The sequence below is a fragment of the Pseudoliparis swirei genome, chromosome 23, assembly GCF_029220125.1.
Source record: "Pseudoliparis swirei isolate HS2019 ecotype Mariana Trench chromosome 23, NWPU_hadal_v1, whole genome shotgun sequence".
Taxonomy (NCBI): Eukaryota; Metazoa; Chordata; class Actinopteri; order Perciformes; family Liparidae; genus Pseudoliparis; species Pseudoliparis swirei.
The window spans coordinates 19,835,974-19,938,767 of record NC_079410.1 but is presented as its reverse complement, the minus strand read 5'-3'; the positions used below and the strand labels follow the sequence as shown (position 1 = coordinate 19,938,767).

Genomic DNA, 102,794 nt, shown 5'->3' with positions numbered 1-102,794 from the left:
AAACACCGAACCGAAAAAACAGAAAAGCGGCAGAAAAAAAGTTATCCTCCAGAGCAAGCCATCACCAAAGCCAATAAACTCCCCCGGATCGAATCAAAAGCCAAAACAGCCAAGGAGCCGACCCATTTATTGAGACGCAGCCAGGAATCAACTACAATAAACATGGATATTGACTGTCTGCCACCACTTTGCAGAGCAACCAGGCGAAGAGACGCTTTGTCAGAAGCCGGCAACAGTTCCACTGTTGATTCTGAGAGGTCCGCTCAAAGGGTTACGTGGCAGGAAACAGAGATTAATCCAAATAATTCATCCAAACTCTGTACCGAAAAAACAGAAAAGCAGCAGAAAAAAAGTAATCCTCCAGAGCAAGGCAAGAGTTCCACTGTTGATTCTGAGAGGTCCGCTCAAACTTCTGTCAGACAACGACAAATTCTCCCATGGGGAGAGGAGCGGTTGGGCGTTTGTGAATATTTCACAGGACAAACTCTCCCTCGCTACAGAACAAATGAAACCCAGTTAATCAAGCAACAGCTGGATCACAACAAGCTGCAGCTGATTTTTGTAGAGAACGGCAGGGTTGATCCTCAGGTGAACCACTTCCCACAACCATGTCCACCAATGAAACCATGTCCCCCAAGGCAACCTTGTCCCCCAAGGCAATGTGTTCCAAGACGTGTGGTAAAGCCCCAACTCTTCCTGGCACACACAATAGAGCCTTTACTCAGCTATGACACTGTGGATACCAGGTGTATCAAACAGCGCCAGGAGCGCAAAAAGCTGTAGCTCGACCTTAAATGTCCGATCCACACCTCCTCTGTTTCACACCTCCCCCCTTCCCAAACCCCACTTTCGCCGTCCTCGGGTCAAAACTATCCTGTGTGGAACTCCCCAAACCCAGCTGCCGCCATCCTCGGCTTAGGGCCCCTCTACCCCCCTCCATCCCCCTCTATCCTCCCCTAGCGGTCCCCACAGCCTCCTCCGTGCTGCAGTCCCAACCTATCCGATCTCTCTGTGCCCCTTCTCCGTCCCGGCTGATTCCAGTTCCCTGTGCCCCTTCCTCCAGCCCCTTCTCTGTCCTGGCCAGCTCTAGTTCCTCCTGTCCCGGAGACTGGGAACTGCGGCTGGCATGCATAGGAACGGCGGGGGCTGCGAGGTGGCAGCGGGGGAGCGCCGGGTGCCCCGGGACCGGCGGGACCCGACGACGGGACCCGACGACGGGACCCGGGGCCCTGCTGCTGCCGACCCCTGATCCCCAGGTCAGGGGCAAGGCTGCGGGCCCCAGGACCCGTCGGAGCTGCCGACCTCCGAGCCCCAGGAACCGTCGGCGGAAGGCCGACCCTGGTTCCCCGTGACCCGACGCCGCTGCCGACCCCTGATCCCCGGGTCCCGTCGGCGGCGCCTGTTACCCCTGCCCCGTCTCCTTCCCGGCCCCTTCTCTGTCCTGACCAGCTCTAGTTCCTCCTGTCCCGGAGACTGGGAACTGCGGCTGGCATGCATAGGAACGGCGGGGGCTGCGAGGCGGCAGCGGGGGAGCGCCGGGTGCTGCAGCACGAAGGCAGCAGCAGGGCTGCTGCCTTCGGAACCGACGGGACCCAGGGATCAGGGGTAAGGCTGCGGGTCCGTCGGCGGCGCCTATTAACCCTGCCCCGTCTCCTTCCCGGTCAGTCCCAGATCCCAGATCCCCGTTCCCGGTCCCGGCGGGCTTCAGCTCCCCGTCCCGGTTGACCCCAGAGCCCCCTCCTCCCGTGCCCGGTCCCCCAGAGCCCCCTCCTCCCGTGCCCGGTCCCCCAGAGCCCCCTCCTCCGCCCAAGCTCTCATGGGAGGAGGGGGAATAGGTTAGGCCGGATGGAGCCCCGGCCTAAATCGGGTGGTGGGGACATGTGGCAGCTGTCTCCAATCTGGCCTCGGCTGCTGGCTGGTTGGCAGTCAGTCAGCTGCTCTGACTAATTGACAATCAGTCAGCAGCCGATGCTGCTGATATAAAAGGGCAGCAGAGCTGGAGGTTGGAGAAAAAGAGTGAGCAGAGGCGCAGTGTTGCGGTCTGCTCAGTGTGTGCGTTGCCGAAATAAAGAATGTTTCTAAACGGAACCTTGGTCTCTTTGGTCATGGCTGATCCTTGGAGCTTTTGGGGGAAACCCACGGGTAGCGGCGTGAGACCTGCTACAACCATCTGCACACGTTGAAGCTAAAGCCGACAGGGCAGCCCTGATGGAGCGGGCTGCTGCTCTCGGAAGGAAACATTTAATAGAGGACCAAGAGCAACGTTTGAGGAGAGAAACGTTACGGTTGAGGAAAGAAAACAAACAATTGAAGCTTGAAACAGAATTGGCAGTGACAAATGCAAAACTTCATGTCTTGGAAATGAATTCATCAAAGCGTGGTTCAAAACGTTCAGACGGCATGAACTCTTATTTTAAAAGGAACTCTTCTAAAAAAGCCATTCAATTAAGTCCCCGTGCCAACACCTTTGTTCCAGTTAACATGGATGAACAACGTCATGTGTTTCCTGTTTTTGATCCCATAACTCAACCACAAGTTGTAAGGCCAGCCACACAAACTGTGTATGAAAACCTAGTCGATGTGCCCTTGAGCAAGACACTTAACCCTGAATTGCTCCCCCTAGCTGTGTCTACGGTGTATGAACGTAATATGATTGTAAGTCGCTTTGGATAAAAGCGTCAGATAAATAACATGTAATGTAATGTAAAAAATCAAGTAGGACGTGTACAACCTCAAACTCAAACTCTGACTGACAACTTTTAGAATGACATTGTAAATGTTATGCAAAGACAAAATGACATCGCTGCTCTGCTGGTTCAACAAAATCTGTGCTCGGTCCTTCCTGTATGAAATATTCGTGTGTTTGATGGAGACCCTCTTCAATACAGGTCTTTCATCAGAGCTTTTGAAAATGTAATGGAGGAGAAGACAACTAATTGGAGTGACTGTTTACACTTTCTCAAACAATACACTAGGGGGCAGCCAAGAGACCTGGTGTGCAGTTGTCAACATTTACACTCAGAACAAGGATACCAAAGAGCCAAAAGTCTTCTTGCAGAACACTTAGGAAACGAGTACACAATTGCATCTGCCTATATGGAAAGAATTCCCAATTGGACACCTGTTAAAAGTGAAGATCTTAAAACTTTAAAATCATTCTCTCTCTTTCTTCGAGGATGCTCAAATCTAACTGAGCAAATGATGCATTAGAAGGAACTGGACTTACCATCCATTATGAGGAGCATCATCTTGAAACCTCCTTACAAATTAAGGGAAAGTGGAGAAATGTTGCTTGTGATCTGCAGGACCGAAGTGGCCGGAGAGCACTGTTTAATGATCTTGTTGTATTCATTGAGAAGCAGGTCAGAATTGCCTCAGATCCGCTTTTTGGAAACATTCAGGACTCCATCAACTTGAAAGTCTCTAACATTGGTCATTTGACAAAGGAAAAAAAAGCAGCTTTGCTACCAATGTTACTGCAGTAAAAGGAGGAGTCATTACTCCATATACAGAAAACAAGACCAAGTCTTTCTCTAGTCACAACCGTCTGTTTTGTTTACAAAGTTGTCACACAGTGGATAAATGCCCACAGTTTAAAATTAATGGACATCGTGATAAGATCCATTTTTTTAAGGAACAGGGTATTTGTTTTGGTTGCCTGAAAGTAGGCCACATAAGCAAATACTGCAGGAGTCGCTTGGATTGCAATGTGTGTCACCAAAAGCACCCAGGAGTCCTTCATATAGAACGGCAGGAGAGAGGAACAACCCCACAGCAACCCCGACAGTCTGTGAGCCCTCCAAGTGTTTTAACTGCGATGTCTCAGACCTGTGGCCATTCTGGCTGGTGATGAAGATAATTCCATCTTTTCTATTGTTGCAGTCAAAGTCAAGAGCCAGAGGGGCAACAAAACGGTGCAGACATATGCCTTTTTGGATCCAGGAAGTTCAGGCACATTCTTTACAGAGAACGTGGCAAGAAAATTGAACTTGAGTGGTAAAAAAACAAGTATTCTATTGAGAACAACGGGTCAAAAAAAGATTGTAAATGCACATATTGTGTCAGGTCTTGAAGTGTCTGGCATGAGTGCAAATTATTTCATTGAGTTACTTGATGTTTTAACTCAAAAGACCGTGCCTGTTTCTACACTGAATGTCCCACGACAGGAGGATCTGGATCAATGGTCCTATCTCAAGGAGGTTAAGCTCCATGACGTTGATGCAGATGTTGAGCTACTAATTGGAACTGATGCTTCAAAAGTGATGGAGCCTTGGGAGCTGAGAAACAGTCAGGATGAAGAACCCTATGCAGTGAGAACCAGAGTTGGTTGGGTCATTAATGGTCCACCGCATGGGAGAAGCAGTACGAGTACGAGTGGCTGCCTTGCTGTAACAGCCAACCAAATTTTCTGTAGTGTTTTCCATGTTGGATGTGAAAGACTAAGAACAAGGCTTTCAAATGAGTTGTAGTTTAATTTAGGTTTAGGATTTATTAATAGGCTCGAGTCAAAGATGGCTGCTACTCCACCTCCTCGACCGGTGCCTCGAGGAATGTGAGTATTAATATGACTTGGAGGAGTCGATTCATTTAGGCTGACTTATTATTCATGACTCGGCAGGTTTCAGTAAGACAACATAAATCAATGTGATTATCTGATATTAAATCATTGACTAATACAGCTTTAGATGACAGAGATCTAATATTTAGGAGTCCTGTTTTGTTGCACTGCTGAATTAGTGACGTTAACTTTTGTGAGTTTATTTTGGATGACTCCTCTTCTGCTTATTTTTGATATAATTCATTTAAGTTTAAGTGGCCATGGGACAGACACATTCTCTATGGAGCTCTGGGGGGTAAGAAGCCAGGCAATGAAGAAAGGAAAGGAGGAAAGGAAGAAAATGAGGAAAGGAAGGAAAGGGAGGCAAGGAAGGAAAGGAAGCTAGGAAAGGAAGGAAGGGGTCAAGTGAGGAAAGGAAGGAAACGAGGAAAGGAAGGTAGGAAGCTAGGCAAGGAGGGAAGGAAGGGAAGAAAGGAAAGGAGGCAAGAGAGGTAAGAAGCCAGGCTATGAAGAAAGGAAAGGAGGAAAGGAAGGAAATGAGGAAAGAAGGTTGGAAAGGAAGGAAAAGAGGCAAGGAATGGAAATGAAGTCTGCCCACTGTTGAGACTCCGCCCACTCCTCCTCTACCTCCATCTGCCTGATGGATCGTAGAGGTCTCCATCGTGGAAGATGCCTACTACGAACTATTCATACTGTCATATTCATTGAATATTATCAGGAAACACTCCAGCCCATCAGGGGCTCACACCTCTGGAGCACCCTCCACCTCCTCAGCGACGACCCTCGCCATCCTGGAGAGAGCCGTCAACAGGCTGTTTAAAAGCAGAACCCCGCAAAGCAGCGGGCCCGGACTCCGTCTCCCCTCCACCCTGAAGCACTGTGCTGACCAGCTGTCTCCGTGTTCACCGACATCTTCAACACCTCCTGGAGACATGCCACGTTCCAGCCTGCTTCAAGGCCTCCACCATCATCCCGTCCCCAAAAAACCCAAGATCACAGGACTCAATGACTACAGGCCCGTCGCCCTGACCTCTGTGGTCATGAAGTCCTTTGAACGCTTGGTCCTGTCACACCTCAAGACCATCACCGACCCACTCCTGGACCCCCTGCAGTTCGCCTACAGAGCCAACAGGTCTGCAGACGACACAGTTAACATGGCCCTTCACTACATCCTCCAGCATCTGGACTCCCCAGGAACCTACGCCAGGATCCTGTTTGTGGACTTCAGCTCTGCCTTCAATACCATCATCCCGTCCCTGCTGCAGGACAAGCTCTCCCAGCTGCACACGCCCGACTCCACCTGCAGGTGGATCACAGACTTCCTGACCGACAGGAAGCAGCACGTGAGGCTGGGGAAACACGTCTCAGGCTCCCGGACCACCAGCACAGGTTCCCCCCAAGGCTGTGTTCTTTCCCCTCTGCTGTTCTCCCTGTACACCAACAGCTGCACCTCCAGTCACCAGTCCGTCAAGCTCCTGAAGTTCGCGGATGACACCAGCCTCATTGGACTCATCTCTGGTGGGGACGAGACCGCCTACAGGTGGGAGACTGACCACATGGTGACCTCACTCAAAGAAATAACTTGTAGGATTTACTTCAGAAAATCCTCGTAACAATTTGCACTAACACTAACTAAGTAACTTTTACTGTTGAAGGATTAAGTAAATCCTACTAGACAGTGTTAAGTATAACATACTTAATTTTAGACTAGATAACCATGAAAATACTAAGTAATTGTTTCTTAATTATGCTTAAACATAACTAATATTTATTTAGCTAATTAAGTAAAGTCTACTTAACTTTTTCACAAACAGTAATTTCAATGTTATGAAGTTAAGTAAAATCTATCGTTTAGAGTTATGAATTAACTAAGTAGATTTTATTATACTTTTTCATTTGCAATTACTTAATTGTATGATATTACATTACTTATTATAATTATGTATATTTTCTTAATACTCTATTGATGAATGTTAATCTTTATACATCACAAATCACAGCCACAATGCAATTCAAAATATTTATTTTGTCAACAAATAAAAGATTCATTTTCATAAAAACTCTTGTTTTTCTTAACTAAAAATTCAGTGTCAAGAAATTCACACTTAGGATAATAAAGAAAAATAAAATAAATATATATAAACATTATTTGTTTTAATCTGCAATCAACTGACAGAACAGGTGCCTAATTTGACACAACACCAACATGTCCATGTTGAAACAGCTGCTGAACATTGTCAGTCTGTGTACATTTAGGCAACCCTGTATCACAAAAAATTACGTTCCCCCAGACCTAAAATGCAATTTGCAGTTACGTTTGACTGAAACGTATTTCTCTCCAGATGATTGTATTTGACGTATTATAATTACAATTACGTCTCTAATCAACGTATCTTTGCCATTTGTTGTCTCTCTTTTCTACAATGCTGTTATGAATTGGAAAAAGCGTCCTCTAGTCTTATTTATTATTATTTTATATATTGTTTCGCCTGCGTATTCTGACAGCAATAAGCGTTGTAACGGATCATATGAATTGGCGTGAAGACTTACTGCTGGTGACTCTCCTTTATTTTCTTTCTTTAGGTGACAATACATTAATTAAAACTCGTAAACTATCACCACCTCATTACCAACTTAACAGAGCCTCATACGGGTCAAATCAACTATTCAACTTTTTATACAATGCGCATCTGTCCGTAATCTATACCATAAAGTTCGGATTTTAACCGCTTCCTATTAACCTTTCAAAATAAAAGTCAGATTTATCTGTTAAGCGGAAGTAGTATAAAACATCTATATTTATTCAAACAATACAATATAAAAGGCATACATCAAAATCAATTAGGAAAATGCTAAACAGTCAAACAACTCAAAACAATAAACCCTTCATGGGGTTATTTACAGTCGTGTCTACTTCTCATCAAACAAAAAGAGCAGGTACCCGGAGAAATCTGGGAAATAATTTGGGAATTGTTAATAAAACATGATTTACCCTTCAACTTCCACTGATATGCATGCAAACTAATACATCGTTTCACACACACACACACACACACACTGACAGAAACACATAGACACTCACATACGTACAAACACACACACTCAAAGAAATGACTCATTGGATGAACTCAATTAAATTGTTGGCAGGTTTTCCATCCAATAATTATATGCAACTCCAACTCAAATTTAGCACATCAGTGCAATAAAATGTAATTAAGTTAGTCCAACTCATTTGTATCAAATACATCTAAAATAAAATAACGATATTCATTAAACTAAATTAATTTGTGTTTGTCCAACTCAAAATATAAACTAACTAACTAACTAAGAAAATATGCAAACTCCACACAGAAGGAAAGCCCCGACTGGGAATTGAAACCACAGACCTTTGGCTTTGAGGCGACAGTGCTAGCCACTACACCACCGTACAGCCCTGAAAGTGTCTTCACCTTGTAAACAACTGATTTTCAGCTGGCGCATGCGCAAAGGGTAGTCCTCAATGAAACACATTTATTTTGAGTTGATATGCACACCATCTAACCTAAATAAATCTAATGAATGAAAGAATTCATACATTTTGTGTTCCACCCATTGAATAAAAATATCTATTTTTGTAATTGATTTATTTAAATGTATCAAACAATATTTAAATGTGTCACCTCTAAAAAGGGCTTGAATCGTTTTCTTGAGTGCAGGCAGACACACACATACTCACACACACAGACACACACTCTCATACGCACACACACACACAGGCAGAGACACACACATACTCACACACATACTCACACACACACACACACACACAGAATGACAGACGCACACACACAGACACACACTCTGACACACACATAGACACTCACATACATACACACACAGGCAGAGACACACACTCACACACACAAATACACATGCACGCATACTCTGCAGACTGACCCTTGACCTCCCAATTGTCTCTCAAATATAACCCTACTGCTTTATATTAAATATATTATATCTACCTTGATATAAGACTTTGAGGTCGTGGGGAGGAATACCCTCCAAAACCTTCACAAGAGAAAATTTTCACCGTGCCAATAACCCTTGTACGATCCTTAAAACCAGTCTTTTAGTAAATAAATCGCATCCCGCCAACATCTCCTTGCCTTCAAGGAGGATCGATACATCAACGGGATCTTCTCCATCGGTGCCACGGACAACCATGATCTTCACGATGTGTTGAGATGCATCACTGCGGCTGTCCACCTGTATATAACATACAATAAGAATTTAGACAATGGCCAGAACAACCTGGAGCTCAACACTCTGAAGACAGTGGAGATGGTTGTGGATTACAGGAAGAATGCAGCCCCACCCACCTCTCATCCTGTGTGACTCCCCCGTCGACGCTGTGGAGTCCTTCCGCTTCCTGGGCTCCATCATTACCCAGGACCTCAAGTGGGAGCTGAACATCGGCTCCATCACCAAGAAGGCCCAGCAGAGGATGTTCTTCCTGAGGCAGCTGAGGAAATTCAACCTGCCAGGGAGAATGATGGTACACTTCTATACGGCCATCGTTGAGTCCATCATCTGCTCCTCCATCACCGTCTGGCACCCTGCAGCCACAGCCAAAGACAAGTGCAGGCTGCAGAGCATCATCCGCTCGGCCGAGACGGTTATCGGCTGCAATCTGCCTTCCCTCCAGGTCCTGTTCACTTCCAGGTCACTGAAGCGGGCCAGAAGGATTGTCACTGACCCCTCCCATCCTGGTCACACCCTGTTTGAGTCCCTCCCCTCTGGTAGGAGGCTGCGGTCCATCAGGACAAAGACCTCCCGCCACACCAAAAGTTTTTTCCCGTCGGCAGTCGGGCTCATCAATGGAGCCCGGGTCCCCCACTGACTGACTCTGTCACCCCCAGGACTACATCCTCTTCTTTCTCCTCCTCCTCCTCCTCCTTCTTCTTCTTCCTCCTACTCCTCCTCCCTCCTCCTTCTTCTTCCCTCCTGGAGGCCTCCTCCACACACATGTCACTTTAACATGCACTTTAACTGGAGGCCTCCTCCACACACATGCCACTTTAACATGCACTTTAACTTAAACACACGTCACATGTAACATACACTTTTAACTTAAACACACATCACTTGAAACACACACCTAAACACTTTAACATTATTTGTTGTCCGAGCACTTTATCCTTATCTTTATCTTTATATTTATCTTATACTTATACTTAAGTTCACTGTTGCTGTCGCGTTGATTGTTGTTTGTCATGTCTAAATGTTGCACCTTCCGCCAAAAAAAATTCCTCGTTTGTGTAAACATTCCTGGCAATAAAACTGTTTCTGATTCTGATTCTGATTCTGATCTGATTCTGATAAACTTTCATTGTTATGCAGATGATACTCAACTATATCTATCGATAAAACCAGAGGAAACCAACCAACTAAGTAAAATTCAAGCATGTCTTAAAGACATAAAAACATGGATGACCTGCAACATCTTGATGTTAAACTCAGACAAAACCGAAGTAATTTTACTCGGCCCTGAGCGCCTCAGAGATCAATTATCTGGTGATGTGGTTTCTGTAGACGGCATTGCCCTAGCATCCAACACCACTGTAAAGAATCTTGGCGTTATCTTTGATCGGGACTTGTCCTTTAACTCCCACGTAAAGCAAATCTCAAGGACTGCATTCTTTCATCTACGTAATATTTCAAAAATCAGGCACATCTTGTCTCAAAAAGATGCAGAAAAATTGGTTCACGTTCGTTACTTCGAGACTGGATTACTGCAACTCCTTTTTATCAGGCTGCTCTAATAAGTCTCTTAGGTCCCTCCAGTTGATCCAGAATGCTGCAGCTCGTGTTCTCACTAAAACTAAGAAAAGAGATCACATCACTCCTGCACTAGCTGCTCTGCACTGGCTCCCCGTAAAATCAAGAATCACTTTTAAAATTCTTCTCTTAACGTACAAAGCCTTGATTGGTGATGCACCATCATATCTTAAGGAGCTTGTAGTACCATATTGTCCCACTAGAGAGCTGCGCTCACTAAATGCGGGACTACTTGTAGTTCCTAGAGTCTTAAAAAGTAGAATGGGAGCCAGAGCCTTCATTTATCAAGCTTCTCTTTTATGGAACCAGCTTCCAATTTCAGTCCGGGAGGCAGACACAGTCACCTCGTTTAAGAGTAGACTTAAGACCTTCCTCTTTGACAGAGCTTATAGTTAGGGCTGAATCAGGTTCACCTGGTCCAGCCCCTTGATATGCTGCTATAGGCTTATAGCTGCCGGGGGACGTTTTAGGATGCACTGAGTACCTATCTCCTCTTTTTTCTCTCCTTAGGGATGAATTTTCATCTCTCAATCACACGTTACGAACTCTGCTTTCTCCCGGAGTCCTTTTGACTTCACGTCTCATGGGGTCATCGGACCCTATGAGACGGCATAGATCCTATCTGCCTGATGGATCATCGAGGTCTGGATCGTGGAATTCCTGCTACCGACTACGCCACTGTCCTGTTGAGACTCCGCCCACTGTTGAGACTCCGCCCACTCCTCCTCTCTACCTCCATCTGCCTGATGGATCGTGGAGGTCTCCATCGTGGAATATGCCTACTCTGAACTATTCATACACTCTGTCATATTCATTGAATGTATTTTAACTCTAAATCTGTCCTTCTGTACACATTACATCTATTGTTCTGTCCATCCTGGAGAGGGATCCTCCTCTGTTGCTCTCCTGAAGGTTTCTTCCCTTTTTTCCCCCTGAAGGGTTATTTGGGAGTTTTTCCTGATCCGATGTGAGGTTTTGGGTCAGCGATGTCTATGTGTACAGATTGTAAAGCACTCCAAGACAAATTTGTAATTTGTGAAATTGGGCTATACAAATAAACTGAATTGAATTGAATGTATTTTTACTCTAAATCTGTCCTTCTGGTCACATCCATCCCACGTTGGACGGAGCGCGTCTCATTTCTGCAAATGTGTTATCTTTCTCCTCTCTCCCTCAATTTATTTATTCATCTCTTTTTCTCTCTGTCTAACTTTTTCCCTCTCCTATTTCTTGGATTTTGATTCATATCTTTGAATATTTAGATGATAGAGTTTTGCTTTTCTTTTCCAGTTATACATTTCCACTGCAAGGATGTTCAGCAGTCAATGTATTTGTGCTTCAACGCTTTCAGCAGCAAGTTTCCCTTTTTTAGAATGTTCAACTATGTTCAGCTGTTGTCTTTTTTATTTCAGCTTCAAAATTTCAAATGTTAGCATTCCAACGTATTTTCAGCAGGAAATGCATTTTCCAGTTACTTTTAGCTTGTGCCATGTTTTGTGAAGAAATCCACCACGATTGCTACATAACATTGATGTTCATATGTATATGACAGGATTATAATAAAAACTGTAGCCATCTCTGAAAAGGTAAAGTGTATAATAAGTCTATCCTTCAGAAAACAAGTATTTTATCAGGCTCTAGTTTGGTTCACCGTATGGCTAAATATAGGAGAGAGATTTCATCATGCATGACCTCAAATCAACTTCCTTTATCACATATTCACGCCATCTGTTTCATTCTCACTGCTACTGTGAACGCCGCAGGTGAAAATATCATCTGTTGATCATCTGGTTCAAGAGGTGTGCGTGCTTTGACCAAACGGATAATAATCTATAATAACATGTCTCAGGTTAATTTTGTGATTTGCATTGTGAATTTCTCCATGTGAACACATGTTAAAAGAACACACACACACACACAATTGAAAGCTTTTAAGATGCAGGTTTGAAAGTGAATTTCTTTTATATATTTGGAAATCTGATGCATTTTGCATTTTTACAATTTTACATGAGCCATTAACTTATATTATGAATGCCTGTATTGTCAGTGGTGGGTGCATAATATATTTATATATATATATATATTTATTAAATTAATTTTCAAAATCTCCTTTAGATGTGTCCTGGCCAAGACAGCAGCAGTAGCACATTACACAAAGTTTCAGACATACAACATAAAACAGTGACAGACAATATAAAAAATAAAAATAAAATAATAATGTTTTGTTGTTGATCATGAATAAACCAAAACTTAGACTCAAGTCATCATAACCCACTTCACACAAGTGTACATATCTCGGTTAAAGAAAACATCTATAACCAGACAAACCTACCTCAAACTCTTTCAATCTATTTTTAAAAACACCCGTAGACTCAGATCAGTCTGCAGCAAATTCCAAGCCACAGGAGCAGCAAACCTAAAACCTCTTTTTCCCATTTCTAGCCCTCCTGTCGCCTTCGGGGCAATTTGACCCGATTCAATGTTTAATGTCGGTGTTCTTTCGGGAGTCAACAAACAAACATAAAGTACCTCACACTTAAACTTGGAAAACAATATTAATTCTAATAATTTTCTGGAGATTTTAATAGCTGGGGTCATATTGACCTCAAGGGTAAAATATGTTAGTAAATATAAAGGTAACAGGAGGGTTAAACATTGAATCGGGTCAAATTGACCCGAAGGCAACACAAGGGCTAGAGGGACGTTAGGGACGGATAGCAAGAGGAGGCCTTGTGCATATGTCACAGAGCAAAGATGGTAGCTTCCAGGATTTTTCTGATGAATTAACGTACAAAGATAAGATGGAAGTACGTTTAGAATGGCCAGGTCAATTGCGAAATCCTTCCAGTGCAAATGTTATCGTTTGTAATCGTTTCACTTCCAAAACGTTCTTCCACATACACCGACTGTCAGGTTCAATGCGTGTGCGTGTGTGACATGGGACAGAAAACCTATTTGTCTAGACTCTACACTTCCAATCTGTCACGACGCTATTAGAGTGGACCCAAAAGCACGACTCAGACAGGAGTAACAAAGAATATTGTCTTTGGTTGGAAACAGGCTGGGTCAAAACCGGGAGATCAGTCGAAGAAGCAGACAAGTCCAAAAAGGGACGGGGCAGAGAATCAGAGGTAGGCAGGAGGGTCAGAACAGGCAGGTCAGGAATATACTCTAATATCCCTGGAGAACTTGGCATGAAAACACAAGACAATCTGGCAGAGGACAAGTGGAAGTGAGGGAGCTAAATAGTGAGGGACTAATGAGGGGATGGGCTGCAGGTGAGAAGGGCGTGAGGACCAGGTGAAGGGAATGAGGGACTAACGAGGTGATCAGAGGCAGGTGAGAAGGGCGTGAGGACCAGGTGAAGGGAATGAGGGACTAACGAGGTGATCAGAGGCAGGTGAGGGGAGTTGGACTGACGAGATGGTGTGACAGGATGAAAACAACTATTACAAAAAGGAAGGCGTGGAGCTAAACTGTTACCAAAAAAAGTACTGCAGGCATGTTGGGAAAGGCACAAAGTGCCAAAGACGAGTTTTGGCTGGATAGGAGAAGCAGCAGCAAGAAGCCTAGGAGTCTCTGAGATAGAGCTTATCCCTACTGTCATTTGGCCAATAACTCCTGTGTGGTTGCTGAAGGAACCAGAGGTAGACATGGAGTTGCTGCAGATTAAGGTAAAACAAAAGAATCCTGATCTAGTGAGTGAGTTCTATGAGTACACAGCTGGAAAATACGTAGAGCATGTGCAGGTTTTCACTGATGGATCTAAAGATCCAGTTGCAGGCAGTACAGGGTCTGCTGTTTCAGTCCCGAGCAAACATTATGAAATATATAAACGCACTTCGGATTTTCTGGCTGTGTATTCAGTTGAATTGTATGCACTTGTCTTGGCATTAGAGTGGATTGAGAAACAAAGACCAGGCAAAGTCCTTGTGTGCAGTGACTCCATGTCGGCACTCGCCAGTCTGAAGTCGGGTCTGTCCAAAACGCGACAAGATCTACTGTTTACAATATTGACAATGAGCTCAAGAGCAGTGGAGCAAGGCATTGAAGTAGTATTTTTATGGGTGCCGGCTCATGTAGGTATCAGAGGGAATGAGAAAGTGGACAAGCTAGCCAAACAAGCACTAAAGGAAAACAGAGTACAAGTAGATCTTAAGTTATCTAAAGCAGAGGGAAAGGGCATCATCAAGGAAAATATCAACAGGGTGTGGCAACGTCAATGGGACCAGGAGACGAGGGGGAGACACTTGTACTCAATTCAGAGTAAAGTGAGGGGGGTAAAAGTCAGGGGAGGAAATAGGAGGGAAGAAGTCACAATGGCAAGATTGAGGATTGGGCACAGCTATTTATGCAGCACATTATTTGTGATGGGGAAACACCCAACTGGACTTTGTGAGCGCTGCCAGGCTCCAGAAACGGTACAACATGTTGTCACCACATGCAATAAATACAGGTCAGAAAGGAAGGTCATGTTGGAAGAAATGGAGAGACAAGGGATGAAGGGAAGCGAGATAGGGAGTATATTGGAGTGGGGGTCGAGTGGTGTGGGAAGAGGGTGTTTCATGCAATTTTTGCGAGCAACAGGACTGATCGGGAAAGTATAGTAGCTAGGAACCGGAAGATGGCAGTAGTGCAACTTAAAGGATGCAAGCTGCCGTAAAACACCACAGAAGAAGAAGAAGAAGAAGTAAACTGTTACACAATCACATCATAACAGAACAACCGGTTCAGGGGCGGATCCTAGAGGAAGATTATTCCTTATTAGAGAATTAATAGAGCGCCTAAACATCATTCAGGCAGAACTTGAGAGTTGCCAGGGAAACAATTATGCTGTCGAGTCAAGTTACGTCCAATTGTGTATCTAATCCTGCCACCTAAAATGATCTCAAGTGACTACTTTGAAGTGACTTAGCATTACTATTCTTGAAAGAGATTTCAGGCCATTTGTATCGTTTGGTGAGGTTCCCGTTTAATTACAGTTACCTACTGACAATACAACTGTTTTTATATATATATATGAAAATGTCCTGGTAAAAAACGTGCGCTCTCCCCGTCACCCATACATCATTAGTTACCCCTGTCAATGTATTTGTGCTTCAACGCTTTCAGCAGCAAGTTTCCCTTTTTTAGAATGTTCAACTATGTTCAGCTTTTGTCTTTTTTATTTCAGCTTCAAAATTTCAAATGTTAGGATTCCAACTTATTTTCAGCAGGAAATGCATTTTCCAGTTACTTTTAGCTTGTGCCATGTTTTGTGAAGAAATCCACCACGATTGCTACATAACATTGATGTTCATATGTATATGACAGGATTATAATAAAAACTGTAGCCATCTCTGAAAAGGTAAAGTGTATAATAAGTCTATCCTTCAGAAAACAAGTATTTTATCAGGCTCTAGTTTGGTTCACCTTATGGCTAAATATAGGAGAGAGATTTCATCATGCATGACCTCAAATCAACTTCCTTTATCACATATTCACGCCATCTGTTTCATTCTCACTGCTACTGTGAACGCCGCAGGTGAAAATATCATCTGGTTCAAGGGCTGCTGCCTTCGGGACCGACGGGACCCAGGGATCAGGGGTAAGGCTGCGGGTCCGTCGGCGGCACCTATTAACCCTGCCCCGTCTCCTTCCCGGTCAGTCCCAGATCCCAGATCCCCGTTCCCGGTCCCGGCGGGCTTCAGCTCCCCGTCCCGGTTGACCCCAGAGCCCCCTCGTCCTGAGCCCGGTCCCACAGAGCCCCCTCCTCCCGTGCCCGGTCCCACAGAGCCCCCTCCTCCCGTGCCCGGTCCCCCAGAGCCCCCTCCTCCAGGGCCCGGTCCCCCAGAGCCCCCTCCTCCGCCCAAGCTCTCATGGGAGGAGGGGGAATAGGTTAGGCCGGATGGAGCCCCGGCCTAAATCGGGTGGTGGGGACATGTGGCAGCTGTCTCCAATCTGGCCTCGGCTGCTGGCTGGTTGACAGTCAGTCAGCTGCTCTGACTGATTGACAATCAGTCAGCAGCCGATGCTGCTGATATAAAAGGGCAGCAGAGCTGGAGGTTGGAGAAAAAGAGTGAGCAGAGGCGCAGTGTTGCGGTCTGCTCAGTGTGTGCGTTGCCGAAATAAAGAATGTTTCTAAACGGAACCTTGGTCTCTTTGGTCATGGCTGATCCTTGGAGCTTTTGGGGGAAACCCACGGGTAGCGGCGTGAGACCTGCTACAACCATCTGCACACGTTGAAGCTAAAGCCGACAGGGCAGCCCTGATGGAGCGGGCTGCTGCTCTCGGAAGGAAACATTTAATAGAGGACCAAGAGCAACGTTTGAGGAGAGAAACGTTACGGTTGTGGAAAGAAAACAAACAATTGAAGCTTGAAACAGAATTGGCAGTGACAAATGCAAAACTTCATGTCTTGGAAATGAATTCATCAAAGCGTGGTTCAAAACGTTCAGACGGCATGAACTCTTATTTTAAAAGGAACTCTTCTAAAAAAGCCATTCAATTAAGTCCCCGTGCCAACACCTTTGTTCCAGTTAACATGGATGAACAACGTCATGTGTTTCCTGTTTTTGATCCCATAACTCAACCACAAGTTGTAAGGCCAGCCACACAAACTGTGTATGAAAACCTAGTCGATGTGCCCTTGAGCAATACACTTAACCCTGAATTGCTCCCCCTAGCTGTGTCTACGGTGTATGAACGTAATATGATTGTAAGTCGCTTTGGATAAAAGCGTCAGATAAATAACATGTAATGTAATGTAAAAATCAAGTAGGACGTGTACAACCTCAAACTCAAACTCTGACTGACAACTTTTAGAATGACATTGTAAATGTTATGCAAAGACAAAATGACATCGCTGCTCTGCTGGTTCAACAAAATCTGTGCTCGGTCCTTCCTGTATGAAATATTCGTGTGTTTGATGGAGACCCTCTTCAATACAGGTCTTTCATCAGAGCTTTTGAAAATGTAATGGAGGAGAAGACAACTAATTGGAGTGACTGTTTACACTTTCTCAAACAATACACTAGGGGGCAGCCAAGAGACCTGGTGTGCAGTTGTCAACATTTACACTCAGAACAAGGATACCAAAGAGCCAAAAGTCTTCTTGCAGAACACTTAGGAAACGAGTACACAATTGCATCTGCCTATATGGAAAGAATTCCCAATTGGACACCTGTTAAAAGTGAAGATCTTAAAACTTTAAAATCATTCTCTCTCTTTCTTCGAGGATGCTCAAATCTAACTGAGCAAATGATGCATTAGAAGGAACTGGACTTACCATCCATTATGAGGAGCATCATCTTGAAACCTCCTTACAAATTAAGGGAAAGTGGAGAAATGTTGCTTGTGATCTGCAGGACCGAAGTGGCCGGAGAGCACTGTTTAATGATCTTGTTGTATTCATTGAGAAGCAGGTCAGAATTGCCTCAGATCCGCTTTTTGGAAACATTCAGGACTCCATCAACTTGAAAGTCTCTAACATTGGTCATTTGACAAAGGAAAAAAAAGCAGCTTTGCTACCAATGTTACTGCAGTAAAAGGAGGAGTCATTACTCCATATACAGAAAACAAGACCAAGTCTTTCTCTAGTCACAACCGTCTGTTTTGTTTACAAAGTTGTCACACAGTGGATAAATGCCCACAGTTTAAAATTAATGGACATCGTGATAAGATCCATTTTTTTAAGGAACAGGGTATTTGTTTTGGTTGCCTGAAAGTAGGCCACATAAGCAAATACTGCAGGAGTCGCTTGGATTGCAATGTGTGTCACCAAAAGCACCCAGGAGTCCTTCATATAGAACGGCAGGAGAGAGGAACAACCCCACAGCAACCCCGACAGTCTGTGAGCCCTCCAAGTGTTTTAACTGCGATGTCTCAGACCTGTGGCCATTCTGGCTGGTGATGAAGATAATTCCATCTTTTCTATTGTTGCAGTCAAAGTCAAGAGCCAGAGGGGCAACAAAACGGTGCAGACATATGCCTTTTTGGATCCAGGAAGTTCAGGCACATTCTTTACAGAGAACGTGGCAAGAAAATTGAACTTGAGTGGTAAAAAAACAAGTATTCTATTGAGAACAACGGGTCAAAAAAAGATTGTAAATGCACATATTGTGTCAGGTCTTGAAGTGTCTGGCATGAGTGCAAATTATTTCATTGAGTTACTTGATGTTTTAACTCAAAAGACCGTGCCTGTTTCTACACTGAATGTCCCACGACAGGAGGATCTGGATCAATGGTCCTATCTCAAGGAGGTTAAGCTCCATGACGTTGATGCAGATGTTGAGCTACTAATTGGAACTGATGCTTCAAAAGTGATGGAGCCTTGGGAGCTGAGAAACAGTCAGGATGAAGAACCCTATGCAGTGAGAACCAGAGTTGGTTGGGTCATTAATGGTCCACCGCATGGGAGAAGCAGTCAGTACAGTGGCTGCCTTGCTGTAACAGCCAACCAAATTTTCTGTAGTGTTTTCCATGTTGGATGTGAAAGACTAAGAACAAGGCTTTCAAATGAGTTGTAGTTTAATTTAGGTTTAGGATTTATTAATAGGCTCGAGTCAAAGATGGCTGCTACTCCACCTCCTCGACCGGTGCCTCGAGGAATGTGAGTATTAATATGACTTGGAGGAGTCGATTCATTTAGGCTGACTTATTATTCATGACTCGGCAGGTTTCAGTAAGACAACATAAATCAATGTGATTATCTGATATTAAATCATTGACTAATACAGCTTTAGATGACAGAGATCTAATATTTAGAGTCCTGCTTTGTTGCACTGCTGAATTAGTGTACTTAACTTTTGTGAGTTTATTTTGGATGACTCCTCTTCTGCTTATTTTTGATATAATTCATTTAAGTTTAAGTGGCCATGGGACAGACACATTCTCTATGGAGCTCTGGGGGGTAAGAAGCCAGGCAATGAAGAAAGGAAAGGAGGAAAGGAAGAAAATGAGGAAAGGAAGGAAAGGGAGGCAAGGAAGGAAAGGAAGCTAGGAAAGGAAGGAAGGGGTCAAGTGAGGAAAGGAAGGAAACGAGGAAAGGAAGGTAGGAAGCTAGGCAAGGAGGGAAGGAAGGGAAGAAAGGAAAGGAGGCAAGAGAGGTAAGAAGCCAGGCTATGAAGAAAGGAAAGGAGGAAAGGAAGGAAATGAGGAAAGAAGGTTGGAAAGGAAGGAAAAGAGGCAAGGAATGGAAATGAAGTCTGCCCACTGTTGAGACTCCGCCCACTCCTCCTCTACCTCCATCTGCCTGATGGATCGTAGAGGTCTCCATCGTGGAAGATGCCTACTACGAACTATTCATACTGTCATATTCATTGAATATTATCAGGAAACACTCCAGCCCATCAGGGGCTCACACCTCTGGAGCACCCTCCACCTCCTCAGCGACGACCCTCGCCATCCTGGAGAGAGCCGTCAACAGGCTGTTTAAAAAGCAGAACCCCCGCAAAGCAGCGGGCCCGGACTCCGTCTCCCCCTCCACCCTGAAGCACTGTGCTGACCAGCTGTCTCCGGTGTTCACCGACATCTTCAACACCTCCCTGGAGACATGCCACGTTCCAGCCTGCTTCAAGGCCTCCACCATCATCCCCGTCCCCAAAAAACCCAAGATCACAGGACTCAATGACTACAGGCCCGTCGCCCTGACCTCTGTGGTCATGAAGTCCTTGAACGCTGGTCCTGTCACACCTCAAGACCATCACCGACCCACTCCTGGACCCCTGCAGTTCGCCTACAGAGCCAACAGGTCTGCAGGCGACACAGTTAACATGGCCCTTCACTACATCCTCCAGCATCTGGACTCCCCAGGAACCTACGCCAGGATCCTGTTTGTGGACTTCAGCTCTGCCTTCAATACCATCATCCCGTCCCTGCTGCAGGACAAGCTCTCCCAGCTGCACACGCCCGACTCCACCTGCAGGTGGATCACAGACTTCCTGACCGACAGGAAGCAGCACGTGAGGCTGGGGAAACACGTCTCAGGCTCCCGGACCACCAGCACAGGTTCCCCCCAAGGCTGTGTTCTTTCCCCTCTGCTTTTCTCCCTTTACACCAACAACTGCACCTCCAGTCACCAGTCCGTCAAGCTCCTGAAGTTCGCGGATGACACCAGCCTCATTGGACTCATCTCTGGTGGGGACGAGACCGCCTACAGGTGGGAGACTGACCACATGGTGACCTCACTCAAAGAAATAACTTGTAGGATTTACTTCAGAAAATCCTCGTAACAATTTGCACTAACACTAACTAAGTAACTTTTACTGATTTAAGTAAATCCTACTAGACAGTGTTAAGTATAACATACTTAATTTTAGACTAGATAACCATGAAAATACTAAGTAATTGTTTCTTAATTATGCTTAAACATAACTAATATTTATTTAGCTAATTAAGTAAAGTCTACTTAACTTTTTCACAAACAGTAATTTCAATGTTATGAAATTAAGTAAAATCTATCGTTTAGAGTTATGAATTAACTAAGTAGATTTTATTATACTTTTTCATTTGCAATTACTTAATTGTATGATATTACATTACTTATTATAATTATGTATATTTTCTTAATACTCTATTGATGAATGTTAATCTTTATACATCACAAATCACAGCCACAATGCAATTCAAAATATTTATTTTGTCAACAAATAAAAGATTCAATTTTATAAAAACTCTTGTTTTTCTTAACTAAAAATTCAGTGTCAAGAAATTAACACTTAGGATAATAAAGAAAAATAAAATAAATATATATAAACATTATTTGTTTTAATCTGCAATCAACTGACAGAACAGGTGCCTAATTTGACACAACACCAACATGTCCATGTTGAAACAGCTGCTGAACATTGCCAGTCTGTGTACATTTAGGCAACCCTGTATCACAAAAAATTACGTTCCCCCAGACCTAAAATGCAATTTGCAGTTACGTTTGACTGAAACGTATTTCTCTCCAGATGATTGTATTTGACGTATTATAATTACAATTACGTCTCTAATCAACGTATCTTTGCCATTTGTTGTCTCTCTTTTCTACAATGCTGTTATGAATTGGAAAAAGCGTCCTCTAGTCTTATTTATTATTATTTTATATATTGTTTCGCCTGCGTATTCTGACAGCAATAAGCGTTGTAACGGATCATATGAATTGGCGTGAAGACTTACTGCTGGTGACTCTCCTTTATTTTATTTCTTTAGGTGACAATACATTAATTAAAACTCGTAAACTATCACCACCTCATTACCAACTTAACAGAGCCTCATACGGGTCAAATCAACTATTCAACTTTTTATACAATGCGCATCTGTCCGTAATCTATACCATAAAGTTCGGATTTTAACCGCTTCCTATTAACCTTTCAAAATAAAAGTCAGATTTATCTGTTAAGCGGAAGTAGTATAAAACATCTATATTTATTCAAACAATACAATATAAAAGGCATACATCAAAATCAATTAGGAAAATGCTAAACAGTCAAACAACTCAAAACAATAAACCCTTCATGGGGTTATTTACAGTCGTGTCTACTTCTCATCAAACAAAAAGAGCAGGTACCCGGAGAAATCTGGGAAATAATTTGGGAATTGTTAATAAAACATGATTTACCCTTCAACTTCCACTGATATGCATGCAAACTAATACATCGTTTCACACACACACACACACACACACACACACACACACACACACACACACACACACACACACTGACAGAAACACATAGACACTCACATACGTACACACACACACACTCAAAGAAATGACTCATTGGATGAACTCAATTAAATTGTTGGCAGGTTTTCCATCCAATAATTATATGCAACTCCAACTCAAATTTAGCACATCAGTGCAATAAAATGTAATTAAGTTAGTCCAACTCATTTGTATCAAATACATCTAAAATAAAATAACGATATTCATTAAACTAAATTAATTTGTGTTTGTCCAACTCAAAATATAAACTAACTAACTAACTAAGAAAATATGCAAACTCCACACAGAAGGAAAGCCCCGACTGGGAATTGAAACCACAGACCTTTGGCTTTGAGGCGACGGTGCTAGCCACTACACCACCGTACAGTCCTGAAAGTGTCTTCACCTTGTAAACAACTGATTTTCAGCTGGCGCATGTGCAAAGGGTAGTCCTCAATGAAACACATTTATTTTGAGTTGATATGCACACCATCTAACCTAAATAAATCCAATAAATGAAAGAATTCATACATTTTGTGTTCCACCCATTGAATAAAAATATCTATTTTTGTAATTGATTTATTTAAATGTATCAAACAATATTTAAATGTGTCACCTCTAAAAAGGGCTTGAATCGTTTTCTTGAGTGCAGGCAGACACACACATACTCACACACACAGACACACACTCTCATACGCACACACACACACAGGCAGAGACACACACATACTCACACACACACACACACACACAGAATGACAGACGCACACACACAGACACACACTCTGACACACACATAGACACTCACATACATACACACACAGGCAGAGACACACACTCACACACACAAATACACATGCACGCATACTCTGCAGACTGACCCTTGACCTCCCAATTGTCTCTCAAATATAACCCTACTGCTTTATATTAAATATATTATATCTACCTTGATATAAGACTTTGAGGTCATGGGGGGAATCCCCTCCAAAACCTTCACAAGAGAAAATTGTCACCGTGCCAATAACCCTTGTACGATCCTTAAAACCAGTCTTTTAGTAAATAAATCGCATCCCGCCAACATCTCCTTGCCTTCAAGGAGGATCGATACATCAACGGGAGCTTCTCCATCGGTGCCACGGACAACCATGATCTTCACGATGTGTTGAGATGCATCACTGTGGCTGTCCACCTGTATATAACATACAATAAGAATTTAGACAATGGCCAGAACAACCTGGAGCTCAACACTCTGAAGACAGTGGAGATGGTTGTGGATTTCAGGAGGAATGCAGCCCCACCCGCCCCTCTCATCCTGTGTGACTCCCCCGTCGACGCTGTGGAGTCCTTCCGCTTCCTGGGCTCCATCATCACCCAGGACCTCAAGTGGGAGCTGAACATCGGCTCCATCACCAAGAAGGCCCAGCAGAGGATGTTCTTCCTGAGGCAGCTGAGGAAATTCAACCTGCCAGGGAGAATGATGGTACACTTCTATACGGCCATCGTTGAGTCCATCATCTGCTCCTCCATCACCGTCTGGCACCCTGCAGCCACGGCCAAAGACAAGTGCAGGCTGCAGAGCATCATCCGCTCGGCCGAGACGGTTATCGGCTGCAATCTGCCTTCCCTCCAGGTCCTGTTCACTTCCAGGTCACTGAAGCGGGCCAGAAGGATTGTCACTGACCCCTCCCATCCTGGTCACACCCTGTTTGAGTCCCTCCCCTCTGGTAGGAGGCTGCGGTCCATCAGGACAAAGACCTCCCGCCACACCAAAAGTTTTTTCCCGTCGGCAGTCGGGCTCATCAATGGAGCCCGGGTCCCCCACTGACTGACTCTGTCACCCCCAGGACTACATCCTCTTCTTTCTCCTCCTCCTCCTCCTCCTTCTTCTTCTTCCTCCTACTCCTCCTCCCTCCTCCTTCTTCTTCCCTCCTGGAGGCCTCCTCCACACACATGTCACTTTAACATGCACTTTAACTGGAGGCCTCCTCCACACACATGCCACTTTAACATGCACTTTAACTTAAACACACGTCACATGTAACATACACTTTTAACTTAAACACACATCACTTGAAACACACACCTAAACACTTTAACATTATTTGTTGTCCGAGCACTTTATCCTTATCTTTATCTTTATATTTATCTTATCTTATACTTATACTTAAGTTCACTGTTGCTGTCGCGTTGATTGTTGTTTGTCATGTCTAAATGTTGCACCTTCCGCCAAAAAAAATTCCTCGTTTGTGTAAACATTCCTGGCAATAAAACTGTTTCTGATTCTGATTCTGATTCTGATCTGATTCTAGATCCACTATTGTCCCTGTGCCCAAGAATGCTTCTCCAGCATGTATGAATGACTACCGACCGGTGGCCCTCACCTCGGTGGTCATGAAATGCTTTGAGAGGCTGATAAAGGACTACATCTGCGCCTTCCTCCCTTCCTCCATGGACCCGCTGCAGTTTGCTTATCGCCCAAACAGATCCACGGATGATGCTGTCTCCCAGGTACTGCACACCACACTCTCTCATCTGGACAGCCAGAGGGGGGGCTATGTGAGACTGCTGTTCATTGATTATAGTTCAGCTTTCAACACCATAGTCCCTCCAGACTGGCGGCAAGCTGATTGAGCTGGGACTGGACACCCCCCTGTGTGCTTGGGTCCTGGTCTTCCTGACCGCCAGGCCACAGGTGGTCAGGGTGGGCAGACACACCTCAAACCCCTCACCCTGAACACAGGATCCCCCAGGGTTGCGTCCTCAGCCCCTACTGTACTCCCTGTACACACATGACTGTGTGGCCAGGTTCAGCTCCAACACCATCATCAAGTTTGCGGATGACACAGTGGTGGTGGGCCTGATCTCCGACAACGACGGAAGGCCTACCTGGAGGAAGTTGCTGATCTGTCACTCTGGTGCCAGGACAACAGCCTCATCATGAATGTCACCAAAACTAAGGAGCTGATTGTGGACTTTAGGAGGGTACAACAACAGAGGACGTACTCACCACTGGGGATTAACCGGACTACTGTGGAGAGGGTGAGCGGGTATAAATACCTGGGAGTCCACATCACCGAGGATCTGACATGGTCAACGAACACAGACACTCTGGTGAGAAAGGCAAGGCAGCGCCTCTACCACCTCAGGCAGCTGAGGAAATTTAAAGTTTCCCAGAGGATCCTTCAGTCCTTCTACTCTGGAGCTGTAGAGAGCGTCCTGACAGGAAGCATCACAGCCTGGTTTGGCAACTGCTCCGCTCAGGACAGGAAGGCTCTGCAGAGTAGTGCGTTCGGCTGAACGCACTATTGAACTCACTCCCACCCTGCAGGACTTGTACACCAGGAGGTGCAGAACCAGAGCCGGCAGGATCATGAAGGATCCTCACCACCCCAACAACAGACTGTTTCAGCTGCTGCGGTCAGGCAGGCGCCTCCGTAGTCACGCTGCAAGAACAGAGAGACTGAGACGGAGTTTCTTTCCTCAGACCATCAGGATTGTGAACTCCGACCTCACCAGGACCCCCACATAGACCCACACAACTGCCCCTCTTAGGCACACACACACACACACACTTACTGTAAATATAGTGTTGTTTTTTATTGTAAATAGTGTGTACTTGTTGCCCTTGCACATTCCTGCTGAGCATTGCCACTTTCATTTCACTGCACACCCTGTGTGTGTATGTGACAAATAAAACATCTTGAATCTTGAATCTTGAATCTTGAATCTTGATAAACTTTCATTGTTATGCAGATGATACTCAACTATATCTATCGATAAAACCAGAGGAAACCAACCAACTAAGTAAAATTCAAGCATGTCTTAAAGACATAAAAACATGGATGACCTGCAACATCTTGATGTTAAACTCAGACAAAACCGAAGTAATTTTACTCGGCCCTAAGACTTTCTGGGGAAAACCTGATCTGATGAGGAGCACCCAGTGTCCCCTATAGCATAAACTTAAATTAATTCAGGACTATTAAATGTATTAATAAATCCTAAACCTAAATTACACTACAACTCATTTGAAAGCCTTGTTCTTAGTCTTTCACATCCAACCTGGAAAACACTACAGCCAATTCTATTTGTGATTCTGTACCGGCCACCAGGTCCATATTCAGAATTTATATCTGAATTCTCAGAATTTATATCAAGTTTGGTTCTTAAAACTGATAAAGTTATTATTGTAGGAGATTTTAATATCCATGTGGATGTTGATAATGATTGCCTTAGTGATTCATCTCATTGTTGGACTCGATTGGCTTCTGTCAGAGTTGATCTTGTTCTTACCTATGGCCATTTGAAGGTCTTCCCATAGAATTCTCTTCTGTCAGACCACAACACACCAGATGTCTAACTGACATTTTCCTTCTGCATTTGATTCGATACCACGCCTCAATATAAGAGTCTAACTTTAGTCCGTCCCAGATTGATCATCTTGTTGACAGTGCCAGAGGCTCTCTGAGAATGACACTGAGCCCTCTGAAGAAGAAGACAGTGAGGAAGAGGAGGTTTGCTCCTGGTATAACCCTCAGACCCGCAAACTGAAGCAACAACTAATCTGGAAGAATCAGATAGTCTTAAACTTATAAGAAGGCCCTCCGTAATGCCAGAGCAGCCTATTACTCATCAGTAATAGAGAAAAATAAGAACAACCCCAGGTTTCTCTTCAGCACTGTAGCCAGGCTGACAGAGAGTCACAGCTCTGTGGAGCCAAGCATTCCTATAAACCTCAGTGGTAATGACTTTATGAACTTCTTTAATGAAAAGATTTTAACTATACAAGATTAATAATCTCTTGCCCTTAACCAGTGCCAATCTGTCCTCAAGTGGAATGGCCTTGGAAACCGCTGTATGCCCTGGTGTATATTTGGATGGCTTTTCTCCCATCAACCGTGACCAATTATCGCCAACGGTTTCTACTTCTACCTGTCTCTACGAGGCTGCTTAAAGACGTTTTGCCTTTAATTGGCAGCATTAGATATTATCAATGTGTCTCTGCTAACAGGCCACGCCTTCAAAGTGGCTGTTATTAAACCTCTCCTGAAGAAGCCCACTCTGGATCCAGAGGTGTTGGCTAACTACAGACCGATCTCTAACCTCCCTTCCTCTCCAAGATCCTTGCGGAAGTGGTACTTTCACATCATAATAGTTTATTTGAGAAATTTCAATCAGGATTTAGAAAACACCACAGCACCGAGACAGCACTGGTGAAAATTACAAATGACCTCTTAATGGCAGCAGATAAAGGACTCCTCTCTGTACTGGTCTTGTTAGACCTTAGTGCTGCATTCGACACCATTGACCATGACATCCTATTACAGAGACTGGAGCAGTCGATTGGCATTTCAGGCACGGCACTAATTTGGTTTAAAATTTATCAGATCGATCACAATTTGTATTTACCAACGTTAATCACGGAGTTCCACAAGGTTCTGTGCTTGGACCAATTTTATTTACCTTATACATGCTTCCTTTGGGCAATATTATCAGGAAACACTCCATAAACTTTCATTGTTATGCAGATGATACTCAACTATATCTATCGATAAAACCAGAGGAGAGCAACCAACTCGTAAAATTCAAGCATGTCTTAAAGACATAAAACATGTATGACCTGCAACTTCTTGATGTTAAACTCAGACAAAACCAAGTAATTTTAATCGGCCCTGAGCACCTCAGAGATCAATTATCTGGTGATGTGGTTTCTGTAGACGGCATTGCCCTGGCATCCAACACCACTGTAAAGAATCTTGGCGTTATCTTTGATCGGGACTTGTCCTTTAACTCCCACGTAAAGCAAATCTCAAGGACTGCATTCTTTCATCTACGTAATATTTCAAAATCAGGCACATCTTGTCTCAAAAGATGCAGAAAATTGGTTCACGCTGTTACTTCGAGACTGGATTACTGCAACTCCTTATTATCAGGCTGCTCTAATAAGTTTCTTAGGTCCCTCCAGTTGATCCAGAATGCTGCAGCTCGTGTTCTCACTAAAACTAAGAAAAGAGATCACATCACTCCTGCACTAGCTGCTCTGCACTGGCTCCCCGTAAAATCAAGAATCACTTTTAAAATTCTTCTCTTAACGTACAAAGCCTTGATTGGTGATGACACCAGCCATCTCAACAAACTGGTTAGGAAGGCTGGCTCCATCATCGGCTGCAAGCTGGAGCACCTGGAACAGGTGGTGGAGAGGAGGACGTTGAAGAAACTTGTGTCCATATTGGACAACCCGGACCACCCTCTCCACCACCTACTACAGGGACAGAGCAGTACTTTCTCCAGACGTCTCCTCACGCTCCGCTGCCACAAGGACAGATACAGGAGAACATTCTGAGGCTCTATAACAGATCACCTCTTGCCAGATCATAGTGCAATAACTACAATAATAACTTAATATTTACACTATGTTGATCTGCACTTCACACATTTCATTTATTTACACTACACACATACACACACATTTCATTTACACTACACACATACACACACTTTGCATTTTGCACACTGTCTATTTTTAATATTTTTATATTTAATTTAATTTGTCATTATATTGTGTATTGTGTATGCATATATGTTGTATATATACATATATATTTTTATTTTATATTTTACTTTGTATACTTCTATATCTTTCATCCCTGTTTTTTATATTGTATATATATATATATCTTTTTTATATATCTATCTATCTATCTATCTATCTATCTATCTATCTATATCTATCTATCTATCTATATCTTAAGGAGCTTGTAGTACCATATTGCCCCACTAGAGAGCTACACTCACTAAATGCGGGACTACTTGTAGTTCCTAGAGTCTTAAAAAGTAGAATGGGAGCCAGAGCCTTTAGTTATCAAGCTCCTCTTTTATGGAACCAGCTTCCAATTTTAGTCCGGGAGGCAGACACAGTCACCTCGTTTAATCAATATTACACTTAATTTGACCCCATTCAATGTTTAATGTCGGTGTTCTTTCGGTAGTCAACAAACAAACATAAAGTGCCTCACACTTAAACTTGGAAAACAATATTAATTCTAATAATTTTCTGGAGGTTTTAAAATTGAACCCAAAGGGTAAAATATGTTAGTAAATATAAAGGTAACAGGAGGGTGAACATTGAATCGGGTCAAAATGACCTATTTAATCGGGTCAAAATGACCCTAAGGCAACAGGAGGGTTAAGAGTCGACTGAAGACTTTCCTCTTCGACAGAGCTTATAGTTAGGGCTGAATCAGGTTCACCTGGTCCAGCCCCTTGATATGCTGCTATAGGCTTATAGCTGCTGGGGGACATTTAGGATGCACTGAGCACCTATCTCCTCTTTTTTCTCTCCTTAAGGATGAATTTTCATCTCTCAATCACACGTTACTAACTCTGCTTTCTCCCCGGAGTCCTTTTGACTTCACGTCTCATGGGGTCATCGGACCCTATGAGACGGCATAGATCCTATCTGCCTGATGGATCATCGAGGTCTGGGTCGTGGAATTCCTGCTCCTGACGACGCCACTGTCCTGTTGAGACTCCGCCCACTGTTGAGACTCCGTCCACTCCGCCTCTCTACCTCCATCTGCCTGATGGATCGTGGAGGTCTCCATCGTGGAATATGCCTACTATGAACTATTCATACACTCTGTCACATTTATTGAATGTATTTTAACTCTAAATCTGTCCTTCTGGTCACATGACATATATTGTTCTGTCCATCCTGGAGAGGGATCCTCCTCTGTTGCTCTCCTGAAGGTTTCTTCCCTTTTTTTCCCCCTGAAGGGTTATTTGGGAGTTTTTCCTGATCCGATGTGAGGTTCTGGGACAGGGATTTCTATGTGTACAGATTGTAAAGCACTCAGAGACAAATTTGTAATTTAGGAAAATGGGCTATACAAATAAACTGAATTGAATTGAATTAAATTGAAAGGAAGGAAAGGAGGCAAGAAAGATAAGAAGCCAGGCAAGGAAGAAAGGAAAGGAGGAAAGAAGGCAAGGAAGGAAAGGAAGGAAGGGGCCAAGGAAGGAAAGGAGGAAAGGACGGAAATGAGGAAAGGAAGGTAAGAAAGGAAGGAAAGGAGGAAAGGAAGGAAAGAAGCCAGGCAAGGAAGGAAAGGAGGTAAGAAAGAAAAGAAAGGAGGGAAGGTATGAAAGGAAGGAAGGCAAAGAGGCAAGGAAGGGAGGAAGGAAAGGTAGGAAGCTAGGCAAGGAGGGAAGGGAGGAAAGGAGGCAAGAGAGGTAAGAAGCCGGGCAAGGAAGAAAGGAAAGAAGGAAAGGAGAAAAAGAAGGAAATAAGGAAAAGAATGTATAGCAAAGGAAGGAAATGAGACAAGGAATGGAAAGGAAGGAAGGGGTCAAGGAAGGAAAGGAGGAAAAGAAGGAAGCCACACCATCTAAATGTATTGAGAAATGTTCTTGTGTTATCTTTCTCCTCTCTCCCTCAATTTATTTATTCATCTTTTTTTCTCTCTGTCTAACTTTTTCCCTCTCCTATTTCTTGGATTTTCATTCATATCTTTGAATATTTAGATGATAGAGCTTTGCATTTCTTTTCCAATTATACATTTCCACTGCAAGGATGTTCAGCAGTCAATGTATTTGTGCTTCAACGCTTTCAGCAGCAAGTTTCCCTTTTTTAGAATGTTCAACTATGTTCAGCTTTTGTCTTTTTTATTTCAGCTTCAAAATTTCAAATGTTAGGATTCCAATGCATTTTCAGCAGGAAATGCATTTTCCAGTTACTTTTAGCTTGTGCCATCTTTTGTGAAGAAATCCACCACGATTGCTACATAACATTGATGTTCATATGTATATGACAGGATTATAATAAAAACTGTAGCCATCTCTGAAAAAGTAAAGTGTATAATAAGTCTATCCTTCAGAAAACAAGTATTTTATCAGGCTCTAGTTTGGTTCACCTTATGGCTAAATATAGGAGAGAGATTTCATCATGCATGACCTCAAATCAACTTCCTTTATCACATATTCACGCCATCTGTTTCATTCTCACTGCTACTGTGAACGCCGCATGTGAAAATATCATCTGTTGATCATCTGGTTCAAGAGGTGTGTGTGCTTTGACCAGTGGAAGTAAACGGATAATAATCTATAATAACATGTCTCAGGTTAATTTTGTGATTTGCATTGTGAATTTCTCCATGTGAACACATGTTAAAATAACACACACACACAATTGAAAGCTTTTAAGATGCAGGTTTGAAAGTGAATTTCTTTTATATATTTGGAAATCTGATGCATTTTGCATTTGTACATGAGCCATTAACTTATATTATGAATGCCTGTATTGTCAGTGGTGGGTGCATAATATATTTATATATATATATATATTTATTAAATTAATTTTCAAAATCTCCTTTACATGTGTCCTGGCCAAGACAGCAGCAGTAGCACATTACACAAAGTTTCAGACATACAACATAAAACAGTGACAGACAATATAAAAAATAAAAATAAAATAATAATGTTTTGTTGTTGATCATGAATAAACCAAAACTTAGACTCAAGTCATCATAACCCACTTCACACAAGTGTACATACCTCGGTTAAAGAAAACATCTATAACCAGACAAACCTACCTCAAACTCTTTCAATCTATTTTTAAAAACACCCGTAGACTCAGATCAGTCTGCAGCAAATTCCAAGCCACAGGAGCAGCAAAACTAAAACCTCTTTTTCCCATTTCTAGAGGGACGTTAGGGACGGATAGCAAGAGGAGGCCTTGTGCATATGTCACAGAGCAAAGATGGTAGCTTCCAGGATTTTTCTGATGAATTAACGTACAAAGATAAGATGGAAGTACGTTTAGAATGGCCAGGTCAATTGCGAAATCCTTCCAGTGCAAATGTTATCGTTTGTAATCGTTTCACTTCCAAAACGTTCTTCCACATACACCGACTGTCAGGTTCAATGCGTGTGCATGTAAATTAAAAATTAAATATACACTTTTATTAATCCCCAAGGGGAAATTAGTTCTCTGCATTTAACCCATCCTTAGTTATTAAGGAGCAGTGGGCTGCGGTGAAGCGCCCGGGAAGCAACTGGGGGTTCGGTGCCTTGCAGCTAATGGGGAGAGCGGGGATCGAACCCACGACCTTGCGGTTGAAGGACGGCCCTCTTACCCCACTGAGCTAAAGCCACCCCCAGTAACCCCTGACATGGGACAGAAAACCTATTTGTCTAGACTCTACACTTCCAATCTGTCACGACGCTATTAGAGTGGACCCAAAAGCACGACTCAGACAGGAGTAACAAAGAATATTGTCTTTGGTTGGAAACAGGCTGGGTCAAAACCGGGAGATCAGTCGAAGAAGCAGACAAGTCCAAAAAGGGGCGGGGCAGATAATCAGAGGTAGGCAGGAGGGTCAGAACAGGCAGGTCAGGAATATACTCTAATATCCCTGGAGAACATGGCACGAAAACACAAAACAATCTGGCAGAGGACAAGTGGAAGTGAGGGAGCTAAATAGTGAGGGACTAATGAGGGGATGGGCTGCAGGTGAGAAGGGCGTGAGGACCAGGTGAAGGGAATGAGGGACTAACGAGGTGATCAGAGGCAGGTGAGGGGAGTTGGACTGACGAGATGGTGTGACAGGATGAAAACAACTATTACAAAAAGGAAGGCGTGGAGCTAAACTGTTACACAATCACATCATAACAGAACAACCGGTTCAGGGGCGGATCCTAGAGGAAGATTATTCCTTATTAGAGAATTAATAGAGCGCCTAAACATCATTCAGGCAGAACTTGAGAGTTGCCAGGGAAACAATTATGCTGTCGAGTCAAGTTACGTCCAATTGTGTATCTAATCCTGCCACCTAAAATGATCTCAAGTGACTACTTTGAAGTGACTTAGCATTACTATTCTTGAAAGAGATTTCAGGCCATTTGTATCGTTTGGTGAGGTTCCCGTTTAATTACAGTTACCTACTGACAATACAACTGTTTTTATATATATATATATATATATATATATGAAAATGTCCTGGTAAAAAACGTGCGCTCTCCCCGTCACCCATACATCATTAGTTACCCCTGTCAGTTGCACATGTGCCCCATATATAAACTACCTGCTACACGCTTCCACACGTGGTCAACCTGAGATAGACTCCCCACTCAAATATAAAAAACACAGAGACATGGCTAATGGCTCCTATTGCTTCAGAGAAATCTTTCTCTGTTGCTCTCCTGAAGGATTCTAGCCATTTTTCCCCCTGACATTTTTTTTTTCTTGGGAGTTTTTCCTGATCCAATGTAAGGTCCTGGGACAGGGATGTCGTATGTGTAAATATTGTAAAACCCTCTGAGGCAAATTAGCAATTCGTGATATCGGGCTTTATAAAATAAACTGAATTGAATCCTACAGTTGGTGAGTTAAATAATTCTCAAAACTAAATCGAATCAAAAGTAGAAATTCTTTGAACTTCTTCTACACGACTGGCACATTGCAACACATACAACCATGTGAGAGATAATTAATGGCCAACGGGTCCGCCTTGACCTGTAAACACCGATTCCCCACCTCCTCCCTTCATCCCTCCCCTCCAGCCCGACCCGGTCACGCGCTTCGTGCAGGTGAATAAAAACCTCCCGAGAAGGTACTGCCGATGTCTCTGCTCATACGTTGTGGATTCACACGAGCCCCTGTGCCCAGCTTACAACAGGCCTCGTCCTTGTCCACACGACTCACAGAAGAAGGTAAATATGCACCTCCGACTCTTCTCTGTACTGTAGAAAGGGTGTGTTGTCAACAATACTGTAAGCCTGTTTGTTGTTTGCTGAGAATCATAATTATTGCAGAGTATCCAACGCTATGCACAGTAGCTGTAATGCAGCGATGTGATGTTACAGTAGCACAGAATACAGTTTGTACTCTGACTAAATGTAACTTACAGTCTCATTTTATTGTTTGATCATCGATATATAAAAAGCCACCACACTGGAGGTGATGAGGATATTTTTACGACCTTTGTATCCGGAATGTCCGCCACGCTAGTGTAACCACGGAGGGGAAAAAAAGGATAACTTATTCTCCTGCAATGCCGGAGTAATATTGTACTCAATAAAGTTGCAGGAGCAGGGATCCAGCTGTCGTGCGTCCAGGGGAGCAGGTGTTGCGAGCGTCTCTGACTCCCACAGCAGGGCAGAGAGTCGTTCAGGCTCCCCCGGCATGCAGTGTGATGTATTTTAAATATAAACGTGAATCTGACCTCTTTGGCCCAGGATGCGTTGGGTGTGTGCGTTGGCCGTCTTGTCGGTCCTGCTGCACCTGTCTGCCTCCCTGCTGCTGGGAGCCTTCAACATCAAGTCATTTGGGGACAAGAAAGCCTCCAACGCGACTCTCATGGACATCATCAGCACGGTCGGAACTGTTTTCTTATTGAGTCTTATTTCATTTACTCACCTTCAAAGTTTAAAGATGATATTTTAAGTCAAATACCACAAAGTTCAACCCACATTTTTTTACGGATTCTACATTTCCCACAATGCAACCATTATCATTTGATCATTTCCCCAGACCCGCTATGCTATGGGATTAGATCAGTCTCAATAATTGCAAATGCACAGAGAGAGACTCACAAATGCAAACACAAAGATTCACAAATCTTTGTGTTTGCATTTGTGAGTCTCTTTGTGTGCATTTGCAATTATTAGACTGTTTTGACCCCATACTTCACCTGGTAAATGCCTATTGCTCTTAAAGTATAGTTTCTCAGTTTGTAACGCAGGTTTTCTGTTCCTACTACCCATGCCCGAGCTCAAGACATTATACAGATGTTTTGAGAGGTATCAAGTGTGGTACTTCCCATGCAGGGCTCTCCTAGAAGGATTCTCTCGTCGAAAGGGACTCTGGTGCTCGGAAACACTACCACCTTTGGCCACAGGGGCCGCCACAATCCAACCAACAAGAAGTTTCTTGGAGTAGCTTTATATAGAGAATGAAGACTAAGGAGACACATGACATTTTGTTGCTTAATCCTGTGTGTACAGTGAGAACAAAATTAACCTTGAGCATTGTTTCACACAAATGCTTCTGTGACAAATAAATGTTTCCCATTAAGGATCAACATGTTGAATTTACTGTCAACCCCCCCCCGCCCCTCTCCTCCCACACACACATACCTTTTTTTAAATTTTAAGATGGATTTAGTAAGCTAGTTAACTGAACATGCAAACATTTGAAGTTCATAAAAAAGCAGAAACTTAAATCTTTATTGTTATTGTATAAGTATTAAAAAATATACTTTGTATCGAAATAGAAGTTAAACCGTGCCATGACCAGTGAACTTTATTCTGTAGAATTAGCAAAGTGCCCCTTTACTACCTAAATGTTATCATTATAGAAAAAGAGACGTTTGTTGGCTCACCTCTTTAAGTTCTGTTTTCTGCTTCTTTTATGGGCACGATACTTAAATAGACTCATGTAATAAGACGCCACTGCTCCGAGAACTCTCATCAGATATGTGTCGTTTTGTGTTTCTCAGATTGTCCATCGCTATGACATCATTCTGATCCAGGAGGTCAGAGACATCGATCTGTCGGCGACCAACAAACTCATGGAGCACGTCAACAAGTTAGACTGCACCAAACAATGCACCATACAAAGTGCATATGTTTATCATTATGACAAAGATAAACAAAAGGACTATTTCATTTGTGTGTGTGTTTTCGCAGAGGTTCTCCTCAGTTCAGGTACAGCCACATCGTCAGCGAGCCTCTGGGCCGCAGCTCCTACAAGGAGAGATATCTCTTTCTCTACAGGTAAACACACAGAGAGGCAAAGACAGGTGTTCTTCTGTAGATGATCCTTCGTAGAGTTGAACAGAAAAACAAACTATTTATCCTTTAAAGTTCCATATCTGAAGTATACTTCTAATATGCACAGTGTCTTTATCCTTATTGTCAATGATTAGTAGGGAGGTATTTGGTAACAGAAATTGGAAACACTCAAGTACCTCAAATCCTCAAATTAGTGACATGTACTTAGTTACTTCCCACCACTTGTTTAATTAAAGCCGGTTCCAGATAAATATTAGCAGACTGAATTGTGTGTCACATGCTGTGCTCCACTTTTAGACAGCTTTCCGTGCCATTGAATAGAATTTCTCAATGAATTCCCTTAAAGGGCCAGTGTGCAGGCTTTAGTGGCCTCTTGTTGGTAGAGGTTGCAGATTCCTAAGGCCGTGTCGGAGAACCACACAGTGGCCTTCACGAAACAAAAATAACGCAAAGTTCTCTCTCTGGAGCCGGTGTTTGGTTTGTCCGTTCTGGGTTTCTGTATAAAAAAGGGCGGTGCAACGAGGCATCTCAATATGTAGATATCTAAAGCTCATTCCAAGCTAACACAAACACGATTCTTAGTTAAACATGTCTGCCTATAGGTCTGCTAAATCCTAGACACGGGCCCTTAAAAAGTGTCACAAAATGTCACAAAATACTTTATTTAGCCCATAATATACACTACCGTTCAAAAGTTTGGGATCACCCAGACAATTTCGTGTTTTCCATGAAAACTCACACTTTTATTTATCAAATGAGTTGCAAAATGTATAGAAAATATAGTCAAGACATTGACAAGGTTAGAAATAATGATTTGTATTTGAAGTATTAATTTTTTTCTTCAAACTTTGCTTTCGTCAAAGAATGTTCCTTTTGCAGCAATTACAGCATTGCAGACCTTTGGCATTCTAGCTGTTAATTTGTTGAGGTAATCTGTTGAAATTTCACCCCACGCTTCCTGAAGCACCTGCCACAAGTTGGATTGGCTTGATGGGCACTTCTTGCGGACCATACGGTCAAGCTGCTCCCACAACAGCTCAATGGGGTTGATATCTGGTGACTGTGCTGGCCACTCCATTACAGACAGCATACCAGCTGCCTGCTTCTTCCCTAAATAGTTCTTGCACAATGTGGAGGTGTGCTTTGGGTCATTGTCCTGTTGGAGGAGGAAATTGGCTCCAATCAAGCGCTGCCCACAGGGTATGGCATGGCGTTGCAAAATGGAGTGATAGCCTTCCTTATTTAAAATCCCTTTACCTGGTACAAATCTCCCACTTTACCAGCACCAAAGCAGCCCCAGACCATCACATGACCTCCACCATGCTTGACAGATGGTGTCAGGCACTCTTCCAGCATCTTTTCACCTGTTCTCGTCTCACAAATGTTCTTCTGTGTGATCCAAACACCTCAAACTTGGATTCATCTGTCCATAACACCTTTTTCCAATCTTCCTCTGTCCAATGCCTGTGTTCTTTTGCCCATACCAATCTTTTCTTTTCATTGGCCAGTCTCAGATATGGCTTTTTCTTTGCCACTCTGCCTAGAAGGCCAGCATCCCGAGTCGCCTCTTCACTGTCGACGCTTGACACTGGCGTTTTGGGTACCATTTAAAGAAGCTGCCAGTTGAGGACCTGTGAGGCGTCTATTTCTCAAACTAGAGACTCTAATGTACTTGTCTTCTTGCTGAGTTGTGCACCGGGGCCTCCCACTTCTCTTTCTGCTCTGGTTAGAGCCCGTTTGTGCTGTTCTCTGAAGGGAGTAGTACACACCGCTGGAGGAAATTTTCAGTTTCTTTGCAATTTCTCGCATGGAATAGCCTTCATTTCTAAGAACAAGAATAGACTGGTGAGTTTCACATGAAACTTCTTTTTTTCTGGCCATTTTGAGAGTCTTATCGAACCCACAAATGTGATGCTCCAGATAATCAACTAGCTCAAAGGAAGGCCAGTTTTATAGCTTCTCTCATCAGCAAAACAGTTTTCAGCTGTGCTAACATAATTGCACAAGGGTTTTCAAGGGTTTTCTAATCATCCATTAGTCTTCTAAGGCGATTAGCAAACACAATGTACCATTAGAACACTGGAGTGATAGTTGATGGAAATGGGCCTCTATACACCTATGGAGATATTTCATTAGAAACCAGACGTTTCCACCTAGAATAGTCATTTACCACATTAACAATGTATAGAGTGTACTTCTGATTGATTTAATGTTATCTTCATTGAAAAAAACAATGCTTTTCTTTGAAAAATAAGGACATTTCTAAGTGATCCCAAACTTTTGAACGGTAGTGTATATGGCCTACTTCTGTTTCATGAAATGTTATTCCTGGAGAAAATGTTGGCTAACGCAGAATAATCCAATGACAATAAATTATTCACCCGTTCGGGTCAAGCTGCCCCCTAGTGGTCGGCCCTAAACACAGGACTTAAGGTGCGTTCACACCAAAAGTGAAACTATTTTTCACGTCGCCCAAAACGCGTGAGTTTACTCGCTCGACCATTCGCCGTGTTCAAGCCATGAGCGTCGAGACGCTGCGCGAGGGGCGGGGCTTATCTCTGTGTCTCGTCTCCGTAAAGACCGTTATCATTTCCTTCATCCACCAGAATAACTAACCACTAGTTCTGCTTTATATTTGTCGTGGACATCTCACACACTAACGCCCTCGTGTTTGGGTTCATGACATCACCCGTAGGCTCACTCAGCTCGGTCACTTTCACCGATGAAGTTACTGTTACGTCTGGAAGACTTCCGTTTCCAGCACTACGAGAGCGGAACTCAAGAGCTGATTGGCCCGAGTTGCGAGATGACGCCTCAAAGTTGAAATATTTCAACTCGGGGCGAAAATTGTGCCGCTGGAAACGCGTCGGCCACATCGCGTCGCCCCAAACGCCCCAAACGCGCCGCCCGGGAAAATATCGCGTGTATCGCAGCCACAAGCGTTTGTACGTTGACTTTGCATGGGATTCAGTCGCGCGAAAAAATAGTTTCACTTTTGGTGTGAACGCACCTTTAGAGATGTGGTTAAGTCGTATCTTTCGTTTGCAGGGAGGAGACGGTGTCCGTGGCTAAAAACTACACCTACGATGACGGCTGCGAGCCGTGCGGGACGGACACCTTCATCCGAGAGCCCTTCGTCGTCATGTTCACCTCCAAGCAAACCGGTAGGCCATGGGGGAGATAGACGCCAGTGATGTCGATCGCCTCGTTTATCAGGAGATCGACTGAGAACCAAACATCAGATTCTGAGGTCACCAATGGCCCTTAAAATAAACTCTACTTTACGTCTAAATAATATCAAAAATTCTAAACTTGTGTCTCTCTCTCCTTTTCCGTTTCCCCCCCTTCATCCACTCCTTCCTCCCATTTCATAGCTGTGAGGAACTTTGTTCTGATCCCCCAGCACACCTCTCCAAACTCTGCCGTGAAGGAGGCCGATGCCCTCTACGACGTGGTGACCGATGTTAGAGCCCGCTGGAACGCCAATGTGAAGAAAACACACCCAAAATCAATCCAAAAAAAGAATGCACAGGATAATTAAATTGTTGAGACGGGGTGTGGTCGAAACGGTTTCTGCTCTCTCTCTCTTCAGGACATCGTGCTGCTGGGCGACTTCAACACAGGTTGCAATTACGTATCGGGCTCCGACTGGCAGAAGATCCGCCTCTTCACGGACAAGAGTTTCCATTGGCTGATTCCTGACGAGGCCGACACGACGGTGTCACACACTAACTGCCCTTATGACAGGTGGGGACACATGCATAGGAACACACACACACACACACACACACAGGATTTTAATTCCAACCTTCTTCCTGTATTCGTAGGATTGTGGTCACAGATGACATGATGAAGGGAGTGGTGCCCGCCAGTGCTGAGATCTACAACTTCATGGTGGACTTGAATCTCAGCCAAAGTCTGGTGAAGAAAACATTTGCTTTAATTCTCTCCCCTCTGATATAATTCACATCAGTTGTGATGCAGTAAAAATGACTGAGTCTTGATGTCCAAAATGCCGAACTTGAGGCGTTAGCAAACATAAGTTACGACATCAACTAGTTACATAATGTGTGTTTAAATTACAATCAACTGTACAATTCAAATTCAGTAACCTCGCCCGGACAAGGGAAACCGGGGCACCCTCCCGAACCCAGATCGAGGAGGGGAAGGAGCCAGAGCTGGTGCGGTAGGTGGAGCACTACCAGCTAGATATAGTTGGGCTCACCTCCACGCACGCACAGTGCTGGCTCTAGAACCAAGCTCCAGGAGAAGGGTTGGACTCTATTCTTTTCTGGAGTTGCCCAGGGTGAGAGGCACCGGGCGGGAGTGGGGATACTCACAAGCCCCCGGCTGAGCGCTGCTGTGTTGGAGTTTGCCCCGGGGAACGAGAGGGTCGCCTCCCTGCGCCTATGGATTGCGGGGAGTAAGGCTCTGACTGTGGTTTGTGCTTATGCACCAAACCGCAGTTCAGAGTATCCGTCATTCTTGGAGTCGGTGGGAGGGGTCCTGGAGAGGGCACCGCCTGCCGACTCTAAAGTTCTCCTGGGAGACTTCAACGCTCATGTGGGCAATGACAGAGAAACCTGGCGGGGGGTGATTGGGAGGAACGGCTTGCCCGATCTGAACCCGAGCGATGTTCTGTTTTTGGACTTCTGTGCTAGCCACTGTTTGTCCATAACAAACACCGTTTTGAAACATAAGGTGGCTCATAAGTGTACTTGGTACCAGAACACCTTAGGTCGGAGATCAATGATCGACTTAGTAATCGTATCATCTGATCTGTGGCAGTATGTCTTGGACACTCTGGTGAAGAGAGGAGCAGAACTGATCACCATCTGGTGGTAAGTTGGATCAGGTGGCGGGGGAGTTGGCTAGAAAGACCTGGCAAGCCCAAACGTGTAGTGCAGGAGAACTGGGAATGTCTGGTGGAGGACCCTGTCCGGGAGGTCTCCAACTCCCACCTCCGGATGAACTTCTCACACATCTCGAGGGAAGTTGGGGACATGCAATCAGAGTGGATCACTTTCAAAGCCTCTACTGTGGAAGCGGCCGATAGGGGCTGTGGTCGGAAGTTCATCGGTGCTTGTCGTGGCGGCAACCCAAGAACCCGGTGGTGGACACCGGGGGTCAGGGAAGCCGTCAAGCTGAAGAAGGAGGCCTTCCTGGCCTGGCTGGCCCAGGGGTCTCCTGAAGCAGCTGACATGTACCGGCAGGCCAGAAGGGCTGCAGCTGCGGTGGTCACAGATGCAAAAACTCGGACATGGGAGGAGTGCGGGGAGGCCATGGAGAAAGACTTTCGGTTGGCCGCAAGGAGGTTCTGGCAAACCGTCCGACGGGTCAGGAAGGGAAAGCAGGGTCTACCCCAGGCTGTTCTCAGCAGGGAGGGAAAGCTGCTGACCAGATGGGAGACATCGCCGGACGGTGAAAAGAACACTTTGAGGAACTCCTAAATCTGGCCAACATGTCCCCTCTAGAAGGGGCAGTGCTTGTAGACTTGGGGGGGGGGATGTTGCACCAATATCCATTGCAGAGGCCACTAAGGTTGTTAAAAAGCTCCTTGGTGACAAGGCGCCGGGGGTGGATGAGATCCGCCGAGATGCTGAAGGCGCTGGACATTATTGGGCTGTCTTGGTCGTGAAACTGTGGACCAGCTCTTTACCCTCACAAGAATCCTCGAGGGGTCCTGGGAGTTTGCCCAACCAGTCTACATATGCTTTGTGGACTTGGAGAAGGCTTTCGACCAGGTCCCTCAGGGATTGTTGTGGGGGGTGCTGCGGGAGTATGGGGTTCTGGACTCGTTGCTACGGGCTATCCGGTCTCTGTAGGCCTGCAGTAAGACCTGTGTTCGCATTCTCGGCATTAAGTCAGAAACGTTCCCAGGTGGTGTTGGTCTCCGCCAGGGCTGCCCTTTATCACCGGTCCTGTTTATGATTTTCATGGACAGGATATCTAGGCACAGCCTGGGGTGGAGCAGGTCTGGTTTGGGGGTCTCTGGATCACCTCTCTGTTGTTTGCAGATGATGTGGTGCCATTAGCATCCTCAGACAATGACCTCCGGCATTCACTGGGGCGTTTTTCAGCCGAGTGTGAAGCGGCAGGGATGAGAGTCAGCACCTGCAAATCTGAGGCCATGGTGCTCTGCCGGAAACCGGTGGATTGCTCCCTCCAGGTGGGGACAGAGTGCCTACCCCAAGCGAAGGAGTTCAAGTATCTCAGGGTCTTGTTCATGAGTGAGGGTAAGATGGAGCGGGGGATTGGCAGGCGGATCGGTGCGGCTGGAGCAGTAAAACAGGCGCTGTACCGGTCCGTCTTGGTGAAGAGGTAGCTGAGCCGAAAGGCAAAACTCTCAATTTACTGGTCGGTCTACGTTCCAACCCTCACCTATGGTCACGAACTTTGGGTAGTGACCGAAAGAACAAGGTCGCGAATACAAGCGGCCAAAATGAGTTTCCTCCGTAGGGTGGCCGGGCTCAGCCTTAGAGAGAGGATAAGGAGCTTGGACATCAGGAGGAAGCTTGGAGTTGAGCCGCTACTCCTTCGCATCGAAAGGAGTCAGCTGAGGTGGTTCGGGCATCTAATTCGGATGCCTCCTGGACGCCTCCCCGCTTAGAGGTTTTCCAGGCACGTCTAACTGGAAGGAGACCCCAGTGAAGATCCAGGACACGCTGGAGGGATTACATCTCCCGGCTGGCCTGTGAATGCCTCGGGATCCCCCAGAATGAGCTGGAAAATGTTGCGGGTGCTGCCCCCGCGACCCGACCCCGGAATAAGCGGATGAAAATGGATGGATGGATGGTATAATTTCAGATTTTTGGAAATCATTTGCGCTCTGATGGAGGGTTGGATGAGAAGATTGCCACCACTGTTGTGGCTGTTAGCTTAGCTTAGCAGTAAGACTGGAAACAGCTATAAAGAGTTAGCCTAGCTCTGTCCAGAGGCAACAGTCTGACTCCAAGCACCTGTAAAACGCATTTAATATTCCACCCTTTTACGGAGGGTTATGTGCTGGACTGTTTCTTTCCTTTGAACCGAAGGAGACTTCTCAGACCAGCCGAGCAATAGTCCGACTCAAAGCCCCAAATTAAGCTAATGTTTTCTTTTTTCTAATTACAGTTTTTGTTTATATTGACAATTTTTTTCACTTGAACTCATACATGCTTGGAACACGGTCAGCGGTTTTGGTTGAAATAGATAGATAGATAGATAGATATATACTTTATTAATCCCCAAGGGGAAATTTGTCGTGACAGTAGCAGCAACACACAAGAATAAAAAACAAAACGCAAAATATAAGAAACAGGGATGAAAGATATAGAAGTATACAAGTAAGATAAAAGTAAAATACAAAACAAAATATATATGTAAATATACAACACACATGCATACACAACACACAACAACACTGACAAATCAAATACAAAAATATTAAATATAGACAGAGTGCAAAAAGCAAAGTGTGTGTATGAGTGCAGAGCAAATATGCAAAACCTGTACTATATGGAGTCCTTTAGCAATTTTGTATGACCTTTTGAGTTTTATAACACAATAAACCATGTTGGTTAATCGAGGCGATCTTCTATATGCTTAAGCTGGACTAACAAGAAATTGTGCGTTGTACTTCAACGTCTTCCCTTTCTCAGGCATTGGCTGTCAGCGACCATTACCCTGTGGAGGTGCAGCTGATTGGCCAGGCTGCTGCTGGCTGAGTCTTCACTCCCACAGATGTTGCAGAAACCTCCGGGCTGAACTGGACTCCTGAGAGTCCGTGGGGGCTACCCTCTGCAACCCCGCAGCATTAAATTTGCAAGAATAAAATAAAAATTATTTCTGCAGTTATATAATTTTTGCTGTCATTTAAAAAACATGTTTTGAAGCAGCACAAACAGAAGTCCATTCACCTAATTGTAAAACATAAAGACAAAAAAGCAACTATATTGCTTAATGTGAGATCAGTATTAGGTACACAGACTAAACTGGAATTGAGAAATCATTTATCTGACCACATAAACACTCCCATTGCTTATGAAATGTCAGGCTATGAAGCAGCTCAATAATGTTATGTAGAAAAATCGGTCACATAGGCATCGCCCACTGTGGGCTGTTGAAATGCACCCAGGGTTACTTTAGTTCGTCATGTTTTTTGAAGGAGACCGCTTTGTGGCAATAACTAGTTTCATACTAGCTAACTTAATCAATCTTTAAATAAATAAAAAAAGCTGTGTGTGCGTGTGAGAGAGAGAGGGGGGGGGGGGGGTTGACAGTAAATGGAACATGTTGATCCTAGGCTCAAGGTTCATTTATTGTCACTGTACAACACAGGGTTAAGCAACACAATACAATTGTAGTTCCATTATGTTACAAACTACATATTATAGTTGGTGTTCCACTGGGGTGAATGTGAGCTGCTGCAGGGAGCTGCACTCAACGATCTCTGCACAATAGACACCGATGAACATGTGACACTGAAGGAAGATGCTTTGTGTCTACTGCTTAGTGTCATGAACTCCCCCAAACACGCGTAACACTCAATACGTGTGCCCTCTGTCCTCTAGCCCCTTCTCTTTTTAAGCATCGCCATGTACATGCCCAGCGACTTCTGAATCGAGTCTTTGGTGATGAAGTTAACAAAGTGTTGGATGTCGGCCTCTCGGTTGGACGTCAGCTTGTCGATGGTTGGCTTCCTCATCATGGACTTGGTGAGCGCTCTGGCGTGGTCTGTGAAGTGGACAGATGCACCATTAATTATTCTCCCCGACATTAATGAAACATAACTAGTACTTATAACGGTAGCGTTGATAGGTAGTAACAACCCAAAGTCTTACATGTGACTACTCACACTGAAGCTAAAGTACCACCACTGGAATAGTATGCACATGTGGCTGGACAGGCCAGTTCACTGATCATGCATGAACGGTGGCCAATGACCTGGAATAGCCAACCACTTGGTCATGGTCTGCGTGGCTGTGGCGAGGACCTGGTCTTCAGGTACCACCTGGTCCACCAGTCCTATCTTCAGGGCCTCGGACGGGTTGTAGAGCAGCCCCAGCTGCAGAGCCACCTCTGTGGTTCTGTGGCCCACTGTGTTCGTCATGGTGTCCTTAAACCTGCAGACAGCAGCAGCTTTTTACATAGGAACGTTACATTTTAGAAACGTACATCCCCTTCCAACCTCTCCGGGTAACAAGTATCACCGTTACATTCATAACGTTTAACCGCGGCTTCCTCCAAATCCTCAAAACCAGCATGAACATGAAGATCACCATGAAACCATTGCAAGAGTCTTTGAAGCAGAGCCTGGCTGGAGCTGGCCTGGACTTAGCGCCGGGCCAATTATTTACCAAGGTCAGTCAGGTGCACCAGTGCAGGGGCTCAGCACAGTTGTTTGATTTTCTGGTGTCATACTCAGAACTCCTTACCAAAAAGGCGCCACGATGCCCAGCTGCGTCTCATTGAGGCCGATGCTGTAACGCGGGTTGTCCGCCATAATATTTATATATATATATATATATAATATTTGTAAGTATATATAGTTATATTACACATGTAATTGCAAACAATTCACTTGAGTCTTTGATGCGTCTGTATAGACATGGACATAACTGTTGTATTTTTTTATATATGCTTGCATTGTCTGGACATTAACTGTAACTCCTCTCTCCTTGCTCTTCTTTTTTAGTAATGCAAAGTCTACTGTTGCCTCCGAGCGGGCACGTGCACAAACATTTTGGGGGGCAGGGGCTCGAACCAAAAAATGGGAACCCATTGGCAAAAATGTTTTGTGACAGAGTAATAAGTAGCAATACACTCGTGAAGCTGTCCTGGACCTGCAGGATTAGACAGCTAGCTTACATTTTCTTTCTGAATAAAGATTAATTATTATATGGCCACAACAGTACAAGTGTTCTGATATCGCCCTCCTCGCCGGTCTGATACGGATCTGTATTGCCCTCTGACGTCATTTTCTAAATGAGCGATATTGATAGACATCTTCAGCCAAGAGGAAATTCAAAAGCAGCGAAAATGTGTTATTGAAAGTGATGAAGACTATAAACTATAGTTTGAATCACTTGAGTTGTTACTTTACTGTAAATTAAAACGATTTTAGCTGAGCCGTGTTGTCCGTTTTCTACAAGATTGATCGTTGTAAGACTGGAACAGACCAAACAAAGAGATACATAATACATACAACAATGAGGCACAAGGATAGCATGACACCGAGAGCTAGCATTGCTAGCATAGTTTAGCTGCTATTTTCTAGCTGTGAATTCTCGTGACATTTATAAACATACTTTCAACATACTTTTGAAATTGTCTAAACAGCATTTATACAGCACAAAGAAGATGACTGGTGTATCTCTCTCTTCATTAAACACGACGTCAGTAAACAGCTGGACAAGGCTCTGAAATCACGGATTTCGGGAGCCCAAAATAAAAAATACATATTTTTCCATTTTACCTGGAGGCATTTTTATCAATCTAGATTATTTTGGTGTGAGTTGTGTGTCGTAAATATCGTCCATAGAGGTGTCTGTCTTCCACGGTGCTGTTGCTGGCAATGAAACTGTCTGACTGTAGTTGAATTTATCAATGTTCATTTCCTTTGCTTTTGGAGCTGCTGTCCATCCACAGCTTCTGGTCTCCCTCCTCTCCTTTTCCCAGCAGGGCAATAATGTTTCCTGTGCTGGATGCTCTTCGCTGTGGTCCTGTAGATTAACCCAATAAATTAATGCCACCTGTGTTCTTCGTAACTCTAGAGGCATTTCACCCATTTCTACCTGTCGTGCCGCCGTTGGAGTCCTTTTAAAAGCCCCGGTGCATATTCTCATTCCCTGATATTGGATTTTATCTAATTTTTGTAGAGATGATTTTGCTGCTGACCCATTCACCACACACCCATAATCTAATATAGATCGAATTAATTCACAGTATGGCTTTCAAAGCTTTTCTATCTGCCTCCCATTCTCTTCCCACCAAACACCTTATTATATTTAGCACTTTCTTACATTTATCCTCTACTTTTTTAATATGTACAGTCCATGTGAGCCTTTCGTCAAACCACAAACCCAGAAATTTAAAGTGTTTTACTATTTCCAATTCGTGATTACACAGTTTTAGGTTTACATCACTATTAATTAGTCTCCTTGTAAAGAACATTGTTTTTGTTTTATCTGCTGAAGACCACTCTTCTACCTTACAGGTAGCTCTCTGCACTTTCTTTACTATGATTTCCACATTTCTTCCCCACTGTAACACCCTGTTCTGTTTCTCCTGTGTTCCGTGTCTCCTATGTCTCCTCTGTGTCTTCTCTGTCTTAATTGTTTAAATCCCTGCACCTGCCCTCAGCCACTCTTGTCTCGTTACTGTCTGATGTCGTACACCTGTTTCCCCCCCTATATATTGTCAGTCTTTCCCTTGTTTGGTGTCGGATTGTCGTTTATGGTTCCGTGTCCTTTTCCCGTCGTCCTGTCCGTGTTCCTGGTTCTGCCTGTTTGACCCTGCCTGCCCCGAACCTGGATTCTCTGCCTGCTCCGTTTGGACCTTGTTTTTTTTGTAAACTGTTTTGCCTCATTAAAAAAAGCTCTCCTTAATGAGGCAAAACAGTTTTCAAAAAAAACAGGGAATTAAACAATTAAGACAGAAGACACATAGGAGACACAGAACACAGGAGAAACAGAACAGGGTGTTACATCTCTTCCAAATTGATCCATCATCTGCTAATAGTGACACTCCCATCCCATTTTCTTTTTCACTAAACACCTCGTTTATCATTATGGAGAATATTAACGGACTGACTACTCCCTAGAGGAGTTCCATTTTCAATACCACACTTTTCAGAATATCTCTCTCCAACTCCGACTTCTAGAAACCTCTTAAATAAAAAATCTTTTATCCATCTACACATTTGACCTGTAACACCAAACTTGCAAAGTCTAATTAATAACCCTTCTCTCCACATCATATGCCTTCTCTATATCAAAGACCACACTTTCTTTGTTTACCCGCTTTCTTGATTTCATGTTCCAAACTTACAGCTGGATCTGTTGTATTTCCTGAAACCATTCTGATATTTGGATGGATATCCTCTACTTTCTACACGATATGTTAATCTTTCATTTATAATTTCCTCCATTAATTTGCAGATATTTGATGTCAAGGCTATTGGTCGGTAGTTCCCTGGGTTTGTGTAATCTTTACCATTTTTGCTCATTGGGACTACAATGGCTTCCTTCCAATTTTGAGGCAATTTCCCACCCTCCCAAACTTAAATATAGTTCAAGCAATATATCGATGATTCACTTAGATTTCTTAATATTATGGAACAGATTCGATCCTTACCTGGTGCAGACATTTTGGTTCTGTCTTTGTGAATGGCTTGTTCCTTGTGTCGACAGATCTTTTGGTCGATCTCTCTTAATCAGGAGAGGTGAGCTTTTGTCCCCAGTTTTTAAAATCTATATATTGCTGATCTGTCCAAGCAGTTGAAAGCCTGTAATACTGAGTACATGATTGGTCAGACTTTGGGTAATCATATTATGTATGCAGTTTATCTTGTGATTCTTAGCCCATGTAGAGCTGGTCTACAACAGCTCCTTACTGTATGTACATACATGGTGTGGAACATGACATCAATCACGACGCTAGTAACAGCGCTATCCTCATCTGTAGAACCAAAGGGGACAAAAGTGTAAAATTCCCTGACTTCAAATTGTCTAATACTTATCTCAGTGTCTGTGATAAGCTCAAATATCTTGGACGTTTTATTACAGAACAGATTACAGATGATGAAGATATTTAAAGACAATGTTGTATGATGTATGCACAAGCAAACATTCTCTCATGTAGGTTTAGCGTGTGTACAGGAGTGTAGATGTCTCTGTTTAGAGCACATTGCACACCTCTCTAGTCTCTACGCTGTGCACTTGTGGTCTAATTACAAAAAAGCTCATAATGATGCCATGAGAATATTATGGAAGAGACCGAGATGGAGTAGAGCCAGTGAAACGTTTGTGGCTGCAGGAGTTAATACTTTCCAAGCTGTTTTAAGAAATCTTAGGTATAAATGTATCTGCCGTGTTAATGACTCCGAAAATGAAAAATAATCATGGTTTTATCAAACATAAAGTTTAGGTCTACGCGCTAACATCTCCAACATCTTGCTGCACACATCGGATCATACGGCGTTTCTCAATCAGCGTACTTGTGCGTACTTTCCTCTACTTGTGTCCTCGTGACTCGTGAAACGTCATCAGTCTCAGGCTCTCAGCCCGAGTACATGTTCCAATTCAAAGTTCGCTTCTCGCAAAGCACGGTCAAAATGCCCGGATGTGACTTGATCCTCCCACTTTCCGGAGGATGCATCAGAGCAGACTTGTGCGTACTCTGGCCAGCATATATCCCAGAATGCATTTCACCAGCAACCGGAAACAGAAGCGGAGGAGAAAATAAACTACGGACAGTTGACTTTTTATAAATACTACTGTTGTTGAGTCACGGAATGTAATTTTAGGATATTTTGTTTATTTGACTGTAAAAAATAATTTACAGTGAATAATTAGAGTAAACCCAGGAGCAAGAACAGCTGATGTGGTGACGTCATCAAGTCAGCTGCTGTTCCAATCGCAGAAAGACCGTCCTCCCGTCGTCCGGAGTTTGGACTCCCAAGACCAGACTCCCAAGTCCAGACTCCAAAAGAACACAAGTCTGAACTCGTGTACTTTGAATTGAGAAACGCCCAAGTTTCCTCGAGAAAAAGAGTCTACTCATCCTCTTCTAATCCAGGGACTAATGCCTCAAACATACTCCGGTCCAGGCGGTGGCGACAGTGCACCGTATCAGCAAAAGGCTGCAACCCGCAATTACACTTAATTAAAGAAAGGGAAGAAGAAGAACAAGAAGAAGGAATTCTGCTTCCTGCTTGTCTTTTCTCCAGAGTGGAACCGGACTGAGCCGGGGGACGACATGGCCTTGAGAGCTGCGTTGAGGAACAAGAGCGTCCTGTCAGGTTAGTCTGAACGTGCACAGGGTGAACAGGAAGCGAGACACAAGAAATGGCCCTGAGAGCTGCGGTGAGTCGCTGCGTAGGTCGTTAGAGCCGCGCGCCTCAGAAACTGGAGCGAAGGTCACAGAAGTCTTCTGTTACCCTCTGCGGGGCCGCATCACCCGGTCATAATGCGCACTTAATAATGTGTGTTGAGCCCTATACTTGTGTCCTACCTTTCAGTGTAAACAACGTATCGTATATTGTGAAAAGTAACGCGTTAAAGGCTGTTTCAAGTCAGTTTCAGCTCGTGCACATTTTCTAACGTGGACGTAAAAAAAAAAAGAGAAGTGCTTTTACATTTAAGACAGAGTGACAGGTCTCTTAATTAGTTCAGAGAACATCTTCGAGGTGAAAAGAAGCCTATTTTTGGTCATGGTGAAAGGTAAATTATCTTATTGTTTTCACTATTTACACAATTCTTTTTTGGGATAAAAAAAGGAAAGAAAGAACGGGATTTCCCCAGCTTTTTAATTATGTCTCTGCTTCTTTTCTCTGTTTTTATATAATTGCGTATTGAATATGTTTTGGGGATTAGGCTCTTGACTGACACTAAGCAAAATGTGTAACATAATGTTTCCATATTGTTTGATCATGACGTTGAACTCATCATAACATGTGACGGCTTCAACAACCTTATTTTAACATTTTGAAGTAATGTAAAGAATTGGAAACACCTTCAGTATTGTAATAAGACTGAAATGCGAGTTTTAGCTAAAACGTAGGATTTAATTGATTTGCGTAGCTGTCGAGTTGTTATGTACTTCTTGTAACGGATCTTCCTCACAACCACTGTGTGTGTATATGTGTCAATATGTGTATGTGTGTATGTCTGCACGCAGGTCTTCTTTCCCAGAGATCCTCCTGCAGCAGTCATGGCAGAGAATGTGCAACTCCTGTCCTCGCCGCTCAGCGGAGGAACAACTCCACTGCGCCTAAAATAGCCGTGGAGTTTGACCAAAGCACCGGTAAACATTTTGCCAACAGATCATCTTTCGCACTTTCCGGAGAGGTTGAGCCAATAAAGTCTGCTGCTCACCTGTCTACTTAGATGTGACGGGGAAATGTAAATTCGATACGGCTGACTATAAACGCTTCCGTCAGTCTGCCCCAGGGCAGCTGTGGCTACTGATGTAGCTTACCACCACCGGTATGACTGTGTGTGTGACTACTGGACTCTGGACTCTGTAAGCGACTTCGGGTATTTAGAGAAGCGCTATATAAAATTGAAGGTTATTATTATAAAGACTTGACGTTCCATGTCGTAATTTATTTTCCTTTTGACATAAATTTGCAGAGAATGTTGTCAAAAGTATTGAGGTAATAGACCAGCATATCTCTCTCTCTTCTCTCTCTCTTGTAGGTGTGGCTGTGATGCGTCTGCAGAGTCCACCGGTCAACAGCCTCAGTCTAGATTTCATCACGGAGCTCTGCATCAGTGTGGAGAAGCTGGAGATGGATAAGAGCTGCCGAGGCCTCATCCTCACCTCGGTGCAGTCTTAGCTTTGTGCTCCGTGTTTGCATTGCCTTACATATTTGGAGTTACATTAAAGTAAATACTCTTTTTAATCCAGAGCCAGCCCAAGGTGTTCTCAGCCGGCCTGGACATCACGGAGATGTACGGGAAGAGTCCAGAGCACTATGGAGAGTTCTGGAGAGCCGTCCAGGAGATGTGGCTGAAAATCTACGGCTCCAGCATGGTCACCATAGCTGCAATCAATGTACGCAAACATCATCGCAAACTTTGTAAATCACATTTGTCACAGTTTTTTGCAGAAAGCCTACCTTGTCCCTCCCTCCGCAGGGCTCCAGTCCTGCAGGCGGCTGTCTCATGTCTATGACGTGTGACTACAGGATTATGGCGGACAACCCGCGTTACAGCATCGGCCTCAATGAGACGCAGCTGGGCATCGTGGCGCCTTTTTGGTAAGGAGGTCTGAGTATGACACCAGAAAATCAAACAACTGTGCTGATCCCCTGCACTGGTGCACCTGACTGACCTTGGTAAATAATTGGCCTGGCGCTAAATCCAGGCCAGCTCTGAAAAAAAAGCCTGTTGAGTATTGCGGTAGCTGTAGGGGAGTGGCTCGGGGACAGGGGCCGCAAATGGGCCTAATAGGCCCCAGATGTGGAGGATCTGTCTTGATTAGCCCTCAGCTATATAAGCTGGAGGGGAGAGGGAGGTAGGGGAGAGAGCAGAGGCACAGTCTGTAAAGCATGTTACCAAATAAAACATCGGTTTAGCTAGTCCTTGGTGCTTTGGGGGGGGGGAGACCTATGGGTGACAGCCTCGAACATGTCACACTGGATTAGAAAAGCAGATGGAAGGAGAGGAATCATTCATCGGGTGGGGGCAGATGCTGGGGTGGGTCGCAGCGATTAAGTGGGACCAGACGGAGGCTAACCGCCAATCTGAGAGTCAGACCTACGCCCTCGAGCAGCTGTGGCCGCCCCCAGTTCCCCGTGACCCGTCGCCGGCTCCAGTTACTCCTGTCCCGTCTCCATCCCGGCCGGTCCCAGTTCCCCGTTCCCCATCCCAGCTGGCTCCAGCTCCCCGTCCCGGCTGACCCCAGAGCCCCCTCCTCCACTCCCGTTCTCATGAGGGGGGGGGGGGGGGGGAGTAGGTTAAGAATATATTCACGTCGACAGAGACTTCTGGGTTTGTTTTGACTAAACCAGGTTAAACAACAAGGTCAGCTACAGTGGGCTCCATACTAGCAATGAAAGCTTGACTTATTAGCTCACAACAAAAGTCAGCAGCTTAAATAACTAAATTGCTGCTGTCTGCAGGTTTAAGGACACCATGACGAACACAGTGGGCCACAGAACCACAGAGGTGGCTCTGCAGCTGGGGCTGCTCTACAACCCGTCCGAGGCCCTGAAGATAGGACTGGTGGACCAGGTGGTACCTGAAGACCAGGTCCTCGCCACAGCCACGCAGACCATGACCAAGTGGTTGGCTATTCCAGGTCATTGGCCACCGTTCATGCATGATCAGTGAACTGGCCTGTCCAGCCACATGTGCAGCGATCTTTCATCTGCAGATCTTGCTTTGGTTGAGGGAAAATAATAATTTGTAGTCATGTTGTGAAGGCAATTTTTTTTCCGCACCAATGTCTGAGTCTCTTGAAACTGAAATAACGAATATCAAATCTCCAGAACTTGTCTATGAAAGCATTTATTCTTGCAAGAAGAGTCACTGTTACAGAGTCCCTCAGGAGTCCGCCAAGGGTAAACTGAAGAGTCAATGAAACAACATGTATTTAAGGGAAAGAGGAGGATCCAGAAGGAGACATTGGTCTTCAGGTCCTTTGATGAACCAAATGATCAGGTCTCAGATTGAGGATACTCAAGGGAAAGATCCTATCAACACCTGTCAATCAGTCATAATACTGTCCTGTTATAATTTGTCCCCACAGTGATCGTTTCATTCACATAGTGTCAAAGGAGAATACAAAGGAAGAATATATAAAATTCCCATTACAATGTTTAGCCAGTGGTGGTACTTCAGTGTGAGTAGTCACATGTAAGACTTTGGGTTGTTACTACCTATCAACGCTACCGTTATAAGTACTAGTTATGTTGCATTAATGTCGGGGAGAATAATTAATGGTGCATCTGTCCACTTCACAGACCACGCCAGAGCGCTCACCAAGTCCATGATGAGGAAGCCAACCATCGACAAGCTGACGTCCAACCGAGAGGCCGACATCCAACACTTTGTTAACTTCATCACCAAAGACTCGATTCAGAAGTCGTTGGGCATTTACATGGCGATGCTTAAAAAGAGAAGGGCTAGAGGACAGAGGGCACACGTATTGAGTGTTACGCGTGTTTGGGGGAGTTCATGACACTAAGCAGTAGACACAAAGCATCTTCCTTCAGTGTCACATGTTCATCGGTGTCTATTGTGCAGAGATCGTTGAGTGCAGCTCCCTGCAGCAGCTCACATTCACCGCAGTGGAACACTGGTGGTTGGGTCGTGATTAGGCTCGGCTGTAATCCGACTTCAATATTTTATTTACTTATTTGTATTAATTTTATTGTTTATTTTGGTACATAGTGTTTATTAATTTAGCCTTGTCTATAGCCATTTTCTCAACTGCTACTGCCTCTTGGCCAGGTCATCATTGTAAATGAGAATTGGTTCTCAATTGATTTTACCTGGTTAAATAGGTCATATATAGCTGTGGGGGAGTGGCTCAGGGAACAGGTGCTGGGAAGAGGCCTGATTGGCCTCAGCTGTTGGGAATCAGGGTGATTGAGTCTCTGCACTATATGGGCTGCAATGGAGGTGCAGGGATTGGACCGGCAGAGCAGACACTAAATAAAGTATCTTGCCAAACGTTATTCTACGTGTGCTCATTCCTTGGTGCTGGGGGGGAAACCCGGGGATAGAAACAGGACTTGTTACAAACACCAACTAGAATACCTAGCTTGTAGCATAAAGGAACTACAACTATATTGTTGAACCCTGGGGGAGTTGGACAGTGACAACAAATGAACCTTGAGCCTTGATTCACATCAATGCTTCTGTGACAAATAAATGTTTCCCCTTAAAGTCGGGTCAACATGTTCCATTTACTGCCAAACCCGCCACTAGTAAGCTAGTTAACTGAACATGGAAACATTTGAAGTTTATGACAAAGCAGAAAAACACATTGAATAGTTATTGCCACAAAGCGGTCTCCTTCAATGATGAACTAATGAAAGTAACCCCGGGTGCATTTCAACAGCCCACAGTGGGCGATGCCTTTGTGACAGATATTTCTACATAACATTGAGTTGCTTTTTAGCCTGAAATTTTTTAAGCAATGGAAGTGTTTATGTAGTCAGATAAATGATTTGTGAGAATAAAATGTCTCACTTCCAGTTTTGGCTTTGAACTTAAAAATAGTGTCTTTTGATAGTCGTGCTTCTAATATTACTACTACTGCTGCTGTCATGATATGCAGAAAGCTTCAGTTCTTTGTGCAACATCTTTCAATACCTATCACCACAAATTGTGCTTCCACTTGATAGAATAAAGATCCATGGACTTCTGGTTGTGCTGCTTCAAAACATGTTTTTTTAAATGACAGCAATAATAATGTATTTGCAGACATTATTTTTGGTTAGTCCTGTGAATTTAATGCTGCGGGGTTGCAGTGGGTAGCCCCCACGGACTCTCTGGAGTCCAGTTCAGCCCGGAGGTTTCTGCAACACCTGTGGGAGTGAAGACTCAGCCAGCAGCAGCCTGGCCAATCAGCTGCACCTCCACAGGGTAATGGTCGCTGACAGCCAATGCCTGAGAAAGGGAAGACGTTGAAGTACAACGCACAATTTCTTTTTAGTCCAGCTTTAGTCCAGCCAAAACATCCTCCATCACTGGACTGAATGACTACAGGCCCGTCGCCCTGACGTCTGTGGTCATGAAGTCCTTTGAGAGACTGGTGTTGACCCATCTGAAGGGCATCACAGGCCCCCTGCTGGACCCTCTGCAATTTGCCTACCGGGCAAACAGGTCAGTGGATGATTCAATTCAATTCAATTCAGTTTATTTGTATAGCCCAATTTCACAAATTACAAATTTGTCTCGGAGTGCTTTACAATCTGTACACATAGACATCCCTGCCCCAAAACCTCACATCGGACCAGGAAAAACTCCCAAATAACCCTTCAGGGGAAAAAGGAAGAAACCTGCCGGAGAGCAACAGAGGAGGATCCCTCTCCAGGATGGACAGATGCAATAGATGTCATGTGACCAGAAGGACAGATTTAGAGTTAAAATACATTCAATGAATATGACAGAGTGTATGAATAGTTCATAGTAGGCATATTCCACGATGGAGACCTCCACGATCCATCAGGCAGATGGCGGTGGGGAGGAGGAGTGGGCGGAGTCTCAACAGTGGGCGGAGTCTCAACAGGACAGTGGAGTAGTCAGGAGCAGGAATTCCACGACCCAGACCTCGATGATCCATCAGGCAGATAGGATTTATGCCGTCTCATAGGGTCCGATGACCCCATGAGACGTGAAGTCAAAAGGACTCCGGGAGGAAGCAGAGTTAGTAACGTGTGATTGAGAGATGAAAATTCATCCCTAAGGAGAGAAAAAGAGGAGATAGGTACTCAGTGCATCCTAACGTCCCCCGCAGCTATAAGCCTATAGCAGCATATCAAGGGGCTGGACCAGGTGAACCTGATTCAGCCCTAACTATAAGCTCTGTCAAAGAGGAAAGTCTTCAGTCTACTCTTAAACGAGGTGACTGTGTCTGCCTCCCGGACTGAAATTGGAAGCTGGTTCCATAAAAGAGGAGCTTGATAACTAAAGGCTCTGGCTCCCATTCTACTTTTTAAGACTCTAGGAACTACAAGTAGTCCCGCATTTAGTGAGCGCAGCTCTCTAGTGGGACAATATGGTACTACAAGCTCCTTAAGATATGATGGTGCATCACCAATCAAGGCTTTGTACGTTAAGAGAAGAATTTTAAAAGTGACCAGAGAGCGAGAGAGAGTAAGAGATGAAGAAGTGGTCAGAGACATGGAGAGGAGTTACAGTGAGGTTAGAGGTAGAGCAGTTTCTTGTGAAAATGTAGTCAAGGTGGTTGCCGGCTTTGTGAGTGGGAGGGGAGGGACTGAGTGAGAGGTTAAAGGAAGACAGTAAGAGTAAGAGATCACATGACTTCTCTGTCTGGATGTTGAAGTCACCCAGAAGGATGAGCGGGGCCGGTTCCGAAGTTCGATAGGAGGGCGCCTAGCTCTTCCAAGAAATCTCCCAAAGAACCAGGGGACGGTAGAGAACAACAATGTGAAGTTGAACCGATGAGTAACGGTCACAGCATGAAACTCAAAAGTCAGTGGGATAAAGAGGGAAGCGGGTAGGGAGCGAAACACCATGTGGGTGAGATGAGTAAACCTGTACCTCCACCCCGACCAGAGGGTCTGGGTGTGTGGCTGAAGGAGAAGGCAGAGGAGAGAGCAGCCGGGATAGACGTGTTGTCTGCTGTGATCCAGGTCTCAGTGAGAGCCAGGAAGTCAAGCGACTGCTCCATGGCAAAGCCAGAGATGAAACCGGCCTTGCGGTTGGCTGACTGACAGTTCCAGAGGCCTCCTGTGACCAGGTGCTGGGTGTGAGTAGAACGGGTAGGAATGATAACAGAGGATGGGTTCCGCACATGAATGAGCGAGTCCTATAGTAACTACGAGTAGAGATACGCACAGGTATGGAAAAGACACATATTCACAAAATGGGAAAATACTCATCCACCCTCAAGACTCCAACGGAAGACTCCTATGTCTTTGTCCTCCGAGTCTCGACTCCAACGGAAGACTCCTATGTCTTTGTCCTCCCGAGTCTCGACTCCAACGGAAGACTCCTATGTCTTTGTCCTCCGAGTCTCGACTCCAACGGAAGACTCCTATGTCTTTGTCCTCCGAGTCTCGACTCCAACGGAAGACTCCTATGTCTTTGTCCTCCCGAGTCTCGACTCCAACGGAAGACTCCTATGTCTTTGTCCTCCGAGTCTCGACTCCAATGGAAGACTCCTATGTCTTTGTCCTCCGAGTCTCGACTCCAACGGAAGACTCCTATGTCTTTGTCCTCCGAGTCTCGACTCCAACGGAAGACTCCTATGTCTTTGTCCTCCGAGTCTCGACTCCAACGGAAGACTCCTATGTCTTTGTCCTCCGAGTCTCGACTCCAACAGAAGACTCCTATGTCTTTGTCCTCCGAGTCTTGACTCCAACGGAAGACTCCTATGTCTTTGTCCTCCGAGTCTTCGTCACGCTGACGCTACAGCTGACGCGAAAAACCCCATCCGGTTATAAGCCCAAGTTAGTGCCAATTACCTCCAGCCGCGTTGACACCGCCCCTTGGCTTTTGGTATTCAAATGACACTCAATAGAAACCAGGTGATGATCGCTCGTCCAATCAGTGAAGATTCAGGTGTCGGAACACAGGACACACCTCTCTACCAAAACAACTCCTTAAAACAGGACACACTAACAATCTAGCAGCTTTAAACGACAAATACAACAGTAACTTTAGCAGATAAAACTAGTTTAAAGAAGATACTTAGCAGGATCCAAGTAGTCAGTAGTCTCGCCTCACAGGTAAATAAAATTGGTCCAAGCACAGAACCTTGTGGAACTCCGTGACTAACGTTGGTGGTTATCGAGGCGTCATCGTTTACAAATACAAACTGAGATCGATCTGATAAATAGGATTTAAACCAAATTAGTGCCTTGCCTGAAATGCCAATCGACTGCTCCAGTCTCTGTAACAGGATGTCATGGTCAATGGTGTCGAATGCAGCACTAAGGTCTAACAAGACCAGGACAGAGAGGAGTCCTTTATCTGCTGCCATTAAGAGGTCATTTGTAATTTTCACCAGTGCTGTCTCGGTGCTGTGGTGTTTTCTAAATCCTGATTGAAATTTCTCAAATAAACTATTATGATGTAGAAAGTCGCACAACTGATTTGCGACCACTTTCTCAAGGATCTTGGAGAGGAAGGGGAGGTTAGAGATCGGTCTGTAGTTAGCCAACACCTCTGGATCCAGAGTGGGCTTCTTGATGCAGTCAACATGGGGCTGCACTCCATCCTGCAACACCTCGACTCCCCAGGGACCGATGCAAGGATGCTGTTCGTGGACTTCAGCTCAGCGTTCAACACCATCATCCCTGAAGTCCTCCTCACCAAACTCACCCAACTCACTGTGCCTGCCTCCACCTGTCAGTGGATTACTAACTTCCTGATGGACAGGAAGCAGCAGGTGAGGCTGGGAGAAACAACATCCAGCACCCGGTCAGTCAGCACTGGTGCATCCAGGGATGCGTGCTCTCCCCACTGCTCTTCTCCCTCTACACCAACGACTGCACCTCAGGAGACCCATCTGTTCAACTCCTAAAATTTGCAGGCGACACATCAGTCATCGGCCTCATCCGTCATGATGACGAGTCTGCATATAGGCGGGAAGTTGAACAGCTGGTCCTGTGGTGCGGTCGCAACAACCTAGAGCTGAACACGCTTAAGACTGTGGAGATGACAGTGGACTTCAGGAGGAGCCCCCCAGCACTGCCCCCCCCCTCACCATACTCAATAACACTGTGTTGGCTGTGGAATCCTTCAGGTTTCTGGGATCCACAATCTCCCGGAACCTGAAGTGGGAACCTAATGTCAACACAATCATCAAGAAGGCCCAGCAGAGGATGTACTTCCTGCGCCAGCTTAGGAAGTACAACCTGCCTCAGGAGCTGCTGACCATGTTCTACACTGCAGTTATAGAGTCTGTTCTGTGCACTTCAATCACTGTCTGGTTTGGATCGGCCACCAAACTGGATCAGAACAGACTCCAACGGACAGTCAGGTCTGCAGAGAAGATCATCGGTGCCAACCTGCCCACCATCCAAGACCTGTACACCTCCAGTCAGGAAACGGGCAGGAAAAATCACTGCAGACTCCTCCCACCCCGGACACAAACTATTTAAACTCCTCCCCTCTGGTAGACGCTACAGTTCGCCAAAACCTCGAGACACAAAAACAGTTTCTTCCCCCTCGCCGTCTCACTACTAAACAATAACCCACTGTAGCATATATATTTATCCCTGCACTTCTCGCACTCTCCACTTCTTCTGGCACTACTGTTTCACAGCTACTCAAAAGGTCATACAAAATTGCTAAAGGATACAAATCAGTTCAAAGCTGGTCAGCGCTGCACTCATTGAGCAACATTATTACTTACTTTTAATGTTTTTTGTTACTTACTTTTAATAGTATGTATTATTTACTTGAACTGTAGCTTCGCATTGTGTGTATTTTGTTTTCTTCTTACCACATATACTGTTTTAGTGCGTCTTATCCTGTACTGTTTGTTATTGTTACCTTCGCATTGAAAATGCCAGAAGGTTATGTTTTGATCGCCGTGTATTTATTTATTTATTTATTTGTATGCGTGTTATTCGCAAAACTCAAAAAGTATTGAACCGAATCGCATGAAATTTGGTGGGATGATTGTTTATTATCCGGGGACCAGTTGATGAGATTTTGGGATCGATTAGGTCAAAGGTCAAAGGTCATGAACAGGTCAAAATCTTTCGCAGAACTCAAAAAGCATTGAACCGAATCGCATGAAATTTGGTGGGATGATTGTTTATTATCCGGGGACCAGTTGATGAGATTTTGGGATCGATCGGGTCAAAGGTCAAAGGTCATGAACAGGTCAAAATCTTTCGCAGAACTCAAAAAGTATTGAACCGAATCGCATGAAATTTGGTGGGATGATTGTTTATTATCCGGGGACCATTTGATTAGATTTTGGGATCAATCGGGTCAAAGGTCAAGGTCAAGGTCATGGAAAGGTCAAACTCTTTTTTTACCATAGCACGATACATTTTTGTCCAATTGGCATGCAACTAATGCCAAAATGTTCATAATTCAATGCCCAATCTTGTGATATGCGAAGGTATGCGCTCTACCGAGTGCCCGTTCTAGTTTTATGTGTGTTATTGTTCTATGTTTGTCAAGCGACTACAGATGCAAATTAGCTGTATAGCTACAATTTGGTACAGAGCATCAATTGGTGACATTTATTTTTTAACTGTACATGGTCCCTTTTAAATAAAGATAATAATAATAACATATAGTACAGGTTTCAACTCAACCAAATATGATGACCAACAATACAAATAAAAGCGGTAAAAAAAAGAGAAGAAAACAGATTAATTTGGGGCTTTGAGTCGGACTATTGCTCGGCTGCTCTGAGAAGTCTCCTTCGGTTCAAAGGAAAGAAACAGTCCAGCACATAACCCTCCGTAAAAGGGCAGATTATTGAAAGAGTTTTACAGGTGCTTGGAGTCAGACTGTTGCCTCTGGACAGAGCTAGGCTAACTCTTTATATCTGTTTTCAGTCTTACTGCTAAACTAAGCTAACTCCAAACTGGCTCCAGCTTCATATGTTGTGGTGAAAAATGAAGAGCAGAGAAACATTGATTTGGCGAAGCAACCCAGCGGGAAATATTTTAATGAGCACAGGGCAACATTCAACAAGTTCAACAAATCCATCTTTCTAGCATATTCAGCACATCCTTGTCGTGTAAATGTAGCCCCTCCCATCAGACCTTCTAACCAATCAGATCAATTGTTGGAGAACCTGGCCCACGATTTCCTCCGGTTGGATCAAGGTGACCGTGACCCAACCGGACGAGATAACTAGGGATCATAGTCCGCTTTCAGGAAACATCTGTTAGATACCCAAGTATCATAGCAAGGTGCATCATTGTTTATGTTGGCTAACTCTAAGGAGTTCAACCTAGGTTATATGATTTCCCCCAACATAGTCCCCCCTCTGGGGGTCTCTGGACCCCCATCCTAATGTCATATAACCTTGGTCTGATAGGTGGACATGTAACCCAAAGTATTGATCTCTTACAGCTTTGCAACAACATAGTGGTTATACAGAATATATGAGTGATTCTACCAAGTGGTGATATCAATTATATATGCTTGATTATATAAGAATACAGAACATTTGAATTTAACAAGATCATTTCAAATATATCATGCAATACGAAAGGTTCACTTTCAGATAAGGACAAAGAAATCCATAGGTTGCTGTTACAGGAACAACTTCCTTAAGGTCCTTGCCCGCCAAGCGACCACCATTCTGGCATGAAGCAAGCCTTTCCTTGTGATGAACATGAATTCACTGATTCATCACACATTTTAGTTCCTGCAAATGATTGAACCCTATACCGCTACTTATTAGATGCACCGTTTATAATACACCTCAGTTCAACATGTATTTTAGCTAAACACTAATACATTTACTATTGGAATTATTTGATTAATACATGTGTTATATAGTTACACACTCATATTTATTATAAATTTCGCACTTCATCCTTCTGGAAAGATGATAAGATGTGATGTGGTGATTTTGGACCCGGTATTATTTCAACAACCTCAGGCTCTTGTCTTGGCTGAGATGCCTTCTGGTCCTGTTTCCTCCATGTCATCATGAAACAGGTCCGGTAGTCCAATCACCATTTGAGCAAACTGGGCCTTTGTCCCGTGCTCGATCGTCATCATGTTCATCATCTGAGCCAGTTGGAGGTCAGCCTTAACACCCGTCTGTTGGTCCATACTTCTCCGGCACTGCCTCCTCAGGATGGGTACGATGCAGCATGCCAATAGAAAAGCTACAATTAGGACTATCAATGCGCAACCTTGTATCGCAAAAATTACGTACTCCCCAGACCTAAAATGCAATTACGTTTGACAAACGTATTTCTCTCCAGATTACGTTTGTATTTGACGTATTACAATTACAAATACGTCTCTGATCAACGTATCTTTGCCGTTTGTTGTCTCTTTTCTACAATGCTGTTATGAATTGTAAAAAGCGTCCTCTAGTCTTATTTATTATTATTTTATACGTTGTTTCGCCTGCGTATTCTGACAGCAATAAGCGTTGTAACGGATCATATGAATTGGCGTGAAGGCTTACTGCTGGTGACACTCCTTTATTTTCTTTCTTTAGATGACAATACATTCATTAAAACTCGTAAACTATCACCACCTTAACAGAGTTAGCCTCATACGGGTCCAATCAACTATTCAACTTTTTATAAAATGCTCATCTGTCCGTGAGATCTGATTGATTAGAGACATATTTGTATTTGTAATACGTCAAATACAAACGTAATCTGGAGAGAAATACGTTTCAGTCAAATGTAACTGCAAATTGCATTTTTGTGTTACAGGGTTGCAATGCGCTAATGTCCGTATTTACCAATACGGACCCCCATTCTCCAAACATTTGGTCCAGCCAATCCCATAACCATCCCCCCTTGCCAGCATGTGTAACCTGTGACAATGCTGCCATAGGTCCTGGTCTAACATGGGTTTTGAATATATGTGGTTGCATCGTACTCAACTGATTCCTGGTTCTGGCTTCTCTCCATGATGGATGAAGGGTCATCATCTGGCCGCTGTCCTGCCTGCTCTTGGATGTCGTCACAGGTTCCACCATCGTCAGTCTCTCCTTCCCCGTGCTTCCCGTCAACGCCCATATAGGGAAGCTCATTAGTTTTAACACATGTTCCAGGCTCACCTTGTTGGTCATTGTCATCTGCTTTCAACAGTCCTTGGCTTTGTCCTTTGTGCAAAGACTCCAGTGACACCACGTTGTACTTCCTTCGACCTGGACCGCTGGCGTTTTGCACCACTCTGTAGGAACCTTCCCGACTTGGCTTGTGCCACTTTCATCGGAAGACCTTGATGTACACCTGGTCCCCTGGCACTGTAACACCCTGTTCTGTGTCTCCTATGTCTCTTCTCTGTCTTCATTGTTTAATTCCCTGCACCTGCCCTCAGCCACTCTTGTCTCGTTACTGTCTGATGTCGTACACCTGTTTCCCCCCCTATATATTGTGTCAGTCTTTCCCTTGTCTCCTGTCGGTTTGTCGTCTCTAGTTCAGTGTCCTTTTCCCGTCGTCCTGTCCGTGTTCCTGGTTCTGCCCGTAGACCCTGCCTGCCCCCAACCTGGATTCTCTGCCTGCCCCTTTTGGACCTTGTGTTTTTGTAAACTGTTTTGCCTCATTAAAGAGTGCTTTTTTGTGTTATTTATATTGCGTCCAGCCTGTCACTCTGCGCCTGAGCCTCACCCCGTCACAAGAACCTGACAGGCACCACTGGTTTCTCAGGTTCCTGGTCGGCCCTTGGTTCCTTTCCCTTCTCCTGGAGATAGATAGATCTATGTATGGCATTTAGTTGCTTCATATCCAGTCTTTTAGCTCTATCTGCAGCTGCTCAAGTGGGGGGCCCTTGTAGGGCCCCTTAGTTGAGGTGCTGGCAGTTCTGCCTGTTAACATTTCATTCGGTGTTAAGTGCGTCCGAACTAACTCCTCTCCTCGCCCCCTCTTACTTGCTTTTCTTTCTATTGATTCCACAAACCCGTCTCTTACATTATTCCTGTAGCACTGACCTTAAACAGTTCATTGTTTTTAGTTCTGACTCTTTTCTTTACACGTTTCTTGCTTTTATCTTTTGGTGTGTAATCCTTGATTCTTAGTTCCATATCCTAAAACAGACTCACATCAAATGTGCCTCCTTTGCATGCTCTGAGTTCTTGATCCCCACAATAGCGACTTGTGTCACACTCATTTCCCCCCTTTATTTTATTTTATAAAGTCCAAGCAGGTTATTTCTCATTAATTATGGTTTAAATGATTATGCTCACTGCTGCATTCCTAAAATAATTTTAAAATAACAAATAAATTAACAAAATAATAACAAAAACGAATTGTAAAACAAAGCCAATAGTTTATAATCCACCCGGGTGTTATCGTCAGCAGTCAGTCTGTCAGTCAGTTTTTATTCAGGTCTCTGTTGTTCTCTTCTCCTAATGTCAGACTTTGACGATGTGTTGTCTTTATCTTTAATTGCTTATACTCTAGTCTTTATCTTATTGTTCTTGCTGTTTTACAAAGTCCTCTTTATTCCACTAGAGGCTCATATTGGAAGTTATGTCTCTTCCTTTTCCTGTTTTAAGAAATCTTATCTATACATTTATCTGCCGGCTTAATGACTGCGAAAATGAAAAATAATCATGGTTTTATCAAACATAAAGTTTAGCTCTCCGCGCTAACATCTCCAACATATTGCTGCACACATAGGATCATTAATTATTAGTACTATCACTAAATTAGTATTGTATTTATATAATATAAACTAATCCAGGGAATAATACCTCAAACATACTCCGGTACAGTTGGTGGCGACAGTGCACCGTATCAGCAAAAGGCTGCAACCCGCAATTAAACTTAATTAATGAAAAAGAAGAAGAAAAAGAAGAAGAAGACGCTTGAAGAAGAACAAGAAGAAGGACTTCTGCTTCCTGCTTGTCTTTTCTCCAGAGTGGAACCAGACAGTGAGCCGGGGGACGACATGGCCTTGAGAGCTGCGTTGAGGAACAAGAGCGTCCTGTCAGGTTAGTCTGAACGTGCACGCGCCTCCTGCCAAACTCGCCGTGTGGGTCGCGACCCGCGTTAGAGCCGCGCGCCTCAGAAACTGGACGCGGCATGAAGAGGAGTCTCTGTAACCCTCTGCGGGGCCCACACACCCCGGTCATAATGCGCACCTCTTTTTACAATAAATGCAAACAAAAGTGTTTTGTGCCCTATACCCATGTCTTACTGTAAACAGCGTATCGTTTGTTGTGAACAGTATCGATTTAAAGGCTGTTTCAGGTCAGTTTCAGCTCGTGCACATTTTCTAACATATGGACGTAAAAAAAGTGCTTTTACATCTAAGAGAGTGACAGGTCTCTTAATTGGTTCAGAAAACATCTTCGAGGTGAAAAGATGAAGCCTCTTTTTGGTCATGGTGAATGGTACTTTTTCAAATTTTTTGTCACCGAAAATTAATGTTAACTATTTTTTTTTTATGTAAAGAAAGAAAGGGATTTCCCCAGCTTTTTAATTATGTCTCTGCTTTTTTGACCTGTTTTTATATAATTGCGTATTGAATATGTTTTGGGGATTACGCTCTTGACTGACACCAAGCAATATGTTTAAAAAAAAATTGCCATATTGTTTGATCATGATGTTGACCTCATCATAACATTCAACAACCTTTCTTTAACATATTTGAGTAATGTAAAGAATTGGAAACACCTTCAGTATTGTAATAAGACTGTAATGCGAGTTTTAGCTAAATCGTAAGTTTGAATTTGTTTCTGATTAGCGTAGCTGTCCAGTGGTTATGTACTTCTTGGAACAAATCTTCCTGACAACCACTGTGTGTGTGTGTGTGTGTGTGTGTGTGTGTGTGTGTATATGTGTCTATGTCTCTATGTGTCTATGTGTGTATGCGCACGCAGGTCTTCTTTCCCAGAGATCCTCCTGCAGCAGTCATGGCAGAGAATGTGCAACTCCTGTCCTCGCCGCTCAGCGGAGGAACAACTCCACTGGGCCTAAAATAGCCGTGGAGTTTGACCAAAGCACCGGTAAACAGTTTGCCAACAGATCATCTTTCGCACTTTTCGGAGAGGTTGAGCCAATAAAGTCTGCTGCTCACCTCTCTACTTAGATAGATGGGGAAAGTAAATTAGATACGGCTGACTATAAAGACTTGACGTTCCATGTCGTAATTTATTTTCCTTCTGACATAAATTTGCAGAAAATGTGTCAAAAGTATTGAGAATAGACCAGCCTCTCTCTCTCTCTCTTTCTCTCTCTCTCTTGTAGGTGTGGCTGTGATGCGTCTGCAGAGTCCACCGGTCAACAGCCTCAGTCTAGATTTCCTCACGGAGCTCTGCATCAGTGTGGAGAAGCTGGAGATGGATAAGAGCTGCCGAGGCCTCATCCTCACCTCGGTGCAGTCTTAGCTTTGTGCTCCGTGTTTGCATTGCATTACATATTTGGAGTTGCATTCAAATAAATACTCTTTTTAATCCAGAGCCAGCCCAAGGTGTTCTCAGCCGGCCTGGACATCATGGAGATCTACGGGAAGAGTCCAGAGCGCTGTGGAGAGTTCTGGAGAGCCGTTCAGGAGATGTGGCTGAAACTCTACGGCTCCAGCATGGTCACCATAGCTGCAATCAATGTACGCAAACATCTTTAGAAACTTGGTAAATCACATGTTTTTCACAGACTGCCTGGTAGCCTACCTTGTCCCTCCCTCCGCAGGGCTCCAGTCCTGCAGGCGGCTGTCTCATGTCTATGACGTGTGACTACAGGATTATGGCAGACAACCCGCGTTACAGCATCGGCCTCAATGAGACGCAGCTGGGCATCGTGGCGCCTTTTTGGTAAGGAGTTCTGAGTATGACACCAGAAAATCAAACAACTGTGCTGATCCCCTGCACTGGTGCACCTGACTGACCTTGGTAAATAATTGGCCCGGCGCTAAGTCCAGGCCAGCTCTGAAAAAAAAGCCTGTTGAGTATTGCGGTAGCTGTAGGGGAGTGGCTCGGGGACAGGTGCTGCAAATGGGCCTAATTGGCCCCAGATGTGGGGGATCTGTCTTGATTAGCCCTCAGCTCTATAAGCTGGAGGGGAGAGGGAGGTAGGGGAGAGAGCAGAGGCACAGTCTGTAAAGCATGTTACCAAATAAAAAGAATATATTCACGTCGACAGAGACTTCTGGGTTTGTTTTGACTAAACCAGGTTAAACAACAAGGTCAGCTACAGTGGGCTCCATACTAGCAATGAAAGCTTGACTTATTAGCTCACAACAAAAGTCAGCAGCTTAAATAACTAAATTGCTGCTGTCTGCAGGTTTAAGGACACCATGACGAACACAGTGGGCCACAGAACCACAGAGGTGGCTCTGCAGCTGGGGCTGCTCTACAACCCGTCCGAGGCCCTGAAGATAGGACTGGTGGACCAGGTGGTACCTGAAGACCAGGTCCTCGCCACAGCCACGCAGACCATGACCAAGTGGTTGGCTATTCCAGGTCATTGGCCACCGTTCATGCATGATCAGTGAACTGGCCTGTCCAGCCACATGTGCAGCGATCTTTCATCTGCAGATCTTGCTTTGGTTGAGGGAAAATAATAATTTGTAGTCATGTTGTGAAGGCAATCTTTTTTCCGCACCAATGTCTGAGTCTCTTGAAACTGAAATAACGAATATCAAATCTCCAGAACTTGTCTATGAAAGCATTTATTCTTGCAAGAAGAGTCACTGTTACATAGTCCCTCAGGAGTCCGCCAAGGGTAAACTGAAGAGTCAATGAAACAACATGTATTTAAGGGAAAGAGGAGGATCCAGAAGGAGACATTGGTCTTCAGGTCCTTTGATGAACCAAATGATCAGGTCTCAGATGGAGGATACTCAAGGGAAAGATCCTATCAACACCTGTCAATCAGTCATAATACTGTCCTGTTATAATTTGTCCCCACAGTGATCGTTTCATTCACATAGTGTCAAAAGAGAATACAAAGGAAGAATATATAAAATTCACATTACAATGTTTAGCCAGTGGTGGTACTTCAGTGTGAGTAGTCACATGTAAGACTTTGGGTTGTTACTACCTATCAACGCTACCGTTATAAGTACTAGTTATGTTGCATTAATGTCGGGGAGAATAATTAATGGTGCATCTGTCCACTTCACAGACCACGCCAGAGCGCACACCAAGTCCATGATGAGGAAGCCAACCATCGACAAGCTGACGTCCAACCGAGAGGCCGACATCCAACACTTTGTTAACTTCATCACCAAAGACTCGATTCAGAAGTCGCTGGGCATGTACATGGCGATGCTTAAAAAGAGAAGGGGCTAGAGGACAGAGGGCACACGTATTGAGTGTTACGCGTGTTTGGGGGAGTTCATGACACTAAGCAGTAGACACAAAGCATCTTCCTTCAGTGTCACATGTTCATCGGTGTCTATTGTGCAGAGATCGTTGAGTGCAGCTCCCTGCAGCAGCTCACATTCACCGCAGTGGAACACTGGTGGTTGGGTCGTGATTAGGCTCGGCTGTAATCCGACTTTAATATTTTATTTACTTATTTGTATTAATTTTATTGTTTATTTTGGAACATAATGTTTATTAATTTAGCCTTGTTGTCTATAGCCATTTTCTCAACTGCTACTGCCTCTTGGCCAGGTCATCATTGTAAATGAGAATTGGTTCTCAATTGATTTTACCTGGTTAAATAGGTCATATATAGCTGTGGGGGAGTGGCTCAGGGAACAGGTGCTGGGAAGAGGCCTGATTGGCCTCAGCTGTTGGGAATCAGGGTGATTGAGTCTCTGCACTATATGGGCTGCAATGGAGGTGCAGGGATTGGACCGGCAGAGCAGACACTAAATAAAGTATCTTGCCAAACGTTACTCTACGTGTGCTCATTCCTTGGTGCTGGGGGGGAAACCCGGGGATAGAAACAGGACTTGTTACAAACACCAACTAGAATACCTAGCTTGTAGCATAAAGGAACTACAACTATATTTTTGAACCCTGGGGGAGTTGGACAGTGACAACAAATGAACCTTGAGCCTTGATTCACATCAATGCTTCTGTGACAAATAAATGTTTCCCCTTAAAGTCGGGTCAACATGTTCCATTTACTGCCAAACCCGCCACTAGTAAGCTAGTTAACTGAACATGGAAACATTTGAAGTTTATGACAAAGCAGAAAAACACATTGAATAGTTATTGCCACAAAGCGGTCTCCTTCAATGATGAACTAATGAAAGTAACCCCGGGTGCATTTCAACAGCCCACAGTGGGCGATGCCTTTGTGACAGATATTTCTACATAACATTATTGAGCTGCTTTTTAGCCTGAAATTTCTTAAGCAATGGGAGTGTTTATGTAGTCAGATAAATGATTTGTGAGAATAAAATGTCTCACTTCCAGTTTTGGCTGTGAACTTAAAAATAGTGTCTTTTGATAGTCGTGCTTCTAATATTACTACTACTGCTGCTGTCATGATATGCAGAAAGCTTCAGTTCTTTGTGCAACATCTTTCAATACCTATCACCACAAATTGTGCATCCACTTGATAGAATAAAGATCCATGGACTTCTGGTTGTGCTGCTTCAAAACATGTTTTTTTTAAATGACAGCAATAATAATGTATTTGCAGACATTATTTTTGGTTAGTCCTGTGAATTTAATGCTGCGGGGTTGCAGAGGGTAGCCCCCACGGACTCTCTGGAGTCCAGTTCAGCCCGGAGGTTTCTGCAACACCTGTGGGAGTGAAGACTCAGCCAGCAGCAGCCTGGCCAATCAGCTGCACCTCCACAGGGTAATGGTCGCTGACAGCCAATGCCTGAGAAAGGGAAGATGTTGAAGTACAACGCACAATCTCTTGTTAGTCCAGCTTAACCCTTGTGTTGCCTTCGGGTCAATTTGACCCGATTCAATGTTTCACCCTCCTGTTACCTTTATATTTACTAACATATTTTACCCTTGAGGTCAATATGACCCCAGCTATTAAAATCTCCAGAAAATTATTAGAATTAATATTGTTTTCCAAGTTTAAGTGTGAGGTACTTTATGTTTGTTTGTTGACTCCCGAAAGAACACCGACATTAAACATTGAATCGGGTCAAATTGACCCGAAGGCGACAGGAGGATTAAGCATATAGAAGATCGCCTCGATTAACCAACATGGTTTAGTATACGTTATAAAACTCAAAAGGTCATACAAAATTGCAAAAGAAATACAAATCAGTTGAAAGCTGGTCAGCGCTGTACTCATTGAGCAAAATTATTACTTACTTTTAATGTTATTTGTTACTTACTTTTAATAGTATATATTATAGCTAGGCTAACTCTTTATAGCTGTTTCCAGTCTTTGTGCTAAGCTAAGCTAACAGCCAAAACAGTGGTGTCAATCTTCTCATCTAAAAAGCAAATGATTTCCCAAAATCTTGAACTATGCCTTTGATTGTAATTTTAACACACTGTGGCAGCTAGAGGGGCGGGTCTCTAATTGGCCTCGGCTGCTGGCTGGTTGGTAATCAGCCAGTGGCTGATGCTGCCCCAATAAAAGGAGCAGTACAGAGTGAGTTTGAGAGAGTTAGCAGCAGTGGCGGCTCGTCCATAGGGGGCGCTAGTGCGCCGCCCCTCTTAAAATTTGGAGATGAATAAAAAAGAAGAAGAAAAATAAATAAAAAAATCCTGTCAAAAAACATTATATGCCAAATCATTTCAATAGTAAATATACCGTGTTGACGCGCTAAATGTGTGTGGGAGACCGTAAGCCCCTGTCAACAACCACTTAAGTTAATGTGAAAAAATATAATATATCGCCATTATCACGGAGAGAAGCCCTCCCTTTTCGAGGCGCTGTTCTAACGTGTGTACGGCATCGAGAAACATTTCAGTCGTTTTGGCAATGACCGCTTCACATTGCCGGATGAAACTGAATCTTGGTGCGCACAAATGTGCGCACGCGATTGGATTATTCGCAGATCAGAGACCCGTATGTTCCTCAGCCCATAGAGCAGTGTTGCCAGGTCCGCGGTTTTCCTGCGGAATCGGGCCACTTTTGAAGTGTTGCGGGTTGAATTTTTGTCCTTGGTTCGGTAGACCTATTTTGCATGCAAATTACATGAATATCTTTAAATAAAAATCCATATTTTAAATGAAATAATTTATTCATACCCAAATCCTACCAAACTGACTCAAGATCAGCACGTATACACATTTTATTTATGATAATATACTGTATCTAATTACACAAGGCCATTTTAGGACCTAGGTGAAATAACTTGAGGGAAAACTGCTTTTAATGCTGGCAAACTAAACATATGTTGTTACTTTGTAGATATTACAATACATTTGGCAATGATAGCAATGCTGTTGGACTTTAAAAGCAGTGTATATGGTTTGGCACGGGCATATTTTGAGTTCTGATATTGGGCTGGTTTTTGGGCTGGTTTTGATTGGCCATTGGGCTGGTTTTGTCACACAGACCTGGCAACCCTGCTCACAATGGTTTTATATTGCTGAGGGTGAGTTGAGTGAAAAACGATGTTGCACTATTTTGGCTATATTCTTTATAAAATTAACCGCTTATGTTACATACAGTAATGGTCGCAAATACGATCACGGCGCCAGCTGTCGTGGTCATTTAGACCGTCAACATATACGCTTGGTGGCGGTCTCATTGAGCCACTTTGGCACCGCTTTGTTTAGCTACATCCGTCGCCCGACGTATATTTTCCTTGTGTAAATTGTGTTTTGCGTGTCTAGGAAGTGGAAGTGCAGAGACAGATCAGAAGGCAAATGTGTGTGTTCTGTTGTCTTCTGCAGGTATGTGTTTCCTTTGTTCAAAGTTAGAATTTTCTCTGTTTCTGCTGAAATGACTCTAGCTCATGTAGTTATTTATTTTGTCCATTAGGGTCTCTGTTTTCCCTTGTATGTTACATGTCATGGTTTTTGATGAGAATTGTTATTATTTAGATTTAATGTGGTCCTGTCTTCCATGGACAATGGTTTTATTTTGCTGAGGGAAGTGGAAGTGCAGAGACAGATCAGAAGGCAAATGTGTGTGTTCTGTTGTCTTCTGCAGAATAAATAAGTGCTGGGAAAATCCACCATCTGAGCCGACTTCTTCCATGCCCGCTCCACATCTGGAACATCTGCTCTGAACCTCTTTCATGTGAGGGTGAAACTCTTTATTTTGCAAACCTCTAAAACCCAACCCAATGTTTCTTAAAGAATTCTGCTCTGAACCTCTCATGCCCAAAGTTACAGTGTGTTGATAGTTGTTATTGGACAGTGTTGAGCACGCTGTGTTCTTGAAATAAAGCTTTGGTTTTTACAATATTCTACTCAAAACCTCTTTTCTTCTCATTGTTGAGTGCTATTTAAACCGCGTCGCCCAACTGCGCCCCCCCAAAAAAAAAATTCACCAGCCGCCACTGGTTAGCAGAGGCGCAGTCTTGCGGTCTGCTGGTAAATAAAGAATGTTGCCGAACAGAACCTTGGTATTGTCGAATCTCTGGTGCTTTGGGGGGGAAACCCACGGGTGACGGCCGTGGAGCTGTTACATACACATTACGTAATTATCTTGGGGTCTCTCAAATGAATAGCAAAAAGTAATCGAGGTAGAGGGAGTTGAAGTGTGGGAGTTGATGTCGGAAGTTATGTTCGCTAACGCAAATTAGCTTATTAGATGAGTCCACTACGTGGAATTATGAATCCCACTACATTTCTTGGCATAGGTGTCTAAGGCAGAGATGATTGGTTAACCGTTAAGGCGTTAGGTTGGGTCAGGATAGCCCATTGGTCAGAACCTGTCGACAAGAAGTGACGTCCCCCGTTAGTTTCTGGATTGCCGCTTTGAAGCCTCAAGTTCAGCATGTTGGACATCAGGACTCAGCCGTTTTTACTGCATCGCAACTGATGTGAATTATATCAGAGGGGAGAGAATTAAAGCAAATGTTTTCTTCACCAGACTTTGGCTGAGATCCAAGTCCACCATGTAGTTGTAGATCTCAGCACTGGCGGGCACCACTCCCTTCATCATGTCATCTGTGACCACAATCCTACGAATACAGGAAGAAGGTTAGAATTTAGAACCTGTGTGTGTGTGTGTGTGTGTGTGTGTGTGTGTGTTCCTATGCATGTGTCCCCACCTGTCGTAAGGGCAGTTAGTGTGTGGCACCGTCGTGTCGGCCTCGTCAGTAATCAGCCAATGGAAACTTTTGTCCGTGAAGAGTCGGATCTTCTGCCAGTCGGAGCCCGATACGTAATTGCAGCCTGCGTTGAAGTCGCCCAGCAGCACGATGTCCTGAAGAGAGAGAGAGCAGAAACCGTTTCGACCACACCCCGTCCCAACAATTTAATTATCCTGTGCATTCTTTTTTCTTTTTTTGGATTGATTTTGGGTGTGTTTTCTTCACATTGGCGTTCCAGCGGGCTCTAACATCGGTCACCACGTCGTAGAGGGCATCGGCCTCCTTCACGGCAGAGTCTGGAGAGGTGTGCTGGGGGATCAGAACAAAGTTCCTCACAGCTATGAAATGGGAGGAAGGAGTGAATGAAGGGGGGAAACGGGAAAGGAGAGGGAGACACAAGTTTAGGATTTTGGATATTATTTAGATGTAAAGTAGAGTTTATTTTAAGGGCTATTGGTGACCAACAGATCTGTGACCTCAGAATCTGATGTTTGGTTCTCAGTCGATCTCCTGATAAACGAGGCGATCGACATCACTGGCGTCAATCTCCCCCATGGCCTACCGGTTTGCTTGGAGGTGAACATGACGACGAAGGGCTCTCGGATGAAGGTGTCCGACCCACACGGATCGTAGCCGTCGTCGTAGGTGTAGTTTTTAGCCACGGACACCGTCTCCTCCCTGCAAAGGAAAGATACGACTTGACCACGTCTGTAAATCCAACCACTAGGGGGCAGCTTAATCCCGAATGGATGAATTTTCATTTATTCTTTTCTCGCTATGGAAAATAATTTATTGTTATCGGATTATTCTGCATTTGCCAGCATTTTCTCCAGGAATAACATTTCATGAAACAGACAAAGGCCATATATATTACAGGCTAAATAAAGTATTTTGTGACACTTTGTGACACTTTTTCAAAGGGCGTGTAGGATTTAGCAGACCGAAAGGCGGACATGTTTCCATTCGTCGATAGGCCCCGTAAACCATTTTTATACAGAAGCCCAGAACGGACAAACCAAACACCGGCTCCAGAGAGAGAACTATGCATTATTTTACGTGAAGGCCACTGTGTGGTTCTCCGACACGGCCTGTGATGGTAGGGGTGTTCTGTTGGTTGGAATCTGCAACCTCTACCAACAAGAGGCCACTAAAGCCTGCACACTGGCCCTTTAAGGGAATTCATTGAGACATTGCATTCAACGGCACGGAAAGCTGTCTAAAAGTGGAGCACAGCATGTGACACACAATTCAGTCTGCTAATATTTATCTAGAAACCGGCTTTATTTAAACAAGTGGTGGGAATTAACTATGTACATGTCACTAATTTGAGGATTTGAGGTACTTGAGTGTTTCCAATTTCTGTTACCAAATACTTCCCTACTAATCATTGACAATAAGGATAAAGACACTGTGCATATTAGAAGTATACTTCAGAACTTTAAAGGATAAATAGTTTGTTTTTCTGTTCAACTCTACGAAGGATCTTCTACAGAAGAACACCTGTCTTTGCCTCTCTGTGTGTTTACCTGTAGAGAAAGAGATATCTCTCCTTGTAGGAGCTGCGGCCCAGAGGCTCGCTGACGATGTGGCTGTACCTGAACTGAGGAGAACCTCTGCGAAAACACACACACAAATGAAATAGTCCTTTTGTTTATCTTTGTCATAATGATAAACATATGCACTTTGTATGGTGCATTGTTTGGTGCAGTCTAACTTGTTGACGTGCTCCATGAGTTTGTTGGTCGCCGACAGATCGATGTCTCTGACCTCCTGGATCAGAATGATGTCATAGCGATGGACAATCTGAGAAACACAAAACGACACATATCTGATGAGAGTTCTCGGAGCAGTGGCGTCTTATGACATGAGTCTATTTAAGTATCGTGCCCCTAAAAGAAGCAGAAAACAGAACTTAAAGAGGTGAGCCAACAAACGTCTCTTTTTCTATAATGATAACATTTAGGTAGTAAAGGGGCACTTTGCTAATTCTACAGAATAAAGTTCACTGGTCATGGCACGGTTTAACTTTTATTTCGATACAAAGTATATTTTTTAGTAGTTATACAATAACAATAAAGGTTTAAGTTTCTGCTTTTTTATGAACTTCAAATGTTTGCATGTTCAGTTAACTAGCTTACTAAATCCATCTTAAAATTTAAAAAAAGGTATGTGTGTGTGGGAGGAGAGGGGAGGGGGGGGGGGTTGACAGTAAATTCAACATGTTGATCCTGAATGGGAAACATTTATTTGTCACAGAAGCATTGGTGTGAAACAAGGCTCAAGGTTAATTGTGTTCTCACTGTACACACAGGATTAAGCAACAAAATGTCATGTGTCTCCTTAGTCTTCATTCTCTATATAAAGCTACTCCAAGAAACTTCTTGTTGGTTGGATTGTGGCGGCCCCTGTGGCCAAAGGTGGTAGTGTTTCCGAGCGCCGGAGTCCCTTTAGACTAGAGAATCCTTCTAGTAGAGCCCTGCATGGGAAGTACCACACTTGATACCTCTCTAAACATCTGTATAATGTCTTGAGCTCGGGCTTGGGTAGTAGGAACAGAAAACCTGCGTTACAAACTGAGAAACTATACTTTAAGAGCAATAGGCATTTACCAGGTGAAGTATGGGGTCAAAACAGTCTAATAATTGCACATGCACAGAGAGAGACTCACAAATGCAAACACAAAGATTTGTGAATCTTTGTGTTTGCATTTGTGAGTCTCTCTCTGTGCATTTGCAATTATTGAGTGATCTAATCCCATAGCATAGCGGGTCTGGGGAAATTATCAAATGCTAATAGTTGCATTGTGGGAAATGTAGAATCCGTAAAAAAATGTGGGTTGAACTTTGTGGTATTTGACTTAAAATATCATCTTTAAACTTTGAAGGTGAGTAAATGAAATAAGACTCAATAAGAAAACAGTCCCGACCGTGCTGATGATGTCCATGAGAGTCGCGTTGGAGGCTTTCTTGTCCCCAAATGACTTGATGTTGAAGGCTCCCAGCAGCAGGGAGGCAGACAGGTGCAGCAGGACCGACAAGACGGCCAACGCACACACCCAACGCATCCTGGGCCAAAGAGGTCAGATTCACGTGTATATTTAAAATACATCACACTGCATGCCGGGGGAGCCTGAACGACTCTCTGCCCTGCTGTGGGAGTCAGAGACGCTCGCAACACCTGCTCCCCTGGACGCACGACAGCTGGATCCCTGCTCCTGCAACTTTATTGAGTACAATATTACTCCGGCATTGCAGGAGAATAAGTTATCCTTTTTTTCCCCTCCGTGGTTACACTAGCGTGGCGGACATTCCGGATACAAAGGTCGTAAAAATATCCTCATCAGCTCCAGTGTGGTGGCTTTTTATATATCGATGATCAAACAATAAAATGAGACTGTAAGTTACATTTAGTCAGAGTACAAACTGTATTCTGTGCTACTGTAACATCACATCGCTGCATTACAGCTACTGTGCATAGCGTTGGATACTCTGCAATAATTATGATTCTCAGCAAACAACAAACAGGCTTACAGTATTGTTGACAACACACCCTTTCTACGGTACAGAGAAGAGTCGGAGGTGCATATTTACCTTCTTCTGTGAGTCGTGTGGACAAGGACGAGGCCTGTTGTAAGCTGGGCACAGGGGCTCGTGTGAATCCTCCACAACGTATGAGCAGAGACATCGGCAGTACCTTCTCGGGAGGTTTTTATTCACCTGCACGAAGCGCGTGACCGGGTCGGGCTGGAGGGGAGGGATGAAGGGAGGAGGTGGGGAATCGGTGTCTACAGGTCAAGGCGGACCCGTTGGCCATTAATTGTCTCTCACATGGTTGTATGTGTTGCAATGTGCCAGTCGTGTAGAAGAAGTTCAAAGAATTTCTGCTTTTGGTTCGATTTAGTTTCTCTCACTAACTGTAGGAGCCATTCGTGATGTTACATGTCATTTAGCAGACGCTTTTATCCAAAGCGACTTACAATAAGTGCATTCAACCAAGAGGACAAACTAAGAACAACAAGAATACAGAAAGTAACATTTCTTCAAGATAGTCGAACTACAAAAGTACAATAAGTAATCACATAAGTAATACCATGAGTAATACCATGAGTAATATCATAAGTAATACCATAAGTAATACGACAAGTAAGGGCCATTTAAGTGCCACTGAAAAGATGTGTTTGTAGTTTCCGGCGGAAGATGTAGAGATGTCTGTGTATTATATTAATTTATCAATCAAAACTTTTATTTCAGACTCAAGGTCCAGATAGTACAAAACATTAAAATAAATAAAATATACAAAATCTCTAGTAAAATATATAGAACTACAAATGCCTTATAAATAGACGGCTGTACCTGTCATTGCTCATAAAAGCTTTACTCAGTGAAAACCGTTATATTTTCCTTCATCCACCACGGAAGAACTAACCACTAGTTCTGCTGTATACTTGTTCTGGACCTCCCACAAACGTCGGAACATCTAACACCCTCGTGTTTGGGTTCATAACCTGTGACTTTTTCAATCTCTGCGGTTCTGGTACTCATAATAAGAGGTTGTATTAAAGAGCTCCGGGTGCCCGCAGACCGCAACGATGAGTGCGTCCTCCATCTTGTTCTGATTCAATAACGGCGGGACAGTGATGACGAGCGGAGCAACTCAAGGGCAACTCGGTGAGTTGCGAAATTTTGCAAAAGTTGCGAAATTACACCAAACCCTCTTGCTTCTTGCATTTTTAATGACTGTGCTAGAAGTATCTGGAGGGTGGTGATAGATAGTAGGTCTGGTATGTGTCTTTTCATCTTATTGTGCAGTGGCATCACTATTCTCCTCCTCAAGATTTATCAATCAATCAAACTTGTGATGCACTCGAGGTCCAGATAGTACAAGACATTAAATAGAATAAAATACATACAAAATAACCAGTAAAATACATAGACCTACAAATGCCTTATAAATAAGACAGCTGTACCAATGTATCCACAGCTGGGACTACCAGTCTGTTGGACCAGTGCTCTGAGATGAAAAAAAATAAAATAAGGAGGTCTGAGTTCTATACAAATACTGTGAAAAACACTCAATCCATTGAAATATACACACAGGTGGACCTGGTATAGAAATGAAGGACTTTTATTGGTAACAGAGTATTTTTATTTTGCATTATTGGTAGGCTACTTTTACACAAGTAAAGGGTGTGAATAATTCCCCCACTACTACTTATTGTTACACCGTATATTAAAGGAGTATAGGAAAACTGTCTATGGCATGGAAATTTGATAGCGAGCATGAAAATGCAATGAAAAGGTAATTTTGCAAGCACTAGCAATAAATATGCCAGCTGGACAACTTTGCTCCCGATAAATTGAGGTAACGTGAAAAACGGTTAGGTGCACAGCGTAGAGCAGGCGGTAAAAGATGAGCCGGAGAGAAATGAGTGAGGGGAGAGATGTGTGTGTGTGTGTGTGTTTAGGTCACGGTCAAAGTGTGTGATCGCGGCAGAGAGAAACACCGCCCGATGGAGCTCCGCTCAACCTGTAAGTATGTTATTTTACATTAAAGTGTTTTTATGTGTGTCTGTTTCATAGCTGTGAACACTATCGTACAGTTTTGGTTGTGCGTTGTTTTGTAAATGGTTGCAAAGAAAAGTTTTTAATTGTTTCATTCTTATGGATATTGATGGTTACAGTAATAAGAGAATAACAACAAAAGAAGGAATTGAATTTCAATTAAATCTCTGGTCATTGCACATTCACTGTGTTGAGGTTGTGTGCAGCCGTTCTTTTGGTTCATCTTTCATGAATTTGTTACTCTTAAGGAACACAATCAGAACATGAACCGTGTCGTTTATGTCAGGTTCTTGTGAGGGGTGAGGCTCAGGCGCAGAGACCAGCTGGACCCAATATGAATAACAAAAAAAGGACTCTTTAATGAGGCAAAACAGTTTACAAAAAATCAAGGTCCAAAAGGGGCAGGCAGAGAATCCAGGTTCAGGGCAGGCAGAGTCAACAGGCAGAACCAGGAACACGGACAGGACGACGGGAAAAGGACACGGAACTAGAGACGACAATCCGACACCAAACAAGGGAAAGACTGACACAATATATAGGGGGGGAAACAGGTGTACGACATCAGACAGTAACGAGACAAGAGTGGCTGAGGGCAGGTGCAGGGAATTAAACAATTAAGACAGAGAAGACACAGAGGAGACATAGGAGACACGGAACACAGGAGAAACAGAACAGGGTGTTACAGTTTAGTCTTGATTCAAGTGTTCCAGAGTATTATTCATGTCTAACTGCACGTATGTAACGTAAAGTATGACATGTATTTCTACGTGTCATCTGTCGTAAACGTGCACTTGTCCTTTTTTCTTTTCCGCTCATACTCCCCTCCAGTGTTCGCTGTGATTGAGCGACATTGGAAATCCATCGCTGTGCGTCACCTCTGCGCCCCGTAACCCGGGGGACACACACCTCTCGGGGACACACACCTCTCCCCCGCTGCTTTCTCCGTTCTCACCCTCTCTACTCGACCCCACCCTGCGCCATGCTCATCTGTCCCCGGGCGCTTCACGAACAGCCCACTGCTCCTTGATAACAAAGGATGGGTCAGATGCAGAGAAGAAATTCCCCACTGTAGGATCAACAAAGTGTACATTCAATTTAATTAAATTTAATCATGGATCTTATGGAGTGGGGAGACATGGGCAGTGGCTGCGAAGATGAAAACTGTGGCCACGCATCTGGCTTCCCTGAGGACTGCTTGGATCAAGAGTGCCACTTGGAGGAGCCGGTGTTCGGATTGATCGAGTTAGGTGGGTAAAAAATTTAATAAGTGGCAAGTTCATACTATCTTACGAAAGATGTTCCACAGCTGCGATGTACTCAGAAGTGAGTGTATTGTTAATTATGTTGGCTGTTTGCCAAACACATGTCCAAGACACTTTGGATTCAGAGTTATGCGGCGTACACACGCTAGTAGATCCGATGCAAAGTCAATGTTCAGATGCGAGTGGTTGTGATTTCCGCAAATTTCCGCCGGCGCGAATGACGCAAATTGCGCGCCGCGAAAAATTAGCCTCATTCGCTTCAAGTTGAAATATTTTAACTTTGGCGAAAAATTCACATTCTGACAATGTGTGGAATAAATCTCAAAGTATTTCTAATAATAACCCGATCAATATTTCATATTCTAGTGTGTGTGACTGTCCTTTACGTTCCACTGATGCTCTTCGGCTTTCTGGGAAACACACTGACCATTCTGGTGGTTTGGCTCCGCCCTCAAATGAGAAGCTCGACCTACCTCTACCTGAGCAGCATGGCTGTCAGTGATCTGTTGATACTCCTACTGCTGCCTCTGGATCTGTATAAGGTACACACACACACACACACACACACACACACACACACACACACACACACACACACACACACACACACACACACACACACACACATGGTAATATAATCAGATTCTAGATTGACCGCATGTTCACTGTCATTCTCACCTTTGTGGAACTCCTTTTCTTTGGTTGACGCACGTCTTGTTAACAAACATCACTATTCTCCTCTAAAACGGGTTGTCACTCCAAATGAAGCAGTCGAATAATTGGCTCGTGAACTGAGAATATTTAATAAAAGGTCGGCGAACACCTGAGTGTGACCGCTGCGTCATCAAATATGAAATAAAGGTGGAAACGAAAAGATGTCGTAAGGGTAAAAATAATTTCTGTGTCTCTTCCAGCTCTGGAGGCCCATCCCGTGGCCTTTGGGAGACCTCGCCTGCAGGCTGACGGTGTTCATCTCTGAGTGCTGCACCTTCAGCACCATCCTCCACATCACCTTCCTCTCCCTGGAGAGGTACCTGGCGGTCTGCTGGCCAATCACGGCCAAGACCGTGCTGACGCGGCGCAGAACCAGGGCTCTCATCGGTTGCCTCTGGCTGGTCGCGGCCGTTAGCGCCGCGCCGGTGTTGCTCATGGTTGGAGTGGAGGACGTCGGGGGGGAGGAGCTCGGCCTCGGCGGATGGAGGGAAGATGGAGGGTGGACGAGAAAGGAAGGAGAACAGGGAGGGTTTATGCTTGGTGCGGGGGAAAGAGGAAGTGGACACAGTGGAGGATTCGAGGAAACGGAGTGGGGAGACAAACAGAAAATGGGATGGGGTGAAAGGGTCGGGGAGTTAAAAAGGTTCGGAGAGAAAGTGGAGAGCAAAGCGGGAACGGAAGAAAGAGGCGAGAGGAATCAAGGAGACGGAGGAAAAATGGAATTTGAATATCAAGCGGATGACGGAGGAGGTGAAGAAGAAGGAGATTTAGGAGTTGAGGGAGGGCGGCAAAACAAGATGAAAGAGGATGAGGGCGGAGGGCGGGAAGAGGGCGACATCGACAACCGAGAGTGCCGCTTCACGCGCTACGCCATCTCCTCCGGCCTGCTGTCGGCCATGATGGTTGTCTCCAACTTGTACTTCCTGGTGCCCCTGTGCATTCTGGGACTGGTCTACAGCCTGATCGGACGGACGCTGTGTCTCCGTCCACAAAGCAGCCGCAGAGACCAGAGTCACCACCACACGGTCAAAATGCTGGGTGAGTGCACGAGAAACACACCCACACCCTCATGCGTTTATTTTTATTATCACAAGAACTCACAGGACACTAGTTTTTTTTATCACAGATAATTAACCTTCGTGAAACACTTCTTGCAATGTGGTTGTCAAGCTTGCACTGTTAAAATTATCCGGCTTGGCAACTTTTTCCGTGTAATTATTAGTACTGTTTGTGTGTAAACATTTAAAAAACATTTGCGAGAAATCAGCTAAACTAATGTTTCAACAATGATTTCAAGCCATAATGCTGAGTGTGTCACTTGAGAAGATCATTGTTTCAAGATTATATTTTTATAATATTTTTTTTCGTGCTCCATCCAACAATTTATCTACTAAATCTGTCGCTCAGATCGGCAAGCCTTTCGCTTGCCGATCTGATCCTTTATGAACCAAAACACAGCTTGGATTAAAATATATATATATATATATATGTAAATAATTAAATACAAAATAAATGCTGAAATTAAATTTAATTCCATTTTTTTTTAAACTAAAATGTCTGCCATACAACACTGCGAATATAAAAATGGTAATAGCCTACAATTTAGTCTACGTTTAGTCACATTGTCACCGTCTGTTACCCGGGCAACGGGTAACGGGAGCAAAGCGAGAAATTTGCCTCAAGAATATTCTCAGTGCTTTTGGTGTGAACGCAGCACAACAAACAGTTTATACATTACTTATGTCTCTATTATGGTGTTTTTATTTTATTTTAAGCTTTAATGGTCCACTTTAGTTAATTAGTTGTTTGATTTGAGCTAGTTACTAAACTCTACTCTCCAGGATTAAATACAGAACAGAATATTGAGGGTACTTAATAACAAGGGTAGCTTCTGTGTTTTTTTGTCTCCCCCCCCTCTGTGTCTCCATCTTCTCCAGGAGTGATCGTCTTGGCGTTTGTCCTGTGCTGGCTGCCCTTCCACGTGGGTCGCACCATCTTCTTTTTTTCCATGGGCACCATTTCCGAGGGACAGACAGCGCCCATGGACTCTGACGCGGGCGTCGACAAAACCGGCCTCGCTCGTATCGCCGCTGACGCGGATATTGGCGAGCACGCTAAACCAATAAGCCGCTCGGATTCGGACGCGCGCCTCGAGACCAGAGAGACGACTGCGCACGCTCACGCAGCGCGAGGCGGCGTGCTCTGTGACGCCTGTCCAACGAGGAACGGCACGCGCGGCGGCGGAGACGACCACCCGGGTCGATCCACGCGCGAGGGAGACGACGCAAACAACAGGCCGAGCGGTACGCTCAAGCTAAACCCGCCGCTCGCGCGCGTCCGCTCTCAGAATAACACGCGAGGCCGCGCAACACCTAGCGGCCTGTACGATGGCGCCGCGCTCAATGACACGCGCTTTGACGCCACACACGCCTACTTTCTTTACTATCTATCTCAGTATTTCAACCTGGTGTCCTCCGTCCTCTTTTACCTCAGCGCCGCCGTCAACCCGCTGCTGTACAACCTGATGTCCGACAAGTATCGGCACGCCGTGCGCAGCCTCGTGCACACGCATTCCCGCCGCCTGCGCACGCTAATGGCACGCCACTCCACGACCACTTTGTGAGGGGGCGACGCTGAAACAGACGAGCAGCGCTGCAAAGGCCGTGGCCACACTGACCGTGTTTACATGCATTCGAATAGCTGTCTTAGTCGGACTGAAATCGAATTATCCATTTCATGTGAACACCTTTGTTCGACTATGTGCGGTCCGACTACGATCCGATTAACACCCCTGGATAACTCGATCCGATCCGGTTGATAATTCGACTATCGCGGCATGTAACGGTGAATTGGATTAGGAACTGGACTTTGCGTCTTTGCGCATGCTTGAGATCCCGCCGCCCTCCTCCCCCCCTCCCTCCCATGTCGTGACCCGGAAGTCGAAAGAGTCGAAAGAGACGATAATGTCACTATTAACATCGTGCAAGAATAGTCGAGGGATGTAGCTTCGCCTTGCTCTCTGTTCGCCATCTTTCTCGAAATGTTGATGTTGTTGTTGTTGGTTGTTGTTGGTAGTGGTGAAGAGGTCAAGCGGAAATGGCTGTATCACCACGAGTTGTAATGAAAACAGCGCCACCTATCGTATCGGATATGACATGCTTTCGGCCAATGATTGGAATTACTCACTGCCATGTATATTGGGATAATAGCAGACCCCCAAAAGATAGCATAGTCCGACTAAAGCAAGATTAGAATTATACCATCATGAAAACGCACTGAGTGGGAGTTTAATGTACAGATAAAAAAGGGCGTTTGTAAAAGATCCAAACCTTCCCTCAGTCCCAAGGCAGCTTCTGTCTGTGTGACCGTTGCTGTTAAAGGTTAACCGACGGCTAACGGTGGAAACACACCGACAAACTGGAAGGTTTCTCCGGCAGGTGGGCGGTGTTTGTTTTTGGCATTGTTTTCAAAATGGCGGCCGAGGGGAAAAATGAATTCTCATTTACAGCTAATCAATACACTTCCTAGTTTTACTGTTTGGTCTGTTTAGAGTTTTCCCACAAACCATCTCCCTCGGGATGGACTAACTTCACTTTGAGGTTGAGTCACGATAATACAAATGTACACGTCGAAGGGTCAGCGCGCGGCCGCCGCTCTTGCTCTCCACTGTAAATCTGTAGGAATCCGTCAACGTACGTGAATAGATTTCGTGTATCTCCGCCTTAACTGTGCTTGCATTGATCTGCCGCTGCCAGTGCTGACGTAGCAAACAGATTGTTGGTTTAATTCTTCGGGGTGTAGGCCTATCGCTAGTTTTGGGGGTTATAAATTAACCCGAGTCCGTTGCCCCATGTTGAAAATGGACAAATCTCCGACTGATTACAGTAGACGTCCCTGAGTACATATAGAAAGGGGAATATTGTCCTCGGATTAGAAACAAATGTCACTCTAAGCTCACTGACAATCTTGCGTGTTAATGTTTGAAAGTAGGGCTAACTCACTTTGTGTGTTTCACAGGAAATGAGGTACTTTCCATATATATATATTATATACTGGAGAAATTGTATGTTTACATAGGAACAGCTTAAATTGCGGTGACAGCAGGCTGCTCAAATACATTGTACGTCCACACACACACACACACACACACACACACATACAAAATAGGGCTGTCATTTTGATTCATGGAGTTTCATTCCGGTTGATGTGTTTTGACGTAATATATATTACATTAGCGTGTCCCGATATAAATGCCTTCATTTGATTCTCACTCAAGGTGTTATCACCTCTGCGGAGGAGGTTATGTTTTCACTCTCTGTCAGCAGGAAACGCCTCAGAATGGATTTCTGAAGTTTGGTGGATAGATCGGCCCGAGGCTGAAGGACAATTGATCTGATTGTGTTGGTAACCTGGGCCATTTGTGCCCTGAGACCATGTCTTTTATAAGAACAAATGTATGTACGTAAAGTATATATATATATATATATATTGATATCTATATATACATATACATACAGACTTAATGACAAACTAGATCCGAATGGAAATAAATGTGTAATTAAAATAGAATATCTGTAGTTTACTGAAAGTGTATAATATCATAAATCACTTTTCTCTCTGTCTTTTTCTTTAAGTGTCTCACATATATTGTAAAAAGCAATCTGCCATATCGAGTGTGTTGCTTGTGTTTGTGTCGTGAGGCATCTCCTGGGATCAATAGAGTTATCTCTTCATAAGTGTTGTCTCAGATTAGACATACAGCTGTTTCTGTGCATGTGTGGGTCATTTACTAGTTAAACTTTGCTTTCTATGTATTTATGTAAAATGTTGGCCGACTTGCGTCTTCTGTCGCCCTTGAACACACTGAGTGTGTGTTGAAAGAGTAACGGCATCGGTATAATTATGGTTAAAGGCTGGTTTCAGATTGATTTCTCTCTTCTTCCTCATAAAACCTCGAAGAAATGTGTGCGTTTGCAAGATGTACAAAATAAATGAGACATTTTATATTTACCAAAAATGTCAAATGATTTTTTCTCCATTAAAGTGTGAAAAAGTAACGCGTTAGACAGCAACTCTTTAGAAACAACGACATTTCCCAGCCGCTTTGTTCTTTTTGGAAGATGTGAATCCAGAAACACAAAGAGTCCTAAACATGTTGCTTTTTACCTGCATTATGACTGTAGCCAGCTCACCTTTCAAATATATTATACAATATGGGGACATTTGGTCCCACCATGGACCGACCAACGCGCTGAAGACAGTGAATTTTGACAATTCATCCACTCTGTCATATTCATTGAATGTATTTTAACTCTAAATCTGTCCTTCTGTACACATTACATCTATTGCACCTGTCCATCCTGGAGACAAGTAGGGTAACCCTGTGAAACACAAGGGATCCGGTGGCATTTTTCCAGTTCCCATGCAGAGCTAATCAGCTGGTGGCTGGCAGCCAAGGATCAGCCCTGGGCTTTGAAGCACATTTTAAACAGAGACTAAACTGAAGAATTACAACTTCAAAAACACGACGTCCTTCAGCCAAACCCTCTCCACATTCAACCTCAAAGTTATTCCTCCTAATTTTATTTTAAAAAATGTCAAAAGTGCAGCAGATTAAATTCCTTTTTGGCGCTTTATGCTGTTTTTTGTCATGCCAAATGCAAAGACATATTATATTATTTAGCTCGACATATGTACAAACATACTTTGATACTTTAAATTGAACCATTTGAATAACCTGTGTGATGAGGATAATAGTGTGCAGTGTGACGGTGATTGAAACAAGTTCTGGTAAATTGATTTGTACGGCACTTTTCTCGTCTTCCAAACGCTCAGACACTTCAACACCATGTCATCATTCACCCATTCATACACTGATGGCAGGTCCCATCAGGACTATCTACCCATCCACACTCCGCAGGAACAGCCTGCGACACTCTCCTCTCATCTCATCTCTCGATATCATTTCACTTCAGTAATTCGCCCGTGGCCTGCATGAGTCCTGGGTGCTCGGCACAGCGTGAGAGCTTCAGTGTTCTGGTGTTTCTTTAGTTTAGTGTGTTCAGTCACACACGATGCTCTCCACCACCGTGTGGCGCTGTGCTACAAAGGGCTGAAAGGTTCAGTTGAATTTGTAAAGCTCCTGTGTGAGTTTCTGGAGGGAGACAAAGTTGATTAAATACTTATGAAGTTGAAACCTTTTTAAGTTTTACAATTTTGACAACCCATTATTAAGCATTAGTGAACAAATAGGATGTCTGTACACATTACATCTATTGCACCTGTCCATCCTGGAGAGGGATCCTCCTCTGTTGCTCTCCTGAAGGTTTCTTCCCTTTTTTCCCCCTGAAGGGTTATTTGGGAGTTTTTCCTGATCCGATGTGAGGTTTTGGGGCAGGGATGTCTATGTGTACAGATTGTAAAGCACTCCGAGACAAATTTGTAATTTGTGAAATTGGGCTATACAAATAAACTGAATTGAATTGAATGTTATTATTCATTTATCGATTAGTCTATAATACCTGATTATGGAACACATTTGTGTGTGTGTGTGTGTGTGTGTGTGTGTGCGTGTGTTTCTGCCTTTTCATTGCATAACAAGTGAAGCATATACAACCTTTTGGTTATAATGTGGTCACTTTCTCTAGTCAATGACTTTAGATCACATTTCATTCAATTTAGAAGGTGATCTTATATGATTGTATTTGTATTACTCTACTGTTTCTTCACACATGTAGCCTGATGTGCAATCATTCAATTCAATTTAATTCAGTTTATTTTATATAGCCCGATATCACAAATTATGAATTAGCCTCAGAGGGCTTTATAATCTGTACACATAGACATCCCTGACCCAAGACCTCAGGAAAAACTCCCAAGAATTAGAAAAAAGGTAAGAAACCTTCATCACCTTTATACGTGGAGCTGAACACCGTCTCTGTAGCATGAAGTCTGGACGACTGACCTGTCAATCTGCCCCTGCATCATGTTGTGTACATGTGGGTGTTTGTTCCCAACGGCACAGCGGGGATGTAATTGCTTCAGCTGCCGACTGGTGGATACAGGCTATGGGAGAGCATTCTGCTCAGGCTCACAGGGTCCCACTTGAAGAGTGAATTCAATCAATCTTTGTCTTATTTTCCGACAGAACGTGCTTCACACAGCGGTTTTAGATTTGTCAGGTGACCCAAAAACACAACTCCAAAAGGAATGCCAATGAGCACGAGGCACCACGGACTGTATATAAGGAGAAGACGTAGCGTGTCGGCACCCGTTGGTTTGTGGACGAACCTGAAGCCTTGAATTTGGTGACTTTGACACCGCCATGTTGTTTTATTTTTGGCAACCAATGAATTGGTTTTGGAACTCACCGATTGGTCCCTCAATAGCATTACTAGATAGTGTGATAGCGCGATAATCCAGCTTCCGTGCAACGCTGGTACATTTGTCCCCCAAGAAGGAAAACATTTAAATACAATAAGTAGTGCGTCTTTAAAATAGACAAATCAAAACTGTTTCTAGGAAGATGCTGCATGCAACGCCCCAGGCAAGCTCATACTTAACCACCTGATGATATCCATATCCTTTACCCAGTGCACCGATTAACCCTTGTACTTTAGCAGCTCTTATGGAAGCGTTTTTTAAATGGGCTTGTCTTCCACCCTCCACCGGTAATTTAAGATCCACTTAATTTTCTTCCATTTTCCGGTAAAAAGACAAGATGATCCTGCAGTCTCCTGCCACGCGTGTGCACAAAGCAGGTTATCAGCAGAACATGTTCCCCTTATCACTCACGCGACACCCGCCCACCTTCCTCTCTTCATTGTTGATACAGCTGTGTGCGTTTGAAATGTACCTGATAAATCAAATCATACGAAGAAGCCCTCCATCCTGCTGCCGGAGCCTTTGTGAATGTGACCCAGTGAACACGATCAATCAAACTACGCTTGGTCTGGACTTTATTTATTCATTAATGATAATTGTCGTGACGATTTGTTGCGCAGGTGTTCACCAAACAGTCTTTGACCAGTCAGTCATCATGCTAATAGAAAGGCTATCAGTTAGCTCGGGTGGAGAGGGATTCACTGCAGGGCAAGATCTTGACTGTGTGTGTGGGTTAAGGGAGACGTGATCAAGTGGGCAAAAATAAACTGTATCAAACAAATGGGAAATATATGCTAATTAGATTTGTCTTCTTTTTTTGGCCAACAAATGGATAAGAAGGTTGATCGCACTCTAAAGTTCCTACGGTAGATATGAAGCTGTAGTCAGCAGTTGGCTAGCTTAGCTTAGCATAAAGAATTAGCTCTATCCAAAGATTTTAAAAAATGTGCCTTTGCACCACATCGAAAGCTCACGTATGAATTACGTTCGACATTTTGTTTGTTTAAGCCAAACAGAAGCGGAAGGGTACAAACGGCAACATTCCGATTTACAGGGTTTCACGTGTCGGACTGTTTCCTGTCTGAGACCTTTAACTTCCTGCTACTGCTGGTTGCTGCTAAGTGCTCCTGGTGGTTTCTGTACAAATTAAACAAACAAGAAGGTGTGGTGGATTTTGTTCTTTTTTACCCCGCAAAGCGAGGCCATCTGTGTTTCTCCTGTTTCCACTCATTGTGCTTAACTTAAGCTAAGCTAGTAGCGGTAGCATCGTCTTATCCATACAAACCTTTCACATAACGTCAAACTATTTTCCTTCGATGTTTGTCAGCGGTGACAAATGTTGTTGTTGGGCGAACCATGAAGCTGAGGTGGAAGAGAAAAATGCATGCAATTACTTTCTACTCTGATCTTGCGTGTGGAAACAGTAGCCGACTGGGCGCAATTAGCAGAAACAAATCAGCAGGTGTTTCATGGAATTGATCCCGAGGCATGATGCAATGTGCAAATTAGCTGCATGTATCTCTTCTTCTGGCACAAACTCAATACCCCTCTTCCATTCCAGTGGATGTAAGAGCTACGTTTAACAAGCCGGTTCTTTTCATTTTAAAAAGATACATTTCTGCTTCAATCCAGCAACAATAAACTCTTTGCAAGCTTGCACTAGCCAGCACATTCACACTTGAGAATAATAAACACACACACACACACGTGTACTCAATGTACAGACATATCTCTCTCTCTGAGCCTCTAGCAAAGCAAAGGTCTCTATAGCAAATGATTGAGCAATCTAATTATAAAGTGTGTGTGTGTGTGTGTGTGTGTTGGGGGTGGCATCCAGTCGTTTACTACCAGTCTTTATTAGCTGTAGTGGTGTTGCTCCACAGTAGGGACCTGTAACATATGGAGAAAAGTAATGCAATCTGGAGTCAGAGCTTCTGGGCTAAACAAGCTGGGATGACGAGTGTTTGAGGAAGGTGTACACATGCTGCAGTTGCAGCCGCTCTGAAGGGAGCAATTGCGTTTTTTGCTGCCATTTCTTGCTTAAATTGCTTTGCAATATACCTTTTTAATGTGTCTGTAAGGATATATATCTCAATCCAAAGGAAATTAACACAATGGAACAAAATACATTATTTGCGTCAGGAAACTGTACCCCATGGTGAGCCAGAATTTGAAGTGTCCAAAACCCTGAGGTCTGATTTAAAATGTGTTCCTATGTCGAGCCCAACACACGTCCTCTAACAGTCTGCAAATGTATTGCTGCAAAGGACAATAAAATCCATGACCAAAATAAGTTGGAAAATTAAAAATGAAGTAATATAAATGAAACTTTTTGAGAACACACGTTGCTTACAGGTTGCAGATTGCATCCAACTGAACAGCCCTCCGCTTACTGCCTCCGTTCCAAGCTGTGGGTGAACCTCAGTGGTCTTCAGGTAACATTTCTTTTTGAAAGGCGAAAGCTTCTCGGTAGAGCCAGTGTTTGGTTTGTCCCTTCTAGGCTACTGTAGGAAACAGGCCGGTGAGATGAACAGCATGAAGACTACCCGCTCCCTATACTAAGTAAGAAGGGTTCATTCTAGCTGACTCATCAGTCACTCTCCCTACATACCGGCCAAGTGGTTTGTTCCTCTGGCAGTTTGTCACTGTTACAAGTTGCCGTGTGCTTTTGTTTATCCACCAAAACCTACCTTCTTATTTAACTACCTACCTATCTACCTACCTCCCTGCCTTTCTACCTACCTACCTCCCTGTCTACCTTCCTACCTATCGAACAGACTACCTATCTACCCACCTATCTACATGCCTACCTACATGTCGGTCTACCTGCTTGCCTACCTACCTGCCTGCGTACCTGCCTACCTAGCTAACTGTCTACCTAGTTAACTGCCTACCTATCTAACTGCCTACCTACAGCATACCTATCTACTTGCCTACCCATCTACCTGTCAACCTACCTGCCTACCTATCCACCTACCTGCCTACATATCTACTTGCCTACCTGTATGTCTGTCTATCTACCTATCTACCTACCTACCTGCACTGATACCTGCCTGCCTGTCTGTCTGTATTCCCTTTCTATTCCGATAAACCACAAATATCATCCTGCCGCCTGTATTGTCTGCATTTAGGTCCCTCCCTTGTTGCCACTGAAGAATCGACTGCCACCCGGGCAACATAAGGGCCAAAGTTAACGTAGGGGCGAACAGACGTGACAAATATAACTTCCCACATTGTTGTTTGGAGCAAGCCTCCCATAGGGGTACAAAATGAACGAGTATAGTCAAAACGCTGTGAGCTAAATCCTGTACATATGAACGTATGCAGCATAACGTAAAGCACTAAAGTCCGTCCCTTGGATAAAACAATGATAGCTGGTGACTGTTCAATTGTAAAGTCACTTGATAGATCAAATATCACAAGACCAGACTATAAACCGCAGCACATACAGACACGAGTAAAGTTCAAAATGAAACACTGCTGCATTAAAGGGAGCGGCTTGTGTCGTCTGTGCTGACGTCGTGCTCTGCCGTCTGCACTCTGCCCGTCTAGTTTTTGCGTTCTCAGTATTAGACTGACAGCGAGGGAAACTTATGTCAGGCGACTGAGAGGGAGGGAAGACATGAATCTGATCCAACAAATGAAAACTGATTGCATCTGCAGTAATAAAATTATTATTCCCAGCCCGACAAGAAGCTGCCTCTCTTCACCTCTGGCAGTTCCTCTTATATTTGGACCTGCCGCTACTCGTTTACAGAGCAGTGCACAGAAACTTCCCGTTTGTCTTTATGTATGATCCGTGTCAATTCGCCTTTTTGTGGGAAAATGGAAGATTCGGAGGTGACCCGTGCGACTGGAGTCGGGAGCAAGCCTGAATGGAATGTGTCGACATTCTTCTCACACTTCTGTAGTGCATGAATCACGAAAAGAAACCTTGAGTTGTAGTAAGAGAGACACTCTTTAGTTATGTCTTTTTAGAGCCAAGTGTAGGGAGAGGATTGGAATGGTGTGTTTTGCTGCTCTTACGTAAAACGACACACTTTAGCGTACTCGGCTAACTGTCTCACTCAAAAGGAACGTTAACCCAACATTATTTCAAACAACATGGAGCATTGAGGCCATCAGCTGTCTTTTAGAAAGTTCCACGTTTTGTTATAAAAAATACCTGCTTAGGACTAAAACACCCAGGGTATTTCGGCTAACGTTTCGGCTAACCTTTCGGCTAACCTTTTGACTAACGTTGGCGACTCTGTCTTGGTTACACTCCAGCAACTGCAGCCAACTTTAGAATTAGGATATGTTTGCTAAATTTATATTTCCTCATCTTCAAATCTGTGTTTTTCTATTTTTACTGTGTGAAAATACAAATATTTAAGCAAAAACCTAACCACTGTATTCCCAAGTAAGAAATGTGTTTTTTTTATTATAGTATGCATCTAAACAATATGCTGTCGGGGATATATAATATGTCCAGAGCTCAAATTATGGCTCAAACTAATCCTTTTTTACGAAATTAAAATTAAAATCCACATGTTTCTCATCTTACAAAAATCATCTTCTAAAGTTAAATCTCTCCCAGAGCTCGGCCAGAACTCGAATCTGGGGTTTTCAGGGAAACAAGTGTCGACTCACAGACTATTGTAGTCGAAGGATTATTAATTATTATTATCTACAAAAACTTCACCCCATTGTTTATGTAATTGTCTTTCCAAATCCAGGCATTGATAACAAATGTAAAAAGCACTGTATTAAAGTAATATGCTTTTAATCTCTGTAGATGTGCTAGAATGTAAGACTATATGCTAATATTATTGTTAGTATCATTGAAGCTATACATCCTAAAACTATGTTCTAAAGCCTGCAATTGACATTTCAGCAATTACGTGAGTCACTTCGTCCTCATGGTAGAATGCCTAAACATAACTGAGTTAATGACTTGGTGAATTTGTTCCGTGAACCGTGCACCAGTCCAGCGTCATGCCAAGGCAGGCGGTCTCCGGTATCCAGGACGAGGCACACGTTCGACTAAAGGATGGACCTTTTCAGTTGTAAACAACAACATTCAAAATGTATTTTCTATTGCAGTGGAAGGAAAATATAAAAGAAGAAAGCATCATTACGTCATTGGGACTGTGTTCTCATTTCGCGTTGGTGCCAGTTCTATTGACATTTAAGAAGTGGGCATGCTAAGACCCAATATAAAGCATCATATCTGTTTTATTTCACCTTTTGACTGAATATTTTTTTAATTCAATTGATTTAAATGAATTTAAAATTTAAACTTTGTAAGATTGGGCTATACAAAATAAACTGAATTCAATAGTTTATTTTGTATTGCCCATTATCACAAAATACGAATTTGCCTCAGAGGGCTTTACAATCTGTACACATAGACATCCCTGACCTTTGACCTCACATCGGATCAGGAAAAACTCCCAAGAAATAGAAAAAACCCTTTCACGGGGAAAAAAGGGAAGAACCCTCCAGGAGAGCAACAGAGGAGGATCCCTCTCCAGGATGGACAGATCAATAGATGTCATGTGACCAGAAGGAATCATTACAGAGTTACAACACATTCAATGAATATGACAGAGTGTATGAATAGTTGGTAGTCGGCATGGACCACCATCCAGACCTCCATGATCCATCAGGCAGATGGAGGTAGAGAGGAGGAGTGGGCGGGGCATCAGCAGTACCATGGCATCAGACCCTGCAGGTCCAATGGACCCTATAAGACGTGAAGTCACAAAGACTCCAGAGAGGAAGCAAAATTAATAATGTGTGATGAAGAGATGAAAATTCATCCATAAGGAGACACCCTTTCATTCCCCACTCACTCCACTGGCTCCCTTCTCATTCCGGATTGACTACAAAGTCCTACTGCTCACCCTTAAATACATAACAGGTCTTTTTGTAGATCCACAAACAGCTCGCTCCTCCTCCCCAACACTAAGCTCCGCCCCCATGGGCGAACGGGCCTTCTGCTTATATGACCATGGGATATTTCATTTGTTTTTCTTTTTTAATAAATTTGGAAAAGATTCTACATTTCTGTTTTTTTCTGTCAAGATGGGGTGCTGAGTGACATTAATGAGAAATAAAATGAACTTTTTGGATTTTAGCAAATGGCTGCAATGAAACAAAGCGTGAACATTTTAAAGGGGTCTGAATACTTTCCGTACCCACTGTATCTACTGGCTCTGTAGCACTCTCAGATTATTTATGAATGAAAAGTGCTTTATAAATTAAACGCATTATTATTATTATTATTATTGTGTGTGTGTGTGTATGTGTGTGTGATCTAACCCTGCTGGTGCATCTGCATCCGAATAGAGTCCACGTCTAATTCCCTCCATCCCTCTTCAGCCGTGGCATCAGGGGACTCGAGTCCTTTGGAGAAGCTCATAAACTCCCTTGTGATCATAAAGGTTAAGAGTTGGTGAGGCTGATCCCCGGACAGCGTCGTTGGTCGAGAGATGAGCCATCCTGAAGGGAACCTGTGTGTTTGCGGTGCCATTAACATCGAGTGGTTCTTGTAAAATGATCGATGCAAAAGTAAAAACAGTTCCTCCTCTCCTCTCGCCTGATTGGGGCATCCATTTGTCAAACATGACGTTGCTTATTGATATTGATATTTGAACCACCGGGACCACAGCCACGCACGCAATAGGCGGCACACGTGATTTTAGCTAAACGCTAACCTCAACCTGCGAAGAGATTGATGAATATGATTGAGGTTAGACACACGTAGTAGACGAGTGGCTCCTCAACTATTTTTGGTCTGTGACCCTTTAAAATGAAGTAATGCATATTTAGGACGAACAGGTTACGGCCTCGGTGTGAAGATGACATTTTAGCAAGTCAACTAAAGTAGTTTTTTTTGTCGGCTTGAAGAGTTGGAAGTATTTAGTATTCTAAAGATATCATTATAGACCGATATGAAAATAACCCCTCTCAGTCAGAAGTGTGTGGTGGCGGACGTATCTAACTGCATTCGTTAAAAATCTGTCAGCAAACAATCCGAAAAGTAACATTTTATTCTCCAGGTGCAAAGCTTTGTTATTACTAACGACCCTCTCTCCCTCTCTCTTCATTCACACTGCAGCTCGCTCGACCGACGCCGGCTTGTTGATCCCGAGAGTCGAGCCGAATTACGAACACTGTGTTTACCAAAAGCAAACAACAATTTGATCACATATTTTACCTTTTGTAAAGATGATATTTTAATTTAAATCCACAAAAAAAATCATTTTATGTGACAGATGTTTCTTCTTCTTTTTCTTATCTGCACCTCTCAGGTGTGCCTTGGGGACGGGGGCCCAAATTACAGGCTGGGAAACTGTGGTAGACATAATTATGTCTACCAATTATGAGTCATAAGGGACACCATACTCCTGCACAAACCTAAGAAAGTCACATTGCTAACAGTGCTGACTATAATTGCACAGGGAAGATGGAAATGTCCAAAATGGCGAATGCAGATTTTCTTCCAGCTGTTCTTGTCAAAAGTTGTTGCCACGATGATTATCCATATGTACAAATCACCACTATGGGCCGAGCACCTGCAGAGGAACACAAACGAAGCATGAACACATCACAGCTGAAAAATTATCATAACTGCACCTGAGGAAGATGACACAAAACATGACATCTTGTTCAGGTTCGAAAAGCAGGCCTGAAAATTGAGAATATATGTAATATATGTGTATTATTTGTGATTTTATTTGACATATTGCATCTTCTTCTTTGTGGTTTATTACTATACACTGCTGGAGTGAACTCTAATGTGTCCTTCTGTACACATTACATCTATTGCACCTGTCCATCCTGGAGAGGGATCCTCCTCTGTTGCTCTCCTGAAGGTTTCTTCCCTTTTTTCCCGTGAAGGGTTGTTAGGGAAGTTTTCCTGATCCGATGTGAGGTTCTGGGACAGGGATGTCTATGTGTAAATAATCTGAATTTAATTGAATTGAAGTGTCACGCAGCAGCTCCCCCTCTGTTCCTATAGCCCATTTAGCTGCTTCACGAGCTCCTCAATCATGTGCACGCTCGTCTACACGTCACGCGTCAACACGTCCTCACATCCATCTTTCCCAATTTGGGAAGTGCACCAATTAGCTTTAGATAAGGGAGGGAGTTTATTCACTGGCCACGCACAATCATGTCTGAGTCAGACAATGACCAAAAAAAAGAGAAGAAGAGTGGCCTGCAGATGTAGACTTACTTCAATCTGAGGTGGGGAGGGGCGAGCAGAGGGGCTGTATAAGACGGAGCAACGCGCCAAGCGCAGAACCAACACGCGCGCGCCTTTTGTTTCTTCCTCTTCTTCCTCTCGGTGTGAAGCTATTTGGCGGCTCTGCATGCGTCCGAACCTGCATCCACTTCTGTCCTGTTCTGTCCTGTCCTGTCCCTGAGGTGACGATGGAGGCGCTGAAGTTTGTGGTCGTGTTGTCGGTGGTCGTGTTCGTGCAGGTGTTCGGCGCGCTGGGCACCCCGCTGTCCAACGGGAGCGAGGACCGGGAGATCTGGACGGCGGACAACTGGCAGGTAAAGGTTTAGAGAAGCATTCATGGAGTGTTTATTTTCCCGTGCGTTAATGATAACAAACAATGACGTAATAATCCAAACATATTCTATAACTGAGAGTTTAATTGAGTCTGTGGAAGTTCATATTGGCTTTAATTGTCAAAAAATTCTTCCAACATTTAACAGATGATTGATCAGTTCACCCCACATAAGTGTGTTATATTTAAGTTCAATCTCCAAAAGGACAAAGGAGACCCGCTCCGAGTTGTGGAAAAGGAGATGTCAAATCCAAAAATGTAGAAAAAAATGAAATTGTCATTGTTTGTAGGTCAATTCTAGCATCATATCGCAGATACGTCACAGCACGTTGCCTACAGACCGTCGTGCTCGACGGCTGCAAGTAGACTACCTCCACCTCTCAGAGGGTCGGGTGCGCGCTGCGCGTGAGGCGGAACCCGCGGGGCAAAGGGTCTGATCTTGCGCGTTAACTCGGAGACTCCGATGAGTGGATCGATGTTTGATTGTTTTTTACAATTTATTTTTTTGGATCATCTCCTGTCTTCTTTCTTCTGGATTTTAAGAGCTGGAGAGAATGATTCAGTACGGGCGAGTCAACTGAAACTTAAAGTGTGGGGGGGGGCAGACGGCAGAGGTATGGATTTTGAAAAGTGTGTGTTATGGGGAGGTAGGGTGGGGTGGGGTGGGGGGGGGGCTTGACATGTCCTCCCAACAGCGTTCTGCTTATCGTTAATTCAAAAACTTTTAAAATCCGCTACATCCTCAGTTTCAGCACCGTGGACAGCACCGGTCCAGGAGTTGGAGGAATTTCTTGGACCTGTAACAAACAGTGCGATGACTCACGACGTGTGTGTGTGTGTGCGCGTGTGCGCGCGCGCGTGTGTGTGTGCGCGTGTGTGTGTGCGCGTGTGTGTGCGCGTGTGTGTGTGTGTGTGTGTGTGTGTGTGTGTGTGTGTGTGTGTGTGTGTGTGTGTGTGTGTGTGTGTTTTGCGCCGTGCACAGGGCTACCCGCTAGAGAGAGAAATCGCCATCCGGCTGGCAGACCTCATGAAGCGGTCCAAAGCGCAGCAGTTCCACGGCCTGATGGGAAGAAGCACGGGTAAACAAACAGAACAAACACATAACTGTACTTTGACGGAATATTTATGGAGAAGTTACTGTACTTTTTAAGTAGATTTACCTATAAAAAAAAATCTTGCATTAAAACTATGCACTGAAACTTGTAGTTTATTCATCAGGACTCCAACATAAGATCCCTCTTTTTATTTCAGGCACATCTCAACCTGTGAGACTGGGCAAGAAGAGTGAGTCATCCCACCAGACGAAAGACAATAGAGCTCCCAACTGTTTTAATAATAATTAGCTTTCTTTTGACCCTCATTTATTTCTCTCGGTGTCTTTTTTATTATCAGGAACTAAAGGGGAGATGTTTGTTGGACTCATGGGCAGAAGGAGTTTAGGTGGAGGTAATGATATTTTTAATTTGGTGCTTGAAAGTGTCCGGTCTGATTATTATTCCTCACGCCTCTTTTGTGTCAACTCCTAAGTCTAATATTTTGCTCTTTCTCTCTCTTTTTTATTTCCAGACGTGGAAGAGGAATGGAATTCTGACTCTTACTAAAGATGAACAAATTAAACAAACTAAAGAAAATCACCATAATCAAAGCTGAGATTCAACTACAATGGCCGTGTATAATTCAGTCCCATGTTGTTGATCAACAGGACGTAGAGTCTCACAGTCTGACCAGGACAGAGGGTCTTAATTTAATCCATCAGTATATAGTCTTTATTGTTATCAATAACATTCAGTCATATTTAAATCTATGTCCATGTAAGCCTCGTGTCTTTCAAGGGAGTTTGCTTCTTCCATGTCAGATCCATTAACGCTGATAACATTAGCCACGTGTGTCTTTATCCCACTGGAAAGAACAATGCGTGACACATTATTTACTTTACAGCTGATTTTGGATGTATTTTATTTCATTATTGAGGGGTAAAAAAATAATGCTCTAATAATTCCATAGTTCTTTTTGCATAGTGTTGCAGCTCTATGAATAAAACATTATTTTGTTCACATGGTTGTCTGCACTTGATTTTGCTCTGAACTACTATTTACACATTTCTGATGTTTGATTTGAAGAGAAAACATGTGACACAGGAGCTATTTTTATACTTCTACCTGCAGTTCTGATGACAATCTGGGTTATTTTTCTTCTTTAAATTTTCTATTGATTTTCGCAAGGATGCACCAACAAGGATGATTTTCAAAAATAGCCACATGACTTATCTTTGAAATAAAAATTAAAGACCTGAATGGAACATTTATTGCCGGCGATCGCCTCAGCCTTCGTTATCTCAATCTAGTTTCAGCTCTTAAAGGAACAGTGCGTACAGATAAAGGGGATTATTACGCATTAGCCAAAATGTATTATAGTATTCATGACTGTGTTCTCACCGGTGTGCCAATGAAAGAGTAGAATGAAGAATGAGGCCTTCTATTCTGTATTATTATATTGTAAAGTGACCTTGGGTGACTTGAAAGGCGCCTCCAAATTAAATTTATTATTATTATTAATATTTGGAGTGGGTCCTCTTCGCCGGAGTCGACCGCCATGTTTCTAGGGGAGCCCAGAGAGGACAAACCAAACACTGGCTTGAGTGAGGGCCTGAAAGCCACCGTAGTCCTCTTAAAGGTAGGTTTGAGCGGAGGGTTTATTCATTCTGTCATAATCTGCTCGATGCCATGGAATCTTTCAAACTGCTCCTTTTTTAGGCCTAATCTAGATTACTTTAGTTTTCACCCTTTTTTGACGGCAGGAAATTAGTCTCAACAAAACATTGAGCTCATGCGGTTTGACTAAGAAAGAAAAGACTCCAAAAGTTACTTTTAATAAGGTATATTTAAAATGTATAATCACTGACGTCAGTAATCCTTGTTGTAAAAAAGGGACGACATTCATGTCGACCCACAATGCCCCCATCCGTCGCACTGAATCCCCTCCAGAGGGGACGTGTCATGGCCACATTACAGCTTATGCCCACCTAGCCAGGTAAAGGGAATTTTATATATTTTTAGTATTTAAATCAGTTTCTTTCATGCAGAGGTTACTAAGGATACGACATGCCATCCCCCGTACTTTAGTCAAAGAAACAACTTGTGAATGAAGACAGATTATATCAAAAGGACAGGACGAAGACGGTTGGGTGTTATAATTCCCAGGAACACACACACACCTTTTGTTTCACCACTTGCATTTATTGAAGGGGGGGGGGGGGCAGGGGGTGAAGAAGCAAAGTACAAAAGCACAACCGAGCTACATATCGACGCTGCGCTACGTGTGTGCGTCGCTGCTTCAGTGAACACAGGTCGCGGGGTGCATTTCAGGTGCCGCGGCACCACGACGGCTCACCGACGGCCGACGGAAGGTGACGGAATGCCAACTGTGACCTCGTGTCAGGTGTGTGACTAACCAGTGAGGCGCTCTGAAGCCAGACCATCGATAGCTGCCACCGGCTCGGAGAACAAACGGCAAGACGTCAGGATGAAAAGACCAAACATTAAAAGGGACATTTTGATTTGTAATCTTGTAGTGTTCATGGTTTTAATGAGACTTTTCCACTCCAGACAAACACAAAATTAAATACATTCAGGTTCCTTTTCTGCTACTGCGAGAACAGAATGCACATCTCTCTGCTTATGATGGATTGTATGTTAAGTGTCGGTACGACGTGGCAGCCCAGTCGTCCCTACGCAGGCAATACAAACGCTTGATAAGCTACACAGTCGTGTATGGTTCATCGTCATCAAGATGTGTGTGTGTGTGGATTTCAATTCTGTGTGAAAGTGCACTTTTTTTTAAATGCACTTAAGATTTGGCGTGACGACCCACTCCCTACAGCCACAAGTGACATCCAGCACCCCCCCCCCCCCCCACCCCAATGAAGACTGGAAATCAACCGCAGAATTATAGAATTCCACATATGGTAGAAAGGAAAACGTCACAATACAATAAAATAAAAAGACAGAAATACATCTCCAACCTTGTAGAGTTTTAAAGGCAGAGAAAGAGATGTAACTCCAGGATGTTAAAGGGAAGATTCTTCCACACGTGAACATTGTGACACAATAGCAACAGCAAAAAAGCATTCTGGGGAAAAAAAAGATAGACAGATTCAATCCGACATTGTTGGCCACACACCTCCGATTCCACAGCCGACGGCCGTCGAGACAAATGCACAATGGTTAAAGGGCTAGTTCCAAATGTATGAAATATGAATGATTGTGAGAAAAAACGATTCCACTCTATATTAATTGTATATAATATAGTTAGAGCCACCGGCCTGTTAGTTTAGCATAAGCTTAACAAACCATTCGTCTTTGTGCTAAGCTACGCTAGTGGCATCCATTTTCTCATCTAACTCACAAGAAAGTGAAAATGCGCACGTCAAACGATTCTTCTTCTACGAAGATTCTCGATTGTGTTTTCAAATCCCACAGTTTGCTGGAAAGACCGAAATAATAAAAGAAAATGCTAATTAGTCTCACAAGAAGGGAAATTGGTGTACTATTTTTCAAACTGCAATTATAGTGGCAACGGTTTTGATTCAACATCATGTCACTTGTGTTGAGCGATAAGCTTCTGAAATGTAAAGGACTTCTAAAGACTTTCTAGACACATACAATTTGGAGATAAATATTCTTATTCACAAGGCAGACGGTTCTATAGAGTAGCAACCTGTCTTTTACATTACACAGTTATATATAATATAAATAATTTGTTGTTGTCTAGTAAACAAAAAAAAGAGTGTGGGAAGACGAGACAAACTTAAAATGGGCCATTCTAGCTCATATACAGTGGTAAACCTTAGAGGTAGAACAAGTATAAAATATCATTGAGAACTTTAACACGACCACCAGAGAGGACGGCCGAGACCCCCCGTGGTGCACCGGCACCGTCAGAAAACAACATGGCCACCCCGAAAGATAAAAGGCCAAAGAGAAGGGAAGACCAGTCCGAGCACGGCCAGTGGCAGCTATAGCTAAAATACTGGACACAATGTGTGTGCGTGTGTGTTTGTTGCATGACAGTGATAGTGAGTTATTGATTAGCTCTGGGTTCAAACAGTCACTGTTAAGACTCAGAGAAATGTCTCTACCCTCGGGCCTAATCATATTTAATTGTATGATGAACTCTGCAGCTGATACCCAATCATTCACACCATAAAGTACTACGATATGTATAATGACGATAAGCAATGGAAGGTCATATTTCTCTGCTGATCCATTTACTTAGTCTGATCCAAACCGTTTTCTCTCCTGTGTTCATGTCTTAAAAACAGGATATTTCCTTTACGTTTTTCATCCGTTAAAGCAGGTGAAAAAAGTTGTCAGGTTCATTTTTTCTATGTTGTTGTTGCAGGACTCTTTTTAATACTAATTTCCAATAGTAACAAAAGCATTATTTTTTTTCTTCCCAGGTGAGTTTGAATTGCAAAACTTAAAAGGAAAACGCAGAAACGTAGTTTTTCTCTCACCTGTTTAGTCTTAAACAGGGAAGAGAAAAAAAACGTGGATAAGACATACAAAATGTATTGCCAGAAGTAGTTTTTAGTAGTTTTTGTATTGCCAGAAGTAGTTTAGTAGTTTTTGTTTTCCAATTCTCAAATAAATCAGTTTGGGATCTCTCTGTTGAGCCATGTGACCTCAGCTGCTCTCCCTATAAACTGCATTCATTTGCTTGCTGGGCCCGGGCCTTGCCCTGTGTAATCACAGCCAGCTGGTCTGTGTCTGCCACAATGCATCGCATGAGTCAACGCGCTGCAGACCTGCGTTGTGTCGACCACCTCGAGAGACGAATGAAAAGCAGCACCGGTTCAATACGGCTGCCGCAGATTAGGTTAGCGGGCGGGCCTGGCGCTCCGTGCTAATCCGGTGTCGGGGCGGAGGTGCACTCACAAATTACTTTCACTTCTCAAGACTACAAATGAGGTTCAGCGGCGATCTCTCACGTGGACGGACATCACCGGCCGCTTGCTTCGCTCATTCTTTTAAATTTAGTCACAGTGTTTGTCGGGGAAATATGAAATCTAAAAATAAAAATAAGGAACAGCCGATTCTCTCCTATGGAACCCCAAAGTGGACACAGTTGATATATATACATACATACACACACACATATATATATATCTTATATATATATAAAGATATATATATAAAGACATTATATATATAAAGACATTATATATATATAGAGATATATATATATTTATTACATGAATAATCATGTTAATAAACTGTTAACCAACAATTTTTGAAATAATTAATAT

The 102,794-nt window shown here is 43.7% G+C and overlaps 7 protein-coding genes across 16 annotated transcripts in view; 4 read left to right on the top strand and 3 right to left on the bottom strand.

The window, feature by feature from the left end:
• The first annotated feature begins 33,651 nt into the window (after positions 1-33,651).
• Positions 33,652-43,678, top strand: LOC130189377 (deoxyribonuclease-1-like). The gene is made up of 9 exons (XM_056408200.1): positions 33,652-33,755; positions 34,281-34,419; positions 35,543-35,631; positions 35,733-35,819; positions 38,886-39,001; positions 39,212-39,324; positions 39,430-39,584; positions 39,665-39,758; positions 43,478-43,678. Exons 2-9 carry the CDS (start codon positions 34,282-34,284, stop codon positions 43,541-43,543), a joined length of 858 nt encoding a protein of 285 aa, XP_056264175.1. The 5' UTR covers positions 33,652-33,755; position 34,281; the 3' UTR covers positions 43,544-43,678.
• A 433-nt stretch (positions 43,679-44,111) lies between these two features.
• On the bottom strand, positions 44,112-45,321 carry LOC130189382 (enoyl-CoA delta isomerase 1, mitochondrial-like). Its single transcript, XM_056408204.1, has 3 exons — positions 45,254-45,321; positions 44,763-44,941; positions 44,112-44,552 (listed from the first exon to the last, which is right to left on the bottom strand). The coding sequence occupies exons 1-3, from the start codon at positions 45,319-45,321 to the stop codon at positions 44,386-44,388; spliced, it is 414 nt and encodes a 137-aa protein (XP_056264179.1). The 3' UTR covers positions 44,112-44,385.
• Positions 45,322-49,513: 4,192 nt separating this feature from the next.
• Positions 49,514-54,225, top strand: LOC130189375 (enoyl-CoA delta isomerase 1, mitochondrial-like). 2 transcript variants are annotated; one of them, XM_056408196.1, is made up of 7 exons: positions 49,514-49,839; positions 50,718-50,843; positions 51,239-51,366; positions 51,450-51,596; positions 51,680-51,801; positions 52,666-52,844; positions 53,509-54,225. In XM_056408196.1, the coding sequence occupies exons 1-7, from the start codon at positions 49,797-49,799 to the stop codon at positions 53,724-53,726; spliced, it is 963 nt and encodes a 320-aa protein (XP_056264171.1). In that variant the 5' UTR covers positions 49,514-49,796; the 3' UTR covers positions 53,727-54,225. The 2 variants fall into 2 exon arrangements, with proteins under 2 accessions (XP_056264171.1, XP_056264173.1); XM_056408198.1 differs by lacking the exon at positions 49,514-49,839 and adding an exon at positions 49,933-50,260.
• A 10,574-nt stretch (positions 54,226-64,799) lies between these two features.
• On the top strand, positions 64,800-68,701 carry eci1 (enoyl-CoA delta isomerase 1). Its single transcript, XM_056408199.1, has 7 exons — positions 64,800-64,847; positions 65,739-65,864; positions 66,106-66,233; positions 66,317-66,463; positions 66,547-66,668; positions 67,138-67,316; positions 67,981-68,701. The coding sequence occupies exons 1-7, from the start codon at positions 64,805-64,807 to the stop codon at positions 68,145-68,147; spliced, it is 912 nt and encodes a 303-aa protein (XP_056264174.1). The 5' UTR covers positions 64,800-64,804; the 3' UTR covers positions 68,148-68,701.
• Positions 68,702-69,541: 840 nt separating this feature from the next.
• Positions 69,542-76,652, bottom strand: LOC130189378 (deoxyribonuclease-1-like). Its single transcript, XM_056408201.1, has 9 exons — positions 76,594-76,652; positions 75,930-76,068; positions 74,718-74,806; positions 74,530-74,616; positions 73,566-73,681; positions 73,229-73,341; positions 72,962-73,116; positions 72,778-72,871; positions 69,542-69,642 (listed from the first exon to the last, which is right to left on the bottom strand). Exons 2-9 carry the CDS (start codon positions 76,065-76,067, stop codon positions 69,577-69,579), a joined length of 858 nt encoding a protein of 285 aa, XP_056264176.1. The 5' UTR covers position 76,068; positions 76,594-76,652; the 3' UTR covers positions 69,542-69,576.
• A 3,023-nt stretch (positions 76,653-79,675) lies between these two features.
• On the top strand, positions 79,676-83,163 carry LOC130188610 (growth hormone secretagogue receptor type 1-like). Its single transcript, XM_056407014.1, has 6 exons — positions 79,676-79,811; positions 80,193-80,368; positions 80,741-81,227; positions 81,297-81,578; positions 82,478-82,573; positions 82,988-83,163. Exons 1-6 carry the CDS (start codon positions 79,676-79,678, stop codon positions 83,161-83,163), a joined length of 1,353 nt encoding a protein of 450 aa, XP_056262989.1.
• Positions 83,164-100,505: 17,342 nt separating this feature from the next.
• Positions 100,506-102,794, bottom strand: part of LOC130189370 (histone acetyltransferase KAT7-like) — a 21,424-nt gene continuing 19,135 nt past the window's right edge. For all 9 annotated transcript variants that reach the window (XM_056408175.1, XM_056408177.1, XM_056408179.1 and 6 more), the window contains one exon: positions 100,506-102,794. This exon is cut by the window's right edge and continues 567 nt beyond it. The gene's annotated coding sequence lies outside the window, so the exon portion shown is untranslated.

Bases quoted from the DNA above. Each gene is read 5' to 3' on its own strand.
- LOC130189382 (XM_056408204.1), bottom strand. From the start codon at position 45,321: ATGGCGGACAACCCGCGTTACAGCATCGGCCTCAATGAGACGCAGCTG. The intron at 44,942-45,253 runs GTAAGGAGTTCT...TGCTGTCTGCAG, and splicing joins GGCATCGTGGCGCCTTTTTG to GTTTAAGGACACCATGACGA. The intron at 44,553-44,762 runs GTCATTGGCCAC...TCCACTTCACAG, and splicing joins CAAGTGGTTGGCTATTCCAG to ACCACGCCAGAGCGCTCACC.
- eci1 (XM_056408199.1), top strand. From the start codon at position 64,805: ATGGCCTTGAGAGCTGCGTTGAGGAACAAGAGCGTCCTGTCAG. The intron at 64,848-65,738 runs GTTAGTCTGAAC...ATGCGCACGCAG, and splicing joins GAACAAGAGCGTCCTGTCAG to GTCTTCTTTCCCAGAGATCC. The intron at 66,234-66,316 runs GTGCAGTCTTAG...TTTTTAATCCAG, and splicing joins GAGGCCTCATCCTCACCTCG to AGCCAGCCCAAGGTGTTCTC.
- LOC130188610 (XM_056407014.1), top strand. From the start codon at position 79,676: ATGGATCTTATGGAGTGGGGAGACATGGGCAGTGGCTGCGAAGATGAA. The intron at 79,812-80,192 runs GTGGGTAAAAAA...TTCATATTCTAG, and splicing joins GTTCGGATTGATCGAGTTAG to TGTGTGTGACTGTCCTTTAC. The intron at 81,579-82,477 runs GTGAGTGCACGA...CATCTTCTCCAG, and splicing joins CCACACGGTCAAAATGCTGG to GAGTGATCGTCTTGGCGTTT.
- LOC130189378 (XM_056408201.1), bottom strand. From the start codon at position 76,067: ATGCGTTGGGTGTGTGCGTTGGCCGTCTTGTCGGTCCTGCTGCACCTG. The intron at 74,807-75,929 runs GTCGGGACTGTT...TGTGTTTCTCAG, and splicing joins TCATGGACATCATCAGCACG to ATTGTCCATCGCTATGACAT. The intron at 73,117-73,228 runs GTGAAGAAAACA...CTCTCTCTTCAG, and splicing joins GAGCCCGCTGGAACGCCAAT to GACATCGTGCTGCTGGGCGA.
- LOC130189375 (XM_056408196.1), top strand. From the start codon at position 49,797: ATGGCCTTGAGAGCTGCGTTGAGGAACAAGAGCGTCCTGTCAG. The intron at 51,367-51,449 runs GTGCAGTCTTAG...TTTTTAATCCAG, and splicing joins GAGGCCTCATCCTCACCTCG to AGCCAGCCCAAGGTGTTCTC. The intron at 51,802-52,665 runs GTAAGGAGGTCT...TGCTGTCTGCAG, and splicing joins GGCATCGTGGCGCCTTTTTG to GTTTAAGGACACCATGACGA.
- LOC130189377 (XM_056408200.1), top strand. From the start codon at position 34,282: ATGCGTTGGGTGTGTGCGTTGGCCGTCTTGTCGGTCCTGCTGCACCTG. The intron at 35,820-38,885 runs GTAAACACACAG...TTTCGTTTGCAG, and splicing joins AGATATCTCTTTCTCTACAG to GGAGGAGACGGTGTCCGTGG. The intron at 39,759-43,477 runs GTGAAGAAAACA...TCCCTTTCTCAG, and splicing joins TGAATCTCAGCCAAAGTCTG to GCATTGGCTGTCAGCGACCA.